This window comes from Glycine soja, chromosome 11 (genome assembly GCF_004193775.1).
Source record: "Glycine soja cultivar W05 chromosome 11, ASM419377v2, whole genome shotgun sequence".
Classification (NCBI taxonomy): Eukaryota; Viridiplantae; Streptophyta; class Magnoliopsida; order Fabales; family Fabaceae; genus Glycine; species Glycine soja.
In genome coordinates, this window is record NC_041012.1 from 49,975,264 (window position 1) to 50,109,706 (window position 134,443).

General features: G+C 31.5%; 12 protein-coding genes and 1 long non-coding RNA gene across 23 annotated transcripts in view; 6 read left to right on the forward strand and 7 right to left on the reverse strand.

Annotated features, from left to right (window-relative positions):
* The window catches only part of LOC114375430 (nodulin-20), a 6,348-nt gene extending 5,086 nt beyond the window's left edge, over window positions 1–1,262 (reverse strand). Inside the window, exons 1-2 of the mRNA XM_028333207.1 lie at window positions 671–1,262; window positions 1–147 (exon numbers count right to left, since the gene is read on the reverse strand). Of these exons, the coding sequence (XP_028189008.1) occupies window positions 95–147; window positions 671–1,190 (573 nt within the window). The 5' untranslated portion in view covers window positions 1,191–1,262 and the 3' untranslated portion in view covers window positions 1–94. The remainder of the gene's footprint in view (window positions 148–670) is intronic.
* Window positions 1,263–9,846: 8,584 nt separating this feature from the next.
* On the reverse strand, window positions 9,847–11,294 carry LOC114375431 (nodulin-20). Its single transcript, XM_028333208.1, has 2 exons — window positions 10,703–11,294; window positions 9,847–10,178 (listed from the first exon to the last, which is right to left on the reverse strand). The coding sequence occupies exons 1-2, from the start codon at window positions 11,220–11,222 to the stop codon at window positions 10,126–10,128; spliced, it is 573 nt and encodes a 190-aa protein (XP_028189009.1). The 5' UTR covers window positions 11,223–11,294; the 3' UTR covers window positions 9,847–10,125.
* Window positions 11,295–23,902: 12,608 nt separating this feature from the next.
* Window positions 23,903–25,073, forward strand: LOC114373893 (serine/threonine-protein phosphatase 7 long form homolog). Its single transcript, XM_028331464.1, has 3 exons — window positions 23,903–24,747; window positions 24,832–24,916; window positions 25,003–25,073. The coding sequence occupies exons 1-2, from the start codon at window positions 23,903–23,905 to the stop codon at window positions 24,908–24,910; spliced, it is 924 nt and encodes a 307-aa protein (XP_028187265.1). The 3' UTR covers window positions 24,911–24,916; window positions 25,003–25,073.
* A 7,149-nt stretch (window positions 25,074–32,222) lies between these two features.
* On the forward strand, window positions 32,223–32,767 carry LOC114373389 (nodulin-20-like). The gene has a single exon (XM_028330856.1). The coding sequence runs from the start codon at window positions 32,243–32,245 to the stop codon at window positions 32,765–32,767; it is 525 nt and encodes a 174-aa protein (XP_028186657.1). The 5' UTR covers window positions 32,223–32,242.
* Window positions 32,768–32,893: 126 nt separating this feature from the next.
* LOC114373390 lies at window positions 32,894–33,418 on the reverse strand. Its single transcript, XM_028330857.1, has one exon. The coding sequence runs from the start codon at window positions 33,416–33,418 to the stop codon at window positions 32,894–32,896; it is 525 nt and encodes a 174-aa protein (XP_028186658.1).
* A 2,490-nt stretch (window positions 33,419–35,908) lies between these two features.
* On the forward strand, window positions 35,909–40,434 carry LOC114374589 (interactor of constitutive active ROPs 3-like). Its single transcript, XM_028332249.1, has 3 exons — window positions 35,909–36,085; window positions 37,591–37,768; window positions 38,522–40,434. Exons 1-3 carry the CDS (start codon window positions 36,066–36,068, stop codon window positions 40,166–40,168), a joined length of 1,845 nt encoding a protein of 614 aa, XP_028188050.1. The 5' UTR covers window positions 35,909–36,065; the 3' UTR covers window positions 40,169–40,434.
* A 2,452-nt stretch (window positions 40,435–42,886) lies between these two features.
* On the reverse strand, window positions 42,887–44,826 carry LOC114375093 (dof zinc finger protein DOF5.3-like). The gene is made up of 2 exons (XM_028332840.1): window positions 44,561–44,826; window positions 42,887–43,978 (listed from the first exon to the last, which is right to left on the reverse strand). The coding sequence occupies exons 1-2, from the start codon at window positions 44,585–44,587 to the stop codon at window positions 43,148–43,150; spliced, it is 858 nt and encodes a 285-aa protein (XP_028188641.1). The 5' UTR covers window positions 44,588–44,826; the 3' UTR covers window positions 42,887–43,147.
* An 11,965-nt stretch (window positions 44,827–56,791) lies between these two features.
* Window positions 56,792–72,543, forward strand: LOC114376178 (V-type proton ATPase subunit a1-like). Of its 3 annotated transcripts, none has more exons than XM_028334144.1 (19): window positions 56,794–56,855; window positions 56,946–57,216; window positions 58,536–58,580; window positions 63,965–64,087; window positions 64,262–64,369; window positions 64,688–64,801; window positions 64,910–65,083; window positions 65,261–65,398; window positions 66,025–66,132; window positions 66,282–66,389; window positions 66,481–66,629; window positions 67,321–67,474; window positions 68,352–68,512; window positions 69,470–69,676; window positions 69,765–69,948; window positions 70,043–70,126; window positions 70,490–70,686; window positions 70,774–70,833; window positions 71,702–72,543. In XM_028334144.1, exons 2-19 carry the CDS (start codon window positions 57,073–57,075, stop codon window positions 71,904–71,906), a joined length of 2,463 nt encoding a protein of 820 aa, XP_028189945.1. In that variant the 5' UTR covers window positions 56,794–56,855; window positions 56,946–57,072; the 3' UTR covers window positions 71,907–72,543. The 3 variants fall into 3 exon arrangements, with proteins under 3 accessions (XP_028189947.1, XP_028189945.1, XP_028189946.1); XM_028334145.1 differs by lacking the exon at window positions 56,794–56,855 and adding an exon at window positions 60,758–62,009 and having other exon boundaries at window positions 57,147–57,216; XM_028334146.1 differs by lacking the exons at window positions 70,774–70,833; window positions 71,702–72,543 and having other exon boundaries at window positions 56,792–56,855; window positions 70,043–70,148; window positions 70,490–70,606.
* A 1,094-nt stretch (window positions 72,544–73,637) lies between these two features.
* On the reverse strand, window positions 73,638–75,100 carry LOC114374315. Its single transcript, XR_003658540.1, has 3 exons — window positions 75,004–75,100; window positions 74,702–74,826; window positions 73,638–74,275 (listed from the first exon to the last, which is right to left on the reverse strand). It is a non-coding gene; the product is annotated as an uncharacterized LOC114374315 (long non-coding RNA).
* Window positions 75,101–75,110: 10 nt separating this feature from the next.
* Window positions 75,111–78,455, forward strand: LOC114374313 (DDB1- and CUL4-associated factor 8-like). 3 transcript variants are annotated; one of them, XM_028331946.1, is made up of 5 exons: window positions 75,113–75,448; window positions 75,749–76,000; window positions 76,745–76,888; window positions 76,974–77,663; window positions 77,875–78,455. In XM_028331946.1, exons 1-5 carry the CDS (start codon window positions 75,314–75,316, stop codon window positions 78,118–78,120), a joined length of 1,467 nt encoding a protein of 488 aa, XP_028187747.1. In that variant the 5' UTR covers window positions 75,113–75,313; the 3' UTR covers window positions 78,121–78,455. The 3 variants fall into 3 exon arrangements, with proteins under 3 accessions (XP_028187748.1, XP_028187747.1, XP_028187749.1); XM_028331948.1 differs by having other exon boundaries at window positions 75,292–75,401; XM_028331947.1 differs by lacking the exon at window positions 76,745–76,888 and having other exon boundaries at window positions 75,111–75,448.
* Window positions 78,456–84,935: 6,480 nt separating this feature from the next.
* Window positions 84,936–90,791, reverse strand: LOC114374573 (protein NRT1/ PTR FAMILY 2.6-like). Of its 2 annotated transcripts, none has more exons than XM_028332233.1 (6): window positions 90,648–90,791; window positions 90,318–90,502; window positions 87,995–88,122; window positions 87,682–87,899; window positions 86,666–87,213; window positions 84,936–85,820 (listed from the first exon to the last, which is right to left on the reverse strand). In XM_028332233.1, exons 3-6 carry the CDS (start codon window positions 88,068–88,070, stop codon window positions 85,037–85,039), a joined length of 1,626 nt encoding a protein of 541 aa, XP_028188034.1. In that variant the 5' UTR covers window positions 88,071–88,122; window positions 90,318–90,502; window positions 90,648–90,791; the 3' UTR covers window positions 84,936–85,036. The 2 variants fall into 2 exon arrangements, with proteins under 2 accessions (XP_028188034.1, XP_028188033.1); XM_028332232.1 differs by having other exon boundaries at window positions 90,644–90,791.
* A 1,762-nt stretch (window positions 90,792–92,553) lies between these two features.
* Window positions 92,554–104,116, forward strand: LOC114375995. 4 transcript variants are annotated; one of them, XM_028333887.1, is made up of 14 exons: window positions 92,554–93,385; window positions 96,061–96,160; window positions 96,650–96,777; window positions 97,136–97,289; window positions 97,437–97,546; window positions 97,989–98,072; window positions 98,173–98,221; window positions 98,306–98,397; window positions 100,151–100,280; window positions 100,461–100,537; window positions 100,629–102,103; window positions 102,647–102,760; window positions 102,836–103,497; window positions 103,773–104,116. In XM_028333887.1, exons 1-13 carry the CDS (start codon window positions 93,285–93,287, stop codon window positions 103,339–103,341), a joined length of 3,120 nt encoding a protein of 1,039 aa, XP_028189688.1. In that variant the 5' UTR covers window positions 92,554–93,284; the 3' UTR covers window positions 103,342–103,497; window positions 103,773–104,116. The 4 variants fall into 4 exon arrangements, with proteins under 4 accessions (XP_028189688.1, XP_028189689.1, XP_028189687.1 ...); XM_028333888.1 differs by lacking the exon at window positions 92,554–93,385 and adding an exon at window positions 95,255–95,381; XM_028333886.1 differs by lacking the exon at window positions 92,554–93,385 and having other exon boundaries at window positions 96,042–96,160; window positions 100,154–100,280.
* An 8,051-nt stretch (window positions 104,117–112,167) lies between these two features.
* On the reverse strand, window positions 112,168–116,625 carry LOC114376440 (ethylene-responsive transcription factor RAP2-7-like). Of its 3 annotated transcripts, XM_028334557.1 has the most exons (11): window positions 116,295–116,625; window positions 115,443–116,179; window positions 115,247–115,272; window positions 115,105–115,135; window positions 114,886–114,973; window positions 114,655–114,800; window positions 114,289–114,333; window positions 114,070–114,173; window positions 113,832–113,956; window positions 113,424–113,537; window positions 112,168–112,804 (listed from the first exon to the last, which is right to left on the reverse strand). In XM_028334557.1, the coding sequence occupies exons 2-11, from the start codon at window positions 115,904–115,906 to the stop codon at window positions 112,517–112,519; spliced, it is 1,431 nt and encodes a 476-aa protein (XP_028190358.1). In that variant the 5' UTR covers window positions 115,907–116,179; window positions 116,295–116,625; the 3' UTR covers window positions 112,168–112,516. The 3 variants fall into 3 exon arrangements, with proteins under 3 accessions (XP_028190358.1, XP_028190357.1, XP_028190359.1); XM_028334556.1 differs by having other exon boundaries at window positions 115,443–116,625; XM_028334558.1 differs by lacking the exon at window positions 114,289–114,333 and having other exon boundaries at window positions 115,443–116,621.
* Between the last annotated feature and the right edge of the window lie 17,818 nt (window positions 116,626–134,443).

Sequence of the window (134,443 nt, forward strand, 5' to 3'; positions counted from 1 at the left end):
AGATAAAGACTTGTCCCTTGATTAGGCAAAGGATTATTTCATAGGCTGATTCAACAAACCCAGTTATTCTTCTATTAGCAAGTACTTCAAAGATCTAAATACCAGGTGGCGGGGGTGGCGGGGGTGGTGGCGGGGTTGTAGGGCTACCTGCATAAAAAAGATTAATTTTAAACCTTAACATCTAAACATTGAGAAATACAATAATAAACCATGTATGTGAAGCCTGTTATATAAATAAAATAAATATAAATATATCTAATGTAAGAAAAAAAATCATTGGAAACCACACTATAGTTGCAAAAAGTATAATTATACATGGGCTAATTACACATAAATGCATTTGAGTATATGTATTTGTGTAAAATGAATTCTCTCGTGTTAGATTTTTACATAATTTTTTTTCATTTAAAAAATTGTATTTATCTCTCTTCTTATATTTACATGTTTTTTTTAATCGATTGTGCTATTTTTTTATCAATCAGAAAATGAACAAAAGTAGTGAGAAGTCAAGATACAATTTATTTTTGATAAGGCTCAACTGAAATGAGTTTGTTAGTAAATGCAAAAATAAAAATGTATTAGTTAATTATATTTCTTAATTTATATATGATTTATATATTTAAGCATTGAAAAAAAATGCAGTAGTAGTAATTGGCAAAACAAAACATACTAGAAGGATAAACACAATGAGTGAGAGATGGCATGAGACAATCCGCTAAAGCCGATGTAGCAACGTTAGGATTAGTGAAACAATATCGTGCACTGACATGGGAACAGGTTTTCAAGACGGCTCTGAATTTTACAGTCTCAATGAGGAGTGGCTGATTTTGGATTGAGCCAGGAAGAGACGACATTGAAGCTAGGTTGTTGTTATCTTGGGGATCTTTAAGTGAGGCTTTATGGTCTGCCAAGCACTTCTCCATAGAATCAAAAAGGCAAAAAGACAACCCAAATGGACTATTCATTCTACTAGCCTCCTGATTATTTAATGGATCATTTCCACTGCATGTTTGAGTAACATGTGAGCTGCAATGTGTCACAAACTTTTGGAATCTAGGTGACTCATACGCCTCAATAATATTAGTGGCTTTGCCTTCTTCAGGAGTAATGGCATCAATACCAGTGTCTTCTGCAACTGCTGCACCTATAAACAGGAATAAAGTAATTAGTACCAGTCTCATTTTCTCCATTAATTGGTGCTATCTCTCAGTGATAAACTATTTTGAACTTTTGAGAATGTTATTTGCTTGGTGCTCATGTATGTGAATTTTGCAATATATATACAAGATAAACTATAGGAGCTCAAGGTATATCTTTATTATAAAAAATTTATAACGACCTGCGCGATCTTTGTCATATATCCTGACTCATTTGCTTTCCAAGAGCTATATATAAATTTCCTAATATGAAGAGATGTAGCCAGACCCTTACATTTAATAATTTAACAACTTCAAATGCTTTAAAAAAACAAAAACAAAAATCTCCTCTAAATGACAGTACGTTTTAAAAAATAAATATATTTTTTAAAATAAAAAAAAAATATTTTTGGTTACATTTTTTTAATTAATTCACCAAAACAAAAAGTAAATATTTATTGTTGTTAATTAAAACAGACATTTTTTTGTTTTGGTGAATTGATTAAAACAGAAATCGATGATTGACGCAATAAATGTGAATTTATTTAATTTTCAACCGTCATTTGGAGTATTTAAAAGAGGTAATTCTTACATTTGATGACTTTACGTACATGCCTCATTGCCTTGGGTAAGATTATTTCTTACAAAAAATGCATGTAAGAATAAAAAAGTAGTTATATAATTATTATTTTTAACTACATTCAATAATTTATCAACCATATACTCAGCAAAAAGAAAAATTTATCAACCATATTTGTGATCAAAATAATACTATAAATAAAGAAATGTTTTTCCCATTCGTGTATTGGATATATAGAATAAAAACTTCCATCAGACAATGTTGACATTTTGGAAAAATTCGGTTAACAAAGAAATGCTTCATTAAGATTAAGAGTCATTTCATTTTATTATTTAAAAATGCTTGATATTTTTGAAAGTTTTAATTCATTAAACAAGTACAATTATTATATCTCACCTTATAATTCAAATAGTTTGTTTTGCACGATAATTAATATAAAAGCTAATTCTTATATTATATAATTTCTTAAAATATTTAAATTAGAATGTCATTTCTTTCATTTTGAAAATATAAAAAATTTAGTTTGTTTAATTATCGATACATCATAATTTGACTGATATTTTATGCAAATTTTTGTGTTATTTCATGTACTTTCTTGATAAAACACATGTTTGGACAAGTACAATTATTCGATCAAGTGAAAAAAGTTATAAATGTACAAATTTATGAAGATCTAATACTATTTTCACTTAATAATAATCGTGGTACATTATTCAGGTTGTAGTTAACTAGGAAGATCATGGTCAACCATGAGGGTCCTCGTCATTTCATAACATCTGCAGCTTTAATGTCAAGATTTCGATAACGGTTGTGGTGGATATCACCATGACTCTAATGAGCTTAATTAAGGAAACTATTTTAAGGCATTTAATTAAAGTAATTATCTTTATGGATCTAATCATAATATTTATCTATAATGCTCCTAATTAAAGTAATTATCTTTAGGGATCATATTACAATATTTATATGTAGTGTACCTAATTAAAGTAATTATCTCTAGAGATTATATTAGAATATTCATATATTATGTGTCTATTTAAAATAATTATCTTTAGGAGTCTATAAATAAGAAGTCAGAGTTTGTATAGATTCAAAATCCATTAGACATTTTATGAACAACAAGAGCTTTTGAGAGGAGACCTATACTAGGAATAATTGGGACCCAAATCTGTAAGGATTTTTTTATCTCTTTTATTTCCAATGCAATAATATATGTTGTTTAGTTATTTTATGATCATGGTTGGCTAAACCCCTTAAAACTCAGATTGTGATGTAATTGTACCCATGTACTCTAGTTCATTTTTAATAAAAAAAATTGATGTTATTTAGTTAATTATATCTTTCTATGACTTTCACTTCTATATTAGAATTGATCACTCTGACTATTAGTTAATTGAGTGTTAGTAACTATCTTCTTGTAATTAACGGACCTATATAACGATAGGGTTTATAAACACTTGTATGATCAAATTGGTGGCATGAATCCCTTTTTTACAAACTTCTCTGTTATTTGTCCTTAACCCTAAATATAATCTCAAATGACTCATGCTGGATTGATTTAGAAGGAAGAGTATTCCCCACACCTTAATCATATGGTGATAATTAAAATAAGAGGTACTAGACAATTATTTGGTAACCGAGGGTTCTTAATTAAAATATGAATTACGAAAAAACTTATACATGTGAAATCATAATTTGAATCATTTTTATTTATACATATTTCTTATTTGAAATTGTTGTCTGTTTTTAGTTTTATTTTCTAAAAGCAATCACAAACAATCTTCAACTCAAGATAAAAACCTAACATTATTTAGTTTATGCAATTTAAATTATTTGGAAACACAATTAGTCTCTAGGGTACGATATCCAGACTTTCGAATCCATTGTTGCTACTGCGAAGGGTACATTTACCCTTAGCGGGTACATATTTTATGCATCAATTACAAATAGACTTAAATACAATTTTGGTTCTCGTATATTTCTCAACCTTTAATTTTGGTCTTTCCATTTCAAAATTAAGACATTTAGTCCCAAGGTTTTAAAAAATCAATAATTTTGATTCAATTTTTTGTTTTTCACTTTTTTTGTTTAATTGAATTCTAAATCTAACATATTCATTTAAGATATCATAAAAAACAATTTAATTAATGAAAATCTAAGAAATAAAATAAATTAATTAGTATAGTAGAAATTGATGATTGAGCCCAAATTAAGAATTTTTTAAAATAGAAGACCAAATTATATTTAGAAAACGAGTAGGATCAAATATGATGTTGAAGGGCCTTCAACCAACAGGCCTAAACTAACAACAACAAGCCTCTTTAGTTTATGGACTTTATTAAATATTAAATTTATGTTTTAGTGAAGTTTGACTGGTTGTGTTGGCACCAACTGTAGTTGTTTGAATTCCCTAAAATCTTAGCATCCAGATAGATAGCTAAGATCGTTGTATGCACCGTTAGACTCGAGCTTATTAATGATGTACATTGAATGAAAAGAGACAAAGAATGTTGACCTACTTTTTTATTTACAGAATAGTTATAGACCTTGTTTTCAGTAGTTGGTAGCTATCATTTTGTGCTTTCATATCGTTCCAATGTTTCCCAGACCAATGTCCAAGGAAACAAAGGACTGCCTCCTAGCTATTGCTGGAAAGTTGTCAGCTTTATAGGCTCAGTTTGATACCCAACAACAAATTCATGACACAATACATGATTGTCTCACTACAACCATCCAAAAACTATGTGAATCCATAGCTGCCCAAAAACCCTACATCCATAGAACAAAACACCTTTATTGTAATGTCCCTAAACCCCATTAAACCACCTACCTCGACCACAGACCCATCGCCATCCCCACACCTAGCTCTATTCTTCTTCTACGTATCTAATATTATTAACAAGTCATTAATCTGGATGCTACTTGATTCAATTTTCTTATACAAATTATTGATATTCTGCTGTTACACCTGAGAAAACGACCTCCTCAGAGAAATCCACACAATGTCTCCCATTACACCTAATGTCCTCCTCAACCTTCAACGATAGTGGTGGTGGCAAGGTGCTTGGCGACATAGGATGAGAAAAGGAAGATGAGGTGCTGAGGTTTTGAGTGTGGAATTGGATTTGAATTTTTTAAATAAGATGTTAATTACTGTAAAAAAATAGATGTAATGATTTTTCAAGGACTAAATTTATCTATCACAAATATTTCAAGTACGTGCTCTCTTTAAAAAAAAATAAAACATACTTGAGTTCAATGTTTATGCATTAAGAGTTAAAATAATTTTATATTATTATTTAATAAAAAAATATTATTTAAATTATTTTAAGATAATCATTTTAAAAATTAATAAATTTATAATACATTATAAATCAATTGGATGATTATGTAAAAAATATATATTTTGAATTAACTTTTTTGGTCATAAAAGAAGTAATTATTTTTTTAAAATACTCTCTTCGATCCTATATATTGGTTACAAATGATCAAGACCAAGAAAGAAAAGTTAAGTCATTAAATATGTTTAAAAATAAAATAAATTTCCAATTATACCCTATCATAATTATATATCAAACTAATTTAACTAATAACTAATTAATTGTTTAGCCTAAATTATCATCTTATACTCTCTCTCTTTCATATCATTATTAATATTCACCCATTCCTGTATTATCTTTATCAATGGATATGGACTAATAGCAATCTTTAATCTCAATATCTCGCATTTCACCTAATGTCCTCCTCAACCTTCAACGATAGTGGTGGTGGCAAGGTGCTTGGCGTCTGGCGACATAGGATGAGGAAAGGAAGATGAGGTGCTGAGGTTTTGAGTGTAAGGACATTTTTGTCTGTTCATATCACTATGAGGTGCAGGAAGCAATTGTCCAAAAGTTGTGCAGGAAGCAATTTTTTTATGCAAGAAGCAACAACCCACAAACTAGGTTGTTACTTTCTAGACCTCCATGTTGTTTTATGCACCCTTTTCAGAATGTTTTTTTATCTTCTAAATTGGACATTTCAAAAACCAAAAAATGGTATCCCAGAATATAATTTTATATTTTTGATTGATCATTCCGTAAGCCGAAAAGAGAATGCAAGAAGAAACAACTCGCAAACTATTGTCTATACTGGATTCAAGGGAAGGTGATTTTCGTGTAGCCCAAGAGCAAACGAGCCCACCGTATGCCCTGCATATGTTATTTAGTTTTTCAGCTGGTGTCTGACTTATTTTGTTTTATTTTTTATCTTAAAATAAAGAGTATTAAAAGCGTCCATATACTCTCATGACTATATATTTTTCTTTTCCTTAGTTCCATTTATACAGACTATTTTTGGGTGTATTATTATGTCTTTTCCTCTTTTTCTTAAACAAATTAAGCATAAACTTAAATAATTATGTGAAATGAATAAGTGATGTTCAAACCTTATTAAGGTTTAAAAATAAATTAGATTGTAATCCATTTTAGGTCTTATTTGAATTAAATTAAATTAGCTAAGATTGAATATATATATATATATATATATATATATAGGAAGAAGAGTCTACCTGTGTACTTTTGGTTAAATTAAATTAAAATCCTATGCTAGTGTGTAATTGTCCATCTAGTTACAGTAGTAGTATAGTATCTATACTGCGACCGGACCGGACGCAAGGTCTTACTTCAAACCAATTAACGTTGTGAAAGGACAAATATGAAATGTGTATGGTCTCACTCTCACCATTCGCGATTCTCAACTCCACGTCATCACTGCTCCTCCTTGTTACTAGTAGTTAATAAACACAAGGCAGTGGCAACAACAACGTGAAAACTCAAGAAACATTCAACTTTCACTTAATATTATGTTTACATGTTAACATGCACTCGGGGTATGTATGACAGACTCATGCCATCTCATGTCGTTTAGATTCGAGAAAACGCATGAAATTTGGAAGAGAGGTTATTATAATAATAAAGTGTATAAACATTATGGCAAATTTTTCCATCTGGGGTTCTTTTAAAAAGTATTTTTCCAGATGGGGTTCTTTTGCTTTTATTTTCGACAGGGGGCACTTTTTTAGGTGAACAGCATGCCATGCAGGACCCAAACCGCCATTGCCAATGGCGAGTTTGGTGTCAGTGAGCAAGTCGCTTATGGCACTGGCGATACGTGCCTAAATCGCCATTAGAGCTGGCGATGGTCTGACGCTGCAGCTACGCCTTTTCCAGTTGCTAGGTTGCAGGAGGTGACAGCTAGGTTGCAGGAGCTTTAAAGGGGAGTTGCAACTGCCATTGGCGAGTTGCCTGGAAGTTGCAACTCCCATTGGCGATTTAGGGCACAAAAAATAGCCATCACGAGTGGCGATTTTATGCTTATAAATACGTTTCAGTTGTATGCTCACAATCACAGAAGTAGCTTAAACGAAGAAAGGCTTTGAGTTTTCTGAATGCACAAGGAGTTTTGAGTTTTCTGAGTGTTTAGGGTATAGTTTTTGAGTTTTTTGAGTGCTTAAATGTCTGTCAGTGCAGGCTTTGAGTTTTGAGTTTTAGAAGGTATAGTTTTTAGTAATTCTTTAATTAAATTAGTTTTATATTTTTATTTCGTAATGTCCCGTAAAATAATTTGTATTATTATTTTTTTAAAGTAATTTTTTGTAGCAGTTTCAATGTATAGTTTTTATGAAATTTTTAATTAAATTAGTTTTATATTTTATATGATTGTTTGTGTGTAAAAAATAGAAGAAATTTGTCATCATATTTTTAATTGGTTTGAAATTTGGTTCTTGAGGGTTAAATTTGTGAATGAGGTTCGTAAATTTCTGTCAAATAAATTATATTATAAAATATTTTTGAAGTAATTTTTGAGACTAGTTTGAATTTATAGTTGTTAATAATTTTTTAATTAAATTAGTTTTATATTTTATATCCTTGTTTGTGTGTATAAAATAAAAGAAATATGTCATGATATTTATTTAAAGAAAATTTTTGAGTCCTGAAAAAATTTTATAAATATGAAATTTTTAGTATATTTTTAATTAGATTAGGTTGGTGTTGATAGTTTGTTAAAAATAACATGTTCTTATATATATTAAAAAAATTGTAATTGATAATACGTTCCTTTTTTGGAAGTCAAAATAATACGTTCTTTTTTTGAAATTAATAATTTGTGTTATAATTTTATGTAAGTAATTATTTATAGCAGTTTGAATGTATAGTTTTTATTAATTTTAGAATTAAATTAGATTTATAGTTTATTTTGTAGTTTCCCGTAAAATAATTTATATGATAATTTTTTTAAGTAATCTTTAATTAGAAGTAGATTTTTGCTTTAAAGTAATTTTTTTAAAGTAATTTTTTTATTTATTAGTTTGCAGTAAAATAATTTGTATCATAATTTTCTTGTAGTTATTTTTAATTAAAACTAGATTTCAGCTTTAAGAAATTTTTTGTAAGTAATTTTTTTTATTTCCTAGTTTCCAATAAAATAATTTGTATTTGTATTATAATTTTTTTAAATAATTTTTAATTAAAACTAGATTTCAGCTTTCAAGTTATTTTTTGTAAGTAATTTTTTTTATTTGTTAGTTTCCAGTAAAATAATTTGTATGATAATTTTTTTTAAGTAATTTTTAATTAAAAGTGAATTTAAGCTTTCAAGTAATTTTTTTTATTTCTTAGTTTCCAGTAAAATAATTTGTATGATAATTTGTTTGAAGTCAATTTTTAAATAAAAGTAGATTTCAGCTTTAAAGTAATTTTTTTAAAGATTTTTTTTTATTTTTTAGTTTGCAGTAAAATAATTTGTATCATAATTTTTTTAAATAATTTTTAATTAAAACTACATTTCAGCTTTCAAGTAATTTTTTTTATTTCTTAGTTTGCAGTAAAATAATTTGTATCATAATTTTTTTAAGTAATTTTTAATTAAAACTACATTTCAGCTTTCAAGTAATTTTTTTTATTTGTTAGTTTGTAGTAAAATAATTTGTATTATAAGTTTTTTAAGTAATTTTTAATTAAAACTAGATTTCAAGAAGTAAATTTTTTTTAAGTAATTATTTTTATTTGTTAGTTTGCAGTAAAATAATTTGTATTATAAATTTTTTAAGTAATTTTTAATTAAAACTAGATTTCAACTTTGAAGTAAATTTTTTTTAAGTAATTATTTTTATTTGTTAGTTTGCAGTAAAATAATTTGTATTATAAATTTTTTAAGTAATTTTTAATTAAAACTAGATTTCAACTTTGAAGTAAATTTTTTTTAAGTAATTATTTTTATTTGTTAGTTTGCAGTAAAATAATTTGTATTATAAATTTTTTAAGTAATTTTTAATTAAAACTAGATTTCAACTTTAAAGTAAATTTTTTTAAGTAATTTTTTTTATTTCTTAGTTTGGAGTAAAATAATTTGTATTATCATTTTTTTATTTCTTACATTTTACTATTTTGAATTTGTTATGAATAATTAATTAAAATATTGTTTTTGTAGGTACATGATGAATTCGGTTATAACAATGTTGTATTTCAATGGAAGGGTATATGAAGATAATGATGGTGTAATATTTGAAGGCAGCAAAAAAGCGATTCAAATTAAACGTGGAATTAGTTTCAATGCTTTGAAGAAAAAAATTGGAGACAAGGTAAAGTTAGAAAATAATGAAATTATTTATGCTATCAGTTGTAGATTTTTAGTGTCAGGAAAATATATTGCCTTATAAAAAATATATATTTTGAATTAACTTTTTTGGTCATAAAAGAGGTAATTATTTCTTTAAAATACTCCCCCGGGTCATAAAAGAGGTAATTATTTCTTTAAAATATATATTAGATTTTGATGTAATTTTAACATCGTGTATAGTTAGATCACAATTAAAATAAAAAAGTATAAAATTTTAATTAAAGTATATTTTACATCATAAAAAACTTAAAGTAAAATATTATGAGTCTAGTCTAGATTTCTTAAGAAAATATAAAATACTGAACCAACTTAAGACAACCCGACATATAACTCTTTAGGGGGTTTTCAAAATATATCAAGTGTAATTTCTTAAATACGAATCCGTGAAAACAAACCTCTATAGCTAGCTAATTTCCTAAATTGATCATGTGTGCCAATGGAAATCAAACAAAAAAAGAAGAAGATGTAAAGCAAGTTTTATTAATTACTATTTAGTAGGGAATTCATTATCGATCATGATTCATGACGAGAGATTTCTTACACAAACCAGATGTAGCTAATTGGAATATTGAAGGTATAATAAATCCTTCACCATAAAACAAGCTTGCAAGTCAATCATATGTATTATTGACATATCACTAGGGATGTTTCAAGAGAGATAAAGACTTGTCCCTTGATTAGGCAAAGGATTATTTCATAGGCTGATTCAACAAACCCAGTTATTCTTCTATTAGCAAGTACTTCAAAGATCTAAATACCAGGTGGCGGGGGTGGCGGGGGTGGTGGCGGGGTTGTAGGGCTACCTGCATAAAAAAGATTAATTTTAAACCTTAACATCTAAACATTTGAGAAATACAATAATAAACCATGTATGTGAAGCCTGTTATATAAATAAAATAAATATAAATATATCTAATGTAAGAAAAAAAATCATTGGAAACCACACTATAGTTGCAAAAAGTATAATTATACATGGGCTAATTACACATAAATGCATTTGAGTATATGTATTTGTGTAAAATGAATTCTCTCGTGTTAGATTTTTACATAATTTTTTTTCATTTAAAAAATTGTATTTATCTCTCTTCTTATATTTACATGTTTTTTTTAATCGATTGTGCTATTTTTTTATCAATCAGAAAATGAACAAAAGTAGTGAGAAGTCAAGATACAATTTATTTTTGATAAGGCTCAACTGAAATGAGTTTGTTAGTAAATGCAAAAATAAAAATGTATTAGTTAATTATATTTCTTAATTTATATATGATTTATATATTTAAGCATTGAAAAAAAATGCAGTAGTAGTAATTGGCAAAACAAAACATACTAGAAGGATAAACACAATGAGTGAGAGATGGCATGAGACAATCCGCTAAAGCCGATGTAGCAACGTTAGGATTAGTGAAACAATATCGTGCACTGACATGGGAACAGGTTTTCAAGACGGCTCTGAATTTTACAGTCTCAATGAGGAGTGGCTGATTTTGGATTGAGCCAGGAAGAGACGACATTGAAGCTAGGTTGTTGTTATCTTGGGGATCTTTAAGTGAGGCTTTATGGTCTGCCAAGCACTTCTCCATAGAATCAAAAAGGCAAAAAGACAACCCAAATGGACTATTCATTCTACTAGCCTCCTGATTATTTAATGGATCATTTCCACTGCATGTTTGAGTAACATGTGAGCTGCAATGTGTCACAAACTTTTGGAATCTAGGTGACTCATACGCCTCAATAATATTAGTGGCTTTGCCTTCTTCAGGAGTAATGGCATCAATACCAGTGTCTTCTGCAACTGCTGCACCTATAAACAGGAATAAAGTAATTAGTACCAGTCTCATTTTCTCCATTAATTGGTGCTATCTCTCAGTGATAAACTATTTTGAACTTTTGAGAATGTTATTTGCTTGGTGCTCATGTATGTGAATTTTGCAATATATATACAAGATAAACTATAGGAGCTCAAGGTATATCTTTATTATAAAAAATTTATAACGACCTGCGCGATCTTTGTCATATATCCTGACTCATTTGCTTTCCAAGAGCTATATATAAATTTCCTAATATGAAGAGATGTAGCCAGACCCTTACATTTAATAATTTAACAACTTCAAATGCTTTAAAAAAACAAAAACAAAAATCTCCTCTAAATGACAGTACGTTTTAAAAAATAAATATATTTTTTAAAATAAAAAAAAAATATTTTTGGTTACATTTTTTTAATTAATTCACCAAAACAAAAAGTAAATATTTATTGTTGTTAATTAAAACAGACATTTTTTTGTTTTGGTGAATTGATTAAAACAGAAATCGATGATTGACGCAATAAATGTGAATTTATTTAATTTTCAACCGTCATTTGGAGTATTTAAAAGAGGTAATTCTTACATTTGATGACTTTACGTACATGCCTCATTGCCTTGGGTAAGATTATTTCTTACAAAAAATGCATGTAAGAATAAAAAAGTAGTTATATAATTATTATTTTTAACTACATTCAATAATTTATCAACCATATACTCAGCAAAAAGAAAAATTTATCAACCATATTTGTGATCAAAATAATACTATAAATAAAGAAATGTTTTTCCCATTCGTGTATTGGATATATAGAATAAAAACTTCCATCAGACAATGTTGACATTTTGGAAAAATTCGGTTAACAAAGAAATGCTTCATTAAGATTAAGAGTCATTTCATTTTATTATTTAAAAATGCTTGATATTTTTGAAAGTTTTAATTCATTAAACAAGTACAATTATTATATCTCACCTTATAATTCAAATAGTTTGTTTTGCACGATAATTAATATAAAAGCTAATTCTTATATTATATAATTTCTTAAAAATATTTAAATTAGAATGTCATTTCTTTCATTTTGAAAATATAAAAAATTTAGTTTGTTTAATTATCGATACATCATAATTTGACTGATATTTTATGCAAATTTTTGTGTTATTTCATGTACTTTCTTGATAAAACACATGTTTGGACAAGTACAATTATTCGATCAAGTGAAAAAAGTTATAAATGTACAAATTTATGAAGATCTAATACTATTTTCACTTAATAATAATCGTGGTACATTATTCAGGTTGTAGTTAACTAGGAAGATCATGGTCAACCATGAGGGTCCTCGTCATTTCATAACATCTGCAGCTTTAATGTCAAGATTTCGATAACGGTTGTGGTGGATATCACCATGACTCTAATGAGCTTAATTAAGGAAACTATTTTAAGGCATTTAATTAAAGTAATTATCTTTATGGATCTAATCATAATATTTATCTATAATGCTCCTAATTAAAGTAATTATCTTTAGGGATCATATTACAATATTTATATGTAGTGTACCTAATTAAAGTAATTATCTCTAGAGATTATATTAGAATATTCATATATTATGTGTCTATTTAAAATAATTATCTTTAGGAGTCTATAAATAAGAAGTCAGAGTTTGTATAGATTCAAAATCCATTAGACATTTTATGAACAACAAGAGCTTTTGAGAGGAGACCTATACTAGGAATAATTGGGACCCAAATCTGTAAGGATTTTTTTATCTCTTTTATTTCCAATGCAATAATATATGTTGTTTAGTTATTTTATGATCATGGTTGGCTAAACCCCTTAAAACTCAGATTGTGATGTAATTGTACCCATGTACTCTAGTTCATTTTTAATAAAAAAAATTGATGTTATTTAGTTAATTATATCTTTCTATGACTTTCACTTCTATATTAGAATTGATCACTCTGACTATTAGTTAATTGAGTGTTAGTAACTATCTTCTTGTAATTAACGGACCTATATAACGATAGGGTTTATAAACACTTGTATGATCAAATTGGTGGCATGAATCCCTTTTTTACAAACTTCTCTGTTATTTGTCCTTAACCCTAAATATAATCTCAAATGACTCATGCTGGATTGATTTAGAAGGAAGAGTATTCCCCACACCTTAATCATATGGTGATAATTAAAATAAGAGGTACTAGACAATTATTTGGTAACCGAGGGTTCTTAATTAAAATATGAATTACGAAAAAACTTATACATGTGAAATCATAATTTGAATCATTTTTATTTATACATATTTCTTATTTGAAATTGTTGTCTGTTTTTAGTTTTATTTTCTAAAAGCAATCACAAACAATCTTCAACTCAAGATAAAAACCTAACATTATTTAGTTTATGCAATTTAAATTATTTGGAAACACAATTAGTCTCTAGGGTACGATATCCAGACTTTCGAATCCATTGTTGCTACTGCGAAGGGTACATTTACCCTTAGCGGGTACATATTTTATGCATCAATTACAAATAGACTTAAATACAATTTTGGTTCTCGTATATTTCTCAACCTTTAATTTTGGTCTTTCCATTTCAAAATTAAGACATTTAGTCCCAAGGTTTTAAAAAATCAATAATTTTGATTCAATTTTTTGTTTTTCACTTTTTTTGTTTAATTGAATTCTAAATCTAACATATTCATTTAAGATATCATAAAAAACAATTTAATTAATGAAAATCTAAGAAATAAAATAAATTAATTAGTATAGTAGAAATTGATGATTGAGCCCAAATTAAGAATTTTTTAAAATAGAAGACCAAATTATATTTAGAAAACGAGTAGGATCAAATATGATGTTGAAGGGCCTTCAACCAACAGGCCTAAACTAACAACAACAAGCCTCTTTAGTTTATGGACTTTATTAAATATTAAATTTATGTTTTAGTGAAGTTTGACTGGTTGTGTTGGCACCAACTGTAGTTGTTTGAATTCCCTAAAATCTTAGCATCCAGATAGATAGCTAAGATCGTTGTATGCACCGTTAGACTCGAGCTTATTAATGATGTACATTGAATGAAAAGAGACAAAGAATGTTGACCTACTTTTTTATTTACAGAATAGTTATAGACCTTGTTTTCAGTAGTTGGTAGCTATCATTTTGTGCTTTCATATCGTTCCAATGTTTCCCAGACCAATGTCCAAGGAAACAAAGGACTGCCTCCTAGCTATTGCTGGAAAGTTGTCAGCTTTATAGGCTCAGTTTGATACCCAACAACAAATTCATGACACAATACATGATTGTCTCACTACAACCATCCAAAAACTATGTGAATCCATAGCTGCCCAAAAACCCTACATCCATAGAACAAAACACCTTTATTGTAATGTCCCTAAACCCCATTAAACCACCTACCTCGACCACAGACCCATCGCCATCCCCACACCTAGCTCTATTCTTCTTCTACGTATCTAATATTATTAACAAGTCATTAATCTGGATGCTACTTGATTCAATTTTCTTATACAAATTATTGATATTCTGCTGTTACACCTGAGAAAACGACCTCCTCAGAGAAATCCACACAATGTCTCCCATTACACCTAATGTCCTCCTCAACCTTCAACGATAGTGGTGGTGGCAAGGTGCTTGGCGACATAGGATGAGAAAAGGAAGATGAGGTGCTGAGGTTTTGAGTGTGGAATTGGATTTGAATTTTTTAAATAAGATGTTAATTACTGTAAAAAAATAGATGTAATGATTTTTCAAGGACTAAATTTATCTATCACAAATATTTCAAGTACGTGCTCTCTTTAAAAAAAAATAAAACATACTTGAGTTCAATGTTTATGCATTAAGAGTTAAAATAATTTTATATTATTATTTAATAAAAAAATATTATTTAAATTATTTTAAGATAATCATTTTAAAAATTAATAAATTTATAATACATTATAAATCAATTGGATGATTATGTAAAAAATATATATTTTGAATTAACTTTTTTGGTCATAAAAGAAGTAATTATTTTTTTAAAATACTCTCTTCGATCCTATATATTGGTTACAAATGATCAAGACCAAGAAAGAAAAGTTAAGTCATTAAATATGTTTAAAAATAAAATAAATTTCCAATTATACCCTATCATAATTATATATCAAACTAATTTAACTAATAACTAATTAATTGTTTAGCCTAAATTATCATCTTATACTCTCTCTCTTTCATATCATTATTAATATTCACCCATTCCTGTATTATCTTTATCAATGGATATGGACTAATAGCAATCTTTAATCTCAATATCTCGCATTTCACCTAATGTCCTCCTCAACCTTCAACGATAGTGGTGGTGGCAAGGTGCTTGGCGTCTGGCGACATAGGATGAGGAAAGGAAGATGAGGTGCTGAGGTTTTGAGTGTAAGGACATTTTTGTCTGTTCATATCACTATGAGGTGCAGGAAGCAATTGTCCAAAAGTTGTGCAGGAAGCAATTTTTTTATGCAAGAAGCAACAACCCACAAACTAGGTTGTTACTTTCTAGACCTCCATGTTGTTTTATGCACCCTTTTCAGAATGTTTTTTTATCTTCTAAATTGGACATTTCAAAAACCAAAAAATGGTATCCCAGAATATAATTTTATATTTTTGATTGATCATTCCGTAAGCCGAAAAGAGAATGCAAGAAGAAACAACTCGCAAACTATTGTCTATACTGGATTCAAGGGAAGGTGATTTTCGTGTAGCCCAAGAGCAAACGAGCCCACCGTATGCCCTGCATATGTTATTTAGTTTTTCAGCTGGTGTCTGACTTATTTTGTTTTTATTTTTTATCTTAAAATAAAGAGTATTAAAAGCGTCCATATACTCTCATGACTATATATTTTTCTTTTCCTTAGTTCCATTTATACAGACTATTTTTGGGTGTATTATTATGTCTTTTCCTCTTTTTCTTAAACAAATTAAGCATAAACTTAAATAATTATGTGAAATGAATAAGTGATGTTCAAACCTTATTAAGGTTTAAAAATAAATTAGATTGTAATCCATTTTAGGTCTTATTTGAATTAAATTAAATTAGCTAAGATTGAATATATATATATATATATATATATATAGGAAGAAGAGTCTACCTGTGTACTTTTGGTTAAATTAAATTAAAATCCTATGCTAGTGTGTAATTGTCCATCTAGTTACAGTAGTAGTATAGTATCTATACTGCGACCGGACCGGACGCAAGGTCTTACTTCAAACCAATTAACGTTGTGAAAGGACAAATATGAAATGTGTATGGTCTCACTCTCACCATTCGCGATTCTCAACTCCACGTCATCACTGCTCCTCCTTGTTACTAGTAGTTAATAAACACAAGGCAGTGGCAACAACAACGTGAAAACTCAAGAAACATTCAACTTTCACTTAATATTATGTTTACATGTTAACATGCACTCGGGGTATGTATGACAGACTCATGCCATCTCATGTCGTTTAGATTCGAGAAAACGCATGAAATTTGGAAGAGAGGTTATTATAATAATAAAGTGTATAAACATTATGGCAAATTTTTCCATCTGGGGTTCTTTTAAAAAGTATTTTTCCAGATGGGGTTCTTTTGCTTTTATTTTCGACAGGGGGCACTTTTTTAGGTGAACAGCATGCCATGCAGGACCCAAACCGCCATTGCCAATGGCGAGTTTGGTGTCAGTGAGCAAGTCGCTTATGGCACTGGCGATACGTGCCTAAATCGCCATTAGAGCTGGCGATGGTCTGACGCTGCAGCTACGCCTTTTCCAGTTGCTAGGTTGCAGGAGGTGACAGCTAGGTTGCAGGAGCTTTAAAGGGGAGTTGCAACTGCCATTGGCGAGTTGCCTGGAAGTTGCAACTCCCATTGGCGATTTAGGGCACAAAAAATAGCCATCACGAGTGGCGATTTTATGCTTATAAATACGTTTCAGTTGTATGCTCACAATCACAGAAGTAGCTTAAACGAAGAAAGGCTTTGAGTTTTCTGAATGCACAAGGAGTTTTGAGTTTTCTGAGTGTTTAGGGTATAGTTTTTGAGTTTTTTGAGTGCTTAAATGTCTGTCAGTGCAGGCTTTGAGTTTTGAGTTTTAGAAGGTATAGTTTTTAGTAATTCTTTAATTAAATTAGTTTTATATTTTTATTTCGTAATGTCCCGTAAAATAATTTGTATTATTATTTTTTTAAAGTAATTTTTTGTAGCAGTTTCAATGTATAGTTTTTATGAAATTTTTAATTAAATTAGTTTTATATTTTATATGATTGTTTGTGTGTAAAAAATAGAAGAAATTTGTCATCATATTTTTAATTGGTTTGAAATTTGGTTCTTGAGGGTTAAATTTGTGAATGAGGTTCGTAAATTTCTGTCAAATAAATTATATTATAAAATATTTTTGAAGTAATTTTTGAGACTAGTTTGAATTTATAGTTGTTAATAATTTTTTAATTAAATTAGTTTTATATTTTATATCCTTGTTTGTGTGTATAAAATAAAAGAAATATGTCATGATATTTATTTAAAGAAAATTTTTGAGTCCTGAAAAAATTTTATAAATATGAAATTTTTAGTATATTTTTAATTAGATTAGGTTGGTGTTGATAGTTTGTTAAAAATAACATGTTCTTATATATATTAAAAAAATTGTAATTGATAATACGTTCCTTTTTTGGAAGTCAAAATAATACGTTCTTTTTTTGAAATTAATAATTTGTGTTATAATTTTATGTAAGTAATTATTTATAGCAGTTTGAATGTATAGTTTTTATTAATTTTAGAATTAAATTAGATTTATAGTTTATTTTGTAGTTTCCCGTAAAATAATTTATATGATAATTTTTTTAAGTAATCTTTAATTAGAAGTAGATTTTTGCTTTAAAGTAATTTTTTTAAAGTAATTTTTTTATTTATTAGTTTGCAGTAAAATAATTTGTATCATAATTTTCTTGTAGTTATTTTTAATTAAAACTAGATTTCAGCTTTAAGAAATTTTTTGTAAGTAATTTTTTTTATTTCCTAGTTTCCAATAAAATAATTTGTATTTGTATTATAATTTTTTTAAATAATTTTTAATTAAAACTAGATTTCAGCTTTCAAGTTATTTTTTGTAAGTAATTTTTTTTATTTGTTAGTTTCCAGTAAAATAATTTGTATGATAATTTTTTTTAAGTAATTTTTAATTAAAAGTGAATTTAAGCTTTCAAGTAATTTTTTTTATTTCTTAGTTTCCAGTAAAATAATTTGTATGATAATTTGTTTGAAGTCAATTTTTAAATAAAAGTAGATTTCAGCTTTAAAGTAATTTTTTTAAAGATTTTTTTTTTATTTTTTAGTTTGCAGTAAAATAATTTGTATCATAATTTTTTTAAATAATTTTTAATTAAAACTACATTTCAGCTTTCAAGTAATTTTTTTTATTTCTTAGTTTGCAGTAAAATAATTTGTATCATAATTTTTTTAAGTAATTTTTAATTAAAACTACATTTCAGCTTTCAAGTAATTTTTTTTATTTGTTAGTTTGTAGTAAAATAATTTGTATTATAAGTTTTTTAAGTAATTTTTAATTAAAACTAGATTTCAAGAAGTAAATTTTTTTTAAGTAATTATTTTTATTTGTTAGTTTGCAGTAAAATAATTTGTATTATAAATTTTTTAAGTAATTTTTAATTAAAACTAGATTTCAACTTTGAAGTAAATTTTTTTTAAGTAATTATTTTTATTTGTTAGTTTGCAGTAAAATAATTTGTATTATAAATTTTTTAAGTAATTTTTAATTAAAACTAGATTTCAACTTTGAAGTAAATTTTTTTTAAGTAATTATTTTTATTTGTTAGTTTGCAGTAAAATAATTTGTATTATAAATTTTTTAAGTAATTTTTAATTAAAACTAGATTTCAACTTTGAAGTAAAATTTTTTTAAGTAATTATTTTTATTTGTTAGTTTGCAGTAAAATAATTTGTATTATAAATTTTTTAAGTAATTTTTAATTAAAACTAGATTTCAACTTTAAAGTAAATTTTTTTAAGTAATTTTTTTATTTCTTAGTTTGGAGTAAAATAATTTGTATTATCATTTTTTTATTTCTTACATTTTACTATTTTGAATTTGTTATGAATAATTAATTAAAATATTGTTTTTTTAGGTACATGATGAATTCGGTTATAACAATGTTGTATTTCAATGGAAGGGTATATGAAGATAATGATGGTGTAATATTTGAAGGCAGCAAAAAAGCGATTCAAATTAAACGTGGAATTAGTTTCAATGCTTTGAAGAAAAAAATTGGAGACAAGGTAAAGTTAGAAAGTAATGAAATTATTTATGTTATCAGTTGTAGATTTTTAGTGTCAGTAAAATATATTGCCTTATAAAAAATATATATTTTGAATTAACTTTTTTGGTCATAAAAGAGGTAATTATTTCTTTAAAATACTCCCCCTGGTCATAAAAGAGGTAATTATTTCTTTAAAATATATATTAGATTTTGATGTAATTTTAACATCGTGTATAGTTAGATCACAATTAAAATAAAAAAGTATAAAATTTTAATTAAAGTATATTTTACATCATAAAAAACTTAAAGTAAAATATTATGAGTCTAGTCTAGATTTCTTAAGAAAATATAAAATACTGAACCAACTTAAGACAACCCGACATATAACTCTTTAGGGGGTTTTCAAAATATATCAAGTGTAATTTCTTAAATACGAATCCGTGAAAACAAACCTCTATAGCTAGCTAATTTCCTAAATTGATCATGTGTGCCAATGGAAATCAAACAAAAAAAGAAGAAGATGTAAAGCAAGTTTTATTAATTACTATTTAGTAGGGAAGTCATTATCGATCATGATTCATGACGAGAGATTTCTTACACAAACCAGATGTAGCTAATTGGAATATTGAAGGTATAATAAATCCTTCACCATAAAACAAGCTTGCAAGTCAATCATATGTATTATTGACATATCACTAGGGATGTTTCAAGAGAGATAAAGACTTGTCCCTTGATTAGGCAAAGGATTATTTCATAGGCTGATTCAACAAACCCAGTTATTCTTCTATTAGCAAGTACTTCAAAGATCTAAATAGCAAGTACTTCAAAGATCTAATAATTTTTTGGAAAAAAATAAGCAAGTAAGATTGAGAATAGCAAAATGGGGTTTGCATTTAGCAATTTCAAAATATTTATACTCCATGCTACTAACGACATGCCGGCGCTTTTCCATGAATTGAAATTGAAACTGTACATTAATTCGACGGACGCTTTTCCATGAATTGGAATTAAAGCTGGCACATTAATGGTCTTTTCTCTAAAGTGGTACGTAATTGCCAATTTTTATTATTATTATAATACATGATTGTCATCTTTAATCTCAAATAAAAGGCACGACTTTACAGTTCAACTGAACGTCACTTTTCGCTTTCTTTCCCAAAATTAGATTCTTCAATAATGAAATGTTATCAACAAGATAATATATGCACGGAAAAATAAAATTCTTAAATTTCATAATTAAGATTGATGCATAATTGGAAGAAATTATGGTTCATACATGATGGGAAGAAATTTAATCATTATGGAGAATTATAAATTTTATAACACATGCTCTAATATCACATGTAAAATTTTAAGGGATTTTCTATACTATCAATATCAATTCTATCAATTATAAGAAACAACGGGATAGGAAGACTTCTTTAGACCTTTCTTTTATCTCTCCATTGAAAGAGAACATTTTTCTGTCAGGAAGGGGATCTTATTTCCGATTAGTGAATATTAATCCCTTTTATAACAATTTAAAAACTTCTCCTATTAAGTCCAATTACAATTTAACTCTTAATTCTTTATTATTTATTTATTAGTCGTTTCATTAGTCACATGTCTTTCACATGAGACATTAATTCTAACATTCTCTCACTTAGTTCATATGACATTAATAAATATTATAGATTAATTATTTATTTATTAATCCTTTCATAAATCAGATATCTCACTCATAAGTCATTAATTCTAACAACTTTAACCAAGAGGAAAAAGGAAAAGGAAAAATATGAATACTGAGTAATTAGTGTAATGGTAAAATATATTCTATTGTTTTGTTATCTGTATTCCATTTTAATGTTAGAAAGGCAAATGTATATATAGCGGCAAAATTCCTGCATGGGGTTACTTTTAGAAACATTTTCCCAAAATGGGTCTGTTTCTAAAGTAATCCCTGCATGGTGCTCTTTTTTACGTAGAGCCCATGCAAATCGCAGGAGAGAATGGCGCTTTCCCTGAGAACGCGACAACTGGCAATGGTGTCGCCATTCACGATGGCGTGTTGCAGGGGTTGGACTCGCCAGTCAAACTGGCGAGTTGAGGGTGCAGATTTCGTAGGGTGCAGGCAGTAGCAGCAGCAGCAGAGGCTGTTTCCAAGGTTGCAGTCTGCAACGCTGCAGGAAGCGCCATCTTCAATGGCGTTTTGCTTGGCCAAAGGCGCCAGCACCAGCAGCGATTCGCGTTGCCTGAGCTGCTTAAATCCTCCCTCTTCGTAGACCATTTCACACGAGAAAAAGAAAAGAAAAGAGAAGATCGGTGTTGTGTGTTTGAGGAAGAACGAAGGAGTGTTGTTGTGCTTTGTATTTGAGCAAACCTCTTCTTTTGTAAGTTTGTTTAATTAATTTTTTATTTTATTTGTATTGTGATGATAATTATAGTTTTATTAATATGTATTAGTAGCATTTTTATAAGTTAGTTTTAGTTAGAATTGATAATTATAATTTTATTAATATGTGTTATTAGTTTTTTTCATGTTAAGTTAGTTTTAGTTAGAATTGATAGTTATAATTTTATTAATATGTGTTATTAGGTTTTTCATCTTAAGTTAGTTTTAGTTAGAATTGATAGTTATAATTTTATTAATATGTGTTATTAGTTTTTTTTATCTTAAGTTAGTTTTAGTTAGAATTGATAGTTATAATTTTATTAATATGTGTTATTAGTTTTTTTTATCTTAAGTTAGTTTTAGTTAGAATTGATAGTTATAATTTTATTAATATGTGTTATTAGTTTTTTTTATCTTAAGTTAGTTTTAGTTAGAATTGATAGTTATAATTTTATTAATATGTGTTATTAGGTTTTTCATCTTAAGTTAGTTTTAGTTAGAATTGATAGTTATAATTTTATTAATATGTGTTATTAGTTTTTTTTATCTTAAGTTAGTTTTAGTTAGAATTGATAGTTATAATTTTATTAATATGTGTTATTAGGTTTTTCATCTTAAGTTAGTTTTAGTTAGAATTGATAGTTATAATTTTATTAATATGTGTTATTAGTTTTTTTTATCTTAAGTTAGTTTTAGTTAGAATTGATAGTTATAATTTTATTAATATGTGTTATTAGTTTTTTTATCTTAAGTTAGTTTTAGTTAGAAATTATAAACTTAATTTAATTTCATAATTATAGTTTTATTAATATGTGTTATTAGTTTTTTTATGTTAAGTTAGTTTTAGTTAGAAATGATAATTTAATATGTGTTATTAGTTTTTTTTTTATCTTAAGTTAGTTTTAGATAGAATTGATAATTATAATTTTATTAATATGTGTTATTAGTTTTTTTTTTATCTTAAGTTAGTTTTAGTTAGAAATTATAAATTTAATTTAATTTGATAATTTAATATGTGTTATTAGTTTTTTTTATCTTAAGTTATTTTTAGTTAGAATTGATAATTATAATTTTATTAATATGTGTTATTAGCTTTTTTATCTTAAGTTAGTTTTACTTAGAAATTATAAATTTAATTTAATTTGATAATTATAGTTTTATTAATATGTGTTATTAGTTTTTTTATGTTAAGTTAGTTTTAGTTAGAAATGATAAATTTAATTTAATTTGATAATTTAATATGTGTTATTAGTTTTTTTTATCTTAAGTTATTTTTAGTTAGAAATTATAAATTTAATTTAATTTGACAATTTAATATGTCTTATTAGTTTTTTTTTATCTTAAGTTATTTTTAGTTAGAATTGATAATTATAATTTTATTAATATGTGTTATTAGCTTTTTTATCTTAAGTTAGTTTTACTTAGAAATTATAAATTTAATTTAATTTGATAATTATAGTTTTATTAATATGTGTTATTAGTTTTTTTATGTTAAGTTAGTTTTAGTTAGAAATGATAAATTTAATTTAATTTGATAATTTAATATGTGTTATTAGTTTTTTTTTATCTTAAGTTATTTTTAGTTAGAAATTATAAATTTAATTTAATTTGACAATTTAATATGTGTTATTAGTTTTTTTTTATGTTAAGTTATTTTTAGTTAGAATTGATAATTATAATTTTATTAATATGTGTTATTAGCTTTTTTATCTTAAGTTAGTTTTACTTAGAAATTATAAATTTAATTTAATTTGATAATTATAGTTTTATTAATATGTTTTATTAGTTTTTTTTATGTTAAGTTAGTTTTAGTTAGAAATGATAAATTTAATTTAATTTGATAATTTAATATGTGTTATTAGTTTTTTTTTATCTTAAGTTATTTTTAGTTAGAAATTATAAATTTAATATGTGTTATTAATTTTTTTATATCTTAAGTTATTAGTTTTTTTTATCTTAAGTTTGTTTTAGTTAGAATTGATAATTATAATATTTGTTATTTATTTGAAATTTGGAGACTATGTGTAATTTTTATTATTAATTTAATTGTATTATATTTTATTGTGTAGGATCAATGGCATCTTCGTCATCATGCGCATCAAGTATACAAACGAGGTCTGGTCCAATTGAGGGTGACGTTTTGTGGATGCAACCCAAGCATGTTTCAGAACATGTTTGGAATGGAGAAGAAGACAGAAAACTACACATCAGACGAGCAGTGCCGACGTATCAAGGTGAAGAACAAATACCAGAGGCAATTGTTCCTCTGCTTCGGCAATGTGGGTTTTATTGGATAATTAAGATGGGATACCTAAAGATAAATGCAGCCTTAATTAGTGCGTCCATTGAAAGATGGAGACCTGAAACCCACACGTTTCACCTGAGATGCGGAGAGGCTACCATTACTCTCCAAGATGTGTCAGTCTTATTAGGTCTTCGTATTGATGGGACACCACTAATTGGTTCAACAAATCTTGATTGGGCCGACTTATGTGAAGAATTATTAGGAGTCCGACCACAGGAAGGCGAACTTGAAGGCAGTGTCGTCAAATTAAGTTGGCTGGCTCACCATTTTTCTCACATAAATATTGATGAGGGTAACGTTGAACAATTACAAAGGTTTACCCGTGCGTGGATCCTTCGATTCATAGGAGGTGTCCTCTTTGTTAACAAAAGTAGTAGCAGAGTTTCCTTAAGGTACCTACAATTTTTACGTGACTTTGAACAGTGCAGCACGTATGCGTGGGGACCTGCCGTGCTTGCGTATTTATATAGAGAGATGTGCAGCGCCACCGATTACAAAGTTAAATCAATCAGAGGTATGTGCATCTTAATCCAAATGTGGGCATGGGAACGATGTACAACTTTAGCTCCAAAGAGGACGCCTCCCGTCATAGAAAATAAACCACTCGGACACAGGTTTGTCGTTTAAAAAATTAGATTTGAATTAAAAATATTTATTGATGGAATGTGTTGACAATGATGATTTCTTTTTTATTGTAGGTGGCTGCGACGTGGAAATCAGCATATTGGCAATGATGATCTTAGAGTTTTCCGTCGCAAATTGGATCTGATGAAATGACATGAGGTAAGAACATCGTAATGTAATGGTTAAATGAAATTTTAATATCTAGTCACTTGACTGAAAATTGACAAGTGTGTTGTTATATGCAGTTTGTCTGGGAGCCATACACAACAACTGTGATGGGAGCGTTGCCTCCAATTTGTGTGGTTGGAAGTGTAGCCTGGTTTGCGGTGGTGTCACTGATTTGTTTCCATGTTGTTGAGTGGCACCAACCCGATAGAGTTTTACGACAATTTGGATTGCAACAACCCATTCCCGGGTGTCCTTCGCAACCGCAGAATCTCCATGGCATAACGCTCAAAGGCAAACAAGATGAGAATTGGTTCCACCTGTTGGCCCCAATCATTGGTCAGTGGAACAACCGAGCAGAGTTTAGGGTCGACGTTTATCCTCGACAGGAGGGCCTACTGGGTTATAACTCGGACTACATGGTGTGGTATAGGCGTAAAACAAAGATGTTTGTCGACCCAAACAATGCAAACACAGTTGCATTGGTATTTATCTGTTTCTCAATGTTTAACTTCTAATTAATTTCTTAAGCATGAGCAATAATTTGTTGACGCTACTAATTGCAGGGTGAAGTTGTGGAGACTTTACAATATATGGTGTCACCACAAGGGAGGAACACGTGGACGGTTGATGATCTCGTGCCTTACGTGGATAAGTTAGCGATTATATTTGAAGAGCAAGAGAGAATCACTGAGCCAGTGTCACATGGTCCAGCATCAGAGCGTGAATTCCCAGCCCCAGAGTTTCACATTCTTCAGTCAAGTGTTGAAACTCGGGGCATAGGCAGACGAAGGGAGCCTGTTGAAGCCGAACAATATTCCCAACAAATGATGGAGCGTGGTCATGGAATGTATTACACGCCAACAACATTTTCCGAATATCCTTCACAGATGTATCAGTATCCTTTTGTAGGTCATGATACTGATACTTCTGAGACCTCACATTCATTCGGTGGTGTTGCGGAAACACAAGCTCATTTTTCATGGCCCACTATGACTCCTTCACAGCAGCACGATGCCTCCATGGCAACACCTAACACCCCATTTGCTCCGCAATGGAATGTACCCGGAGCAATACCTGATATGGGCGACTTATTAGGTGTTGATTTGCGTCAGGAGTTTTCTGCAGAGGCTGAGCAAGCAGAAGCGGGGAGACAACGCGGCGGAAGAAGAAATCCTGATCGTCAAGCGCGAAGATGGGATCGACCATGTGGCACATCCTCACGACATCACGGACACCATAATGATTGATTTTGATGTATCTGTGTAATTTTGTTGTTGTTTGTAAGACATTTGATTTTGACAATTAATCTATCGCATCGGATTTATTATGCCTTACTAATGTATAGAGTTTATGTGGCGCATCAAAGTATAATAATAAACTAAGTTTAGGGTTTAGGGTTGATGGATATGTTTTAGGGTTAGGGTTTATGGATTATGGTAAAGGTTAAGGTTTAGGGATTATGGCAAGGGGTTAGGGTTAGGGTTTATGCATTATGGTTAGCTTGTGGGGTTAGGGTTAGGCTTTATGTATTATGGTTAGCTGCTAGGGTATAAGTTTATGGATTAGGGCAAGGGTTTAGGGTTAGGTTTCATGGATTATGGTAAAGGTGTAAAGTTATGTTTCAGGGATTAGGGTAAGGGTTTATGGTTAGGTGTTAGGGTTGAGGGATAGGGTTTATGGATTATGGTAAGGGTTTAGGGTTAGGTGTTAGGGATTATGGCAATGGGTTAGGGTTTGGTTTTATGCATTAGGGGTTTAAGGGATAGGGTGTAGGTGTTTCGATTTGGGTTTGGGTTAGGGTTAGAGGTGCTGGGTTTAAGGGTTTAGGGTTGAGTTGGTTGGGTTTGTGTTAGGGTTAAGGTTAGAGGTTAGGGGTTTAAGGGTTTATGGTTTCGATTAGGGGTTAGGGTTAGGGCTAGATGTTTGGGGTTTAAGGGATATGGTTGAGTTGGTTGGGTTAGGGGTAGGGTTAGGGTTTAGGGTTAAAGGTTTGGGGTTTAAGGGATAGGGTTGAGGGTTTAGGTTTGGGTTAGGGTTTAGGGTTAAGTTGGTTTGGTTTGGGTTAGGGTTAGGGTTATATGTTAGAGGTTTGGGGTTTAAGGGTTAAGGGTTTGGATTAGGGGTTAGGGTTAGGGGTTTAAGGGTTTAGGGTTTGGGTTAGATGTTAGAGGTTTGGGGTTTGGGGTTTAAGGGTTTAGGGTTTGGATTAGGGGTTAGGGTTAGGGGTTATAGGGTAGGGGTTTAAGGGTTTAGGGTTTGGATTAGGGGTTAGGGGTTAGGGTTAAGGGTTATAGGTTAGGGGTTTAAGGGTTTAGGGTTTGGATTAGGTGTTAGGGTTAGAGTTAGAGGTTAGAGGTTAGAGTTACATGTTAGAGGTTTAGGGTTTAAGGGTTTAGGGTTAGGTTTGATGGTTTAGGTTTTATGGATTAGTGTAAGGGGTTAGGGTTAGGTTTGATGGTTTAGGTTTTATGGATTAGTGTAAGGGGTTAGGGTTAGGTTTGATGGTTTCGGTTTAGGGATTAGGGATGTTTCCTAGGACTTGGGGTTAGGGTTTAGGTGTTTGGGTTAGGGTTTTAACTAATTAATTCATGGAACCCCACAAATAGTTAATGTACACAAACAAAAATAAGTAATGTTTTTAACTAATGAATTCATAGAACTCCACAAACTGATTCAACCCCAGAAATTCAATTCATTGAAGACAACTTAAACAAATACAAGTCACTCGACTAACATACATAAATCAATGATTTGAACAACTCCCACGCTCAGATTGCATTGGACAGCGACGCCTGTTATGCCCTTCGGCTCCACATCTACTGCATTTTTGTCGGTGGTCAGATGGTTCGACCCAATCCATCTCATTCCTTATCCTTGTTGATTTTGGCCGACCTTTCGCACGAATTGTAGTTGGGTCAGGGATAAGTGTCCATGCGTCATTAGAAGGAGGAATAGCCGCTTCATTCCCAAGAGGCCACCATTGTGGGGAGTAAGCTTTTAAGATGTGCTCATTTGTATAAACAACATCTATATATTGGTAGTAGTTCAGGCTCACGTAACCACAAGCTGCAATAATATGTGAACATGGATAGTGAAGCGCAGAATACCTTCCGCATTGACAATAATGACCATTCAAGTTAACTGCCCATTTTTGTCCGCCACGTTGCGTAATAGGATTGAAGGTCTCCTCTACTTCAAACCTTGTGGAGTGGATGTCATACACGCGAACGATGTGCGAACAAGCTTGTTCTTGATTTTTTCTAAGTTCTTTAACAAGCTTTGAACAATATACTTGCCCTTCATTTAACTGTCTTTGCGCTTGGCGGCCCCGCTCAACAAAGTACTTTCGACACCTACTGTACGTTGATTTAACCAACGTTGTTATGGGAATGTTGCGACAATCCTTCAAAACCTTATTGATACATTCTGAGAGGTTGGTTGTCATGTGGCCATATCGACGTCCTTCTCTATCATAAGCCATCGTCCATTTTTTCTTTGAAATTCGATCAATCCATGTGGCTATGGCTGGACTCAGTTCACGAAATTTTTCTAAATTTTGATCAAAAATGTGCTTGCAAGGAGTGTAGGCTGCATAAAATTAGTTATGAATAACGTGGATAAGTATATATGAAAGGTAAATAAACGGGACCATCAAATATGAAATCTTACCCAATTTCTTCAATATTTCTTTTTGTTTTGCATTATTGAATTTCCGATTGAAGTTGCTTGCTATGTGACGCACGCAGTAGACATGATAACCGTGGGGAGGTTGCCAACCAAGTGCTTCGTTAGCGACAGCGGACTTTATACTCGCGTGTCGATCAGATATCAGACAAATACCATTTTTATCTGTGACGTGTTCACGCAAGTGTGCCAAAAACCATGACCACGCTGTCAACGTCTCACCTTCAACCACCGTGAATGCTAGAGGAAGGACACCACCATTTCCATCTTGTGATGTGGCCATTAAGAGGGTCCCACGGTATTTGCCGTCAACTTGTATGATTGGCTTACAGTACTTGAAAGCCTCTTTACATTGGCCAAAAGTCCAAAAAACTCTATGAAACTGACGGTGTTCGCGACTAACCGTATTCCCAACGATAAAATCGTCATGTAGTACTTGAAAATATGATCCAGGAGAATGATTTTGCATGTGTGTTAGCCACGACGAAAGTTTCGCATAAGACTCATCCCAATCGCCATATTCAATTGCAACGGCTTTCTGTTTCGCCAACCACGCTTTTTTGTACGACACCTTGTACGCAAATTCACTATTAATCCTCTCTTGAATCAACAAAATTTTTATTGATGGATCTTCTCTGACCATGCCTGTCAATAACATAACAAAATTTAAATGACAATTAACAAAAAATGAACATAATATGAACATAAAATATGTACCTACTACACAAGTGGCAATTAAATCTGAATCAAGTTTCTCGTGATCTTGTGTCATGGTCATATTCAGACATGTGTGTGGTCCACCCCATTGTGTGACTTTCCACGTATCTGTTTTTTTGGATAAAATTGCCCTCATATAGAAAGGGCAAGGACACTCTGCATTTTTATTCAAGCAACAAACCACATACTTGTTCGATTTGCTTTCAACAACTTTGAAACTTTGATGCACCTTCATAACATATTGTTTGAGTGCATTCTTGACCGCATCTTTACTATCAAATTTCATGCCAACATATAATTCTTGGCCAACATTAAAGGTCGACGGCATCTCCAAACCACAAATGTCCTCCTCATCAGGATAACTCCAGTTGATATTGTTATAATGTAAAGCATCATTCCAAAATGGATTTTCAATTCGTTGTGCACCTAACAGTTCAAAGCATTCAAATTCAAATAATGCTTATTTAGCATTAAATTCAATAGACATCAAATAAAAAATGTATTGTCTAATTTTTTAATTCAGCAAATTATACCTTCTGCTGGGTGAACAATTCTTACTGGTTGAGGAATGTCGGTGACTTCATCGTCTGTATCAGATATACCGTCAACACTATCATCTTCGTCTAAAGACTCTTCAACGTATGAGTTAGACTCAAGATAATCATCATCATGATCATCATCTTCGTCAAGATTTAAATTGCTCATATTTGTTGGCGGTTGTGTGTCATCGTTAGATACATAATTTCCACATGATGTAAGGGAATTTGCAGAATGAAACATTGAACCTCCAGCCACATCCTTTTCTATGTACAATTCTAGAACTGACATTTCTTGTTGTTGTTTAAAACTTTCCAGCATCGTCTCGACGTCTTCGTCATCACAAATTTGCAAGGCAATATATTTTCCTGACACTAAAAATCTACAGCTGATAGCAGAAATAATTTCATTATTTTGTAACTTTACCTTATCTCCAATTTTTTTCTTCAAAGCATTGAAACTAATTCCACGTTTAATCTGTATCGCTTTTTTACTGCCTTCAAATATTACACCATCATTATCTTCATATACTCTTCCATTGAAATACAGCACTGTTATAACCGAATTCATCGTGTACCTACAAAAACAATATTTTAACACGTCATAAAAATTATAAAATGGGACACACTTAAATCCAAACTAATAAAATCTAATCACAAAAGCTCTCTTTATTGGAATTTCACATTAAATTTGTCTTTTAAAATTATTTAATTAACTTGAAATAAATTTCTTGGGACACATTTAAAAAAAATGAATAATTTCAAACTAATAAAATCTAATCACAAAAGGTCCCTTTATTGGAATTTCACATTAAATTTGTCTATTAAAATAATTTAATTAACTTGAAATAAATTTTATGGGACACACTTAAAAAAATGAATCATTTCAAACTAATAAAATCTAATCACAAAAGGTCCCTTTATTGGAATTTCACATTCAATTTGTCTTTTAAAATAATTTAATTAACTTGAAATAAATTTCATGGGACACACTTAAAAAAAATGAATAATTTCAACATAGTGATTTTAAAGACAAAATAAAAAAATTCATGAACGAAGTTAATAATATAGATAATTAATCTTAACAATAATAACTTCAAAATGAAAATAGGTAATTACAAAATTACTACAAATATATTCAAATAAATATGATACGAGAAACAACAAAGCATCGTCAAATAACTTATTATGGTGTCTTTCGTTAAATGATTTGACGGAAAAAAATATAACAAAAATTTAAACATATTGTTATGGTGTCCGTAATTTATAAGTGTCTAAATATCAATAGCATCAATCATTTGTACAATATCTCAAATAGGCGGACATATAAATAATTAATCTTCACAATAATAACTTCAAAATGAAAATAGGTAATTAAAAAATTATTACTACACTTATATTAAAATAAATAATACTTTCAACTTCAATGCATATAAATTTTTAACACACCAACAAATGAACCTAATCTAATTAAAAAAATACTATCGCTTCATCTTAAAAAAACACCAACATCAACACAGTTCAAAGAACACTCATAAATTTTTAAGACACTAATACAACATAAATACCAACACCAACTTAATATAATTATAAAATAACTATAAAATAACTAACTATAAAAATAACATTCATTCAATATACATTTGAACTTTTATACCTGCCTTCAACAACGTTTTTCGGATTGAACTTGATAGGATAATAAACAATTTGAAACTCACTATTTTTTTAAAAACGCACATAAAATATCGATGTGCACCTTCATAAACATATGAGCTCTCAGTATTTTCAAGAAACGCACATCAAATAGATGGATCAGGGGTCTATAAAGGGCTGAAATCGCCATTGGGAATGGCTACATCAACCTCAAATCGCCAGTGCCACTGGCTACTCCCAACTGCAGCCCAAATCGCCAGTGGCATTGGCGCTTTCATCTGCAAAAGCCTGTCTCTCTCTGCAACTTCCTGCTGCACGTGTAGGCTGGGCAAACAGTGCCCTAACATCAACTCGCCAGTTTGACTGGCGAGTCCAACCTCCAGCAAAACGCCATCGTTAATGGCGACACCATGGCCAGCTGTCGCATTCACAGGGAAAGCGCCATTCCCTCCTGCGATTTGCATGGGCTCTACGTAAAAAAGAGCACCATGCAGGGATTACTTTAGAAACAGACCCATTTCGGGAAAATGTTTCTAAAAGTAACCCCATGCAGGAATTTTGCCTATATATAGCTCTTGGAAAGCAAATGAGTCAGGATATATGACAAAGATCGCGCAGGGTCGTTATAAATTTTTTATAATAAAGATATACCTTGAGCTCCTAGTTTATCTTGTATATATATTGCAAAATTCACATACATGAGCACCAAGCAAATAACATTGTCAAAATGAGAGTGGTATTAATTATTTTATTCCTGTTTATAGGTGCAGCAGTTGCAGAAGACGCTGGTATTGATGCCATTACTCCTGAAGAAGGCAAAGCCAATAATATTATTGAGGCGTATGAGTCACCTAGATTCCAAAAGTTTGTGATACATTGCAGCTCACATGTTACTCAAACATGCAGTGGAAATGATCCATTAAATAATCAGGGGGCCAGTAGAATGAATAGTCCATTTGGGCTGTCTTTTTGCCTTTTCGATTCTATGGAGAAGTGCTTGGCAGACCATAAAGCCTCACTTAAAGATCCCCAAGATAACAACAACCTAGCTTCAATGTCGTCTCTTCCTGGCTCAATCCAAAATCAGCAACTCCTCATTGAGACTGTAAAATTCAGAGCCGTCTTGAAAACCTGTTCCCATGTCAGTGCACAATATTGTTTCACTAATCCTAACGTTGCTAAATCGGCTTTAGCGGATTGTCTCATGCAGTGGCGGAGCCAGAAAAATGATAAAGCCTGGGCAAAAATTTAAAGATAGCAAATTCACATTGTATATAATATGTAAATAGTAATCAATCAAAATAAAAGAGACTCGTCATTTTGTCAACAAAAATATAGTTTAAAATAAAAGAGATAAACATAATCTTACAATAGCGGGTTAAATAAAATTACGAGGCAAGTGTCCTTTCCGAGACTTCTTTGCGGTAAATGTTCGAATAATATCAATATCATCAAGTGACTTGAATATCTCCCGCTCGGTGTAACATACCATCAAGTCATTGAACCACACATCGTTGATCTTATTGCGTAATTTAGACTTGATAATCTTCATTGCTGAAAAAGCTCTTTCAACGGATGCTGTCGACACCGGCAATATCAAAGCTAGCTCAATAAGTTTATAAACCAATGGAAATACCAAATGTTTCTCAGTTTGAACCATCTTCATAGCCAAACTTTGAACATCTTCACAAGTGGAAAAAGAAGCATTTCTTCTCACTTGAAGCACATAAGTTTCAAGTTGATCCCTAATTGTTCCTCGGTCATCATCAGAAAAGTCTGCATGATAAATATCAGCAAGACGAGCAAGCTTATCAACATCAAACTTGGAGAAAGAGTTCTTGGGGTCAAGACATGAGAAGCAATCAAGTATAATGTTACTTCCTTCACTAAAGCGGTGATCCATCTCCTATGAATTTTATGGGAAAAAATGGGTTTGACACATGATAAAAAAAAGGGTTGTAGAAAGGTTGGTTTTTTCTTCTTTTCTTCTTTTCTTTTTCCTTTTTAGAATTGGTTGGTTTTTACTAGTGTAGAAAGGTGATTGTAAGTTGATTGCAACATGAAGTTTCCATTAGAAGAGCTAGTCATATTTCAACATCAATTTTTTCACTTGATAATTCATTTAACATGAATTTATAAATGTAATATATCAACAAATGAATTAACAGTCAAGAGTAATATTTTTTTATCATGTGCCAGAAATTCATTTGAATAAAAAGAGACATGCATGAAAGATATTAATTTTAATTGATTTATGAAAATAAAAAATATTATAAACAAATACTACACAACTATATAGAATTTTATAAATATTTTTTAGTCTCTTTTAACCTTAGATTTGGATCGTTGCCCCTCTAAACAAAGCTTAGGATCGGCTTTTTATGTAAAAACAAAAAGTTAAACAATTTATTTTGCCTTTATGTAAAAACAAAGAGTTAAACAACTCAACAATTAATAAATAATAGTGAAGCAAGAGAAACTTCTTATATTGGAGAAGAAGACCTCTCAAATGAAGTAAGACACTAAGACCCTACCCGTGCACTTGTCTGGCTTCAATAGACCCACTTTCATTATCATTACAAATTTACAACCTCTAGTTGCAAACAAACATATCCACTCCACGTCAGATTTTCCTCATCACGATTCTCCCACAGCACTTTTTTCTTTTTTTTCTTTCCCTCCTTCTTTTAGTCACCACTATTTTTATCTATGCCAAATTAATATCCCATTCACTTTCTCATTCACCACCACACCACATCATGAATTTGGGCCAGAGCCTGGGCAATTGCCCAGGGTAGCCGGGCCTTGAAACCGCCCCTGCATAGCTGCCCAAAAACCCTACATCCATAAAACAAAACACCTTTATTATAATGTCCCTAAACCCCATTAAACCACCTACCTCGACCACAGACCCACCGCCATCCCCACACCTAGCTCTATTCTTCTTCTACGTATCTAATATTATTAACAAGTCATTAATCTGGATGCTACTTGATTCAATTTTCTTATACAAATTATTGATATTCTGCTGTTACACCTGAGAAAACAACCTCCTCGGAGAAATTCACACAATGTCTCCCATTACACCTAATGCCCTCCTCAACCTTCAACGATAGTGGTGGTGGCAAGGTGCTTGGCGACATAGGATGAGAAAAGGAAGATGAGGTGCAGAGGTTTTGAGTGTGGAATTGGATTTGAATTTTTTAAATAAGATGTTAATTGCTGTAAAAAAATAGATGTAATGATTTTTCAAGGACTAAATTTATCTATCACAAATATTTCAAGTACGTGCTCTCTTTAAAAAAAAATCAAAACATACTTGAGTTCAATGTTTATGCATTAAGAGTTAAAATAATTTTATATTATTATTTAATAAAAAAATATTATTTAAATTATTTTAAGATAATCATTTTAAAAATTAATAAATTTATAATACATTATAAATCAATTGGATGATTATGTAAAAAATATATATTTTGAATTAACTTTTTTGGTCATAAAAGAAGTAATTATTTTTTTAAAATACTCTCTTCGATCCTATATATTGGTCACAAATCATCAAGACCAAGAAAGAAAAGTTAAGTCATTAAATATGTTTGAAAATAAAATAAGTTTCCAATTATACCCTATCATAATTATATATCAAACTAATTTAACTAATAACTAATTAATTATTTAGCCTAAATTATCATCTCATACTCTCTCTCTCTTTCATGTCATTATTAATATTCACGCATTCCTGTATTATCTTTATCAATGGATATGGACTAATAGCAATCTTCAATCTCAATATCTCACTTTACTAATAATAAAGTGTTGAGAATAATATAAATGACAAAATTGAAAAATCGTTATTAATAAATTAATTGGTAACTTATAAATAAGACCAAGTATTCATTCTAGAATATGACCAATATATAGGATCAAAAGAATATAAATTTAGCTTAATTTAATTTTCCCAATAAAGAATACACTCCTAATACTTTTTGGGCTTTGTGCCTAACTAACATGGTGGGTGCTCATTTGAATTAATCCTGAATATCATCTTATACAATCTTAGAATGTAAATTTAAATCTAATTTAATCCCTCAAAGTTAAATCAAAGAATGAGGATTATCCCTTATTTATATATTCTAATCTTTATCTTTCTCCTTTCTGGCTTGGATTTTTTTCATTAGTTATTATTTTTTTTTTAGTGATGTCTTCAGTTTTAGATATATGTAATGTAATTAATGTTCTTCATGTACGACGAAAAGGGAAGAAGAAAAATGTAATTTTTATAGTAAATAAATGAGAAGTAGAAATTGATGTAAGCAATTCTTTTCTGCATTTATGGTTTGATATATGATGATTAAGAGTGCATTCTTTCTGCATGAATCTATTTATTTCCTCTCCAACTTCATTGACCTTCACATTGGATTCCCTTGTCTCATCAGTTAATGATATTTTTCTGAACTGTTGTAGTCCTTGTGGGTCAGGGAGCATTCAAGTGTAGCGAGTTCCTAATTTTTAATCCGTTTTACTTTCCTGGAATACAAGGCAGTTTAACCATGCAGACCCCAAAGACAAGGTAAGCTTCAATTGCTTTTTTCTGTTTTAAATGTTGCTTCTGTGCATTCCTTGTTCAAAATTATTTTGGTTCTTTAAAATGCTCTATGAAAAGGCTAAATCGACGGGATTGTTCACCTTGAATTATGATGTGGCATAACTCATGTTTCAAATTCAAACGTCAACTACCATATCTGGAACAAACTGTGCTCAAGAATATAAAGCTTTAATGCATAAGCTTATATAACTTTGTTCCACATTGGTGGGTCTAGTTAAAAGTTCACACATGCTTAGCACTTAGCATTAGCGCAAGCAAATGTTTTTTAACTATTCACAATTTGTCCTCTTCGATTAAACTTTTTTCTGCCTAAATCTTCCCACTTTTACCAAGTTTCTCACTTAGTTCATGCCATTTTCATATCAAGCTATTAGCTATGGTGTTGAAACATTCTGGAATCTGGGTAGTAAGATCGAATCTTAAATTATGATGCTTGTCTTTTTTATTACTCTTATTTATTAATTCCCTTCCTTACTATAGTACAATACTCCGTAAAGCTCAAGTTTCTGACGTTAATTATGTTTGTTTGGCTTTTGTCGCCGAGTCCAGTCTTTTATTTTTTCAAAGACTAATCATATTTTGTTCAAGTGCGTTTTTGTATAGGCGCCGTTAACTGCGGAATGGGAGATTAGGACCCGGGGCAGTTCTTCCCAATTACTATGATAATTATAATCATAATAATGTGGACTAAAGTTTGGTTGAATTGATTTCCCTGCGTCAATACTCAATATTACTATCTTTTTCAAATGGCTATAATGTTACGTTATATAACAATTATTACTATTTTTTTTTGGATGGATCAGCATTCAGCAATAGCATCAGATAGTCCCATCGCTATTTACCATTGATTGTATCTACCAAAAGGAAGAACCATTGATTGTACGATGGTAAATGGTGATAATATATCTTGAAAGAATAACATTCATGGTCAATTCCTGAAATTCTGAAGTTGAAATTTCAATATTTTTTTTGACGGAAAAATTTCAATATTTATAACCCTGTAAACAACCATAATGTTGATTTTACAACTTGTGATTGGAGAACTAGTTAATTATATGGTTAATGAGATTTACGTTACTTCTGACAAGACTTGATTCAGTTGATTGTAACTTACAGGAGTACTATTACTCGCGTATTTATAATACTCATTATGGCAATAGTAATTGTAATTTCGGTTTTAAATCTGCATCTTGTCTGTTTAAATTTGTCCAATGTTATGGATTTTGGAGCATCTCTACTCTCCTCTATGCTCATTTTGCTCAACCACAAGGGAATCTCTGTAATGAGTTAGCAAGTTCAGATTTGCGAGTGATATAAAGACATTGGTTTTGCTTATATGGCAAAGCGTTTATTGCTGGTATTTATTGCTAGAAATTTGAGATGTGCGTTTCCATATACCAATGCAATACTACATGATTATCATATTACTACTATTACTAATTCATAACGCTTAGATATTCTGATTTCAGAAGTAGTAGTAGCTCCTCTGAAGTGCCTCAGAAAGTGTCCCCTCGTGGTGGACGCCGACTCAGGCCTGCTACACTGGACACTACTGCATCTTCATTAAGCCAACCTAACAAAACATCAAAGGATAATACAAGTCCCAAACTCACCGACCGCAGATCACCCAGAAGCCCCGCTCCTGAGGTAAGTAGTAACACTTTTTCTTTAATTGTGTAACAAAATCGATCGTAGGGCTTTTGATTAGAAAGTGTTTTTTTTATGATAACGTAACAAGCACAAAAAATCTGTTTGTAGTTTCTTTCTTTCAAAAATAAAAAAACAAACATCAAAGCTTCATGTTATGCTTACTAAAAGCGCTTTTGATTTTTGCCGAAATTGTAGGATGTTGTTATGATTATGCTTTTTTTTTTCCAAGCCTTTAGGCTTACTTTTTGAAAAGGTGGTGTTAACTGTTGAAGGCTTTAGAGTTGGCTTTTATTTTTTTTGTTATTTTTGGATAATATAGTACTGATATAGCTAATGAGAAGGTAATTGAATTATGGGTCGTCTAATAGTGTGGGCACTTAAATTCCTGTACAAAAGCACGTTAGCAGTTAGATAGATATTAAAGGCCCCTTTTGGAAGGATTCTGTTCTTGAACTTATGGCGTATTCGAATTAATTAAGAGAGTGGGTAGAATAAGCTACTTCACTGCCATGTAATAACTTGTCATTGGTTCTATATATGTTTGATGTCGTTGTATATTCGAGACTTGTGAAAGATTAGGTTGATCCTCTTTTGAGCCTCTTTTGTTTACTTTTAGTCTTTTTCTAATCCATGTTGAAAGCACAAACATGGTGTGTTGTTTTATACAATTCCTCATAACAACAATTATGCAACAGTTAGAAATTTGTCTCAGAATTCTAAACCATTATAATTTATTTTCTGTTGCTTTAGAGGAAGCGTCCTAGCAGAATATTCGAATTGGAATCTCAGAATTCTCAACTCAAAGAGGATTTGAAGGTGGTGAGGAACCAGCTCGGTGTGTCTGAATCATGCAAGAAGCAAGCTCAGCAAGATGCTGAAGAGTCCAAGAAGCAAGTAGCTTCCCTATCCTTGAAACTTGAAGATTCTCAACAGCAACTTGTGAAGTTCTCGGCTACAGAACAATCTCGTGTTGTTGAGCTCCAGAAAACCATAGAAGAGCATGACAAGACTTGGCAATCCGAGCTTAGGAATGCCCAACAGAAGCTCTCAGACAACACCGCTGCGCTTACCTCTGCCATCGACGAAATTCAGCAGCTCAAGGTTCAGCTTGAATTGGTAGCTAACTGTGAGAATGCGCACACGCAAATTGCGGAATCATCAGACGTGGAGCTGCTAAACTTGAAGGATAACTTGGCAGAATCTCTTTCTCTTGTGGAGAACATGAAAAACCAACTTAAAGATTCCAAAGAGTCAGCTCAGGCACAAGCTTTGGTCAATGAGACTTTGAGGCAACTTGAGGCTGCAAAAAGAACTGTTGAGTTTCTGAGAGCTGATGCTGCTAAAGCTGTCAATGGCTACAACTTTGCTGCTTTGGAGTTAGACCAATCTAGAGCACGGGTGAACTCACTAGAGGAACTAGTAAGCAAACTTGAGTTTGGCCTCATTAGTAACAAATGCAACGGTTCTATAAATTTTGCAGATGATAGTATCATGGAGATATTACAAAAGGGTGAGACAGATTCTAATCGCATTGAAGCACAAATTTACTCTTTGAGCTCTGCAATAGAGAGTGCTGAAACTAAGCACCAGGAAGAACAGATCGAGTGTTCTGTGAAGATTAGGAAAGCCTATGAGTTGATTGAACAGATAAAATCAGAATCAAGCAAGAGGGAATCTCAGCTAGAGGCTGAATTAAAAAGAAAGAATGCCGATATTGAAGAGTTGAAGGCTAACCTAATGGACAAGGAAACTGAGTTGCAGTGCATTGTGGAGGAGAATGAGAAGTTGAATTTGAAGCTTGAAAAAAGGATGTCATCACAAAGAGAACATGAACTTCAAAAGGAGCTTCGAAAACTAGATGAATGCGTGGCTGGATTGAAGGCCGACCTGATGGAAAAGGAAACAACGTTGCAAAGCATATCTGAAGAGAATGAAATGCTGAAGTTGGAGATCAGTAAGAGGTTTGCACATGGTGGTAAGGTGATGGAGGAAGTTGCTGCACAACTAGAGGCAGCTAAGGCTTCGGAACGCGAGGCGGTTATGAAGCTTGGTATTGTGATGGAAGATTCAGACAGAAGCAACCGAAAGGCGGCGAGGGTGGCCGAGCAACTGGAAGCATCTCAAGCAGCAAATTCAATAATAGAAGCTGAACTAAGAAGGTTGAAGATACAGTCTGATCAATGGAGAAAGGCTGCAGAGGCAGCTGCTGCTATGCTCTCAGCAGGGAACAATGGGAAACTTAGTGAGAGATCAATGTCTTTGGACAACAACTATAACTCTATAATGAACAAGTACTCACCTTTTTGTGAAGAGCTTGATGATGATGATTTTCAGACCAAGAAAAATGGCAACATGCTCAAGAAGATTGGGGTCTTGTGGAGGAAACCTAAAAAATAGTCAATGTTGGCTGTTTACGAGTTATGACCCGCTTCTAATGTTATGATTATGTTAACTGTAATGTTTATGTTATGCAATTTTGTCTGACCGCTACCCTCCTTTTTGTTTGGTGAAACGTTGTCTACAGATGCTTAGTAGTTTGAATGAATTAAGCGCTTTTATAATTCAAGGACGTGTAGGTAGAGATTAGAGATTGTCAATGTTTAACCCAAAAGGGTTGGGGTAAGGTTTTCTTTCCATCAGTGAAAATCGTGTTTGATTTCTAATGAGTTGGGTGACATCATAATTTTTCTCTAAGAATAAAAATAAAAAAAGATTGTCAATGTTTTGTTGGCACTTGAGTGGCAATGCCATGTGATTCAAGTTGCATCTCCATTATCCGTTCTTTTGGGCCTCTTTGAGCTTCGGATATGGTTCTTTCGGTGTTTTTTTGGAGAACTTGAAGCCCAAAGTCTATATGCACACAAACTAGTTGCGCCTTGAGGGAAATGAGGGAGTTTAACTTCAAACCTTTTAACGGAGGATATGGTTCTGGATCACCTTCGTTGTTATTATCCAACTAAATATCCATCACTAGCCCGTTCGCTTCCTTTCCATTCAGCCTCCACTTACAAGTTACAAGGACAAAACAATGATCTTATTGTGCGAACTAGAAGGCAAAAAGGATTTCTCCAACTTCAATGCTACACAAAATCCACTATTTCATACTCCCAAGAGCAAAAAGGACACCAAACTTTAATCGTTTAGCTCTAAAATGCAAGTTAGTCTTTTAAACTATGGATTTACATGACTTTTTTTTGGTACTATTTCCACAAACTTCACAGACTCTGGGTCATGAATTTAGTGCAATAAATAAAATGAAAACAATTAATAAAGTTTCATTATATTAATTTGTGAAACTTTTATTCTTGAGATATTTTTAGATCTAACACTACTCTTAAAAAAAATTGAATGTTCGACTTAGCTTATTATTACAAAAAAACAGATACTCGATATTCTTTTTAAACATAAATTGAGTTAATTTTGAACACTAAAAGAAAAAATAAATCGTGCATACAGTAATAAAAATGTATATTGTTCCAGTCAAAGAATGCCCTTGAAGGTTTGCCCAGATCAGCTTTCAGTTCTACTAAAATCAGTTTCAAAATCAAGATAAAGCCAAAATAATAAATAGTTACTTCAACTTTTTAAATTTTCCACCATAATTTTGAGATTCAAAATTCATTTCAAGAGTTTTGAAGCACATGATTGATAAGATATGCTTGATAACTTTAAGATTCATACATGCATGTTTGATAACTCATCGCATCTAACTTGATAAGCTATCATTCGTTGCTTATGCGTATTTGATTTTTTTTTTTTTTACGTGGTTTCTAATGCTAATGCACTTCTAAGACACGAAGACAAACACACATATGGTAGTCCATTCGAAAGTGCGTTACGTGTTTTTCCTAGTTTGGTTTTTTTGTTCTTTAAGCCTCATTTTTTTAATTAAAAAAGGCTACTTCTATTTAAAATTTTATTTTTTAAAGTTCTTAACATCTATAGATCCTGGTGTTTGTTTTCTACGCTGTACTACTTTGTTAATTAAGTACCCTGACTCACATTCTGACAGTCTTATAATTTTCAAACTGATGTCTGGCCGTTTTCTCACGCCCAAATCCTACGTTGGATTTGGTCTGCAAAGGCCAAGGCCCTAGGCTCATGCGTCACCGAAATTTCTATTTCTTAGGAACACGAAAAATTCTTTTTACTGTTCTTAATGAATAATAAATATCATTACATATTTTCACTACTTAATTTAATTGAGAAATTTTATTTATACAAATTATATAACTTTCTTTACGAAATAGAAAGATAAGAAAATTAAAAATATAATAAATAATGTAATAAAGAAAGATAAAAAAAAAGTAAGGGTTTATTTATCTTGAAGAAAATTTTCATTTTCAGTTATAATAATACCATCCTATTTTTGTTCTGTTTCTTATTTTCAAAAGTTTGAATTTAAGATAGTAAAAATACAAAATAAAAATAGAAAAAAATTAAAAGTATTTTATACCATTTCAGCAAGTTTTTTTTAAGGCATATTATTTCAAGTTCAAACAATAAAAATATTTTATAAATTATTAGTATATATATGATTTTATTATATAAATACAATATCCCAATTTAACTTAATTAAACCAGACATTAAGTCCTGCAAGATAGGAACTCTATGAATCCCTTTTGAATAAGCGACAAAACAGTCATGGAATCACATTCCAAAATAACTTTTGGATAATGATTTTCCCACGTTATTTCCAATGCAGTAATAACTAATAACACTAACACCCCATAACTCCGCTGTTAGAACAGAAGATGAGCCAAGTTTTTTCACAAATCCCCCTATCCAGTTGCCTTTGAATAATGCATTTCAGTAGTTGGTAAGTTCTCCATGTTTTACCTGACGTAATAAGATGCAATCATTGTAGAATAATAATATCTTGAAAAACCACACCACTAATTAAAAACCCAAAAAGCTCCTGAAAGTAGTCTGAAACAGTTATTCTAACTGTTTAGACTTCAGACGCCCGGGGTCAGGTTGTACAAAATAAACTACGACACATCACTATCATTCTTCTCTTTCATCTGTGATCTGTCTGTCAAATAATTAAGCAAATTAATAATGCTCTATATACTATTTCCCTCCACCTTCATTGCATTGGTTGGCAAACTACAAATCTGAAATTTCATTAGTCTATTCATCATTAAGAAGATAATTTAATAGTACAGAAAATTTGACAGTTTTTGAGGAGCTAATTAAAAAACGGAGGGAAAACAATACAAGTAAAGAAAGTGGACCCAAGTGAATCAAATCCCTATTAACCCAAAACTACTCAAGATGATTGACAGTACTTTAATTAAAATTAAGACTGACATATTAGTCAAACATAAATTAGAGGAAATAAGTGCCTTTTGATTTTTCTTGTGGCGGGGGGTCTACATTAGAGGACTTTGGAGAAACCCGTGCCAAGAATTTGTGAAACTGTTCCAACTTGCAATTGTTCTTCCTGAGTCAAGTTCGCCAATGTTAGTGTCTGCATTAATCTGCCATGGGAACCCCCCCAACACCCTCCTTTCACTTTGTTCTCTGCGACTACACATTTCTTGCTTCATTACACTCACTGATTGAGTTGTTGCATTGCTCATTATCACTTGATCGTAAGGGAGCATCATCTCTCCACTAACCCCAACCACACCAGAATTGCCATTATCCACCTCCCCCAAGTCCCCGTTTCCATACATACAATACAAATTCTGAAGATGGTTTTGTGTCTCAAGGAAACCAGTTCGAATTGCATCCAAAAATGAAGGGTTTGCTGAGGAGGGATTCATGCCTGAATTGCCAAGAATGTCACAAAATGAGCCTGTGGTGGGGTTCCCCAAAGTTGAAAGATCACGATCATTGTAACCCAATTGTCCACTTGATTGTTTTTGAAACCTAGCTACTGCTAGAGTGAAGTCATTGGAGTCATAAGACAAATGAGGGAGTGTAGTGAGTGGATTAAGATTGGGTGTCAATGTTTGATCTTGAGCCCTCTTTAATGATGATGATCTCTTCTTCCTGCATCCTCCTCCTACTGGAACATTCCTCAGTGTTCCTCCTTTTGTCCAATATCTCCTACAAGACTTGCAGAAATATCTTGGCTGAGAAAGACTATAATTGTTGTAGTAGCAAAATTTTGTGTTGGTGGAGTCACATCTTGGGCATTTCAGAGCTTGTTCTGGATGAGGCTTTGGCTTCTTCTCCACTGACTGGCTAGACATTTGCTGCAATAAAATATATAAAGTTGTATGAGTGTGGATGAATTAAATAGTTGATTTCAGGCCAAAGTGCCAAATAAAATTTCCCCGGCTGAATCTAAGTGTGTACCGTGAATGATGCATGCGTGCGCACATATATAGTCAGAAAAGGAGAGTTTATGATGCAAATTATAGGTAGAAACAATTGAATATAAAAATAAAAAAAATAAAAAACACTCATAATCACACTCGCAAAAAATATATATATCACACCTAAATTTTCAATTCTTGCATTTTGTTGATACACGATTGAAGGGTAATTCACAAAGATGAAGATGGGAAAGTTATAAAATAATTTGCCTTAACATCAAATTCTCAGCTTCGAGAATTCAATTGGAAACACAGATATTATACACACACATATATGGATCATTTCATTATTCATTCTTTAAATTGATCTTGTGGAAGGAAGAATTAAAAACCAATATCAACCACACTCTCAAAAGTAAAACCACACGAAGCAAAGAGAGAAAAGGAAAGAGGATTGTGATTTTAAAATTTTAATCAGGCAATATATCTAGCATGGTGCATGTTAATTAATTATCCTACCTGGGGTTGTCCACTACAAGGATTCATTCATACAATCAGAATCGGACTAAGCACAACACACTAAGGTTATTAGAATCTCAAAGGCGTGCTTTTATATGTGGGTGTATCTATCTGAGTGTCTAAGTGGTAGTACTTGACATGAAAAAAAGAAGAAAGGGAAAGCGTGAGAGTGCAAATTAAGGTTGAGAATGGAGATATCTTAGGGAGGGAGGAGTCATGCAAATTGCGAAGTGAGGTTGGTAATAGAAACCACAAGACTTGTTTGGATATATATATATATATATATATATATATATATATATATATATATAAAGCAAGCAAAACAATCCCTAGGGAGGGAGAGAGAGAAGGAGAGGATAATGATGGTTTTTGTCGTACAATATGGTCTATGAATGAGGTTAGCTTGCACGCAGAGAAAGCATTCAAATTCGAGTAATTGTACTCGAATCTGTTGTGCAAGGGTTTCATACGAACCCCAACCTCAGTCTTTGTCCCCACTGGGTGTCAGTGGATGCAACTATTAATGGGCCACACCCTTGTTTGATTGGCCAGGCTGGCCCCCACGCATCCACCATCACTACTCACTCACCCCATCCTTGTTCGTGAGAAATTATTAGATGTTTATGGTGTTGATAGAAAGAGTTAAGTATAATATCAATGAGAATAAAAAACAGTTATAAATTTTTTTTATAATAACTATTATATTCAATTAATTGATTTACACACCCTCGATTAATTAAAATTATATCAATTTTAGATTATTTAATAATTTATATTTTCGGATTCATTTCTTATAAATAAGAAATAACTAGGTAGTTTACATCATTATGGTCTTCATTAATCTAAAATGCATTTATATGATATATAATTAAATTTTATTAATTTTTATATTTAATTACATATTTAATCTGTATAATTTTTTTTAATTCTTATTGTTAATATCCTAAAAGTTTATATTTTAATTCTCAAAATCGTTAAATTTTCTAATTTTGTTAGTTAAAGAATTTTAATGATAGAAATCTTTTAAAAATTAAAATATAAATTTCAAAAATTAAAAAATTCACTCATTAACTATAAAGATTAAAAAAAATAAATTTTAAAACTATAAAGATTAAATGGATAATTAATCTTAATTTTCAAATTAAAAACTTGATTATATTTTGCATAAAAATGAGCCCAAATCATAAATATGTGATTGTCCCATCTCATACAATAATTTTTCCATGCACAGCCGATTTTCTCAGCCTCCAAATCTAAACCTCGTGCATCATGGATTCCCATATTTCCTAACTAACATTTGAACCCCTCATTTTATAATAAAAAATATCCCGACCGTATATTTAATTAATAATAAAATTAAAAGGTATCATTATCGGACATGAAGAAAAACAGAGATTTGGTCTAAGAAGGGGGCAAGAATGTAGATGTTTTTGGGTGTGTGTGATGAGGTGGGGCCGAAATAACATGCAATTAGATTATTAATTATCCTTGTCGTTGTTTGTTGAATGTCTGGATGGTGTGGACGCGTAATGATGTTGGAGATACCGGTGACTGTGAAAGATGATCTTCATATTCGTCGTCTCATATCTTTCATTTTTTTTTTTTTTTGGTGTATTCATAATCAATCATTCATTTGTTCACACACTAACCAGGTATTGTTCGCCCCCATTTGCTTCTTTTATCGTTTTAATTTGTTGCATGAAACACGTTGTGCCCAGTACATAACATACACATACATATATTCATAATAGGTATGCTAGCCACCTCACCAATTAGTCATCACTACCTCTCGATTGATCAGTCAATTTTGCTTTACTTGGTTTGGGTCTTTTGGCCCTTTAATTTGGGTGTTGGTGGTCCCTCATACCCTGAATATTTATAATCTGCCCAAGCAAATGACGTGTCTTAACTCCCACTTATTCAATTGGAACTCAAGAGACATAATTTCCCATTGCAGTCAGTTCACACCAAAACCTATGTATTCTTTTTAAAGGATAACGAAATACTAATAAATTCTTTTTACTATCATAGATAAGCTAAGGGTTATTTATTGTTTATGATGCTGCCTCTCTGGCTCTCCCCTAGTTCAAAAATTTGTACAGTACGTTGGGTTTTATAAATGATGTCCAATATTGTTGATATGATGGCTAAAACAATCTGTCAATCTCGTAGCATATATATAGTAGTTGCAACTTACAAGTTAAGTTTGAGCCGGAACAAATAATTGCCATATCTGAATTCATCCATTCCTTAACAAGTACGTAACTGATAAGAAAATGTTAATTTTAGCTCACTGGAGCATACTTGAAAAATACTCGGAAACCCCTCAATTGTTCAAATGCATGCAACATATAGAGTATGTTTTTGTAAAACAACATAGAAGATATGAACACGCAATCCACCCAATGCGTATTCAGTAACATAATATAAGGAGTAATTTTAGCTTTTACTTCCAAATCCCGAAAATTGGCTTAAATATATAAAAGGAGAAGCAAATATGCATGGCATGTGATAGATGGTCAGAAATTCAATTAACTAAAATAAACATCAAAGGGGATTTTAGGTTTCAACCCTCAAAAAAATAAAAGGAAGAACCTATATTAATTTTTTATATAGGAAACCGCACTACATTTTATTTTTTTAATTGTTCTTGAATTGGGTGTTATGCCTCTCCTAATATTTGCGGGTCAGGAATCTTGGAATGGATAATGAAAAATTCAAATAAGGTACTAGCTAGTAGCATTTGATATGAGTTTTTAACAGTTTTTAAGTTATTTTGTTCTAATTAATTTTTATAAAACTTATATTTTGAAATTTTTTCCTTAATTTTTAGACTTCATCTAAAACAATGTCTGACTTGACTTTTTCTCTTAATGAGAAAAAAAATTCCTAACTAAAAACTACCTAAATAAAGTATAACTCCTAAAAGATAATTTAAATCATATTAATTAGTCCTTAAATAATAAAAATTATTCTTAAATTATTTATAGACATTTCGTCCGTTAATTTAATCCTTGAATTTATATTGTAATAACTGAATTCAAGTCTAAAATATTTGTTGCAAGGATTCATTTGTCCAAAACACATATTCAGAGAACCTGTTAGAGTCGAGTTAGTAAAAAGAAGTTTAAGTAACATGCATGTATTAAGTTTTAAGTTCAAATTTCATTATCTTCATTTATATATTTTACAATAATAAGACTTTGAGCCCGAATATAATTGGCTATTTTATAGCGGTTAGTAATAGTGACTAATACGATCTGCATCATATATTTCTAGAGATTAAATAATAAATACTATTTTATTTTAAAAAAAATATTGTTAATATGATTTCATGCTTTTATTATCATTTGAAGATTGCTAGTGTAACTTAGCAAATGCTTGGACCTCGCACTCTTAATAATGTGCTTTATCGTGAAAATTTAATCTTGTACCCGGCCTTTGTTATTAGGCATGGCAATGGGACGGGGCGGAGTCGAGTCTTGTTTGCTCCACTCCTGCCCCGACTTTCCGTTCTTGTCCTTGATAATGAAGGTATATATTTACCTTATTTTTATTTTCGATGGGATTAGATTTTTTTCGTCCCGTTCCGTTTTTGACATATTTATAAAATTTTATTTAAAAATATAATTTTTCATAAAACGAAAAATATAATTTTAAGTAACAATCATAACATATTTTTAGATTATACATGACAACATAAAATTCAATTCAACACTAACCTAAAATTCAATCTAATAGTTTCATGTTTTAATGTGTTATATATATATGTAATGATATTTTTGTAAATTAATTATTAGCGGGATGGATTCGGGATGAATATTAATTATCTCATCCCAACTCCAACCCCCAACTCAACTTTAATTATCGGGGAAAATCCGACTCTGACCCAATCCCAATCAACTCAGATTTTTTTTGTCAAAATCGAGACAAATATGGGGTGAGTCCCGTTGCCATGTCTGTTTGTTGTTTTAATAGCTTGATTGACATAAACATTTGTTTGTAATTGCATGGATAACGACAATTAATGTTGAATATAAATAAATAACCAAGTTAATCAAAGATTAATTATAAATATGGTGGGTCATGCATCTTATGGGTGGGTCAGATATGTTGGTTGACTAGTCAAATTTATTTCAGTCCAGGAAACACATATAGAAAAAGTAAAAGTAAGTGACTAGGTGATGGAAACTGTGCCCAACATCTCAAGGCACGATACACACGGTAATGTTGTTTGAATTGGCATTTTCGTTGAGAACTAAATATGGCATTCTTACTTCCTAGCACTTCTGCTATTAATGTTTAGATTGACTATGGCACAAATTGATAATTTTGAGTTTGAATCATTAATGTGTAGTTGTGTAAAATATTTTATTGTAAAATAATATATGTAATTTTATAAAAATAAAATAATTATACCACTTCTTCTTTTAAGTTAATTATGCTACTTCTTAAATCTACAAAATCTACGTGTGTGAATATAAACTAGAAATCTTAACACTTCCAATTGAAAACCAAAATCATCATCAAATATATTACTTAAATATTCTAATAAATTCAATTGTTAGTGCAGTAGTGCATCATTTTTCTTACTTACACCGATAGGAACTTTTAATATAACTGTACTAAGTTACTAACACGACCAAATTTGAACATTTTATTATATCCACGCTCTAATGAGTGTGGAAGTGGAAGTAGAACAGTGTATGCTTGAAACTAAATTTGGGAACAAAAAAAAACTGTAACGGACAGAGTCAATACCAATGGGTGAGGATGAGACGGGATTGACGATTTTGTAGTAGTAGTAGTACGTAGTAGTTTTTCACCCAGCATAATTAGAGTTATTAATTATCCATAAAAGTACTTATAAAATAATATTTTAGTAAGTATTTAATTGTTTAATGTTAACTAGCTTGGAAAGATAATCATTAGCATGTTTAAATATGAATTTAGTTCATTTATGCTGTCATATTCTCGTTGAAATCTAATAATAATGTAAAAAGAAAGAATTTAAATCCTCTTGTATTGAATAAAATATAGTTATGTTTATCGGCGATTAAATAAAAATGATATATTTATATGGTATTTAATAAAAGGTACGTTTTTTCCTCCTTGCTGATACGATCCAATAGGAACCTGTATTGAGAGTGGAGGTGGGAGTGGGAGGCATGATATCGGCGAGGAGATTTGGTTTGTCGGCGAGAGGCGGGTTGGTCAAGATGATAGAAAATGTGTACCCAACACGTGCCACCAAAACTACGGCTATCCAATGTATCACAGTTTATATTACGAGGAAAGAACATAGAACAACATATGGCAAATTTTACTTTAATAATTTTTACATTATAAAAAAAAATAGTCTCCATCTATCGGTTGAAAAATATTATTGGTGAAAAAAAAATGGACATGATGTATATTCCCCTATAATTGTTTTCTATATTTTTTCTTTATAAAAATATAAATGTATTTAATGTGTTGAGAGTATTAAACAAATAATGTTGGAAATATATATTAAGATATATTCCATACTTATTACATAACTGAGAGATCTATGCGTATTTTTCTTTTTTGATAATTTCAAGCTGCTTCAGTTAATTTTTAGTTTTAATTACTTTTATGTAACATTTTATCCTTATTTTACTTATATAAAAATAATTAATTAGATCCTTTATATATGCATGTTCGATATGACCTGGTCGTCATATGCATGAAAATTAAATCTGAGACGAATAATTAATATTTGTGTGAGTCATGAAAATATGATTGATTTTGATGATATAATAATTTATATTTTTTTTTCTCAAAAATGAGTTAAACTTCTTTGACTCACTCCTAATTAGAATTAACCATAAATTAAAAAAAAAAGTATATTTATTTTTAAAAAAATTCTTAATGATGAGTAAAGATGAACATTTGTTTGTTTAAAACAAACTTAAACCAATCTTCCAATGAAACAAAACCACGTAGTATTATCAGAAAAGATAGTAGGGTTGTTTGGTGAATGATGATAATTGCCACGTGAACAAAATGATGGAGGCAATACACGCGCATCAAGGCTTAGGGGCAGGGATGACCTAACGATAAGGAAGATTTAAAGAAAATTTTAAAAGAAATTTTTTACATTAAATATGTGAACTTTTTTATTGACATATTTAATATTTTTATTAATATATGGTATTTTTTACTTTAGAAATACTAATAAAATATATTTTTATTAATAAACCTAAAATATAAGATTTAATTATTTTACGTTTTAGATTATTCCTCCCAAAGAGAGTACACATCATGCTTCAGGAGTTAGGTGATGATGAAATGATGAATAAATAGTTGAATACTCTCATAGTCATGATCACGAAAACAAAGCGGTGTTATAATCATCTCCGTTATTGATCATTATTGTTAACTTCCAATTACAACCTCCAAACTCGTTTCCTTTTGGTAATTACTTATCCCATATTTTCAACGTGGCTACTGCCATACTGGCTGGTGCACGCACACGTAAAAGAGAAAATGCTCGCCATGCAAGACATGTCACTCGACACCAAGTACCCTTTTTTTCTCCAAAATAATAATCTGTTCATTTGCTGAAACCTCAAATACCAAGAAAACTTCAAACTTTAAAATATTTTAATACTTAAAGATAAATATAGTAATACTGTTTTAAAAAGTGTATTATATTAATATATTTTTAACTTAGACAAACCGCACTAAATTCATTATGCGATAATGCAAAGTAAAGAAGACAAATGGAGAAGTTTTCAATGGGAAAAGAAATAAAGGTGGGGTGGGGTTGGGTCCTTGGGGGGCTAGTCTTCATCAGCAAGTTTTCCCTATCAACGCGGTCGTGATAATGCCACGAATCCAACAATTTTACATACACCAATTATTTCAACAGAGAATTTAGAATATATTATTGTTGATATGCGACGAGTCTTAAGAAAACGGATATTGATGTGTGTCGGTGCAAGTTGTTTTCATCGTTATTTTCTTATGGGATTTTGTTTGCGTCAGTTCAAAATTCGTAAGCCGTGCATGCGTTCGTATGTTGTTCGTTTCACAATATTTTATTCATAAGAATTTTGAAAAGGTTGTGAAATGTTAAGTGAAATATATAATGCTTACAGAATACAGATATTACAGAAGTGCTTAATTTCACGCACTTGTCTCAATTCGTTTTTAAAATCCTAGCTCATTCAAAAAATGTTATGCTAGCTCCACTATGTTCTAGCGATATCATTTTCTAACATAAAATGCACTCATGCCGCCAGTGCCAGCAACGTGAAATTGCATTCTAATTTAAGAACAACTGGGTTGTGATTTATTGACTATTTGCTATTTATTCAAGCGGCAACTTTATCGAATGCAAATCATAATGCGATGTGGGTTTTGTTCATTTGATTTTATGTGTGTTTGGTAAAATTTGTTGATAAATTGTTACAAGTTAGAAGTTCATTTAAAAAAAAGGTTATAAATTAGGAGTTGAAAGTGTATTTGCTAGTTAATTTAATTGAAAATATTTGTTAAATTTAATTGCTAAAGTAACTAATAAGAATAAAATGATATATATGAAAGAGTATATTTAATTTTTTCATTTTAAGTTAAAACTTGATAATTATATATTTTATATTTTAATGTACTCTAAATAATTTGTCACCTAAAAAAATAGGATAATATTATAACGATTTTATTAAATGTAGTAAGATGATATAGATCGGTTTATATGATAAAGTTTGATGATCTTATATTATGAAAAAAAAGACATGTGATGAGTGTGAGGGTAAGAGTGAAAAAAGTGTTAAGAGTTTTAAAGATATTTTTTTATAATAAAGATAACGAGATTAAAAAAAAAAAAAAAGTTAGGAGCTTATAAATTCGATCGCTGCGTGAAAGATACGTTCCATAAAACTAGGAAATGAACTGACTGAAATATTAAAACTTACAGCTAATAAGCTAGCTAAATAAACAAAAAGTGCCTAGTAAAACTACTGTTAATTAAATTAGGTGATAAGCGTAAAATAATATAAAATGATATATTTAATTACTTGCCCATAACTCAAAAATTTGGTAACTGTATATATTTTTAAATAATTATTGTTTTATATTAAAATTTATTTCAAAAAATATCATCTTAAAAACTAATAAGGTAATAATTTCATAAAATTTTAGGCTAAAATATAATTTTTATTTTTCTATTTTCTTAAATTTGTGATTTTAATTTTCCTAATTTTTAGTTGGGACATTTTATCTTTTATTTTTAAAAATTTTACAATTTTAGTCCTTATGATTAATTTTAAATATTGATCTATATATTATGTAAAATTATCTAACATGTCTTTATTTTTTATTCATTTAACAAATATTTTTTAATTATTTAATTACTAATTATTTTAATTTATTAGAAAAATACATAATTAATTCTGAAATTTAAAAATAAACTAAAATCATATAATTTTTAAAAAGTGAGAAATGAAATGTTTAAATTAAAAAATGAGTTTAAAATTGTGAATTTTTTAAAAATGAAAGATAAAATGTATGAATTTAAAAAATAAGATGAGTAAAATCACAAAATTTGAAAAAACAGGATAAGGAAAGTATTTTAGCCTAAATTTTATTATAATTTTAAATAACATAAAATGTTGTCCTCCATTTCTTTTGGATTGGCTGGGATACGGTGAAAACGTATTGAGAAGACCTAGCCAGGCCTAAAGCATGTTCGTTGTCTCATGGGCTTTACGTATCAGGCCTCTAAAAACAGGCCCATGCTTATTTTAGTAACCGATTTGGGCTTCAGATTTTTTGGTTTCGAAAAAAAAATGAAACATATTTTATTTTATGACTATGTTTTTTGTCTTTTAAGAAACGTTTTTTTTTTTAATTTCTAGTATAAATATTTGAAAACATGAAACATATTGAAAAAAAAAGTAATAATTTATAATTAAAAAAATGAAAACATAAAATTAAAATAAAAAACAACTTCTCAAAATAAAGAATCCTGATATAATTAAGTAAACATACAAAGATGGTTTTCTATATTATGTTTCTAATTCATTTCTTCTCGCAAAAAAAAAAACACGAATTCAGCTATCTCGTGCTAAGGAGTTTTTATTAATAAAAACTATACCACGAATCAATAATCTAAAAAAATGTACAAAGATACATAAATAATTTTAATATTATATATTTAACAATATTTTCAACCAATCAAATTGAAAACAACGTAATAAGTATTCATGTTTTGGTTTTGCTAAATTATTTAGAAAAATTCTTTTACAAGCTAAACATATTTTTTTAAATACGTCATGTTTGGATAGATAATTCAAATATTACTGAGTTGTGACAAAGAAAAGAGCGTTTAATTTTCTCAAAAGCTTTCTTTTAGGTAGTTCATAGGTGGACACAAAGTTTATTGGTAGTTTTAAGTAACATGACGGGTGATCTGAATCGTTGGAGCACTTAAAGCAAAAAAAGAAAAAGAAATTAAAGATTGACATTGATCTGATCATGGATAATAAACTTTTTTTTCTTCCAAAATATTCACAAATATTATGCTACAACTCACAATATAATCCCCCTTCCCTTTCTCTTTTCCTTCACTTATGTCCTTATAGCGATAGCTCATAATTTTCATCATGCATCTTTAACTTGCACTAATGGTCTTATATTCACGCACGCATCATTGTTCTTCCAATCTTCCATGAAACTAACCCAATAACAAATCGTGTCCTGTTGAATGGGTGACATTAAATTAGAATGAAGTTGACTAGGTCTTTTCAGCGACGGAAGTTAAAGTGTCATACATGCTTACATGGACGTCTTTCATATTTTAATTTGATTAATGAATTGTATATCCCATTTCAGTAATAGGGTTTGGTGTACAATGACGCGGAAAATATATAATCTACCAACTCATGCATGATGCATACAATCACGATTGTGTTTAGAAATTTTGAGGCCTAAGGACAAAAAAAAATATTGAGATTTAATATAATATAAATTATCAACTTTTTTCTTTTTTCTTAATTTTTTAAAACCAGATTCATGCTTCTTATTTAACATTTTTCATCGCTACAAAGTATAAGAATAAAATAAAATAAAAAGCAACAATTTTTTTAATGAAATAATTTTGCAAAGTAAATAAAACATAATAAAAAATAATAGAACTTGGAAACGAAAAGAATTGCACGACAATATTAATTATCTACTATTACTTCAGTAATTTGGCGTCAACTATTCACTCTGAAAAATCACTTAAAGTCTTCAAAAGAATGCAAAGATGACATGAAAAAGAGAAATAAGAGGATAGAACTAAAGTTTTTTTTTTTGGAATTTAAAGAGGATAGAACTAAAAATAAAATAAACTAACAATTCTGTGTATATAATTTTAAAATATTATATTCGTTATAAGTAAAAATCAAACAGATATAATTTCAGTTAATTTTATTCTTTTGGATGCAATTTTATAGGCACTTAAAATAAGTAAATTTTCCTTTTGACTTTCTTAATATAATGCATGCATACATTGACATTTAAAATCTGAAAGAAACCAATCAATAGTCATTATTTCTAATATTAATATACTATCTAAAATTAATGTTGTTTTGGTTTTTACAATCTAAATTTAATATAATATAGTAGTCAATTATAATCGTTATCAATCTAATAGTAATATGTGTCCAATCCTTTTTTTTTTTTGTTAGAGCAATTTGCGGATTCTAATTCAAAAGATAGATTGTAACATTACATAGTAACTGTTGGAAAAGAACATGGGCCTAAGAATAACTTTAATATTAGATCTTAAATAAGGATTTTTAGCTTAAGATTCATAAGATCTCCCAATAAAAGAGTTGGACAGATCTCTAGCATGGAAAATGAGTTATTGTAAAAGAATCATTAAGATATATACATTATTAAAAAAAATAATTTTTTTACTCTCTCCCTAACAACAAAACGCGGGAGAGACCAAGAAGAGGAGATAAAATAATGATAAAGAAGAAATCAGCCGGGGGAGGAACCAGAGACCAACAAACCATAAAAAAAAAATACATATACCAGCATGGGGGAAAGAGGCTGGGACGAAGTTTCGAAAGGGAAAAGGGAGACTCACGACGAAGGGGAAGGGGGATGGAGGTCGTGTCCACGGCGGAGGAGAAGGAAGAAGGGGGCCACAGGAAGAAGGAAGAAAAAGAAGGGCTTAGGAGAGAGGGAGGAAAAAAAAAAGAAAAAAAAGAAGAGGAGAGAGATTGAAGGACATAAATGAAAATAGGAGAGAGAAAAAAATATATTTAAGAGTGAGGTCTATGCGAAACTTATAAAAAATTATTTAAAATCTTAATGTGAGATTTATTATTAAAGAAAAAAATGAAACAAATCTGACAAGATCTTCAATTTTACATGACGCTATAAAGTTTATCAAAAAGTGATCTAAAATCTTAATTTGAGATTTATTAGTAAAATTGTTCTAAGTGGAACATGGTCTTTCATACAATGGTATTAATTTTAGTAATAGGTGGTTTAATTTTTACACAAAACTATTTTCATATTAGTACTTGAGAGTGAGTAGATGTATTTTTAAAATTTTTTATGGTAAAGTGTACGTATTTATAAATGTGATAATTCTTATGTATATACCTAATAAGTCTTTCAGGAAAAAGAAAAAGTCTTCAGTATAAAAAAAGACTAATAAGTCTAGAGATCATTTGCATCCTCTTTTTCTACCCTCTTCTTGTATTGTTATTTGTTTCCCATAAAAAAAAATGAAACTTATGAACCCCAGTAATATAATTTCGCTATGGTACTTGATATGGGCTAATATTTTTTGATGCGTTGATATGGGCTATATAATGGACTACATATAACTGAATTGCTTGTTTCAACTTTACATTTTCATTCAATACATAAACATAAAACTAGTACAGAGTTCTAAATAAACTAAAAACAAAAGTGACTTAGCTTTGAATCCACACCAAAACATCTTAGTCATTTTCACACACATATTGACGTCTGTTTTAAATTTTGAATATATGCAATTAATCATTATTTAAAATTTTTAAAAAATATTATTAAAATATAACCAAACACATTTTTAAATACAATACATAATAAAATTCATAGTCATAATTATTTTCAAATTTTAAAAATTAACATACATAACATGTTTATTTTTTTCAAATTAATAAAATGAAAGTCATCCTTTACATTTACGCATTACGCCATTGACGGCCAAAATCACATTTACAGAGCCATTAAATTATGATATATGACCGCACCGTCACCCTGTGCATTCGTACCGGACAAGGTTGGGGAATTTTTACTGAGAACAACGACCGCTTATATATATATATATATAAATATTTGTCCCACTTATTTTTTTTAATATTTTCGACAGACTTTTGCGAGACACCGAAATGTTCCGATTCTAATTGCAGTCGTGGAGGGGAAACTGAAAGCAGAGTATTCTTCTTCTTCTTCTTTTCTCGAAATTAAACGCGGTTCAGATCCATTTTCTGGAGAAAATGGAGCAGTTCATCGATAACTTGCCGCCGATGGATCTGATGCGGTCGGAGAAGATGACCTTCGTTCAGCTCATCATCCCCGCCGAGTCCGCGCACCGCGCCATCTCCTATTTAGGCGAACTCGGCCTTCTCCAATTCCGCGACGTAAGTTCTCTTCCTGATCCAACCTCGCTTCTTCTAGATTCCGATTTTCCTTCGCTTCTTTTCTTCTTTGATTTCGTGTTCGAGGTGTTCTTTGAGCTGAGTGTGCAGTTTTTGTGTTTGTGCTTGCCTGCGTTACTGCGTAGCTTGTATTAGTTGGTTATTTTGTTCGAGTGTTTGTTGAATTGAGGGCGTGCGTCTAGGAATGACGAAAATGCAGCACTGCAGGATTCAATATTGAATGCAGATTTGAAGAAATCCATTGCTGCTGCGCGGATTTGTTGACGAGCTAGTGTTGTTGATTCGGATGTTGGATCCTTCGTGCTGAGCTGTTCGTGCTAAATGATCTTATGACGTGTGGCTTGAAATGTTGAATGTAATTATGGTTTGAAACTTAGGAGGTGTGAATTTAGTTGCATTGCAGGCTTCTTGAGTCTAATGCCGGTTATATGGATTATGGAACACGTAAAATGTGGATAAGATAACTTAGATAAGTTTTTGATAATTAGGTTCTGAAGCTATGATGTTTCTTCTTCCTTGTTGAAGGCAGTTAATTCTTGTATAATTTGGTTCAGATATGATGACTGCAGTTCGGGTTCCAACTTGCATCCACCTAGTAGATCACTACTCTCTTTTGAAACCTTCTTAATTGGCTTCCCTGTTAAGTTAGATCATGTCAATGCGTATTCAAATGCTGTAGTTAACTCTGAATTCCTGTAGTAATTTAATTCAGAACATAATGGTTTCACTTATGGTTGACTATGTTCATTACTCACGTCTTATTGTGTCAGGGACTATTTTTGTTTAGAATTGTTGTTGTTGTTATTAGTATATGTCATTAGCATCTGTTTTAGAATGTTATAAGAGGACTCTCGTTCAGTAGTTGGTTTAAAACTGGTAGAGATCTGTCCACGCAACATGTGAGAATTGGTATATGTCTTGAGAGTTGTAGCACTTTTGAGTTCAAGATCTAGGCTGTGCATTATTGGATATGCTGGATTTAAAAAAGGAATTATGTTAGTTTTCCAATTCTTTTCTATTCTCTCAAACGCTTGGGGATATTTTTTGACTTTTCAATGCTGCATCTTTGTAATATCATATATCATATACAATTCTGTGTTCCTATTTATAAAGATATTTTGGGTGCAATTTTGATGGCCATTTAAGAAATATTCAAAGTTCAAACTAAATTTTTTCCCTCCTTGTATAGTAGAAATACTTTTTGGCCTTCTAAATTTTATTGATTGGATGTTGCGGGTGTAAATGTTTTCTATGGTCTGTCATGATTGCAGTTCTTATGGGCACTGTTTTCTTGTTTGCAGTTAAATGCTGATAAAAGCCCCTTTCAGAGAACATTTGTTAATCAGGTAATCTTCATTGCACAAATGAGAATTCCTGTCGCATTCTGAATACCTTGAATCTTCACAATTTTTTGAAACTGTAGCTTATTCGTATAATGTGTATATTAGTCTGCAGTTGGGATTTGAGAGTTCTCTATTATGCAGGCAATTTTTTTAAGTTGTTATACCATGTCCTTCTATGACTGAATTTATAACTTGATTTGTTTTGAAAAAATATAATTAAAAAGGCATAATTAATATAGTAGGTTACTTCACGTGAATCAGATTATAATACCTCAATCGTCAAATTTTGATTTTAAAATACTGAAGAAGTATGTTCAACTTTGGGGGAAGAGTTAGATTTTCTTTTTTCTGGTGGGCTATCTTTTATAGAAATTGTGCAGAGGTGCAGAGCTTGTTGCCTATTTTAATTTATATTTGGATTGGATTTACTGTTACAATCATGATTGGTGTTGGAATTACACACATTGTATGGGGAGTTGTTCCTCGCATTGTATGGGTAATTGTTCCAAAAAAGAATAGTTATTAATGTACCTAGATAGTCACATATTCATGTATTTAGGAATTCATATGCATGTACATAGGTACTAGAACTTCATTAATATTCTTGTAAATTTCACATTGTATTTATTCCCTAAGTCTATATAAATATAGATCAACTGAGTGGGTTAAACACTCAAGCATTTCACAACCTCTAGTCTCTTCAATATGGTATCAGAGCCACCTTGTTTGTTCTTTAAAGGTTTCTGCATCTGGTCAGTAGAACCTAAAGTCCCCTCTTTGTCCCTTTGTCCAAACAACAGCCTCAATATCCAAAAGTCCTTTCCACTGACCTGCCCACTATCCAAGGCCGCCTTGGTCACCCTCACCAAAAATCGCTGGCCTCTCCTCTTCCTTCCTAAGTGATCAATTCTTCGATTAGACAACTCTTTGACAAGTGCTGAAATGGCTTCAGACTCTCAGAAAATTGATAGTCTTGCCTTCTCTATCTCTGGAACACCAACAATCACTTCAAAAAAATTGAATGGAAAAAATTATTTAGCATGGTCAGCCTCTATTGAACTTTGGTTTCTTGACCAAGGTTATCATGAACATCTAGAGCAATCCTCAGAAAAGATTTCAGAAGACAAACGCGAGCAGTGGAAGAAATTTGATTATCAACTTTGTGCTCTCTTGTGGCAGTCTGTTGAGCCAACTATATTGACAAATTTCAGAGCCTTCAAAACTTGTTATTCTTTTTGGAAAAAGACACAAAGTGTTTTTGCTAATGACATTCAACAATTGTATGATGCTGCTCAGAAATTGACCACTCTTAAACAAACTGATCATGACATGGTTGCCTATGCTTTGAAAGCCCAATCTGTAGTGGAGGAGTTAAAATTATCATTGGAAGCCGATAAACTTGAAGACATAAAGACGGAACTTGATAATCTATATATGGTGTTGGTACTACGTGGGATGCATCCCGATTTTGATCATATTCGTGACCAAGTCTTAACTGGCCAAGAAGTTCCTTCTCTAAAGAATTTAATTACCCGGCTCCTTCAAGTCCCTCACCAAAAATAGGAGGAAATTCAGTTGATAGTATTGAAACTTCTACCAGGGTATCTAATCGAGGGGGACGAGGTGGTCGTGGAAACCGAGGAGGACGAGCTGGAAGAGGAGGTTGCCTTCAATGTTCTTACTGTAAGAGAGTGGGTCACACACAAGACACTTGTTATTCTATTCACGGATTCCCCGGAAAATCGGTGAATATTTCAAAGTCTGAAACATCTGAGATAAAGTTTTCGAAGGCTGACTATCAAGAGTATCTCCAGCTAAAAGCTGCCAAGGAATCTCAAACATCATCTTCTATAAGTAGTCATAACTCCACTGCCTGCATTTCCCAATCTGGTAATAATCAAAGTCCATGGATAATTGATTCAGGTGCTTCTGATCACATTGTTGGTAATAGTTCTTTATTTTTATCCCTCTTTCCTCCTAAAATTCCTCATTTCATTACTTTAGCCAATGGTTCTAGAGTTGCAACAACAGGAATTGGCCATGTATCACCCACTTCTTCTTTGTCTTTAAACTCTGTTTTCCTCATACCTGGTTGTCTTTTCAATATAATATCTCTTAGTTAGCTTACTCGTTCTTGTAATTGTTCAGTAACATTTGATGCTAACTCCTTTGTCATACAGGAACGTGGTATGGGTCGAACGATTGGTGTAGGACATGAATCTCATGGTCTTTACTACCTCAAGCCTAATCTTTCTTGGGTTTGCAGTGCTGCCACATCACCAAAGCTCCTTCATGAACGTTTGGAACACCCACATTTATCTAAATTAAAAATAATGGTTCCGAGCCTTGAAAAAATAAAGGACCTATTTTGTGAGTCATGTCAACTAGGAAAGCATGTCCGTTCTTCTTTTAGGCATGTTGAAAGTCGTGTTGATTCCCCTTTTTCGGTTATTCACTCTGATATATGGGGTTCTAGTCATGTTACGTCTATAGGTTATAGATATTTTGTTACTTTCATTGATGAATTTTCTCGATGCACTTGGGTTTTCTTAATGAAAGAGCAATATGAAATTTTGTCCATTCTCACTTCTTTTATTAATGAAATTAAAACTCAGTTTGGTAAGACAATTAAGATCCTTAGGAGTGATAATGCGAAGGAATATTTTTCTTCTGCTATTTCTTCTTTTTTGTCAGCGCAGGACATTCTCCATCAGTTCTCTTGTTCTCATACTCCTCAACAGAATGACATTGCCGAAAGGAAGAATAGACATCTTGTTGAGACTGCTCGGACATTATTACTTCATGCCAATGTACCTGTCCGGCATTGGGGTGATGCAGTTTTGACAGCCTGTTTTTTGATAAATCGGATGCCTTCTTCCTCTATTAAAAATAAAATACCACATTCTATTTTGTTTCCTAAAGAACCATTGTTTCATGTTGATCCACGTATTTTTGGATGCACCTGTTTTGTTCATAACTTGTCTCCAAGTCTTGATAAGCTTGCTGCTCGAGCCATCAAATGTGTTTTCCTATGATATTCCAGATTACAGAAAGGTTACCGATGTTACTCTCCTGTTCACAATCGTTATTATATCTCTGCAGATGTAATTTTTTTTGAAGAAAAACCATACTTTGCTCCCTCCATGGTTGAGTCCAATACTCTTCAAGAAGTTTTTCCTATTCCCTATCTTGGTCCATCACCTTCTTTGCAAGAATCAGAGTCAACTGTAGATTCTACCATAGATATTCCTGACAATCCTCCACTTGAGCAGACTCAAAGATCACCCATCGTATATCGACGTTGTCCTCGAATTCCTGACGCAGAACTTGAAGGTAATGAAAGACCAGCTGAATCATGTCTTACTCCAGCAGACAACCCGACCATGGACCTACCCGAAGAGAATCTTAATTTGCCCATTGCTCTTAGGAAAGGTATTCGGTCTACACGTAATCCTTATCCTATTTATAACTTCTTAAGTTATCATCGTTTCTCTTCTTCGTACCATTCTTTTGTTTCCTCTTTATCTTCTGTTTCTCTTCCAAAAAATCTTTGTAAAGCACTTGATCATCCAGGATGGCGACAAGCCATGATTGATGAAATGCAGGCTTTGGAGTATAATGGTACTTGGGAGCTAGTTCCTCTTTCCCAGGAAAGAAACCTGTGGGCTGTCGATGGGTATATGCTATAAAAGTTGGGGCCAATGGACAGATTGATCGCCTCAAAGCTCGATTGGTAGCCAAAGGTTATACCCAGATTTATGGCCTAGATTATGGAGATACTTTCTCCCCTGTGGCTAAAATTACTTCTGTTCGACTCTTTCTTGCCATAGCTGTTATTCGTCATTGGCCACTGTATCAGTTAGATATTAAAAATGCATTTCTACATGGGAAATCAGAAGAGGAGATTTATATGGAGCAACCACTAGGATTTGTTGCTCAGGGGGAGTCTAGCTTGGTTTGCAAACTTCGGAGGTCTCTTTATGGACTCAAACAATCCCCACGAGCTTGGTTTGAAAAATTCAGCTCAGTTGTTCAGGCTTTTGGGATGAAACGAAGTGAAGCAGACCATTCAGTTTTTTTATTGTCATACCTCATCAAGTAGATGTGTTTACTTGGTGGTCTATGTAGATGATATAGTCATCATAGGAAATGACTAAGAAAAAATTGCTCAACTGAAGGAACATTTATTTAGTCATTTTCAGACTAAGGATTTGGAAAAACTTAAATATTTTCTTGGAAATGAAGTTGCTCAGTCAAAAGATGGGATTATCATCTCTCAAAGGAAGTATGCGTTAGACATACTTAAAGAAACTGGTATGTCAGATTGTAGACCAATTGATAGTCTCATGGATCCAAATCAAAAATTGCTACCCAATTAGGGGGAGCCTTATTCTGATCCTAAAAGATATTGGAGATTGGTTGGGAAACTTATCTACCTCACTATTACAAGGCCAGATATTTCCGTTGCAGTTGGAGTGGTGAGTCAATTCATGCAATCTCCTCATAATGATCATTGGGATGCAGTAATTCGAATTTTGAGATACATTAAAAGGACCCTAGGACAAGGACTACACTATGAAGACAAAGGAAACACTCAAATAGTTGGATTTTGCGATGCAGATTGGACAGGATCACCCATTTTGATAGGCGTTCCACTTCAGGATATTGTGTGTCTATTGGAGGAAATCTTGTCTCATGGAAGAGTAAGAAGCAAAATGTTGTTGCAAGGTCTAGTGCAGAGGCTGAATATAGAGCTATGGATGGAGCCACATGTGAGCTCATTTGGATTAAACAACTTCTTCAAGAATTGAAGTTTGGAATTATTCAACAAATGAAGCTATGTTGTGATAATCAGGCAGTCCTACATATAGCTTCTAATCCAATATTCCATGAGAGAACTAAACATATTGAGATTGATTGTCATTTTGTCTGGGAGAAAGTCCTTTCTAAGGAAGTTATTACTGAATTCGTTAGTTCTAATGATCAACTAGCAGACATCTTTACAAAATCTCTAAGGGGACTAAGAATTCAAAATATTTGTTCCAAGCTTGGAGCATTTGACTTATATGCTCCAACTTGAGGGGGAGTGTTGGAATTACATACATTGTATGGGGAGTTGTTCCAACAAAGAATAGTTATTAATGTACCTAAGTAGTCACATATTCATGTATCTAGGAATTCACATGCATGTACATAGGTACTAGAACTTCATTAATATTCTTGTAAATTTCACATTGTATTTATTCTTTAAGTCTATATAAATATAGATCAGCTGAGTGGGTTAAGCCCTCAAACATTTCACAACCTCTAGTCTCTTCAATAATTGGGATAATATTTTTTTCTTTTTACCCTTATTACTAATATTAACTGCATTTCTCTTTTGGCAGGTAAAGCGATGTGGAGAAATGTCAAGAAAGCTACGATTCTTCAAGGATCAAATCAGTAAAGCTGGTCTAATGTCTTCTTCTCGTACTGAATTGCAACCCGATATAGACTTGGAGGATTTAGAGGTCTCTTTCTATTTTTCATTTTTTTTTCTCAGATATGATTATTGTCTTAGGGTTAGAATTCAAGTTACATGCTGTCAAGTTATCAACAATAACACTCAGCGGTTGCCAGTTTGCTTGAGGATTTTAACTCTTAAATCTGACAATATAGTTTTTTGTTGGCTTTCTTTTTGCCAGATACAACTTGCTGAACATGAACATGAGCTGATTGAAATGAACTCTAATAGTGACAAACTTCGGCAATCCTATAATGAACTCCTAGAATTCAAAATTGTATTACAAAAGGTATATTTTTTGTTAAGCATATTCCAGCCAGGTTAATTTTAAAGTACTGAAGGTGTCTCTGTGTTTCCTGTTATTTTGGTTACATTAATGTCCCCTTTAAAGTTCAGTTAGTAAAAAATGGTCTTTCTGATCATAATTTAGCATTAGTTATTTATTTTTATATTATTTTATCTGTTTTAATTTTTAATGTTTCCATCAAATTCCAATTCTGTATTTGTTTTTAGTTCATGAATGCACCCTGTTCTTTTAATGAATAAAATGTTTCCTCTATGCCTTCTGCCATGTATTCACCATATTGTTTTTTTGGGTAAATTTCAGGCATGTGGTTTTCTTGTTTCCAATCATAGCCGTGTGGTTTTAGATGAAAGAGAACTACGAGAGAATGTATATTCAAATGATGCCTATGTTGAGACAGTATCTTTGCTTGAACAGGTTTGTTGTAGCATCCTTTATCACCCTTCATAAGTGCATATACTGTTACTAGTTTTTAAAATTTATTTCATCCAGTAAGTGCACTATTCTAAATTGTTTATATGACAGGAAATGAGGCCTCAGTCATCAAACTCGTCTGGTTTAAGATTTATCAGTGGGATTATTTGTAAATCCAAGGTTCTTAGGTTTGAAAGGATGTTGTTTCGTGCTACGAGAGGCAATATGCTTTTCAATCTGGCACCGGCTGATGAACAAATCATGGATCCTGTTTCAGCTGATATGGTTTTCTTCCTTCTTATTACTTCTAAGAATATTGATAATTGGGATCTTTTTTTCCTTTTTTCCATTTTCAATCTGCATTTATCATTTTGAGCTATCATGTTCCCTGTTGGTTTATATTCCCATTGATGTATTCTTTATCTGCACAATGACTCAGACCCCAGTGATTTCCTTTTTCAGATTGAAAAAACAGTGTTTGTTGTGTTTTTCTCTGGGGAACAAGCAAGAACCAAGATTCTGAAAATTTGTGAGGCATTTGGTGCAAATTGTTATCCTGTTCCTGAAGATATTAGTAAGCAGAGGCAAATAACTAGAGAGGTGAGTGTGCTTGCTTAGCAAGATGTTATTTCTGGTCTCATCAATTATGTTTATTTTTTCATTATGACATATGGGCAAAGTGTACTCAAAATAAATTTGGGTTTTTTATTGCTACAGGTTTGACAAGAGAATATTTTTGCTGTTGTTTAAGCTAAACACTTCAATAATAATTTTGAAATTTTGGTTTTTAGCCGTGCCGAATGCCGTCATGTGATCCATGTAGCCGACCTCATTAGTTGGATAAGACTTTGTTGTTGTTAAGCTAAATACTTTGGAACTTATAGCATTGCTCTTGAACTACAGCCTTGTTTTTTTATTAGTGGCATACTTGTACCTAATTATCCAGGGATCTTGTTTTGCAATCCAAGAAGTTTTGTTTAGATACTCTTTAGTTTTTTGGTATGTTTTGCCATCAATTTTTTTCAAGGGATCTTTTCAAGCAATATACCATTCAGGATTATCAGATAGTATGTGTGTGATAAAAGTAGTTTTTATATTCAATTGAATTCAACTGTACCTTATGCTTTATGTTCCCGATGAGGATTTATGTTTCACCTTTTGTGACTACAAATATGGAGAGTTGGAAATATGTGGCTTATGGTTGAAAAGTTTATTTTTGGGTACAGGTTTCATCACGTCTTACGGACTTAGAGGCAACTTTGGAAGCTGGGATTAGGCACCGAAACAAGGCTCTAGCTTCTGTTGCAGACCATCTAGCAAAATGGATGAACATGGTAAGATTTTGCTTCTTGTGTCTTGTTGTGTGAGATATTTATTCTGACTGTGTTTTAACTACATATCAATCCTAATATCTGATCAACATGTAGAAGTAATGGATATCTATTTTGAACCAATAGATCTTATCCTTATCACCTTGTCCTAGGTAAGAAGAGAGAAGGCTGTGTATGATACGCTGAACATGTTAAACTTTGATGTCACAAAAAAATGTCTTGTTGGAGAGGGCTGGTGTCCTCTGTTTGCAAAAACACAGGTATTTTTTTATTTCCCAAATTTTTGAGGAATTGAAAACATCTTCAATGTAACATTATCTAATAAAGAGCCTGCATTTAATGATTTCCCAGATGCAGGAGGCACTGCAACGTGCAACTTTCGATAGCAATTCTCAAGTTGGCATAATCCTCCATCCAATGGATGCAGTGGAATCACCACCTACATATTTTAGGACCAACACTTTCACAAATCCTTATCAAGAAATTGTTGATGCATACGGGTGAGCCTAATTAATATTGGCAGTGTTTAGTTACTTTACTAGCAACAACATGAATTATTAAATGTCTTGAAGTAATTTTTAGGAGTGCTTTATAGTGCATTGTTTTACCTGAAGTTAGAAAATTGTGTGATATGCTAGTGTGTGTTCTACCTCTAACATGTAGTGCTTATTTCTTGAATAGATTAACTTTCAGTGAAATAAACCTATATCTCTGAGTTCTTGATAGTATATTTCTAATGAAGTTTGTTTTACTAATCTCCCAATGAAGTCAACAAATTAGAATTGTCTTATAGGTGGGTATTTGAGTGCATTTAGATAAGTGAAGAAGGATAACAAAGCTTTGTATATTAACTCATCTCTGTACTGTACAAAAATAACATTTGCAGACAGGAAAGTGTGAGAGTTGTCTCCTTTCTCCACTCTTTTTCTGTTTTTAAAGTTTAAACTTGTTTGTGGATCTGAATTTCTGTCCAAGGGGTTTCAAAACTTCCTTAGCAGTTAAATCATGTGGTATTACTATGGTATGTTTATATTGGTTGAAGGTTTTTTTTTTTTAAAAAAAAATTCTGGATTGATTCTAGGGTTGTACCATGGTGGATACAAATTATCTAGCTTACTAGCTATTTATTCTCGCTATATAATAAATTCATGACAACTGATTAGATTCCTAATTGGCCCTTTTACTTGGCAGTGTTGCAAGATACCAAGAAGCAAATCCTGCAGTTTACACAACTGTTATATTCCCTTTCCTGTTTGCTTTGATGTTTGGGGACTGGGGTCATGGAATTTGCCTGTTGCTAGGAGCATTGGTTCTTATAGCACGTGAAAACAAGCTCAGCACACAGGTAAATTCAGTCCAACTGTATTACAATAAAATAATAATGGAAATGCACCCAAAGTAATGTTGATGATGATGATGGAAGGATCAAGCCAAACATATATAAGGGGAATGCGATATATTGTGGTTCATCTTTGTTGATAAAAAAATTTAGTTGAGATATATCACATTTGAATGTTCCTTTTCCTTCTAACTTTAACTTGCATCGTTGTGGTTGGTGTTCAAAGAATAATGTTAATGAAGCTTTATATGTTAGCTGCTGAGTATTTAGTGTTTAGTATGGCGATCAAATCCCCATTTTTGGGCCCAGTAAGCCTCCAGTTTTGGTGTACCAAAGAAAAAAGAGGAGCAGCAATCATAAGGGCAGGATGGTAATTATGGTGGAGTTTGTTAGAGAGGAGCAGCCTAGCAGAATGGACAGGCGGTGGCAAATCAGTGGTGAAAGGAGTGTGGAAATTATTGCGAGTGGAGGGAATATGAGGCAGGGAGGGAGGGAGTACAATCAGAATAGGCATAAAATGTGTAAGGGGATTCTGGGAGGGTTTGGCATGGGGCAGAGTAGCATTACTTATCTGATTTTATCTCTGTTTTTCCATTACTCTGTTATTCATCTTGTGTCTGTTACTGTATGTAGAGAACTACTCTATGATTTCCCTGTTATTCCAGTGTGAATACCAGGTTCTATCAGTATGATTTAGCTACAAGGTGGATTTTGTTTTTTTGGATGCTAGGTATTTCTTTACCCTTAAATATCTTGAAAATTGAAATAATTCTAAAATAGTCCATACAGGTGCAAGTAGAGAGTCAAAATATCTTTACTTTTATTCTGTTCTTGGCATTGCATTTAATACCTAACAATTTTTTTTTTTTTTATTTTCTGCCAGAAACTTGGAAGCTTTATGGAGATGCTATTTGGTGGCCGCTATGTGCTTCTTCTAATGGCACTATTTTCAATCTATTGTGGCTTAATCTACAATGAATTTTTTTCTGTTCCTTTTCACATATTTGGTGCATCAGCTTACAAATGCCGCGATAGTTCATGCAGGTGTTCTATTTGTCTCTTTGAGTCTATGATTTTGGTGTTGGTTAAATGTTTTTTGTCTTAATATCTAGTTATATAATGGCTTACATATTGATGCAATACATTTCCCTTTCCTTTCATGATACACACACAAACACACATATATATAATTGACGGTTCATTCATTTTCTTGCTCATCCCCCCCCCCCCCTCTCCCATTTTTCCTGCTCTTTTGCATGACTATCTTTCCTATCATTTAATGATTGTTTCCTGCCATCTTTTTCACTCATTTCCATTTTTTTTTGCCTATTTTCCACCCATTTGAATGGTTTTTTCCTACCATTTTTTCCACCTATTGTTTCTGTCTATTTGCATGTTTTCTTCCATCTGAATATTTTTTCTTGCTATGTTTTTCCAGCCATTTAAATGATTTTTTCCTGCCAGTTTTTCCATACATTTGGATGGTTTTTCCATGCTCATTTTGTATGTGATCATTCACATCAAAGTTTCTGTGTTGATGATGATTTTGTGGGTTTATGAAATACATGTCATTGGATTGGGGTTATATCATGTGATATTTAGTTAAACAATTTTTTTTAGTATTATTTCTTTAATATTTAATTTGTTTGTATTAATTTACTCTTTTTGTACATAGAATTGATGTAAACTTTAACATATGAAATGCATTTTGAGATTGAAATTTTTGCTGGAATTCTCTGAAAAAAATTCTTGATGATGTTTTATTTTAATAGATATTTGATAACTTATCAAACTGTGCATAGCACATGCAACAAGAGATTAAACTAGTTTGAAAAAGATTGAAGTTTTTTTTTTTTACTTAAGTTAGGTGTATTTGAGTATTTGTATTGGCTAAGAATTAACATTTTGGAACCTATTTTGCAAGTTCTTGTTTTTTTGGTAAGCAACAAGGTTTTAACATTGGTGCTGTGTGATGTTTCATCATTCTTCACCTTTTATCAGGGATGCACATACTATTGGCTTAATCAAATACCAAGATCCATACCCGTTTGGTGTAGATCCCAGCTGGCGTGGAAGTCGATCAGAATTGCCTTTCCTAAACTCTTTGAAGATGAAGATGTCCATTCTGTTTGGTGTGGCACATATGAACTTGGGGATTGTATTGAGTTATTTTAATGCTCATTTCTTTCGAAACTCACTGGATATAAGGTGTCCCACTCTTCTGTCTGACCTGTGAAGTTATTATTATGCTATGCTTTTGGTAATTGATTTAACTTATTCTTTATGTTGCTATTAGGTACCAGTTTGTGCCACAGATGATTTTCCTTAACAGTCTATTTGGGTATCTTTCCCTTCTCATTGTTATCAAGTGGTGTACTGGCTCTCAAGCAGACCTTTATCATGTAATGATATACATGTTTTTAAGCCCCACAGACAATCTTGGCGAGAATCAGTTGTTCTGGGGCCAAAGACCTCTTCAAGTATGAATCTGGTTCTTTTATACATTGTTGCTTAATACTACAAATTATGTTTCCTGTTTTTTCATCATTCCGAATTACTGCTTTTGATGTGCAGATTGTGTTATTGCTTTTGGCTGTAATTGCAGTTCCATGGATGCTCTTTCCAAAACCTTTTATACTAAAGAAGCTTCATACTGAGGTGCCACTTTCACCTGTCTTGTGTATGGTTTTCTTGCTTGAAAGTTTATAATTTTATTCAGCCAGACCACTTTATTGGACCTATGTGTACATGTGCTTGTGGTTTGAGTTTCCTCTTTTTGACTGTGAATACTGCATAAGGTTTTTAAAAATCAACTCTTCTTGAGAACCATTATAAGATTGATTTTCTTTGGAATGAATATGCTTTAGTGCTAAACTACTTATAACTCCTGTCAGTTACGTGGACAGCTTTTCTGGCTATAGTTGTCTTTGTTCCATACTTTTATTGCAGTTAATAATTAAGGAGGTGATGATAAGGAGTTTATCAAGATTATTAATCTATTATCCTGATGACATTGTACAGAGGTTTCAAGGTCGTAGTTATGGTATACTGAATACCTCTGAGGTGGATCTTGAGGCTGAGCCTGATTCTGCCAGACAACATCATCATGAAGAATTCAATTTCAGTGAGGTCTTTGTTCATCAAATGATCCATGCCATTGAATTTGTTCTAGGTTCAGTTTCTAATACAGCATCATATCTTCGTCTTTGGGCATTAAGGTTTGCTCAGTCATGATTCTCTTTCATCGCAATGAATTCCTATATTATGGATTTTTGTTCCTTGGCTGATTTTGTTACCAATTGCAGTTTGGCTCACTCAGAACTTTCTACTGTTTTCTATGAAAAAGTCCTGCTTCTTGCTTGGGGGTAAGTTTGATTTATAAAATGTGTTTTTATTACTTTCAACCTTTTTATTGAGATTTTTCAGTATTGTTTAGCATTATTGGAATATTTAACAAATAAATGTGCTTCCCTTAGTAGAAGATAACGTGTTTGTGATTTTCTTTAGGCTTAAATAAACTTTTGGTCCTTGTAATATACCATTTTTTTTAAAAAAAGTTGGTCCTTATAAAGTTATGTTTTTAAAATGGTCCTTGTAATTTTTTTTATCCTTGCTATTTTGTTTGTCTTTGTAAAATACTCGTTTTTTGTTTTTGTCCTTATAATATGTGAATAATTTGCTTTTTGTCCCTACCATTTTTTTCCGAAGGGCCTAACTCAAAATGAACAAAATGTTTTAAGGACTAAAACCAAAAAATAGATATATTATAAGGACAAAAATGACAAGGACTTCAAAATAATAATAAAAAATTACAAGGACCATTTTAAAATATAAGGACCAAAACCAAAAAAAGGGTATAATACAAGAACCAAAAGTATATTTAAAGTTTAAACCTTTATTTTATAATGTAATCATCATGAAAATTCTGGCTGATGGAATAATTGTAATAAATACTGGTTCTACCTTTAATGCATACTGCATCAGCCACCAGCTAGTTTGGATGAGTGGCTTCTGATTGGTACCTTGTTAAGATTTGGAGTATAACTATTGTCCACGTGTTATGTATATTTTATTTTTACTTCACTTGGAGTTCGTAGAAATTTTAGATATATTGAGAGCTGCATGGATGAAATTATCTATATCTGTAATGTTTGTATTCCATTGTTGCGTTTATATTTTTTATTAATCTTATTCTTTAATCATTAATGTCGTTGCTGGTTTCATGTTAAACAGGTATGACAATCTTGTCATTCGGTTGGTGGGGCTAACCGTTTTTGCCTTTGCAACTGCCTTTATACTACTAATGATGGAGAGTCTTAGTGCTTTTCTTCATGCCCTTCGGCTTCACTGGGTAGAATTTCAAAATAAATTCTACCATGGTGATGGCTACAAGTTCAGGCCTTTTTCATTTGCCTCCTTAACAGAGGATGACGATTGATATTCATGTCTGGTTTCATGGCAAATATATACAAGGATATTTCCACAAGGGAGCATAAAATGAGAATTTGTAGTGTCGGAACCAAATTTGGCGGCTATGGTTGTTAGGCTTGCTTGATGATATTCTTCTTGATATTGACCTAGCAACAAAAATTTCCTGCTCATTTCCCCATGGCTTCGGGGTTGTAACAAGATCGCACTGCCGATGGTCATGGAAGGTATCTCTAACCGAATATTTGCTTTATAGTTTTTTATTATTTTTCTTTTTCTTAGAATAGGAAACGGAAGAGCTAAGGGAAGGGACTGCTTAGAGTAATTTTTGTAAACAAGAGCTGGGATCCATCAGAGTGTAGCTATTGGATTTCGGTTCTTTGGGGTTACATACATATATACATGATGTAGGGCAGGTTTTACTGGGAAATAACCAATTTTCTGAAATTTTCTTGTATTGATAGATGACAAGTTATAGAGCCCCAATTTTTTTTGTAAGGATTGATCAAAGTAAAATACAGACATCTGAAGTTGAATAATGCCATCTGTATGATGCTTGTGTAATGCCTAGTTGGCAACTTACAATTGAAATGTTACTTCCACCATCCCAAGTTGAATAAAATGCAGAGACATTTGTTTAGTTAACTTAGTTAAGTGTTTATTCCATAAGTTAGGATTTATGTCATGATTTGATTATGAAATTTATTGGAATAGATTGTAAATAACTTATTTTGATAGTTTTTTTAAAGAAATTTATCAAAATAAGTTAAAAAGAGCTTCTAAAAGTCATAAATTATTTTTGTGTCTAGATAAGTTTTTTTATAGGGTCTTTCAAATGCCTCCCAAAATATTTTAACTTCTTGGTTTAGTGTGTCGTTTTTCAATGGCATGGATGTTTAATATGTAAACGGAAAAATAATAATGAATTGCTTTCTACTAGATACGTTGATTTACTAAAAGAAATATCAACGCATACTTAATGATTTATCTTATAATGATTTTTTAACTTGAAAAAATTACCATTCAGGTAACCTCTGTAAGAGAGGTCACAACCAGAATAGAATCGACATGGCCAAACCAACAAATGTAATGGAAATGGATAGATGTGCTTCCGGTTGCTTTTGAATTTATTGAACTACACATCTTTTACTTTTGGCTCGTAAATCACAAAATTGCAGTAGTATCAGATGGTGCATGAATATAATTGATATGATAATCAAGACGAGGTGGGTGTGAAGGAGAAGATGAGAAAGTTTTTTCTTTTTTTCTTTTTGATAGAAGAAAGAAAATATTAACCACGTCTAAAGTGCCTAAGAAAAAAAAAACTTTCTATTATTTTCCTAAAATTGTAATTTACATATTATTTTCACAACTTGCCAACATATTTCTTACTCAACCATATCAAATTATAATCCTTTTATCTTTATTTGTGCACTTCATTTATTTAATTGTCTACCTCTTTCTATTTATCCTCTTTTATCCCTATTTTTAATTGAAATTTAATATTTTTGAAAAGAAATTGCCATTAGTTAAAAATAGAACAAAATACACTTGCACTCTAAGTTTTTTTTTTTTCAAATTTCACGTAACAATACTTATTTTTTATTCTTGCACTAATCCGTTTTATGCTAGAAAACATTAAACAAACATCTTATATGTTACACTAATATTCTCTTAACATCTAAAAATATTATATTAACACTCCTTATAAGAGGAATGTTTAAAATTAACAAATTGGTATATTCAGAAAAAAACCAACAAACTGGTATATCTTTAAAGTACTAAGTTTAGACCTCAGAATATCATAAAGTACTTCCTTAACTATAACATCAAAACAGCTTCAACAGTGACAATTTCAAGAGATGACTGAGGTGGCTGAGAATGAACGTTGACGAGCAATTTCTCCAGATTCTGTATGATGGCATGATGGAGAATGATAAAACTGAGGCATGAGCAAGCAACACCCACGGTGGCAAATGTGACGGCAAACCAGCTTGGAGCATTTGCCTTGTTCCCAATGCTTTCCACCACATCATGATCTACCATGTTGTTGAAGCTTGCTAGGAAACTGAAACCTTGTGCTTGTACCATGGAAAGCACAAACATAATAGAAGTTGTGGCACCACATAGATCATCCTCATCAACCTCTGGATATCTTGTTGTTTCGTAGCTAAAGACATTGCATTGACAAATGCAGAACCGAATTCCAAAACAACTGTTATGATGTCGACATAGTCTGGAATTCACCTGTGACTGTTCTGCACTACTTTACACATATGGATGGATGAGGATATGAATCTGATCTAGGAACAGGTATGAAGTATAGTGAACCCCCGATCCATATTCCTTCACGGATGGAACGATAATCACGTGAGTGAGCTGAAAAAAACAATAACATCTGTTAAATCTAATCTCCAAGACTAAAATAAGGATTTTAAAACAAATAGTCAGACGAAAACTCTGCAAACACATGATCTTTCTGCAGTGTTTACATTAAAATGGCTCTATTTCTGGGTTTGGTGTTTCAGTATGATGATCATCAATGCAATTCATTAGACAACACACCAAGTTCTAAAAAAGCACAAGATATTGTCTTTCGTTAATGATAAGTTAATAACAACTGTAAAACGGCTATCGGGTTATTGTCTTTCACTTGTTTCCAAAGAATTAAAAATTGCACCAGATAAAAACCAGATATATAACATGAACAGAAAGAACAACATAATTAAATCACATTCATGTTACTATATTATTTTAAGCTTAATGTGCATGCATACATCAATAAAAAATAGGTTATTGCCTCACCTGATCGGCCTTCCACTCCTGCCAAGCCAGTTTTTAGGTAATTGGTAGGTAAGAGATATGTAATTCCACTATAAATTTTTCCGCTGAAATTGGTGGGGATTTTTTAGGTCTAAACCTCTCTCAACCTAAAAAAATGACGGACAAGAATAAATGTAGTATTCATTACCAAAAAAAAAAAAAGAATAAATGCAGTATTTAACTAACAATAAAGCATGTGTGCCAATTCAGCAAAAAAAGAAGAAGAAGAAGCATGTGTGCCAAAATTAAATTTTAAATTATATCTGACAAAATTAGAAAATTACCTAAAGCACTACTCTGAAAATATCTTCGGATTAATTCCAGATTGGATCGAATCTCCAGCGTAACATATTATAGGCCTTTGTTTTCATGAGATTATAGATATTACACGCACAGACGCAACGCAGCAATCACCGCCGAAAGGGATATCACAATCTCTGTCTACGCAATTGCATATGACGACACGTCGTCGTTTGCGAAAAGCATTAACCACCCAAATTTAGCGTCTTCCACGCTCGTTTGTTGCACCAAAGGAATCATCTACTTCTGTAACTTCAACAAGTAGACGCAACACACTCTGAAAATTTCATCGAAATGGAAAATCTCCATAGCCATAGGGGCATTACTAATGCTACCACTAGTCCTCCACATGGCTTTACAGATATTTTCAGAAGAGAGTTAGGTTTGTCTCATCCCAACAGTTTCGCGCGTCGTTTTTCAGCTTCCGAGGTTTTGCCAATCAATTTCTCTCTGCAATTTGCTTTTCATTTTTGTCTCCCATTTTATCTAATTAATCACCGCCAACTGGCATATAATTCCAGTGGAAATTAGAATTTGAAAAAAATAAAAAACCTCGTGTTTGTATTTCTCTGTGGTACGATACAAGGAAAGTAAAAAGCCTATGCCATGAATCAACTATGATTTGTGTTTTATCATGTGTAAAAGTTAATGTTATTATGTTGTATTGTGACTAAAAAATTCAATGTTATGGAATTTGTCTTATGAGGGTTATTTTGTTTCCACTTGAAGGTCCTTGTGAAGAGCTTGGATTTATATGGGAAGTTGGATGGTCATGAAGGGTGTGTGAATGCAGTGGAATTTAACTCCACCGGTGACATTCTTGTTTCTGGTTCTGATGACCGACAAATTATGTTTTGGAATTGGGAATCCAAAACTAAATTGTTTGCATACCCTTCTGGCCACACAGACAACATATTCCAGACAAAGATTATGCCATTCACCGATGGCTGCCGAATTGTGACTTCTGCTGGTGATGGCCAGGTAAATAAATTTGTGATAGTGTGCATCTAATCAAATATTCTGTTTAGCTCCAAAATAGCAGGCTTGAATTCCCTCTGCTTCCTCTTTTTAGCAATAATTAAACAGGTGTCATTTGATCATGTACTCTATGTCTGTTTATTTTATTCTTATTATGATACTCTTTAGCTTAATATATTTATTATGCTAGAAGAACATCAGATGGAGGGGTCGAGTCTAGCAGAATGGACTAGTCTCATAGAACATGGTGAATCAAGATTTGAATCCCTACTGGCTACTAGGAGAGGTGCTCACATTTAATATCTGATTGCATCTCGAACAAGATTGTCTCAAATACATGTGGGAAACAAAACAAAAAAAGTGATATATTTTCTATCTTTGGAACTAGAAAGGAAACTGGCTGACTAATTTGTTTCTTTTATCATTAAAATTTATCATGTGGAAGTAGAATCTAGCAAAAAGCTGTACTTTGTATTTTATGTGCAACCACAAGTTACTAAATGCTGCCAAACATAAATAGAATGCCACCATAATCAAGCATAACAAATCAAAACTGTTTGTATGAGTTGTCTCCTTCTATTGATTAATTTTATCAAGATATGATGCCTCTTTGTCTGTTATCCAAATGATATTAAAAAATTGCCATACTGATACTCTAGACTCTTCATTTAAGCTCAACCCAACTTATGCTTTTTCTAAAGTGTCTGCTTGAGTCTCCTCCATTGGAAACTGATATTTCCTTTGCAGATAAGGCTTGGCCTTCTCTGGGAGGATGGTAGAGTTGACACTACAATGTTGGGGAAGCACCATGGTTGTGTATACAAGCTTGCTGTGGAGCCTGGAAGTGCCCACATATTTTACAGTTCTGGTGAAGATGGATTTGTTCAACATGTTAGTCAAGTATTATAGCATGTTGCACGTTGAAGCTCCCCTTTATGCTATACCCAAACAGTTATAAGCTTTGTTTCTTTTGCAGTTTGATTTGCGAAGTAATTCTGCTACGAAACTTTTCTGTTGTTCCTCATCAATAGGAAACAATAAGCAGACTCTAAGCAAAGTAGGGTTGAATTCCATTGTGATTGACTGTAGAAATCCATATTACTTTGCTATCGGTGGATCTGATGAATATGCACGTGTTTATGACATGAGAAAATGCCAGTGGGATTCAGCAAGAAATTCAGATCGACCTGTTAACACATTTTGCCCTCTTTACTTAATTGGTTCAAATAATGTCCATATCACTGGATTGGCTTACTCAAGCTTTGGTGAACTCCTTGTTTCTTATAATGATGAGCTCATCTATCTGTTTGAAAAGAATATGCACTCGGATTCTTCACCTTCATCTGCTACATCTGAGGATCCGAAGAATATTCATGAGGCACAAGTTTACTCAGGCCACAGAAATGCACAGACAATTAAAGGAGTGAATTTTTTTGGCCCAAATGATGAATATGTCTTGAGTGGTTCAGATTGTGGCCATATATTCATCTGGAAGAAGAAGGAAGCTAAGCTGGTGAGATTAATGGTAGGTGATCAACATGTTGTAAATCAACTTGAGGCCCATCCGCATATACCTATTCTTGCTACTTGTGGTATAGAAAAAAATGTGAAAATCTGGGCTCCTCTAGGGAATGATATACCTCCACTTCCAGGAAATGTGAAAGAGGTGCTTGCTCTGCTGTCTTTGTTTTTTCCCTCATCCTCTTTCCATTCCTCAACTGCTTTCTTTACTTACAAGTTACAAAGGATATGTTCAATGCTTTTTGTTCTTGCCATAGGATATGTTTAGTGCTTCATAATTGATATGCTGCTTTTGTTCATAAAACCTGCTTTGCATTCTTGATTGCAAGTTTTCTGATTGTTGCAAGTATGACCAGATAATGGAGACAAACAGACAGGGCAGAGAAGACCGATCACGGGTAACCCTTACTCCTGATGTTATAATGCATGTTCTTCGCCTGCAGAGGCGGCAGACATTGGCATATATTGAAAGAAGACATAATAGGGCAGATATTGTGAGTGATGAAGAAGATGCAGAGGGCTACCTTTTAGGATTCTTAGATGGTGATGCCTCTTCTGAAGAGGATTATCCTGGAAATTCCAGAGATTGCAACATTAGCTAAAGCTTAAAGAAGCGGGTTTGGTTGCTTTGCCTGACTAATTCCATAGAAACAGTAAATGATGTTGGCTTCACTGTTTTTCACTAAGCAGTACCATACATGTTTGAAACGTGCGCTAATAAACACCATTGGGGAAACAGTGTGCAGAGGTGTAAAATCTGGATTGTTCTAGTTAAAATTCAGATATTATGATGTGTACAGGTATAAAGTAAGTATAAATGTGATTGGTAACTGAAACTAGTGTAAATTTCATATTGTACAAATAAGTGAATAACCCTGTTCTTTATTTTAGAATGTTGAATGTTAATGGTGTTTTTCATCAATAATCTTTTTCTTTATGAATGAAGTCATCAATTTTCTGCTTTGATTACACGTTTAAAAATATTTGATCCACGAAGAAGCCATAAACCAGCTTCTGCGTTTTTAATCTATTTCGTCATGAAAATAACAGTAAACTTACATTGACAATGTGCCTCCAGACACACTAATATTGATCTAGTTCACTCGCCACAGAAAAGATCGGTCTAATTCCCTCTTTTTATCACATTATGTAAATCAATTTTTTAACTTATTTTGACATTCTAACGTACCTATAACGTAGCCTTCAAGATGATTTTTGAGGCATTGGAAGTGAAGAACTTCGCCAAATCTTGGTGCTTGAAATTTGTTGCTTTAGCCTTCATGTGCATCTATATGAAATTTGTTGTGTTCATTTTAATCACCATATGATAGAAGGCTTCTGGTTTAGGATTTATACAGTTTCTTATTCTGATAAGCTTTCATGCTATATTATGTGAGGAATAATGTTGAGGTTCTATTGATACTTTGGAGCTTGACAGTTCTAGTTTATAAAAAATAATCTTAAGCACCAGCATTTACCGAACGGCAATAGACAATGTTATGATAAGGTATTTCAAGTGGCGATGCTTTGGTGGTGTATATGCCAATTATCTTTAATAGGGTTCATTTACATCCGTGATTGAATTATTTAAGAGTTGCTAAATACTATTGGAACTTCATCTGGACAATGGAGGAGTACACTATTCATATTCCCCCCCCCCCTATAATATTTATGATTAATAACTTAGCTAGAGAATTACTAAGGGCTTTTAAAACAGGCTTAAAGCCCAAAAGATATGTGAAGCCCAGACGCTTTGGTCCGATCTGGGAGCTAGGGTTTTTCTTCATATTTAAGCTGTGGTATACGGGAAAAATCAGATCAAGAAATGGGGTAGGGATTATTGTGGACAAGGAGTGGAAGAAGGATGTCGTGGATGTAAGAAGAGTAGGAGATCGTATCATAGTCTTAAAATTGGTAGTGGGACAGGACACCTTTAATGTTATTAGTGGGTACGCACCTCAGGTTGGGTTAGCAGAACACTTTAAGGTAAAATTTTGGGAGGATCTAGAAGGGGTACTTCAGGATATACCCCAAGGAGAGAAAGTTTTCCTAGGAGGGGATCTCAATGGACATGTAGGTAGCGTGGCTAGAGGTTTTGAGGGGGTGCATGGGGGTTTTGGCCTAGGGGAGATGAATGGGGAGGGTAAATCCATCTTGGAGTTTTCGGAGGCTTCGGATCTTTCTATAGCCAATACATGGTTTAAGAAAAGAGAGGAACATCTTATCACTTACAAAAGTGGAGGGACATGTTCTCAGATAGATTTCTTCCTTATCAGGAAGTCTGATAGGAAGTATTGCTTGAACTGTAAAGTTATCCCGGGAGAGAGCTTGACTACCCAACATAGAGTTTTGGTTATGGATGTAAGAATTAGAGATAGGGCAAAGAGAAGAAGTCCTATGGTAGCACCAAGGATCAAATGGTGACACTTGAAGGGTGAGAAACAAGGAATCTTCCAACAAAAGATATGGGAGGGTTGGTGTGGACAATCACAAGGAAGTGCAAATGATATGTGGAACAAGATGTCCCAAGAGATTATTAAAGTGGCTAAAGAGACGTTGGGTGAATCTAGAGGTTTTGGACCTAGGGGTAAAGAATCGTGGTGGTGGAATGAAAATGTTCAGAGCAAAGTTAGAGTAAAAAAAGAGTGTTTCAAGGAGTGGTCTAGGTGTAGAAATTCTGAAACTTGGGATAAGTATAAGATAGCTAGAAATGAAACCAAAAAGGCGGTGAGTGAGGCAAGAGCCCAAGCTTTTGACGGACTATACCAAGCTCTAGGAACCAGGGACGGAGAAAGATCTATATATAGGCTTGCTAAGGGTAGAGAGAGGAAGACTAGAGATTTGGATCAAGTAAAGTGTGTTAAGGATGAAGAAGGCAAAGTCTTAGTGCATGAAAAAGATATCAAGGAAAGGTGGAAGGCGTATTTCCACAACTTATTTAATGATGGATATGGATATGACTCTAGCAGTCTAGACATAAGAGAAGAGGACCGGAACTATAAGTACTATCGTCGGATTCAGAAACAGGAAGTAAAGGAAGCGTTGAAAAGAATGAGTAATGGTAAGGTGGTGGGGCCAGACAACATACCTATTGAAGTGTGGAAAACTCTTGGAGATAGAGGTCTTGAGTGACTCACCGAACTCTTTAACGAAATTATGAGGTCAAAACGCATGCCGGAGGAATGGAGGAGAAGCACGTTAGTGCCAATCTATAAGAACAAGGGGGATATACAAAATTGTGCAAATTATAGGGGAATCAAGCTCATGAGTCATACCATGAAATTATGGAAAAGAGTGATCGAACGGAGATTAAGAAAGGAGACTCAAGTTACTGAGAATCAATTTGGTTTCATGCCGGGAAGGTCGACCATGGAAGCGATTTATTTATTACGGCGGGTGATGGAGCAATATCGCATGGCCCAACAAGACTTGCACTTGATTTTTATTGACTTGGAGAAAGCGTATGATAGAGTGCCTAGAGAGATTTTGTGGAAAGCTCTAGAGAAGAAAGGGGTTAGGGTTACATATATTCGAGCTATCCAAGATATGTATGATAGGGTATCGACTAGTGTTAGGACACAGGGTGGAGAGTCAGACGATTTTCCCATCACAATTGGTTTACATCAAGGGTCAACCCTTAGCCCCTACCTTTTTACCTTAATTCTGGATGTCCTCACGGAACAAATCCAAGAGATAGCGCCGAGATGCATGCTTTTTGCAGATGACATAGTCTTCCTTGGAGAGTCGAGGGAGGAGTTGAATGAGAGGTTGGAAACTTGGAGACGAGCTCTAGAAACACATGGCTTTCGCCTAAGCAGAAGCAAATCGGAGTATATGGAATGTAAGTTCAACAAAAGAAGGAGGGTTTCTAACTCAGAGGTGAAAATATGAGACCATATTATCCCTCAAGTCACACGGTTTAAATATCTTGGGTCTGTAATACAGGATGATGGGGAAATTGAAGGGGATGTGAATCATCGCATTCAAGCAGGATGGATGAAATGGAGAAAAGCATCGGGAATGTTATGTGATGCAAAGATACCGATCAAGCTAAAGGGAAAGTTTTATCGGACTGTGGTAAGACCGGCGATTTTGTACGGAACAGAATGTTGGGCGGTCAAGAGCCAACATGAGAATAAAGTAGGGGTAGCGGAGATGAGGATGTTGCGGTGGATGTGTGGTAAGACTCAACAGGATAAAATTAGAAACGAAGCTATTAGAGAGAGGGTTGGAGTAGCGCCTATTGTAGAGAAGATGGTGGAAAATAGACTTAGGTGGTTTGGACATGTAGAGAGAAGACCGGTAGACTCTGTAGTGAGGAGAGTAGATCAGATGGAGAGAAGACAAACAATTCGAGGCAGAGAAAGACCCAAAAAGACTATAAGAGAAGTTATCAAAAAGGATCTCGAACTTAATGATTTGGATAGAAGTATGGTACTTGATAGAACATTATGGCAGAAGTTGATCCATATAGCCGACCCCACCTAGTGGGATAAGGCGTTGTTGTTGTTGTTGTTGTTGTTGAAGCTTTTTAAAGGCAGCCATCGACGCGATCCTCTCCCTCGTCGTCTCTTGGATTCAGGTAGCATCTGATATTCCGATTAACCCAAAACCCTATTTCTATTTTGATTTAATTTGTTCCCCTATGGTGCGGGTGATAAGGCGAGCATGATGAAAGAGGAAGGGTGAACATCAAGCATTACGTGCCAGATAAATATATGATCCCCTATGTTGCTAACCTCATTGACGCTGCAGAGTACTTTTTCTCCTTTCTCATAAAACAAAAACTCCTACCTCGTTATGTCATTTGAACTGTGTTCTTTTGTTTTGCAATGTAGATACAGTTTTTTTTTTTTTTTTTATAGAGAGAAAACAACAAGTAAACTGTGTATATGAATTATTTTAAGTAGAAAACTTATATAGAACCTTGGGTGCTATGCTTGCTGGTGGCCAATCTGAAAATGAGTTTTGTCCTTAATTTAATACAAGGATAATTTTATAAATACAAGGGTATTTTGTTTTTGTTACAAGAGGAAATAAAGGAAAAGCAAGAGAAACAAAGAGAAAGTACATCAAAAGGACCGGGGTGGGGGGCGTAAAATGCTAGCTTGAAACAGAAACAGGAGGATTAGTAAAAAGAAGCACCCCAAAATCAGTACCATGGGCTAAATTGGCCATGGTATCAACTACTATATTTGCCTCCCTATATACATGTGTAAAACATATATGCCAAGATTGAATAGATGCATCATACTCCATAAAGGATGATGCTGTGGGCAGCCATTTTTAGCAAAATTGACCGTCACTCTAGAATCACATTCTCCATATTCCTCGCCCAAGCTATTTCCATAGCAGTTAGCAAATCCCACAACTCCGCCATGAGAGGATTTGTGCAGCCAATCTTTGGTGAGGTAGTCCACGTGCAGATCTGTTGTCTTCTCCCCTTTTTTGTGAAGCTTTTTGATTTATGGACTACCTATTTCGAGAGAGAAATAATGGAAACTGTATCCAGAATAGGTATTATGGTAGCCCAAATTTGTACTTACGGAATGATCATTCCCGAACGCAAATTGGCTTCTCGAATAGGTGTTTTAGAACATATAAAATGTGCTTCCAGAATGCCTATTCCAGAAACATGTTTATTGACTCCATATTCCGTAGTCCATAATGTTAAAAGCATTTAATGGAATCCCTAATTCAGAAATATAATTTATGGTTTTCCAAAAAGCATATTCTAGAAATCAATTTATATTTTGGAATGGTTGTTCCGTAAACATAATTTATACTTCCAAAATGACTGGTTGGCAAGGGAGGTGCATCTCGTTAAGGGTATTTTTGACTTTTCAGAAAGAAAGAGAAGGTGCAGGGTACACTCCAGGGAGTTTAGGATTCAGAACCTTGCTTTACATTATTAAAAAGAACACATAATTGTTTTAAATAGCTTGTCATCGTTAAAAACATTACTTTGAAATAAAAACATTATTGGTGAGATCTATTAGAAGCAACTAAAGACAATTGTTTCACTATAAAAATTTATTGTTTATACTGAGGAAAAATAAAAATAAGTGATTTGTACACACGAGTCCCATTAGAAATAACTAAAAAAAATTACACCATCGATGCTCTAATGTCAAAAATACTTTTGAATATACATTTGTTCCTTGAGCACCATGTGGACTACAACATGACGGATATTAAGTAGTCAGTACCATGCTTATTTACTCTTAATGGCATTGTATCACTATCTTACATATATTTTGATAGAAGTTATATCATATAATAATGGAGTGTCCATTGATTATTTTCCGTACAAAAATGTAACGTAATTTTAAAGGTATAAATATATACATGGTGGTAGGGAACATTTCTTCTTTTCTTTTTTCCCGCTTAAAGAACACACTGGTGAGGAAGACAAGTTTTCCAGGCCACTTATACAATCCTTTATATTTTATTTTCTTCCATGAAGAAGAAACTCCAATGAAAAAAGGGCAGCACCTTTCTCCTCATTCACGAAGACAAAAGAAGAGTCAACGAACGAGATGGGAATAACTTAAAATTACAAGCATTTGAGTGACACCCATTTACATACAATATATTAATATACTAAGTGCCAAATTAGCAGATTTTGAGATCCTTGCTTTCAGAGCAATTGCAAAAACAAGAGACAGAAGATCTTCAATCCATAATAAAGCTATTAATCATCCAATCATAATCACTAGGGAGACAACTGTGGCCATTCCCGCATACATTATGTCAATCTTGCACCACTGTCTCTTTTTTATTCCATATAATAGAAATGGAGGCAGCATTAGTCATTATACTGCAAGAGTATTAAATTTAGCACTCTGTTTTTTATTTGTTTTCGAAAAGTTTTTAGAGTTTTTAGCACTCTATTTTAGTATACCTGACAAATTTAAATGACAAAGTGGCGTATGAAAATTGATATCAGTTGGAGACAACAATTATTTTTGTTTGTTACTTTTTATGTTTGATGATTAGTTGTTATAAGTGTATATGCAGCAAAAAAAAAAGTTGATATAGGTGTATGTTGGAGGTGGGTATGGATTTTTTTTTTGAACAATTTTGTTAACCATCATAAAGTATTAATACAAATTATTAACAAATAGGAGGTAGTATTATCTTTTTAATTAAAAAAATTGTCTTGTTTTTTTAAATTTTTTTAACGGCAATGGTTATTAATATACAATTTTTAAATATTTCCCTTTCAAATGAAGAGACACACAACTGCTCATCAACATTTTAATATACACCCCAGCATAGCAGCAATTGTAACTTGAAATGAAACTATGAAAGAGATCAACTTATTATTTATTAGTTAGATTTTTATTTTTATTTTTGGACACTCAAACATTAGGGACATTTCATTGACATTCTTAATTTTTTTTTTTTATATCCCTTCTCACGTTACATCATCAACCATATCCATAATTTATCTTTCTTCTCTTCTGGACTCTCTTTGGCTGTCTACACTCAAGAAATGTCATATCCCAACTCTTCTTACACTTTGGTATGCTTGTACAAAGTTGAACATACCAAGTAATATACAAAGTTGATACCCCCCACTAGGACGAACATCCAGTAAAAATTATCTAGCCTCCCCTGATTTATGTCATCAGGTAACCAATTAGTACTCCTACGCACTTGGTCAATTAATGCGGTACTTAGATAATAAGATATCCCTAGAATCATGGAAATCATAGCAGTGGATGTGCTCCGAAGTGACTGAGGAAGTTGTTGGTAGTAGAATGCAACTTGTGCTGGAAAATGAAACGATTCTCCTATTCCAACTAACACCAATTGTGGAAACAACCACAGAATGGACATGACCACTGAGGGATCAGAATGAACCATCTTGAGCCTCTTTGATTCAACAAGTGCTGAGACAGCTATTCCAAGCACATTGAACACGTGGCCTACTCCAATTCGTTGGAGAGTAGTAGGAGAATTACCATTCAACTTTTGCCATGCAGGCCAAACCACCCTATCAAGAAATGTGAGGAAAATTGATGTGGAAATTAAGGGTATGACAGTAATAGAGCCCGCTGGGAATTTAAAATGGGGTCCTATTTGACGATCCATGGCCAAAGCTTGAAGGACTGTCATGCTGCCTTGGATTCCTATTGGAGTGGATAGGAATATGCTTGTACTCCACAGTGGTAAGATTCCAATGATAGCTTTGAAATCTTCCACTTGTTGAACTGTGCATAGCCTCCATGGTTTCTCAATTGAGCCATCTGATTGAAGGTCTCCATCAGTTATTAGAGCTGCACGATTGAAGAATCTACATTTGCATGTAGGGAAGTATCGTTAGGTTAGTGGTTGAACACATATTTCTGTTTATTTATTCATTTTACTAAAGTAGAAGTTCCTTACTTGAGCAACTAGAAAGTTTATTTGTAATTAAGCACCCAGAAACTTTACTTTTTGCCATAAAAAATCTTAGCAGTAGAGGTTTAAAAATGAAAATTTCTGATATATAAGTTCGAAGCTAATTTAATTATAACTATTTTCTTAAAGAACTACGAATAAAATTTTGGACCCATAAATACGAAGTCTCACTAACTTTATTAGCATTTAGCACTACTACTATGATATGAAAAAGCAAGGCAAAACGGCTCTTACACCTTTATATATACGACCGTGGTCCACTACCACTAGTTAGCTTATCTTAACTACAACTGGACTCAATTATGAACCATAGATCACATTTGTTCACGAAATATGTCTCCCATTAGGAAGTGACTTCTGTCCATATAAAAAACAATAACAGCACGGTGCACCACACTGTTGGTTTGACTATTTGAGCGGCAATGATTCAGATATCTTTAATTAAGGTTTTTAGTTTAGAATAAAAAGATATAGACACTATAAGATTTTTGTTCTCTCCTTAGTCTATGGGACAATATTTCCAAACACCACATTGGGGTCCAACACAGCAAAACAGCACTCTACTGTTTGTGACACAAATCTATTAACATCGCTGTTTTCTGTCTTATATGAATCTTTTGAGGAAGCAAACTTGGAAAAGCAGTTTTACATTAAATTACTATTTTACTAAAGGCACTAATAAAGGTAATTAATTAATTAATTAACTTCATTAATAACAATAATCACAACTTATAGTACCTTAATCTTTTTCCTGGGGTTGCAGCAGGTAATTGCACTGTAAGTATCCCATCATGGTCACTATAGTAATGCTTGTTTGCGGAAGAGAGTTGAGATTTCCACTTACGGATAGATGCAACAAGAACACGTGCAAGATCCAAGAATGCACTTCCTTTGGGGTTATCAGGGCGATAAAATCGATAACCAAGTAAGAAAATGACTAGGCCAATAAAATTACCAGCACTACATATGCCAAAGCCCCAAGCCCAACTCACATTATCTTGGACATAGAAAATCCCAGTAAAGGATGCAATAGAAGTAATGTACCAAGTCAAAAAGAACCAGTTGAAGAATACGTCCTGATGCTTTGCCTCATTAAATTGATTTGCTCCCAACGATGCCGTTGTGAAGCGTGCACCCCCAAAACCAATTGCACATAGTGCTATGCCCCCATATAAGACTGCATGTTGGAATTTGGATGGAGGGTTGCATAGGTTTGGTCCAGTATTGTTGCAGGGGTCAGGCTTCAACGACTTGATAATTGTCGTCAAGACTATAATAACTGTACCCTGCAAATGGCAAAGGAAGGAGCAAGAAAATATTATAAGAGTGACAAATATGATATCTAAGGTGATAGAAAAAAAGTTTAATTATAATTAAAAAATTTGTTTAAAAACATTTAATTGAATCCTCAATTATCGAAAACTATTATGATGGTATCATTTTCCATTAATTCCGTTAGTTTAATTGTAATGTTTTTAAATAATTGGAGAACTTGATTAAATTAACGAATTTGACAGAAAAATGATAAAATTTTTTAAGGAAAAAAATGGTAAGCTTATATCATATAAATGTTGATCGAGATAATAGTTAGTAATAAACCAATAATTTTAAAGTATCTAATAATTTTTCACTGGCTAGGAATTTCAAACAAAATAAGTAAGAATACTGTTTAAGATAAGAAGAAAGTAAGCAAGAGGGCAAAACAAAATGGTTGCGTATCATTGATATATAGAAACAGGAGTATTAATAATTACCAAGAAAGAAACACAAGAAGAAACCAAGGCAACAGGGAAAGAGCCAAAGAAAGAGTCAGCCATTATTGCTGCAACAATGGGAAATAGAGAGGAGCTTCCATTAGCCACGTTCGCAACTTGAGCAGCATCGATGCTCTTTATATTGAATTCACGTATCAGATATACAATCAAGTTCCCAATTATTCCTGCAGAAGCAACTGATATCCCCGCCGTGGAACCTGCATGCATGTACGTTTAACAATTAATCAATACACAAATAATAATTAACATCATGCTTTGATTAGGTGTTGCAGATAGAGGGAGAGAGAGAGACCAATGGTGAAGGGAAAACTTATCCAACCGCCTCGCTTATTCTGTGCTTCTCCGCAGCATGTGAGTGTGTCTTCCATTCTTGCTCAGTTGCACCTAGCTAACTCCACTTGATGCTTCAATAATTGTGTGCTGTTTTTTATATAGGAAATGTTTATCTTGCACGTTTTCTTTTTTTCTATTTTTTAAGTGAGGTAGAAAAACAAGATATATATATATATATATATATATATATATATATATATATATATATATATATATATATATATAAATCTAATTGGTAAAGGAAACTGACCATGACGTTCTATGCTAACGTAAAAGATAACATTAACATATGTGCTTTCAGCGACAAATCTAGTATCCTAAGTCAAAAAACAATCTATTTAAAAAAATAAAATTAATAATTATTATCGTGAAATAACTAAAAAAAGTTAAAGATAAAAGATTCAAATATATAAAATTAAGAAAGATAAAATATACTAAGATATTTAAAAGATGGAGATACAAATATAGTCTTTGATTCATCTGTGGATATGCCACGAATGCTAATGTGCTAGTGCTACCTACCCTCCAGATCTTGAACAATCTTGATGACTAACTAAACAATCAGAGTAAGTGCATCTAATAAGGGTCTAACGACAAACATGAACAATTTGAAACTCCCACCTCCATATGATTAGTGCGCTTTTGCTTTTATTTTTTACATTTTTTTAAGTTTTTGTAGTAATACATAATTTATTTATTTATTTTGATGCATATGAATAAAAAATAATATCAAAGATTTAAAACACTCAGACATCTTATTCACTCATCCAAGTTATACCCTCTTTTGATATATAGTTTATTTATTTATTATAAAATAAAGTTGTTCTCAACAATAATGCCAGAGAAGGGTTGTTTATGAAAATTTACTATATAGGAGTATGTGCTTCATCAGACTATTCTCTACTGACACAATATTAGCACTTTTTTTTAAAATTGAGTGGATCACGCGGATATATACGATATATACTCATCATGCCGATATATATTAGCACCATTATATATATATATATATATATATATATATATAAGTTCTTCAAGAAATAAATTCTTTTGATCAATGATATGCTTATTCTTTTTTTGATAAAAAAAACCATAAAATAGTATATGCACAGTGTATTAGAAATTATGTATAATGTTCTCCCCTCAAATTCATGTTCCTTTTATTTCAACTTAATCAAAAAAAGAAATTATGTACAATGTTATTATGGTGTCAAGTTTACCGAAAGTGAGGTGTTAGAAACTTTTGTGTCATTCTCCAAACTTAATCAATGATATTTAAACTATGAACACTGATTCATATCTGTTTACTTTAAATTTAGCAGTGCTAGAAGTGATAAAATAGCTCAATCTATCTCACCTCCAATCCATCAGAAAACGAAGTATGTAGGATAGCTATAGGTGATTCATTTTTTAAAATGGGTTGGAAATTTCCGTCAATCTTTTTTGCTAACAGATTAGCAAATTAATTTTTAAATAATAATAAAATTCTAAAAATGGCAAGAAATAGAGATGAAATGTAATTAAATAAGAGTAAAAATCAAGAAATAAAAATTTGGACTCTTTCATGAGCAACAACTAAAAAGAAAGAAAAAAAATACTAGTCAGCATCTTACTCTCTAATTAATTAACATACTAATATATTTTTTTAAAATATTCTCTTTATTAATTAAAATTTATTTTTTTGAGAATATTAATTAAAACTTATTAAAAATTACAAAATCCCACTTTTAAATCAATTAAAACTTATGATTTAATAAATTTTAACTAATAAAAAGTATATTAAAAAATATCTTCTTATCACTTCTTAATTAAAATAAAATAATAGAACAAAGCTCCCTAACCACAACGGGTCAGCCCATCTAAATCAGCTGTCCGTGGCTAAGTAATTTGTTGAAGCTTAAGTAAGATATAAGTCTCTTTTTTTTCTTTTTTTTTTTTACCGGATTGGACCAATTTAGGGGCAAATTTTAAACCTACAATAATTGCTCTATATGGGCATAGTTAGCTAGGCATCACCTATCATATAATTAAAAATCTAAATTACCTGTGACTTGTGGCACACATGTGCTGTGGGTAGATGAGTGTTACTTCTTAAGTTAAGTATGCTAATGATGATCATGTTTCAAAAAGATTAAAAAAATATAAAATAAGGGAGAGTTCAGGAAGGGTTTTCAAAGAAAAAAATAAGGGAGAATATTGTAACAGACAGGAAGAAAGTAAACAGCATATATGAGAAAAACAAAATGATTGCATATATATCATGAAAGAGGAGTATTAGTTACCCCTTAGAAGGAAAGAAACACAAGAAGAAACCACAACAACAGGGAAAGAGCCAAAGAAAGAGTCAGCGATTATTGCTGCAACAAATGGAAATAGAGAGGAGCTTCCATTAGCCACGTTTGCAACCGGAGCAACAGTAGTGATGCTCTTTGAATTCACGTATCAACTGGCATCCCCGCCACTGAACCTGCATGTACGTTTAACGATTAATTGATACACAAATCATCAATATATATCAAATATTAATTATGATTCGTGAGCATGCTTTGGCTTTGAGTGAGTGAATGTCATTAGGTGCTTCATCATATAAAGAGAGGGAGAAAGAGACCAACAATGAAGGGCACACTTATCCAACCGCCTCGCTTGTTCATGTTCTGTGCTTCCCCGCGGCAAGTGGCTGTGTCATCCATTTTTGCACCTAGCTAGCTAGCTCCACTTCATCATGCTTCAATACTCGTATGCTCTTTTTTATATATAGGAAATGTTTGTCTTGCACGTTTTGTTTTCTTTCTATTTTTTCAAGTGAGGTTGGAAAACATAAAAAAACTATAGCAAGGAAACTGGCCATGACGTTTTTGCTAACTTTTAAAATAACTAAACAATTAGCACATACATCTGCCTTCCGATCGAGATGATTCTACTTTTCTTTTTTACATTTTTCTTAGTTTTCTTTTATATTTATTATAAAATAAAATGTGTGGTCAACAATAATGCTAAAAAGAATTGTTCACAACAAATTATTACATGCTACTGGATTATATATGATCCCTCTAATATCTAGTGAGACAATTTTTATATATAATTAAACTGAGTTGATCATTTGTCACTCCAGCCACCAACTGTTTTCATCTTTTATCATGAATTCATGTATATCTCCTTTCATTGACTTTGACACCTCGACCGAATGCTTCCATTCACATTTCACACGACCAGTCACCAATAGGTTGAGACTTGAGAGTACTGACTTATTTATGTCCCTACTCGATATGAAATTTTGATTATAAAGTTAGTCTTTTTAAACCAAAAACGATTAAGACTCGATTATATTTTAAACCAATTAATAGTAAAAAATAATGAACTTCTCGTGAACTAGTTAGCCACAGTTGCAGTTGCCGTGGTCTTCGATCTTCACCGCCAACTATAAGCACACTCTCCAGTGCAACAGCTTTGCCATACATCATTCCTCAACTCAAGGTTTGCAAAGTTAGGTTAGAGAATAGAGTTGAACTTCTATATTTGCTCCGAGACATAGTGCCATGTACCATATATCTTACTGTATATGGTTTATAATTTAGTCATTTACTTTATTCTATGATAAGATGAAGTTGTTTTCACTCTAAGTAAAAATAAAATTAAATAATCTAGAATTTAGACCATTGTCCTATTTGAATTTAATCATTAATGTTATGATTATTACATTTAATGATTTATCTTTGATTTCTCTTTCATAACATTTATGTGTAAAATTATAAATTTATAATTTCTATTTAAAAGTTAATAATTAAAATTATAATAAAATCATTTTTCTTTAATTCATCCAAAACAAAATATAAGAAATCGCATATAATTTGTTTTGGAATTGATATTGATTTTAAAAAATCCATAAAAATCAGAATTGGCTTGATTAGATTTTAAATTGATATTGCTTTTAAAACAAAATAAATTAAACCGCATATAATCGGTATGCTTGGTTTGAATATTTTTTTTGCCAAAAAACCAAACCTAACAAGATTTTTTTTATTGATAAAACCTAACTACATTCTTTTTTTTAGGGAACCTAACTACATTCTAAACACCCATACTCCTACTATCTCTGAGTATAATAGAAATGCAGTAGTTCTTGAAAATAGCATGGCGTAATTACAAACCTTGAGTGCTTAATTTTATTAGGGTTAAAAAAATATCTTCGGTAGGAGTAAATTTTCGTTATATATTTGTTCCACATACATTATATAATACACTAGAAAGTAGAAACTAATTTCTGCCCAAATTATTTTTGTAAAAAAAATAAAAATAAAATAAAATAAGTTGAAGAGTGAAAAGAAAGCCCATTGATAGTGAGACTAACAAAGCCCAAAAGATAATACCATTCTATCGCTGGACTCAAACTTGAATTGTGGGCTTGTTTGCGTATTACATAGTCCATGTCAAAAAAGTTTGGGCAATAGCTTGTGATATTTTTGAAGGCTCATGCTAAATACACCTTAACCCCCTTTCTTCTCATTAAATTTTTTATTATCCTTTTAACCTTGTTTCTCCACCCCGTGTTCGTGTTTGTGTTCTTCATTTTGTCTCCACAAACAACCTCCATAGTGAACCTCTGCAAAATCTCGTAACCACACATCATGAACCTCCACGAAATTGCCCCACCTCAAAACCACTATGAATCCCTTATTATTCGTTGTCTTTCCTCCCTTTTGCAACCTCCATCATACCTGCAAACAGACCCAAAACCCAAACAACAACAAATTAGATTCAAATTAATTTGAAACCCTCAAAACAGAAAACACAACTTTGTCATCATGATTTTGGTTCGGAAAGTGATGGCCGCCATGCACCCATCAAGCAAGACCGTCATGCGCTGGTTTCCATCGTCGACATATGGCAAATGGCAGCCACCATCGACGTTGTGCCCACACCTACCATGAACTGCCATTAAAACGAGGAGAGAGAAATCATTTTCATGTTTGGATATGGTTTCATTTTGTAAAGATTTAGTTTCAATTTGTGCATATTTGGTTTCGTTTTGTGCATATTTGATTTCATTTTGTACAGATCTAGTTTCATTTTTTGCGGATTTGGTTTCCTTTTTTGTGGATCTGATTTTTTTTTTTCCGTTAAAAGTGATTCTTTACCATCTTGAGATCAACAGGGTTCAAACATTAGGAGACCCTCCTTCGATCTCTAGCGGGCAATGATTGACCTCAATTTTGTGGTTGAACGTAGCCAATTTTATCGCTTGAGAATCGATGTTGGCGATGGAATGGAGATCAACGTGGCTTTCGATGGTGGCATGTCCCTTGAAGGGAAGAAGACCCAACTTGGGGTGTGTAGAAACATGCTTAAAAGGGTATGATTGGTAATAAAATTTTATTGGGGAGAGAGGGGTTAACTTACCAAACAGAGAGGTTTATTTAGCAAGAGTCTTCTTAAATTATTATCACGTGTGATATTTTTTTCGAAACTGTGCACACACACAAAATTTTTACACCAACAAAATTAATTTTATGCTTTTGGCTAAAACATTTATTACATTTTTTCAAGTTGTTATTTTTTTTTATTTACAGCTAGTTGGATAAATGTTGTCCATTTTATATATAAAAGGATCCATTTACAATAGTTAATTAATTTATGAAAATTATATGTTATAAATACGTAACATACTGAGTAAAAACTTTTATATATTTAAGAAGAGTATTAAAATACGTCCATTTTTTTATCACCCCCATTTGTCTTCAGTTTTCAAACCAATTGACTATATTTGACGATAAAGCACAAGCAACACTAACTATTTGTTGTTAGTTTTTATAAAGCAAAAGCACATAATATAATTGACAAAATATTTATTATATAGTTATATCATTTAAAGTAAAAAAAAATCATAAAATTTGTTTTAAGTCTTACTTACTCACAGCAGGGTCGATCCTGGACAATTTCTTGCTTATAGTATTATTATTTTATATGTATCATCTTCTTTATTTGTGTCCATGATTCTTCTAAGTTTATGATCTTTCTTAGAAATCTCTTGTACCATAAATCGGGGAAAAACTATTAACAAAAGTTAGGTAATGATTTGATGCATACCTTACTTGATGAGTCATTGAAATAGTAGGTTTTCTATGTTTGTATATTAGTCATTCCTTCATTTTTGTTATGCCATGTGAAAGTGTTATCCTTACTTACATGCAAGTTACGCAAGTGCAAAACATCCCTAAAATCATTGACTTGTGATAAGTATATTACATTAACACCAATCTCTCTTTTCCCCCCCTTGTTTATTAACCACTTCATTCAAATCAAATAAACATAACCATCAATTTTTACTGTCAAGAATCCTGTAAAAAAGCCTTCATGCAATGCTCTTGGTGGTGTTTAAAGAATCCATACCCTCTAATGCCACGTCAGCTAAAATCCAATGATCATTCGGTCAAAAATACTTTAGTTAAAAAAATAGATAAATAATTCAATTGGGACTTTTATAATCAAGGTTACAAAGGCTAATTTTGCTCAAATTAGCTTGAAAATTAAAAAATGAGCAGTTGGAAGAAAAAAAATAATCTATTAAATTATAAATGTTTGATGAAATTAATTATAAAAAAATTAAAAAATATAAAATGACAAAAAAAAATTATGATTTATTTTAAAAAAATAACAAAAAAATGAATAAATATATTAAAAATAAAAGTAAAAAATACTAGAAACTAAAAACTAACATTTTTAAAAATAGTACTAAAATAACACGTCTCAATAAACATTAAGAATTGTTGAAAAAAATTATTTACCCAATACAAACAAAATTTTCAACTAATAAATAAAACTAAAAAGTTAACTAAAATTTCTTATCCATGAACAAAATTATGATATTCTAAATCAAAAAGATATCCGTGTCTCTTTTGATGACGAAGAAAGGAGCTTTTCACCAAACACAGCCGTGTGAAAAAAAAAAGTGAATCACGTGTCACATATACAAACGAGGACTTAGGAACGCACACATCGTAGAGAATCTAAATACTGAAACAGTGAACTCGAGTTGGACAAATTGCAACGGATAGAATCAATAAAAGGAGGGAGTCAACAGGACAAAAAGGGCACGTTGCAGTAAATAAAACAAAACAGAAGGGCATGAAACGGAGTTAGAAAATAGAACGACAGCGACGCGTGAAGGAGAGAAGCAGCAGCCAAAACGTCCGATCCAAACAAAGCCTTATTCTCTCTCTCTCTCTGTCTTTAAAATGGTTTTCTTTACACTTTGCTCACTCTCGGCCTCTCGCTCTCCCCCTGTGCTCCTTATCGTGCTTGCGTTTCTTCTCGAACAATCTCTTCCTCTTACCGACGATCTCATCACTGTAAGTTATGGAGCTCCAATCCATCGCCCTAACTTCGAATATTCGAATCAATTTCTTCGTATAGATCCCTAATGCATTCGCGGATTAATTTCACCGATCATTGTTATCGCTCGTCAATTTGTTGTTTCGTTGTTGTTTTTAAATATTTAAATTCACAATCCAGCTTTGGCTTTCGGATTTTGTCGGATTTCGATTTTGTTAGCTTTGAACAATCGTGGTTAGGTCTTTGATTGCCTATTATTCCCTTTGTGCTTGTGTGATTTTATGCTCCGATTAGTGTTTAATTGATCTGAGGTTTCTCAGGGACGTGCTTCAATCTATTTATTTATTTTTATTTGGATTTAAGTATAAGAATTGAAGCTGTGTTTTATGGTTGTAGTCCACTTCTCTTGTGTAATTGTTAATCGTATTTCGAATTTCGCATATTGTCTAATGCATGAATTCTTTTCCTGTTTTTTTGTTGTTATAGTATCCTAAAGTGACTGTGTGACAGTGCAAAACGTTGTTATTAAGTTGTTGCGTCAAGGGGTAGATGATAATTTGCACTATCAAAGTTGTTGTTCCTGAGGCAAAATAGTATTTGGTTTCACTTAAAAGTAGACTTTTTCCTCTTGTAGCGGTGTTTGCTTGGCTGTTGTGTCGGTGACATGTGTTTCCTGGTTACTGAATTTTTATCCAGGGCAATCATGAGTGACGAAGGAGAAAGGACTTGTCCTCTCTGTGCTGAAGAGATGGATTTGACAGATCAGCAGTTGAAACCATGCAAATGTGGTTATCAGGTTTGATTCTATTTCTATGTTCTTTTTTTTGTTATCAGGCAAAGTCTGAAGGTTTTTATACAATATGTTGTGTTTTTTAAAGTTAATTTTTTGCCACTCTGGCTGCTTTGGTTTTTTGGTCCATATAGATTTTCTTCTCAGTTGATCTTTTTTAACATTTGGCATTCTTCACTGTTTATTCTCTCCCTGTCTTGTTCCATCCTTAGTTGTATTTTATGCAGCTTGTAATTCTGCCAGGTGGCATTTATTAGTGAATTCTACAATATGTTACTGATTATTGCATACTGACCGAATTGTGCGGGTTACTCTCTAAACTATTTAGTAGCAGTGTTTCTTTTTCCTGTTTAGAATAAAGTGCTACTTCATCTTTTGTAAATCAACATGTGTTTAAGATACAGGTGCTGTTATTTATTTTGGGTTTTCTGTGGAAAATTTTTATATCATAAACACTAATGGTGAATAATATTTTTTATCTCTACTTGACTGTAGATATGTGTCTGGTGTTGGCATCACATACTGGAAATGGCTGAGAAGGATGACACAGAGGGACGATGCCCTGCATGTCGTTCTCCATATGATAAGGAAAAGATTGTTGGGATGGCTGCAAACTGTGAGAGGTTATTCTGTTAACAGTACATTTCTGTAGGTTGAAGTGTTGTGTTGCTTTCATAGGCCCTTTCTTTGTTTTTAAATTAAGCATGCATGCATGCATTTGCAATTTTGCATAACCATATCTTCAAACTACACTCTAAATAAGCTATCATATTATGCTATATTATCTGTCTTTATGATAGAACAAAAGAAAATACCAGTTATAAGCTACTTAGAAACTTGTTTAAGCTAGGCCTTATTTATGATGGAACAAAAGTCTTATGATTTTTGTTTCTTAGATCTTTGTCTTACTTAGAAACTTGTTTAATCTGCCAAACTAGGCCTTATTGGTGTGTTTCTCTTGTTAATTATGTCTTTACTTAGATTGGTGGCTGAAGTTCATATGGAAAAAAAGGTGAAGAACCAGAAAGCAAAGTCAAAATCTTCTGAAGCACGGAAGCAGCTCAGTAGTGTGCGAGTAATTCAGCGGAATCTGGTTTACATAGTGGGATTGCCTCTCAATCTGGCAGACGAAGATGTAAATTTTTTACCTCATGCTTTCAAATACAATAGTTGCCGTCTTCTGTATCTGTTTTGTTTTCAGGCCACCATCCCCTCCCTTGCCTTCTCATTTTTTCTTATTCTCAGTGTAAATTTACTAATATTTTATTTTATCTCTGTGCAGTTCCTCCAGCAGCGAGAATATTTTGGTCAGTATGGAAAGGTCTTAAAAGTGTCAATGTCTCGGACTACAGCTGGTGTTGTTCAGCAGTTTCCAAACAATACATGTAGTGTGTAAGTTTATGTTGTCTTCAATGCAGCTTAGCTTTTTTTCTTAGTGGTATTGTGCAGGATTATTAGTAGCAGCAGTGGTAGCCCCCATAGTGGCATAGCAGAGTGACTCGTGGCCAATTCTAATTGCTTGTAGTGGAGCACTTCACTGTTGTGGTCCATAGTGGCCGGCTGACTGCTACTCTATCAGGAGTCAAATTCCTTGTTCTGACCCCTTAAGATCTATACTGGATGGAAGGAAATGACGAGCAAAAGACTTCACCAAAGCCAATATCTTTTCTTGAGTAAAAGAAATAAAAAAAGGCCACTTACATTCTAAAGTTCAATTGTTAAAAGAAGACCTAAACAGGATTTCTGGCCTTCACCCTCTCCATGACTGTTATGTCTGCTTACCTTTCTTTATAATATAAAACTGTAGCAGTTCCTGAATTTTTTTTTGCCTCAGATATATTACTTACTCGAAGGAAGAAGAAGCAATTCGATGCATTCTAAATGTGCATGGATTCGTTTTGGAGGGTAGACCTTTAAGGTACCTATCTGGATTTACTGAAGCTATTCAGGGTGATTAGCCTGTGGTAATCCAATTCTATCTTATCAGTTCTCAATGCTTTTGGTTTATGCATTTGCAGGGCTTGTTTTGGAACCACTAAATATTGTCATGCATGGCTCAGAAACATGGTTTGAAAATTACTAATTCCTTATGAATTATAACTTGTTCTTTCACTAGTTAAAGCTTGATTGGGGATAGATCTTGATGACCAGCCTTGCAGCAATCCAGATTGTCTATATCTTCATGAGATTGGCTCTCAAGAGGATAGTTTCACAAAAGATGAAATAATTTCAGCATACACTAGGTATTTTTCTAATCTTAAATGAGCTTTCATGCAAGGCCTGTTATGATTCTGTTGAAAGATAGAATCTATTGCTTATATGATCCAGCCATAATTGGATAAAGTAAAGGAGAGTACTTTACCTTATCTTGTTAAGAAGAATGTTTCTTGTCCTGGTCATGTTAGCATTACATATTAGCTTTCAGTTTTAAATTAACATTGATGGATCTGTTATCTGCCATACCTTTTTTATGATACTAAATTATGAGTTTCATAGCTGAAACTTTTATTTGCTTAATCATGTTGACTCTAGTTAAATATTTATAAGAACATGAAACCTTATGCCTCAACGCTCTAAATTGAGGAAGTAATAAATGATAAAACCGTTCCTTGAAATAATTGAAACTCCCCAAGCATTATCTTTTTCAAGGGCAATTGGCTAACTTTTTTTTTTCCTGCAGTTTGTTAAAGGCTGCATGTATTTTTTAAATTGATTCAAATGGGTTTTGCTTGGCAGTTGATACATGATTGGACCATTCATTTTTCCCCCCTATTCTATATTGTTCATAGGAATCATTAAATTCTAGATTGCTCTGATTTATTACATATAATTTCTTTTTTTTTCCCTATCTAATTAAAGGTTTCAATTGCTTTTGAAATTAATATTTTAGCTTGCGCTTTGCACAGGATATATATTTATTTTTATATAATTATAATTCATAATAAATAATTAAAATTTGTAAATCATGTTATTATAAAATTCATAACAAGTAAATATTTGAAATTATCTTTTGGAGTTATAATAAGTAATTAAATTTTAATATATGGTGTTTAAAGGGATGAATTCGTTCATAGGAATCATTAAATTCTAGATTGCCCTGATTTATTACATATAATTTTTTTTCCCTATCTAATTAAAGGTTTCATTTGCTTTTGAAATTAGTATTTTAGCTTGCGCTTTGTGCAGGATATTTATTTGTTTTTATATAATTATAATTCATAATAAATAAAAAATTAAAATTTATAAATTATATTATTATTAAAATTCATAATAAGTAAATATTTTAAATTTTGAAATTATATTTTTGAGTTATAATAAGTAATTAGATTTTAATATATGGTGTTTAAAGGGATGAATCCGTTCATAGGAATCGTTAAATTCTAGATTGCTCTGATTGATTGCATATAGTTTCTTCTTTTTTACCCTATCTAATTAAAGGTTTCGTTTGCTTTTGAAATTAGTATTTTAGCTTGTGCTTTGTGCAGGATATGTATTTTTTTTTATATAATTATAATTCATAATAAATTGTTAAAATTTATAAATCTATTGTTGTTAAAATTCATATTAAGCAAATATTTGAAATAATATTTTGGAGTTATAATAAGTAATTAGATTTTAATAGATTGTCATTTTTAAATTGAAAGGATAATAAAATTAAGTATAAATCAAGATAAAAGGAGATATTTTTTGGTTAGTTGCAAATGTGTGTGAAATGCACTTCCCAAGGAGAGAAGAGAGTGTAAAAAATTTATAATATAGGAGTAGATGAATTCTAATGGGCTTCACTATACATGAGCCATTTCAAATTAGATTTCCCTAATTTGTCTTTTTTTTGTTGCATATTATCTCTTCTTGTGAAATGCATGTAGTGCTTTTCATACAATGGTCTAGTCACTTGCTTTGTTGTTTTGAAGAAGTCATGTTCAACAAATTACTGTGAAATGCATGTAGTGCTTTTCATACAATGGTCTAGTCACTTGCTTTGTTGTTTTGAAGAAGTCATGTTCAACAAATTACTGGTGCTGCAAACAATATACAACGACAAGCAGGGAATGTATTGCCTCCTCCATTGGATGATTGCATGGATAATTCATCAGGAAAACCAATTGTGAAAAATTCATCAAGTGTAGGGCCTTTTTTTCATGCTTTCTTTAACTCTTGCATAATGCCTCCTTTTTTTAGTGTTTTTTTTTACCATGTCTTTATTGTGTGCTAATTTGATATTTAGTTTGTGCATGGAAATTTTAGTTTGTGCATTCTGCATCTGAATATGTAGGCACTAACTTTCTATTTTTATCATATGCAGACCTCTGTTAGCATTGTAAGAAGTTCACCTCCTAATGGAACTTCTGGGAGACCTATAGCTCTTTCTGCGGTTGCATGGTAATTTATATTTGTATAATTGTATTCAGCAATGAAGGTTGAAGTAATTTAAATTTATAATTTAAAAATTTCCAATCAATGTGTTTGCTAGGGGTACACGGGCTACAAATTGTCAGCCAGCTGCTGATGGTTTATTATGTCCAAATGGACTGTCCAGGCCTAAACCTGATACAATCAGCAGCAGCCTACCCTTTTCCTCTGCTGTTGCATGCACAATTCAGGCTTCATTAAATAGTGATGTGACAAAGAGGCCACTGTTGAGTGATGGGAGTCGTAGTATGACACCTCAAGTAAAAAATGAATTATTGAAACCTGTTGAACAAAATAGAAGCATGGATATCCTGGATAGTGCTGGTGAAAGAACTTTGGTTTCTGATGTTTCTCTTTCAGCTGTTAAATTGAACAACCAGTTGTCTTCTCTACCATTAGCCGGAGATAGTGGTAGAGGCAGCTTTACTGCAACTAACACAACTAGTTCAATTGACATCACTCGACAACCATTAAGCTTTGGTCCTGAGGAAGCAGTTATATCTACCTGTGAAGAGATTGAGAATTTGTCCTGCGAGTTTTCTTCTGTTTACATTGATAGAAATGCCCAAAATAAACACTACAGCCTATCCATACCTAGCAGCTCACCTGATAATGTGTTGGTTAAATCTATGCAATCTCAAGAATTGCAGTATAATACTGACAAATTGAAAGATTTAATGATTAAAAATGCAGACAGTAAAGCTGCTGCATTATATAATGAGGTTTGTAATTTAAAGGAACAGTGTGATTTGTCATTGGATTCTCAATCTCAAGTAGTATCAGCTAATACTGAAGTGGAAGATGATGTAACAACTTTTGATAATCAGAGACTTAAGGATCCAGAAGTTATTGGTTCTTATTTGCCCGAGTCAGCCAGTTTCCTTCATGTCTCAAATCATTCTAGTCCTCTTCTTCTGCAGTGTGGTGACCCATGTAATGTTGTAAATGCTGGTTTTTTAGATGCCAATGATAAAGTTGAGGATAACTCACTATTACATGCACATAACATATGCAATGGATATTCTGATGAGATCAGTACCAGTTCTTATTGGTTCCGCCATGATGCAAGCAATGAGCACCACATTGGAAGATTAGTTAGTGATGCAGTTAATATTGGAAGTGATGCTGTTATGGACAAGGGTGAGAGTAGTATAATTTCAAATATATTATCGATGGAGTTTGATGCCTGGGATGACTCGCTGGCATCACATGAGAGTTTGACCAAGTTGTTGGGTGACAACACTGACAGCCAGAATGGTCCGTTAAAAAAATCTAGTTCTAGGAAAGTTCAAAGTAACAATCAATCAAGATTTTCTTTTGCATGGCAGGAGGAATCCAAATTCCAAGCCAATGTACCTCCATCTTCTGGTGCTACCCAGCCATTTCCAAAGAATGGCTCACTCATCCAGGATTTTGTGGAAAGAGACTTTTCTTTGAACAAGCTGGGTTTTGCAAATGGCTTCCCCTCCAATAACCTCAAGGAATCTGGAAATCTTGGCAGTGGTCATTTCATTGCTTCAAACAATAAGCTTTCAGGTTAGTTAGTATTAATAGCTTACTTAAACTGGCTATTGTAGCTTTTATAGAAGCATTTCTTATCATTGGTACTTTTGCTGCTCTTTTCATAGCCATGCTTGTCTTATTTTGTGCTATTCTTGTTGAATATTCTTCTTAAGTAACCTGTATTTTGAAAAATGTCTTACTTTTGGTGAGATTTGCCAGAAATAACTAGGGAAAAGTCTATAGTCAAGAGCTGACTTAACTAATGGTACTCTGCACAAAATTTCAATATTAAACTTGTGTGTAGATTAACAAAAATTGAGTTTTTATCACGTTTGGGAGAATAAAAATTTGCTTAAGTACACTTGTATTGCCCAAAAAACCCATGAAAGGTCCACTTCTCAGGTTTTACTCAAGTTAAATGTTTGGATAACATACCTTTTTCAATTTTTGTGGTGGTTTATTGTAGATCACTGACTTTGAGAGTTAAGTCACCAAGTTAAAGTGGCATGACAGCTTATAGAAGTGTCTTTTCTTCGTATAGAGATGTAATGACATTCCTTTATCATGTACTTTCAGCTGTTTCAAGAGCACAAATTTCAGCACCGCCAGGATTCTCTGTTCCGAACAGGGCACCACCTCCTGGTTTCTCTTCAGTTGAGAGAATGGGGCAGGCTTTTGACTCCCTCTCTGGTTAGTTATTGTTTCTTTCTACTTTTACATGTCTTTCTGCATATTGGTTTCATTTTAATGTTATGCCCGTTACAGGGAATTCATTGCTGGACCCTTCTTTCTTACTGAGAAATTCTTATCAAACACCCTCAAATGGAAATATTGGTGGTCCAGGTGACGTTGAATTTATGGATCCTGCTATTTTGGCAGTTAGTAAAGGCCCTGAACAGTTTAACTACTTTGAAAATGAGGCCAGAGTTCAATTATTGATGCAAAGATCTCCCTCACCACAGCAAGACCTTCGATTTTCTGAAATTGGGAATTCCTTTTCTCAGTTTGGTGATTCTTATGGCATTTCTTCAAGGTTAAATCAATCACAAGTTAGTAATCTGGCTTCATTTCCTCAGTTATCTCTGCAGCAGTCTAGAAATGCAGTCTTGTCAAATGGCCAATTGGATGGGCGGAATGGAAATGGTCTGGGTGTGGCAGAGCTTTTGAGAAATGAAAGACTTGGATTTAACAAGTTTTATAGAGGATATGATGATTCAAAATATCGGATGCCTAATTCTATGGATGTGTTCAACAGGACATTTGGGATTTGAGATTGTTGGGTATATTGGCCATGGTAAAGCCAAGTCAGAAATAAACAAACAGAATTTTTCTGCATTGCCAAAGGTGATGGGGATGGCTCATGACATAACCTGTCTATTGGGCTACGAAAGGATGAAACTCTCGCTTATAGCTGCAGCTGGTTACTGGTAATCATTCAAATCTCAAGCTTTCTCTTTTCTTGCTTTAATTTTTATGGTCTAGTTCTTGATTTTACTCTTCCTCCTAAAAGGCATTGTACATTGTGTACGAAAATGTCTTCAACTACTTGTCCTCCAATACTAGATTAAAAAATATTGTCCTCCATAGGGTTCTAGACTCTATCTTATCATATGTGAAATATTGTCTTCAACTACTTGTTCTAGACTTTGCTGTTCGGTTTTTGAAATGTAAAGCTCTCAATCTCCATCCCTTCTTCTTGTAGTTCTTGATTTGCAGAAGCAAGCTGCGTTGAGATTTAAGAAATCAATCATGGATCGGAAAGTATTTGGCAGGTAGATCTTAGTTGAGTGGTTTCTCTTAGTACAGAACATGGAAACCTGTTGATCGATCGACTATCAAATAATCTCTCCTATTTTGTTAATGATATTTTTTCTTTTACCGATATTGTGGATATAGATAGAGGTTTGATTATTTTTTAATATGTATATTTTGTATGAAATACGTCACTTTTTAAAGTTGGAAATCCCTTCTGATATGTGTATGAAAGAGATCTTTTACTAATGTTGGTTCTTTGTGCATAATTTTTATAATGCCGGTTATATTATATATATATGGTTTCATTTATGGTTTCTGCTAATTGTCCCGCTGCTTTGTTTATCTCCCTTGCATTGTCCTGTCTTGTGATCTTGCAACTGGTTATCAGGCGATTTATAACAGCATGGCTGGAGTGTGACTCATGCCACTTGATGAATGACTTCTTACATGGCTCTGTTAATGCATGTTTTATTTTTCGCAACTATACTTTTGCGTAATGTTGAGTTTGGTGATAAATATTAGTATTTTCCAAAGGATTGATTTCGGGTGGTTAATGTATTAAGGTGTTATATGTTTGAAGGTTTGTTTATTTTTACAAACTAGTACAAACTCACGTGTCGTGGGATGAGTATATTTCGTACTAATATTTTGGCGCCTTTTTTAAAAAACAATTTCACTTTCACGGCCTCTGATTACACTTCATTGCAATAATATTATGGTAGGTAGGATATTAAATTTATTCGTATGCGGTCTAAACAATGCGATTCTATTAAAATCCTGTTTCTAAGGTAATACCCCGTTACTTTTCCTGACAACTATTTATGGGTTGTTTCCTACATCCCTTTGTTTATGCTGGAAGTAACTTTGAGGTGCAAGAAGCAACAGCTCTATTTATGCTGCACGAAGTTTACATTTGTTTTGTGCATAGGGTCATTAATTTGCTGTCAATTTAGATCTTACATTTGGGTATAAAGTATCAATTTTTATGCAAACTTGGTCTAACGTTGTTAGTATTTTCTTGTGTTGTATTGCAATGCAATCAGGAAGTTCTCGTAATGATAGATACTGCTTTTGATAACTGAGTTTAGTGTGCCCGGTGTAGTTCAGCCAAATCCGAGATCGTGGTATTCTGTGTATATTAGCTAAAACTATGAAGTGTAGGGATATTTCACTATTTATAAGACAATAGTTAAAATTAGAAATGGGAAAGGACACCAATGTTTTTCTCTTCTTTTTTTTTTGTCAACGGTCACCTATGCCTATTGCTGTAGTCGTGACGCTTGGTAGGTTACTTAATGGAAAGGTCGGGTATTCATGTCTTGTCAAATTGACCTTGAGTCGAGTATCTTCCATTCTTACTGTGTAATTTTTTTTTATAGCCTCTACTGTAATACTCCAACAACTGCAAGTATGGTGTTTCTAACTATAATTTTGCAAAGGGTCCATTTTAGTAAGCACAAGGAAATGAGAGAGAATCTATTGTTTTTTTAGGAGGGTAAAGTTACTTAGTCAATATTAAAGACCTAGAATTGCTAGAAATTTGACACAATTCAACGGTGATAATTGAAATAATAAAACAGTAAGACATTTGTATGTTCGTTTAAAATAGCGATTGTAAGAATTGTTTAAAAAGGAAATAAAGGAAAAACGTATAAATTTTCAGTTTGACATTTTTTTTCTCCTTGGTTTGACAGATGCATAAGAGAATAAAGCTGCAGCTACTCTTTAACAGATGTCTGTTTTTTTTTCTTTTCGGGTAGCACATAGAATGATAGAAGACAATTAGAAGGGAAGTTGCCACGGGAAAAAATTATAACTACCGGCTACAAGACTATTAGACTAAGGGACGATGGATTAAAGCAAATAACACTCTGCATATCTGTAGACTGTAGGTGTGGCTTCCAGTCACCGTGTTGATTTTTTTTTTTAATTTTTATTTACGAACTAGGGAAAGAGAGGAGTGAAATTGATAGATGCAAAAGTTTTGAATGAATATCCTTCACAAAGGTTTTCCTTTCACGGAGTAAATGCTTATAAATAGAATGATACAAGATGGAATGAATCTACCTTTCTCCTACCCTCTTTATTTATTTAACTAACAGATCACCTCTAACTAACATTTTAATTGTGTCGATTCTCAACTAACTTTGTCTCTCCTAAGAAAGTAAATGGCCATGATACTACTATTCCCTTCATTTAATAATAATCGTTAGTAAGAAAAAAAAATTATACTAAAATAATTATTATTTTAATTTTTTAATGAAGTATTAATTTTTTTCACTTATATCCTTTATAATTTAATGATATGGGTGGCAAAATCATAAAAAAAATGATAATAAAGTTAATTTTATAAAAATATTATTTTATTTCATTGATTTTTTTTCAGGTTGTATAAAATAACCTAGGTGAAAGTAAGAGAGATAAAAAGACTAAAAAAATAAAGAGAAAATAATAAAAAATAAATAATAAGTGAAATTTCAAAAAGCTTAATACCATATCTGCTAATTTCCAAAAAAAATCCAATACAATAAGAATTAAAATTTAATACAAATCTTAGAACAAATTTACAAATTATTAAGTGTCACACTGAAAAAATCCGTCTTAATAACTTGAAGTTCTCACTTTTCAATGGATCTCTAATAAAGTAGGACACACACACACACATCCAAAGAAAACACAGCAAGATACGTTTCAATCATTTCATATACTGATACATAAGTATTTTAAACTTAACTAACTTGATCATCGAAATATTTTTACAGGTACTTTCCCCGATACCGGGTTAGGATGTCGAAGATTCCGTTCAGTCACAATTCACCTTAATTCGGCCACAACTCAGTCAGAACTTGATCACACTCGATCATAACTCAGTCACAACTCGTCGGAATTCAGTAGAAATAATATATAATATCTCAACTATTAGAAATTAGGTTAGATAGTCTCAAATATTAAAATATCTCTATATCATATCTATGTTCCTATTTGTTCTCAAAATTGGGTTAATGTATTTAGTATAATTTAAAATTGTGAAATATTAACTAACAAATAAGTATAACTATATGGATTAAACTGAGTATAGGTTCATAATTTTGAGGAAATTATGGATTCGGAATGCTGCATGATGCAAATTGTGCCGTCCTCTTCCTTCTCTCACTCTCTGATGAGTTTTAGTGTCCATTTTGTTAAGTTGGGCATTGAATGTTTCACCTACCAATTACCATGGTCCATGCTTTCCTTTTTTGTGTAGTAGATTTTTAGCAAGGGGCATGTTGTTGTTCGGTTGTCATAACAACGTTACGGATCGAGTAATGTTGGATTGACTTTATTGGCTTCGACTGTTGGCGTAGTGATAATATAATGAACTAATGATGTATAACTATTAGTTGTTTTTCCTACTAAAAAATGAGAGAGAATAGAAGATCTCATGAAATATTTAACATAACACTGGCAACACCATAATTACTTTAAATTTTCTAATTTTTTAAATAATTCTTACTTTTTCATTTAGCCTCTTTTTTCAAAATAAATTATCTCATGAAATATTTTTTTCATTCCTCTTATAAATTTTTATTTATTTATTTTCCTATCAAGAACCGTTTCTTTGTTATTTTTTCCCCTTCTAAATGTCACAATTTTTGCTTTAGTTACTCCAAACATCACAAGTTTTACGGTCAATCCCTCTAAAATAGAAAAGTAGTGACTTTCAAAGCAAAGATGATAATAAATAAGATTTGGACAGGATATTAGAGTTATCATATCCATATCCACATTTTAGGAAAGTGGTCCTTAATCGCATCCATGTGCATACGTGAGAAGCAAATGCCTAGAATGGGTAATTACCCGTTTATACTTGGATTCAAACTCATTTGACGTGTATATTTATAAGTGTAGTTCATTAAGTCTATTGTCAACTCTAGTATAAAGAGAACAAATAAAAAATACATGGAGATCATATAGGTTTGTTGAGAGATTAAGAAAAAGTAAAAAAATGAAAAAATTGCATGTTGAATCCATCTTACTAACAATTAACATTTATCGATAAATAAAATAAAAAATACAAAAAAAGACTAACAACAAAGAGATTATCCTGCAGGAAAAAATGTTTTATAAAAACTTATTTTAAACAATTATTATTTGAATTTTATTCCAGTTTTTTCATCTTATATGTATATATACCTTTGTTTTTTAAATTTGGAATATGGGACAATTTTTTTTCTATTTGGGTCATTCTCCATACAAAAGACTTATTTTTTATTTCTGAAGATTTTCAAATGAGTCTCACCATTACAAATCACTTATATATATATATATATATATATATATATATATATATATATATATATACTTTTTATGATTTAAGTAACACAGTTTTTTATCCAACTCTAAAAACTTTATTAAATTGGTCCCACATCCTTACATATCATAATTTTCAATTTTTTTATCAGAAAAACTGACATATGCTACCATAACATATGACACACAAAAATAAATAAGAATTCAGTGCTTATAGAAGCAGCATGTGCTTATCAAGATTGCACTTCAACAGTTATATCTTATTAAGAGCTGGTACTTAATGGAAACATCCAATAATTATATTAGCTACAAAGATACCCTTATTATCATGTTGATTATCCAAACAACTGATTAAATAAACCTATTTTTTTTAAATGATATCAATATTCTCTCAAACATTTTGTTTATGATTCATTATAATTTATTAAAAAATAATAATTTTAACGAATCATACTTATAAATCATAAAATATGGTTATTGATTAAAAAGTAAAATTCATTAAAATGAGTGGTTTTCAATTAATTTTAACCGATCATATAAAGAATGTGATTAATTTTTTTTTTATTTCACCGTGAACTACTTCAATAATATCATCATTTATTATTCCATCTTGTTATGCATATGCCATTTAATTTATTTCATGTTATATTCCATCTCCCTCACTCTTTATGACATGTGCATCAACTATAAGACAAAGCAGAAAGCAACCAAACAAATGTGAGGAAACAAAGGCCTACCATCACCTGTACCACCCACCCAAAGAGAGATGAAAATAAAAACAATCAGAAAACCTTTGCTTTGCTTTGGTCCTCCAATCCCACAAATCGGGTTGTCCTCTTTGGAGCCACCAGTTTTTTTTAAGGATAAAGAGTTATTAGTGTCATGTGTAATTTAGAGATAAATTTGTTTATATGTACCACATAAATTATTTTATTAATGGTAACGAATAAAATAATGAGATATATTTATTATATTTTTTACACTTTTAAAGATTAAATTTTATATTTTTATATTTCTTTCTGTGATATATTTGTGAGCAAATTACACATTGATACCAAAGTCCAAAGACCCTATTCATTTTGTGTCGGTGTTAAACAACTCCCCCCAACACTTATCTAACCCCTGACTAAAAATAAATCCTTATTATATTTCTAACACCAAACTGTTAATTGCTTCGAACATTACATAATTTACATTCATTTTAAATTGATTCATTTAATTATAGTTAACTCGTGATCAAATTGCTAATAATTAAACTTATTTTAGCATTCCACAAATTATTAAATAGTACCCCAATAAACTATTATAAAATAATTATATTTTATGTTTTAATTATAAACTATAAAATTCATAATTAGTATTAAATGATAGTAATTCGAGTAAAAAATTCGTATATTAGTCTTTCTTTTCATTTTTAAATACATTTTTAAGAAAATCTAATGTTTTAGAAAGTAAAAATAAAGTGACGATTTGAACTGTTGTTCTTTACCACTAGTTTTTACCCTATTTTAGTCCATTCTCTCTTTAACTGTTAACGGATAACCTATTCAGACTTATTACAAAACTGGTTATTTTTTATTATTACTAAACGGGTTTTTTATTCAATTGTCAGTCCGATCATTTTTCACAAATATGGTATTCAACGTTATCTCTCTGTTCATTGGACCATATGTGATTTTTTTTGGATAAGGCCATAAGGGTACCCAAACCGGATTGTCCAGGATAGGTGACATTTTCTCCCAACAAATTTTTTTTGTTATTCTTTCACTTTGATAATTTTTTTTATTTAGAGTTCAAATTGTAGAGCTACGAGAGAAATACCTACTTATTTCTCATTACTGATTGTGGGGGATCGTGATTACTTGGAATATATTGAACTTAAAGCCCATATATTAAAAAAAAACAGTTTTAATTAGTTGTATTATTTTATATTTAATTGTTTATCTTAAATCTCAGTTATTTATATTATTTTATTAATTTCTATTTTTACAATTTATTCTTCATACTTAAATATAATCACTTATATTTATTCAATTTAATTATGTACTATTACTTTTTCCTTTTTAATTTTTAAATATTACTTTAATTAAAAATACCCGATGGGCGGCAGAGGACAGACTATGATTGTGAATATACATATATATATATATATATATATATATATATATATATATATATATATATATATATATATTGTAAAAGTAAAGATTGGTGTTGGAAAAGTTTGTCTCGTGGAATATGGTGAAAAAACAGAAAAGGAACAGGTAGCACTAATTGTTATGCAGATGATGGATCATGGTTAACGTAGGATTGCCCCAGTAGCTTTCTCTTCTTCTCTTCTCATTCTTAACTTGACAAGACTCATTGCCAAACTTGACATGACCGGAATAATACTTTTCATAGAGGGGTTCTTTTTGGAAAATGCTCAACTTACACGCATTTTTGGAATATAGTTAACTGAAAAGAAAAGAGAGAAATAATAAATATAATATGGAGGATAGTATAATGAGAAATAAAAGAAATAAAAAAGTAAAGTGAAAGTAAAAAAAAATACTAATAATAATGTTTCTCTTTTGAAATCTTCTAGTTGAAAAAAAAAAATGCGTTTGACTTGCGTGACAGAGGACTGAGACGGTCACCAATGATAATTACGCCATGCAAGAAGTACGTTAAGAAAGAAAATCCCGTTCAACTATAGTATGTTCCTACCACCTAGTATGTTATAGGGATAGGGTTGTAGCTGTTATTATTATAGTACTGGAAATTGAAACCTTTGCAGGATACTTGATGTTTATTTGTGAAAATTACTAAAAAAGAACACGTACTTGGTAGTTAATAGGAGAAAAAAGACAAGAAAAAGGTTGGTCCCCACTCCCTCTCACTTCACTACTATCGCCTACACAATGATAGAGCCTGTTCTGTTCTGATTGATTCTCTGTTCCGATGGTACAATAAAAACAGAGATAGCACATCAACAGTAATTGGAATGCATTGCTCTGCTCTGATCCATTCATCTACTTTTTTTTTATAGCGTTCATTACTTGAATAATAATTATAATGCTGCTCTCTGACCAATATCAAGTATGTTATGTGATCTGCAATGACTTCTGTCACCCACTGCTCGTTCTCACTCCACATAAACACAATTCAATCTTCTTTTATCTACTTTCTGTTTAAAAAAATGTTGAAAATCATAAGAATTAATGTATAATGAGTGTATAAAGTAATTGTCGAAAAATATTTAAATTACAATTAATTATGGTTATAGTTAATTATTTAAAATAAATTTTCTGTTTGGATATATTAAGTAAAAAGTGATTTTAGGGTAACATATTTCATGTTAATTATTTAAAAAAAAATATTTTTATAGTAAATTTTAATTAGGGGGAAAAGCTAAAAGAATTTGGTAAATTAATCATAATTTTCAAAATTCTACTTTTGAATTATGATGGAAAAAAATTACCATATAAGTATTTTCATCACTTCAATATTTTTACTGAATATATAAGATGTAATTTTAAAAAACAGCTATTTAAAAAATACTAGTTTTTAAAAAAAGTATGCACTAAACACACTGCTAATCTTTAGTAAAAAATGATTATCTAGATTAGTAAAAATTCTAAAATATAATGAGTATAAAAAAATCTAGCAATACCCTTAATGGTAGTAACCAAAATCTAAATGACCACCAGGTAAAAAAATTGATATTAAAAAAATATAAAAACTAAATTTAGTGGGAGTGAAGTCATAACGAATATAGTAGAAAGAAATTGAGTCGGATTGTTCTTTTGAAAGACATCTCTTTTTCCTTTTCACTTTCTCTGTAGAATAAAAGAATTATCTGTATTTTTTCTTTTCTCCTCTGTTTTCTTTTATCACATCCAAACATTCCACGAGCAACAACAAAGTACCGAGCCCTAAAGCATGCAAACAGGAAAAAAAAAAAAAAGTTTTACTGTCGTTTTGAGAATTGAACTTCAGAACTTGTGTGGTGGGATTACCACTTACACTCCCAAATATCGTAGCAATATGTAAGACAGTAAGTAGGGTAGTCAAATCAAGTTGTGAAATATTCAATGAAAAATGCAACATATTTTGGTTTCCTCCCATTTTCAGGGTTGCATACACAAAGGCATATATTCACAAAATTGGTGGGTGAATACACGAATTCTGACAACTTGATACTAATTTTGATGAAAAAATAATCCTAAGAGAAATGGAGCACTCAAAAAGAGCTTTTTCCTTCATACATCATTTGTGCATAATGGTTTGTTAAACCAAGAAGTGCAATCAGATGTCGTATCTAAGTATACATCAATCAGTAACAGAATTATACGATGAGTTTTAAGCGCAAAAGGTTGTTTCGATTAACCATTTGTACTTGTATTACAAGATAGGCTAGGACGGTGGCTGCGGGGACTTCACCTCGTAATAGTTATAGAATTGAGGTGCGTTGCTACCTGGTGTGCTGGGTGAAGTGAAACAGAGGCTATGGGGAACTGAGTTGATGGATTTTGTTGGAAAGATGGCAGTTGATGGAAAAGTGGCTGAAATTGAGAATCCTGATGATGCTGCAGTAGAGAACGGTGGTACTGGGGTGTCAGTAACCTGGCCATGTGTTTGCCACGCCCAGTTGGGGTTTGGGACTCCTTTTGAAGGATCTGTGCCCATTCTCTCTGCTCTTTCCTGTCAAATATTTCAACAATATAATTAAATATCTTCCTATACAAGAAAACACGTCAATGGTGGTATCAAGTTGTATTGATGCACAATGTTAATGTTAATGCTACATCATCCCCCAGAATCACCTCCATACGAACTTGAAAAGGAATGTTGACCGAAATATTATCCTAATTCTGTCATGGACTCGTGGTCTTTGTCAATGAATTATTAGCCAGATTCCAAATTCAGCTCATTACCAAGAATATATCTATGTATTAGAAGGACCTATTTATAGACTCACCACTTTAAGATCTATTTTTTTAACATATTTGGGAACAACTCATCATGTCAAAAAAGAGTAAGTGACATGGAACATCAAATATATACTAAATGGAGACAAATTCCCCGATAACTTAGATTGCACCAAAAGTTGATAAAGATCAGTATGTAAAGAGGATTCGCAGAGCATAAAACTCAACTTCGAATGTTATGTCAAAATCAAAAGCAAATTATCATGAATGCTTCATACAGAAGGACGCATTATATGAAGCATTTAGTAAAAACGGAAATTATCTTGAATGTTTATTTGAAGCATTCAGTAAAAAAAATAAGTAATCAGTTGTAACAGGCATTTGAAACTAACCAGATTGGGAAAGAAAGTGGAATATGCGGCATTCCACACAGAAGGACGCTCTTCAGTTACAACCAGTCTTTTCAAAGAAGGATCACCAATAACGGAATTAATATTAGTCTCCATCTGCAAACAAAGAGAACCCAACCTATCATGACCACTATTAAGACATCAATGTGAGGTAGTTACAATTACAAAACAATTCCAAAATCCACATGTTTCATAAAGATCAACAATGTCAAAGTAAAGTAAGTAGGCGGTAATTAGCTACAAGTGAACCCACAAAGGACAAAAGAACACTGCTTCCATTAAAAAATATGTCCAATAACTATCATCCATGACCTATGAAGAGTTATAATGTGATATAAACCTTTGCTTCCGTGCTTAAAGTAAATGAAGATGTAAAGTTTAATTATATACCATTGAACTTCTTCCAGGATGCATGTTGTAAGGGATGGACTGGAACTGAAGATGCCCCCTGTTTTCTTTGGGACCATGTCCTGGGGTCGCTATGCCCAGACTGAGGTCAAGGTCGTGACTGCCACCTGTGTTGAAGACAAATACAAACCTCATTTCACATTGAACATATTTCTTTTTAACACTGACAATCAATTGTAAATAAAATATATCTCTAGAGTATCATGCCATGAAGTACTACCTTCATTAATAGCTTCGGGTTTCATCTCGCTCTCATATGTACTTGGCTCAAAGTTAGTCACAGCCTCTCTTCCATTGCACTTGATAGCTGCCTTGTCATAAGCCCTGATTTCCAGAAAATCAAAAGGGAGACATATGTTGGTTGGAACCGTAAAGAGCTTTGATAATTCAGGGTAAAAAATTCAGTGCAGGTAGAATGAAATTCATGTATAATTAGGACCTTGCAGCTTCTACTTCGCTGTCGAATAGCCCAAGATATATATACCTGCACGAAAGCATTGCAATCTCTATAACAACAAAAACACCTCTGCCAACTGTTTCTGTGAAACAGGCATCCTAGACATGTTCCTCCAAACATGGAAAAGGCCAGAAGAGTAAAGACCCATTTGACTACCAAACCGAAAACAATTCGCTTTGAATTCGTACTTCAGTTGTACCAATAGGTATTGGTACAACTGAAATCAATAGGTACTTGAATTCGTACTAATATCTAATATCTCTAATAATTCGTACTAATATCTAATCCTATAAACATGACAAACCATAACATCAGTTATAGTTAACATAAAAAAAAGTAGGTCCTCACTTTTTCCCAAGGAATTGTCCCATTCGAGCTTCCCAACGGCCACATTTGTGAAGTGTCACTCCCCGGTATTTCGAACTCCCCCTTGAGAAACCGGAACTGTGGCGGCGGAGTATGTGCACGAACTCCTCCTTGGAAAGATTCTTCATCTGCCCATCATTAACAAACCAGTAAAAAACCAATCACAAGCTCCATCTAGATTCAAATTCACCAAAAGCTTATTCGTGTTCCAACCTGTTTTAGATCCTCCTCATAATCAACGAGATTAAAATTGATGTCAGCATCAAGTCCCCTGAATTTAATAGCAGCTCGATCATAGGCCCTAAATTTGAAATTTCCAAGTCAATTAAGGAAGATACCAATCAAACGAAGGACAGGTAACAGGTTTAATTGGTAAAAAAATAAAATAAAACTACGATAAAGAATATTTAAAATATGTCCAAAAAGTTTTACCTAGCAGCAGCATGAGCGGTGTCAAATCCACCTACAATGCCCAATACCAATCTAATAAAAAAACGCTAAAAATAGCAAATCGCAGAATAATAAATTCAAATATAAATGGAAACAATAATTAGTCAAAAATACAAATCCATACCCAAATAGACTTGTTTCCCGCAATCCCTACACCAAACAACAAATTAAGGTCAGATGCAATTCAATTCAACCATATGATTAACCAAATGCAAATTCCACAGAAAATTAAAATTCCTTCCAACAAAAACCTAATAAAAAAAGGCAAAATAGTGAAATATACAAGAAACGCTTGATTGAACAATGTGAAGTGAACAAACCAGATATGCGATTCCCATCTTCCGGTTCTTCGGTAGAAGGTGACTCCTCTGTACTGAGAGCTCCGAGACCGTGGACCTCTCCTACTCTTCTTCACCTTAGGCTGTGGCTGAACCTGTACCACCTTCACCTCCCCGTTTTGTTGATCTAGTGAGAGATCCATCAAACTCTTCCTCGCCTGAATCAACGACGTCGAACTCTGCCCCTGCCAATTCTCCGAGCTCACCGGAAACAGCTCCTTCGTCGCCGCGGCAACGACGTCATTCGCGGCTTCCACCTTAAGGATTCCGAAATTGAAGGTGAACACGTCGCCGGCGCGTGTGGAGCACGAGTCCTCGTTGCTCGACCCCTCCGCATTCACGATGGAGGAATTCGAAGTTCCCGACGAAGCTTCAGGAAACTTGTCCAACAGCACCAGCAACTCGTCGTTCTGAGTCGACTCGGCAGTCAGATTAAGATCCAACATCGCGTTTAATCTTCTTCTAGCAATTTTTCAACTCAGATATTCTTTTTTTTTTGTTGTTGTTATCACTTATGCGCTTTATTATTATTAATCCGAACTAATACATACAGTAAACTAATATTGCTTCGACGTCACCGGAGATTCTCTTCGAGCGATGGTTCCAATCGAAAGAAACAATCAGTTATTACGCGTAAAATGTAACCAAAACAGTTGAAGATGCAATATCGGAAGTTGTGGTGATGGAATGAGAAAGAGCTTGTTCGAAGAACAAGGAAACTGCGCGGAATAGAAGCAAAGAGAGGGAAAAAATAATTAGAAGATACTCCGGTAACCGTGGTTACGCCGGAGAAGTTGTCCGGCGACCGAGAAGGAAGAAGAGAAGGAAACTCACAGAAGGAAGTGTGTGAAGGAAGCTTCTCGAGGTTTGGTAGTTGCATTTGATGATTTCAGAACCGGAGGGAATATAAACATCGGGCACTACCGGATTCCATGACACCGGAGAAAGAAAGAGAGATGTGAGAGGATCCAAAAGGAACATAAAGTGCAGACCCAATTTATGAGATGATGGAATATATAAACATTTTCTCTCTCATGGTTCCAACTTCGAACCGGTTGGTACGGTCACCGGTCAAGGGAAGGAGTTTATTATTTTATTTTGTTACACAGTGGAGTTGTGGTCTCATCGACGGAAACAGCCGTCCACCATTAACCGCTGAGTTTCTTGTTATGGGGAGGGAGCTATAAGGGCGTTTTTGGTAGGAATGAATGATGATATGCTGATATTTTTACAAACGAGAGAAATGTACTAAAAACAAGTACATAGAAGAGAGGATCAGAAAAAATTAAAATTAAAATACCGCAATAGTTACATTTAGAGAAAGAGAGTGAATATATATTATAAAGATGCAAGCTATTATTCAAAAAAATTAATTTAAGATTCAAAAGTTTGCTCGAAAAGTTGATAGCGAAATTTTTTTTAATTAATTTATTAAATTATAAATATGTAATAAAATTAACTGTTAAAATAATTAAAAATATAAAACAACATGTTTAAAAAATTTGAATAAATATTTATATATATATATATATATGTATGTATATAATAAGTTAAAAATATGTGTTATAAAAAAATATTATTTCAAATAACGTTTTAAGTCATGGGCTTGATTGAAATTTTAGTTTGATAAGTATCACAAATGTACAAATTTCGTTTCTTAATTTCTATTATGTAAGTTACATCTTTTAAATATTATAAATGTATAATTATGGTTTCTATAGCCGTACCATGATATTGTGCATTATGCTAAATTGTACCTAAATCCAAAGAATTTTGAAGTAATTTGGCAGTTTTAGTATAAGGTCATAAAGTGCAAACTGTACACAACGGGTTTATATATGAAATGAGCATAAAATTTAACAAAAATGGAATTATTTAAAAATTAACTAACTAAATTGGAAACATTAAAACGTAAATTAAAATAAAATCATTTTAAAAGCATCCTCGTCATATCATAAATCCATTCAACATTAATGGAAAAACATCGTCACTATATTAGACATTTTTGTTAATATTTTTGACATTGTGGATGAAAATGACCAAAATGATTTATTTATAAATTGAAAATTTTAAAATATAAATGATCAAATTGAAAAAATACGAAAACGTAATAAAATGTATTTTTAGTCCAAAATGTTACTAACACACGTTTATTTTGTTCAAATTATCTATTTATTTTATTCTTTTGGCACCGGTTGGAACCGTCATTTATTTCTTTAATAGCATGAGTTGTTATGTGATTGACCTCCATGAGTTAATGGCCCAACACTTTGGGTCACTTCATTTCTTGTCATTAAAGACAATTTACTGTTAAAAAATAAGGATTTTAAAACCTAAAAGGGAGACCTGATAATGAAGCTGATGAACTAGTATACCCACTTTTTGCCAGACACAAATAAGAATTGTTACTAATAATTATATTCACATACGTGATCTCATGTCATTTTAATAAACTAATATATATATATATATATATATATACATACTTCAAATTGATATAATTTCAATACAAAAAGAAAAAAAATAAATATATTTTTAATCCTTCAGATTTAGATATTGCTTTAAATTTGAAAAAAAATACTTTTGATCCCTCTTTGATTATATTATGTTCATAATTTTATAATTTGTAACAGTTTTTAACCACTAAAATTAATTTTTTAATTTATTTATAAAAATTAATTTTTTAAAATTTTAAACCATTAACGTATTTTAGTTGTATGATTTGATGACCATTTTTTACATATTCTTAAGATTGTAAAGAAGAAAAATAAAAACATCAATGTAGAATTGTTATGAGTTTTTATATATTCTGGTGATTTTAAATTTACAAATCAATTTTAAAGAAACTAAATTAAAAAATCATTTTTGATGATGAAAAATTATCACAAATTATGACACCATTAACACAAAGGATGAGATGGATTAAAAGCAGTTTTTCAAAAAAATTAGAGGGACTAAAAAAATAATTTTATATAATTATCCAAATTTAAAGAACTATAAATGTATTTAAGTAAAAAAAATATAAGTAAAATTTAAGTAGATACAAAATTTTCCATTAAATATAAGTAAAATAATAAATAAATAATTCAAATGAAAGGGTATATTGTCAATATAAAAGAAGAGAATGTAGACCTAGGATTTAATGTAATTTTAAAAGCCGATATATATGACTATAGGCCTATAGTTTTGAAAAACATGTATAAATATATTTGATGTAATATTCAATCCATTATAAATATTAAAGAAAATTATTCTATTATCATGCATGTTTAAACACGTCATTTCGAAAAGTTTGTCTGTTGAACACATTAGTTTTAAAATTCAAATTCTGGCAATAATATGACAATATATACGAATTGATAGTCGTGTAAATAATTCTATTAAAAATAAATTAAAGTTTTATAAATTTGATACATATAAAAAAACACTTTTCTGTATGACAAAATACCTGCTGCAGTATCTGCATAAAATTATAAAAAAAAAACACAACAAACACCAAATAATAGGAAAGAAGAAAAACTGATAATAAGAATTCATACAATTAATAATAATGTCAATAATTTTGGGATACCTGAGAAGCCCTATAATAGTTTCACACATGCCTGTCTCTACCTGTCTTTTCCGTTTTTGCATTGGACAAGACATTTTTTTTTATCTCATGGATGGAGATTTTTCAAATGGTTAGTTAATTTATCTCAACTGTCATACCTATCATTATCTTTCAATCATATGGTTTAGATGAGTTACTATTATGTTTCACATGGTACTATTGGTAATTAAGTCATGAGACTATATATACTAGAAATAGGTAAATCTCTAACTAAGGTGATAATAAACTAGTCTTTATGGGCTTGTCTATTGTCTTCAGTAATAATAATAGAAATAAATGAAGATAAAATAATGATATTTGTTAATTTACATATGTAGGAGATAGAGTCTGTCTATTAGATTTTTTACACTGTTACTATATGGTGTTTTTCTCTTCTTGATAAGTGATGAAAGTGATTCTAATAATAAATTACTGCATTGTTTGTTGCTAAGGATGTATGAAGTATTTATATCATTTAGATGCTAAAAGATTAAAATTTCATTATTACTTACAATAAATAAATGTGTTTCTCTATAACCATATATTTAGAGCTGGAGGCCTGGAGTGCTCTTTAGTGTGTTAGGTACGGTGTGCTTTTGATGTATTTAAAGGGGTGGGTTGATTCATTTTCCTTATGAGCTCACATTATGTGAGCAATCTCTATGGTTTTGTATTTTTTTTTGTGTCAGACCCAACATATCTTATGTTTAGTTTCTCTCTTTGATAATATTATGTTTTGTCTTTTTTCAAAAATAAAAAAATACTTTCATATTTAAGTGGTATAAAAAAGTAAATTAATCCTTTAACCAGAATTTTGAAAAAATAAACGAAAAATAATTAAATTAATGGAGAAAGAAAAAACTGTGTATGTGAATTGTATTGTTAATAAAGTATTAATATATTACTATAGTATTATAAATAAAAATTTGAAAAACTAAATCATTTAATTTAACTCAAGTTATTTTCAATTAGATTGAATTAAATTGAACTTAACCTTATATTTAAATTGATTGATGCAAACTCAACCGTAATGTTCAAATTAAATAATGTTTTACCTAAAATCTTGATCCAAATTAACTAAACTGTTAAACAAAATTAAAAGAAAAAAAAAAGAGTCTCAGAATACAAAATGGCGTTAACAATTCATAGGAATTACTTGAAGAACATGAACTTATACTTACGCCACTCGTGCAGGAGGCATACAATTGCATTGAACAATAATCACATATCGTTTGAGAATAATTTACTCTCACCTTAGGATGAGGTTTATTAAACTTGTATTTCTTTTTTAAAATTGTATTTCTTTTATCTTTCTTCAACAATTACTATTACTAATGTAGTTAATTTTTTGTGAAATTTTCTAAGAATCCCCATCAATCTTGTGATAGAAACTCGCTCCATACTTGAACATACATCAATTTTATTCTAGGGTTTGCAAAATTTTTAAATCACTCTCAAACTCACTCCAATTGCTACATTTGATTTCCATTAGTATTACACAACTCCAATAATACTTTTTTTGCTATTTCACTTGTATTGCACTTATCCTGACATTATATTATAACAGTAAGAAGAAATAGTCTTTTGACTAAGACATTTTGTCAAATATCCTAGCACTTGAAAAAAAAACATTGAAAAACTCTTCACAAAACATGTCATTTTTCATTTCATTTGGGAAAGAAAACACAATATCAACACCCAATAGAAACCATACCCAAAAAATAATGTGCTTTCATAACTCCCAAAAAAGGTCATCTACACCACTGTAAACACACAAATTAAGAAGCACTTGAAGAAGGAAATACAGACATCATAAAAAAATAATAATAATAATAAAGAAGAGGAGGGGTACTACAATAATAGAGATATAGACAGCAAATAAACCTTTAATGACCCACTGAAACGCACGCTCAAATTTTTTATGGCCAAAACGTTTTCAGGTTGTTGATTTAATGAACTTCCCTTTTAATCGGTTCTATGAGGAAGGACATAAGTGTTCAAATATTTCATCAAACAAGTATACGATGCACGTGACACAATTTTTTTTTTATCGAATATATCTATATGACAACACAGGGTAGAAGGTAATGAACTTTAAAAAATTATGAAATATTTTTGTAGGATAAAAATAAAAAGGAAGTGTGAATGTAATAAACGTTACCCCAAAAGAAAACAAGTGTAGTTTACTTATCTTTTAATATGTTCACACCCACACAAACAAAAATTAATATATTTGTTTGAGCTCCATCGTTAAGCTCGAGCAAAATGGACGCATCAAATCTAAACAGTGCTAACAAATTACAAAGAAATCCTCGGAACAGAGCGCCACTTGATTAATCAAATAATAGTACTTAAAAAAAAACTAAAAACAAGATTTAATCGTCGCAATTGTTTACCCACAAAAACCCATGGGTATTCATATTATTAAATATAAACAATGTGGAGTATTGTCTAAACATATGCATCACTTTTCATATTATTTAAAATATTTTTTTATTCAGATAATACTCCTATTGTTTCGAAATAATTTTGAAATTATTTCGAAGTGCGTCACTTTTCACATTTCATATTATTAAAATTAAAAAATATATTAAATTAAAATGTAATAGAATATTTCTTTCACGTTAAAGGAGTTTTAATCCAATTTGAAAGATGAGTTTGATTTTGCCTGAAACGCACTATAAACAATCCCGCAAAATCTTTAAAACAAAATATATCCTTTAAACAGGATCAAAGTCCAAACATTGTCTTAGATTTATTGATTTTGAGGTTTTACTAAAAGCTTATTTTAAATAATTAAAATATAAAAAAGTATTTGTTATTTTATTTTTACATGTTTAAAATTAATTTTGAAAAAAAAACTATATTTGTTTGCAACTCTACATCTGTTTGTAACATTTCAGGCACGTGCAAATTACCGTTTGTGGAAATAACATATGTAAACCTGTTTGGATGTGTTGGCAGAGGATTCTATGGCTATCATGATTGGGGTCAATGGGTCATTCCAATTCGTAGACGAATAAAATCAGAGCAATCTTTAACTTTTTACCCAGTTGAACGGACATGCGCAAATGCTAACCAGTCTGTAAGTTTTGCTTTATATTATTCACACTTGACTGCGTTGCAAATTCACTACGATTATTATTATTATATGAATAAGTAATTCCTAATTAATGTAGTATTATTAAGAATTCAAGTTCAGTAAGTAACTCTGTTTGAAAAATACTACAATTAATAAATAGTATTAATGGAATTTTAATTTTTGTAGTTTTGGGAGAGTGGAAGGGTGAAGTATGACCTATTAATACTTTATGATATGATAGAATAAAGTATTGTAAGTTGTATTGTCTAATCTTGGAACAAAACAATGGTTGAAAGCTGCGTGTGGGCCTCACCATGGTTTCATGAACTTTCCTCTTGAGCAAGGACGTAATATGGCCAAACAAAGGAGCACCTAACAACAGCTACTTGGCATTTGCCCTTTGGCAGAGGCAATAAATGGTTAAGGAGTAAGGACAAGGCGACATAAAAAAGAGAGAGAATATGAGGGAAATAACAATCTTTTGTTAGTCGCATAATTAAATACTTCTTCTTAGGGTAATCCTCCAATCTTAGAACCTTTTGGAAAACATTGTTTTCCAATTCGGGTAACTTAACTATTATAGCATTATGAGCTAACCCCACCAATCTGATTTGCCATTTTGAACCGGTTATATCCGGTTTTGCGGAAGAAAAAATCGTGCCCTTTTGAGTTTGTCTCCCAACCAATTATCGAGAACCACGTGTCATCCTTTCCTACACCCATTCCTTATCTCTATGCCTCCCTTCCCTCCCCTTTTTTGGTTAAAATTGGTTATCCCAACTGTTCATATAGCTGTGTCTTCCTTGTTCCTACCAACATGCTCTAATCGAGCTGTGAAATCATTGAATTTTTCTATATTACAAGAAAATTATAAATTAGAAACTCATTGCTAGTACTGGAAAATTTAGGGTTGATTTTCATTGTCATCATATTATATAAAAAAAATTTAAAAAAATTAGAAACAGAAAAAAAAGACAATGACAAAATCAAAGTCGGCTTAATGATAAAGTAGTTAAAATTAATATTTTAGGCTCATTAATAAAAATATATTTATTATTATTTTTTATAAAGTAATATATATATTGACAAAAAGATTCAATATATAGTTCTTTTATTTTATTTTTAAAAAATTTATTTCAGGTCTCTTTCACCATTGACATTGGGCAAAATAACATTGCTAACAATAAAATGCTTGTATAAGTTCTTTGATTAAAAGGTCAAAACGTAATTAAAATCACATTTTTACGTAGTATATGCGGTGTTTGTTGATTCCTTGTGAATATTCTTCATAGTTTGTTACTACTACGAAATCTGAAAGTTTGAATATTTTGAATGAACTCTGCAAACAGAGTTTTATCATTGCAATTACGGTCGTTTAAAAATTTGCATTAAACAATAACCAAATAAATAAATTTCAGTCTTTAATCATTAATTGGATTTTGTAGTTTGACTTGAAAAATCGTTTTAAGGTTTAGGTGAAAAGAGTGGTTGATCAAATTTTCAGCCTTTCAGGCCTGTAATGTATGGCAGAGTTAGTAGAAACAGCGAGATAATTCATCCCATGTAGATGTAGTATTATAATATTATATAGTCACCAATGATGTGTATCAAGGGGTTTAATAAGTAAAAGAAATTAGTTTCTCTGTCGTGAATTACAATTTAAATTTCCACTGAAAAGTACTTGTATTTAGTATCTGAACGCATTCAAAAAAACTGAAAAAAAAATATAAGAGGAAAAAAAAAGTAACCACCAATAATGTGTGTGGTAATGGTGTTAGAGGAGTTGAACTTGAAAGGAGAGTGCGTGGTTAATTAGAAAATTCCTGACTCGTTTTTTTTTTTTTGGTGAACAATTATTGACTTGTTTGGTGCAAAAGTGGAGATTTGCGATAAATACAATTCCTTATTTATAAAGTAAGAAAAATGTGGACAAATGAATGACATTAAAAAAAATGGGCCCTTGTCCATTTGCTCCAAGTTGCGTCTTGGAGGTACAAACATTTAATATAATATTACAAGTATTTTTATATTTTTATTAAAAAATTATTTTAATATCTCTACAATAAAAATTGACATAGATCATCGGAATAAAATTTTAACTTTCATAAAAAAATATACCCTAAAAATGAATAAAACATCGATATATTTTAATATTATTCAATAATTAATATTAAATTTTCATTTTAATAATTAACTGTATTGTATAAATTATAAAAAAGGAATAAAAAAAAACATATATCTTTATTGGTTTGGGATGGGTGGTGGTGGCCCCTCTTTTGAGACAAGAAACCTCGGTTAGCCACTTCTTCTTCCCTTTGTCTGCGAGGCATTGTTGGCCTCCGTTCCAATACAACAAAGTACAAACACTTGTTTTCAATGTTTTGCTTGGCTCACTCATCACCCTAGTGTGGTGCTACTGCTTCTCTGCACGTTCTCACAAGAACCACATGCAACAATATATATCAATCAGGGTTGAATAATAAGTTGCATCAATTCTTATACTTCTTTATGAATTTAATGTACATGCCAGTCTTTATCTTGTCATATGATTTAATATAAATTATCTTATAAATTATTTTAAAAATTAATAAACGTATTATATATGATGAATTATGATTGTATAAATATATAAAATTTTGTATATTCTTATTGCACAACATTTTTTTTCTTTATTTATATAATAAAGTTTTTTTTATTCATGAGAATTAAAGTTAAAGATAATATTAAAAATTTATAATAATTCATATATTATATTCAACCAATAACTAAACCCTTGACTTAATTAAGCTTAATTGCATATTTTATCTCTAATTTTTTATTTTATAATAAATTTTATCCCAACAAAATAATTACACATATTTTTTCTTTTAACTTCTTTTAAAAGTTATAAATTTTACCTTGCGTTAAACTGAAATGACATGGTGACATAATCGTACCTTTAACCATCAATTCTTTATCTTTTTTCCAAATGTTACGCTAGATTTTTTTCATTTTTTTTAAATTAATATATTTTTTAATTTTATCCTCAATTTTTATGTTTCTGTCAACATGCCACGTCAACTCAATAAGTTTTGCAAATTTTCTTAAAATGTTAGAGTTAAAGGTAAAATTAGTCAACTTAAATTATTGAGAGTAAATTTCATAAAAACTAAAAAGTTAAAAATAAATGTTGCAATTAAGCCTAATAAAAAAATATATAATATATTTTATTAACTTAAATGTTAGATTATAAGTGTATACATCATTAATTTTTTAATTTTTTTATAAGTCAATATATCTAACTATAATTGACTTAATGGTGGGTCAGATATTGTACGTTTAACAATATTATGATTTTTTTATGTATCCTACTAACTAATACCCTTAATGTACTGGCTAAAGAATTCGAAATATTATTTATTTATTTATTGAAATTCAGTTGAAGAATGAATTGGAAATTAATAAAAAGTTACTAGTAATATTTTTTAACAAAATAGTATATTTTAATTTTCTTAACCAACATATTTAAGACATTGGATAGTATTTATCAACTTAATATTACTTTAGTAAGTCGCATGAACTCGTATTGATTATTTTTCACTGCTTACAATGATTTGGTTCTAAACAATTACTTAATTTAAAGTTTTAATATTTTTCTAAAATATTATCATTAATCTTTAGATCTATCTAAACATATGAAATTCCGTATTAATTATAAATAATATATTTTTGAAGAATACTAATTTATATAAAAATATAATAAGTATTTTAATTTTAATATGAAATATTACTTTTAGATAAAATCGAGTATCACGATTAACGAGTGGTGTTGATTTTTTTATTACATATAATATTATTGTCGCACATATTTATGACGTCCATTTCCAACATATATAGTGATTGATTGGTTACGCACATTCTGTATAGACACGATTCTAATAACTACGGCTATATGTTGCATAAACACGTGATGCCTCGCCCTTGAGCTGTACCTTAAATGTTGTCCTGTAATCTATTAATGTAATTCATACAAGATCAAGTCAGATTTCCGAAGGTGGTATTAGTTCACCAAATCACATCCCTATATTGCAGGGTACTTTCTTATATCCAGATTTCTGTGTGTGAAAAGTTTGCTTTTTACATTAATAAAAATTAGGAAAGAAATAATGTTTTAGTCATAATGTAAGAGAAGCCTTTAAATTTGAAGAATACTCATTGGAAAAACTTATATTTACATCACTTAAAAGAGATCAGTGAGAGTTTAAATGTGTGGTATATTAGATGGAAAAATTATCTTATTTTATTCTATCAATCTCTTTAGAGTTGTGTGTATTTTATTAGAGGCTATTTTTTTCACCAAAATCAATTATTAAATAAGATTATTGTGAGTAATAAATTTTATCTTAATATTTAATGTAATTACTTATTTAAACCTTTAATTTGAGACCATGTGCTTAGTAGTTGAATTTATGTTTGGTAAAAATTACACATTAAATCACCTATTTAATCTCTAATATTTTAAGGAATAACCCTTTTTATCCATAAATATGATTATCTTATTAATAGTTTTTATAATAAATAAAATATATATACATAAATAAGTAACACATTTCAAAGTAATCATATATTTTTTATATTTAAAAAAAATATTTTTACTTGTTTCTTATATATATATATATATATATATATATATATATATATATATATAAAGGGATATTGTAAAGATCATGATGAGTCTAAGATAGGCTCTATCGTGGAACAATGTAGAAAACTTCTTCTTTCAAATAAAATTTTCGATTTAGTTTTTCTAAAAAGACAAATTAATGGTGTTGCCAATACTTTGATTAAAGTGACATTATCTCTACCTAGTTTCTGAGTTTTTTATATGTTATTCCTTATATTGAAACTTTGATTATTAATGAAATTCAATAAGTATATTTTCTTAAAAAAAAACAAATATTATACAATATTCTTGTAACTCAATGTCTCAATCTATTAAGTGTATGTTTGATTTCTTGTTAAAAATAAACACACGTTCCAATATAAATTTAATAACTAAAAGTAAAATGAATATACAAATAAAAGTCATGATGTATTGAAAAAAACACTTTTGTCTTCAATATAATTTTGCAACCCCAAAGATACTCAGAATTTGCCAGAGATGAAAGTAATTTGACGAATAATAATTGGCCTTCCATATTACTAGTACAAGTTTTTAACGTGCACGAATACAATATGGTTTAAATCGATTAAAAATAAGTGACAGAATTGAATAATGCTAAACAACGTTAGGTTTTCTTTTGCTTTTGGATGTGTACCTTGTCGGCAAGATGTACGAGGTTTAAGCATAGGGAGACGTGGAGGCTTCTTCTCCATTCATGGAAAAGCATTTTTTTCAATATCTTATTAGGTTGTTTCGTCAAACTTTTCTATTTTCGCATTATTTTAATTAAAATTATTCCTATTATTTTATTCTCGTTTTCCACTTTAATACGCAGGTAGGGTACTTGCCTATTTTAGTTGAATAGTTTATTCTCTTTACGTAACCCAATTATTGGTTTAAGAGTCATATTGTTTATGTGCTTGGACTGTTACTTATAGTATAATAATTGATTGATTGATTTCCATTTGTGTGTGCTTTGTGCCCTGCAATGCAATTGCAAAGAGGAGGAGAAGATAAGGCGCAGTCACTGTCAAGGACATATGGCATTATATATTTAGGATTTAGATTCAATATACATACCCAGTTTCCCTTATATGTTACTGTTATTTTTAGTGTCGGACTATGTTTTTTTTTTTTTTCATTTATAAATACATGTTTCAGTTAGATTATTTTATATTTTATATTTTTAAGAGAATTTTTAAAATAAAATTATTTTGTAAAAAAATAAAAGAAGATTTTTTCTTACAACTTATTATTTTCTTATAATTTAAATAAATGTAAACATTGTTGTTTGTTTCTAAAAGGAAGGGTGGTCGCGGCCGGTGGGGCTGGGCGGCTATCTAGCTAAGGCACCGAAGCATTTTATTTAAAACACTAAAAATTGAATGTGCCTTCTCAAGAATTTCAGTTAATTTTATTTAGATTTAAATATTTTTTTATTCATTTAATTTTGGATCAGTTTTAGTTTTGGTCTCCTAATTTAAAAAATTATTTTTTCCTTCAAATTTGCAAAATGATACTTTTAGTCCCTCAATATAATTTTGAAGACTAAACAAGTTTACTCTTTTTAATTCCTCAAATTTACTTGGGACTAAAAACAACAATTTACAAATTCGAGAAATTAAAAAGAATAATTTTTTAATTGAAAGACCAAAATTATAAGTTTCTCATATTTAAAGGGCTAAAAATATATATATTTTTTTTATTTCACTTCTTGATTTGCATTTGCAACCATACAAACAACGAACTATATAATTATTCAGAAGAAATCAATTCTTCTATAAAACATCGCCCAAACAAAACAGTAATTACTCGGAATATCACGATTATCTAGCCTGAAAAGGGTATAATTATAAAATAGAAGGGCATTATAAGGTCTAATTAAGATTCATTCGTTTTATCTTCGTAGATATTTTATCGTATTTATTATAGTTTTTTTTAGCAATAAACGGGATCGGGCTTCTCTTGATTAGAAAAGAATAAACAAACTGTTGTCTCAAATTTGTGATTCATTAAAACTAAAACAATTAACGGTTTCATAAAGAGTGATGTTAAAGATATATAAATCAATAATATATTAAAAATAAGCTTTATATTCCTAATATAAAGATATTTTTATATCTTTGACATAGCTCCTAAAGATTAGGAGTTATCTTAAAATTTAATACTGTGTTTAATTTTTCTCTTATTAATTACTCCATTATTATCTATCCACCTCACTCCACCCATCTAAATAATAAGGTTTGCTTACAAAGTCGACTGTATCCTAAACAAGAGAACTTGATTATTCTTTACACGTGACAACTAGCCAGCTGACCTTCATAAATATCATTATTTGCCCGAACCTAACAAACTACATGCAAGTTGCCACCACTTTAAATGTTATTTTAGTTATATCCAACTATAAAGTGAAACAAGTAACGTTGATAGAACAAATAGCTAGAAAACTAGAGCAGATTTTTTTAAAGGTAGAGAAAAAAAAATAAAAGGTTATTTTAAAAAAAATACGCATTTAAAGGTGTTGTTCTTTAAGTGTTAGTGACATTAATTTTCAATTTTTAAAATTAAAGTTTCACATCAATAAATTTCATTAATGCTTATTATTGTCTTTTAATGGAGAAATTATTAACATAAAACTCTAACTTAAATTAGAATATGACACTGCAAGCACTTGAGGTCATGTTCGAACTTGTTATTAATTTTAAATGTTACGTTAAAATTTTTAAAATTTCACATCAACATATTGTTGTTAACATAATTTAATACACATAATTAATTGAGGGAAGATTGAAAATGGTAACGACTTTGTCATCTCAAATTTCAAGATATGTTTATATTTGGTAAATGTAAGGTATAAATTTATTTTTCTAATATAAGTCATATTGTTCGACTGTTAAAAAAAACTAAAAAATGCATAACCCATCAAGTCAACCAGATCATTGGTTCGTGATCAAATCACACTGAGTTGAATTGAGTTATATTCAAAACTGATTGATAACTGTAAAATCTGAGCTAAAGATAATCATTTTTGGCTAATAATGATAATAACTTATTCACTTTATTATTGTTTTTAATGAAATAATGAAAAAATTAACATTTGTGTAATTTTTTATTAGTAGAAGTCAAAAAAAGAAGAATTGAAGTGCTTTAGAGAAAAATTTATGAAAAATGAGGAAGAAAAAACATTGAAGAAGAGTTGAAAGAATTGGACAGTTCGTTCAGCGCGCAACTCTCGCTTAGCGGGCAAAGCTAGGCTCAGGGCGCAACTTTCACTTAGCGCACAGTCTCGCTCAGCGCGCAGGTCATGCTTAGCGCGCAGATGCACGTTTAGCGCAAAGTCAGCGTGAAAAGTAAGTTATCTCATGCCTATAAATGGTGTAGAAAGCAAAAGGAAAAGATACCCTGAGTCTCAGAGCTCTCTAGTGAATAAATCCAAAGTTTGAGCCTCTCCCTTAGGAAAAACCCTATTTTCTTAGTCATTTCCCCTTTTTTTTGTTATTAGTCATCCAACTCCTTCTTCCATCCTTATCAACTCTTGAAGTATAAAGCCTCTCATGGCTATGAGAGGTTAAACCTCCATTGTTGGGAGCTTGAAGGTCAAACTCTTGTAATGTAATACTTTGTCTATTATCTAATTAATGTTATTTTGTTTCCATTGTTCTTCTATGTGCTTATTTGTTATTATGGTCTGATCATCCATATAATGTTTAGAGGGTAATGTATTAAAAAATGGTTATTTTTAAAAAGAACTGGGAAATGATACCTAAATGAATTCATTACTAGAAATAGATTGATTTTTATTTTGCCCAAATAATTTATGCATCTCTTATCTTAATGAGGTTTGTTATTTTATCTTTGCAAATAAATTTGGGAGAAAAAGATAAATAAACTACGCCCTTCGTGCGAAAAACCAAAGATAGGATAATTCAGTAGATGTGAGTGGAAACATGAATTTCATAAATTAGAGAAAATCTACTACATTACATTATAAATAGTTTTAGCATACTAGGCCCCAATATCATCACATTCTGATTTCATCTTTTTGCATTAAATTGTTCTCTATCTTTCATGTTATCTTTTTTTTTTTGCCTTACTCTAAATTTCACACTTCTAATTCTTTATCTCTTTCTTCTTCTATTTTTGCTTCTACTTTTTTCTCATTGCTTAATAATTGAGTTTGCATCACTTAAGTACAACAAAAGTTCATGTGGACTCAACACTTGGACTTCCATTTTAATCTTTACTACTTGTGATAAAATTCGTACACTTGCCAATAAGTTAACGCTGATCCACCAGATAGCTCAGACCGATTGGGTGCCTAGTTTCGAGGTCAACGGATCGACTCGATCGATTTGAACCAAGTTTAATAACTATGGTTCAAAAGTTGACCCATAACATCTTTCAAAAGTAAATACAAACACCTCACTCAAATTATAACAGTGTGTCAAAGACGCCAAGCAATCAACAACCATTAGATACCAAACAAACAACAGCCATATTAGTTTTCCTATATGCATATATGAACAATACTAATCTTCCAATCTCTCATCCACCATTCTTGAATAGCTTAAAGTATAGATCATCAATAAGGATGAATGTGATTAACTCAGTAAACAATGAATTGAACTACCATTTTTTTGGAGTCCCTTTCAAGTTAACTTGTCAATGAATTAGCTTTCAAATTTTAAGTTCACATGTTAAAACATTAATGATAATAATGTTTAAGTAATAATGACAAAAATAACAATGACAATCACAATGACAATAGTTGTTATATCAATGAAAATGATATGATAACTATGATCATCTATAAATAAAGGTGAAAATGATGTCTATAATGAGTGGAGATGGAATGATGATAGTGAAGATAATATTATTTTTTATAATAATAATTGATATATGATGATAAGATTGATAATAATAATTGACTAATACTGGTAGTAAGTAGTGGGGACAATGGTAATGTGTGTTAGACTTTTGGAATGAATAAAAGAATTGAATAATTTTTACATTTTAAAACCAAAAGTTAAAATTACTTTTCAGTTTTTAAGATTGGAGCCAAAAATATTATATATACAAAATAGTTAAAAGTCAATTAAATAAACATGTTTTGTTTTAAAACTAATTAGTATTTAAAAATCAAAAGTAAAAAACTTATAGTTAACCCAAACTTTAAGATATTATACATAAGTTTTGTTCTTTTTAAAGTCTGGAATAATTAGTTCATAACAGTAAAAAGATGATCAATTAAGACTTTAAGGGTGAATTAGTGATACCCATTCAGATAAAAAAAATTATTTTTATTTCCTTGTTTGTAAAAATTAGAATAAGGCAATCAGTGAGAAAAAGAAACAAATTTCCAAATACTATAAAGAAAGGTGTCAATGAAATTTAAATATACCGCCAAAGTAAAATTTACTTCACTTGAGACTTGAGAGAATTCAGGTGCAATCAATTTGTGTGTGAATTTTGGCGGCATACGGGAAGAGAGGGAGGGGGTAAAATATGCTATACGATTCATGCGTTTTTTTTTTTTTAAGGGCATGTGTATTATTAAACCGTAACGATTGTTATTATACAATTCATTAACTCGTTTTGTCGGAAATTTGCTTTAGTTATAAATTAAAAATATACAGGGCAACAATAAGAGATTAATCTTGCAGTAAAAAAAAAGATTAATCTTTTTAAAAATATAGAGCATCAGGTAAATTCTGTTTCTCCCAATAAAATTCATTAGACTATTATTTTACACACTTTCAATATTTTTGTATAAATATATTCATTATTTAAAAAAATATTTATGGATAAAAGGATTTTGGTTTTATTGATTTTGAATTTAATAGGTTTGGAACATGTAATCTCGACTGCAAACTTCAAGTATGAACAAAATACCCATTAAAAATTAATGTTATCATGAATGTTTTCAATCTGGATATATTTGTTTTATATGTGGAAGATACTTGAAATGGTCAATTTTTAAATATTGTGATATATGCCTCTTTACCATAAGCAAATTGTTGTAAAATTTGAAAGCAACTGAGTTTTATGCACAAACACAATTTGTTTATGTATTAATGTTTTTCCTTGAATTAATAAATTATGACATGGTGCTACCCTGTAAATGGGTACAAATTTCTCTGTTCTACAGATTGAGTGGTGACTCGTGAGTAATAATATCCATAGGATAGAATTGAACTTTCCTAGCCTCAATGAATGCTTACTACTATTTATAAAGAAAGGTAACGGCATCAGAATATTTTCATTTTCGATGAAGCAAATTCACTTAAAAAAAGTACAAAGATGTAATGATCCAGCCATCTTCAAATGCTTAATTTAAAAAAAAGGAAAAAACAATAATTTCTTGAAAATAAATTGAACTAAATCATCACTTACCTAATAATTAATGCTGGGTGCATTGTTCGAAATTATATAAAACCAAAGCATCAAAGTTTGACACAAACACTCGTGCTGGGATTTTAAGTTCACAGAAATATTACAATAAAAAACTATAATATGTCATTCATATTTAGAGACACCAATATTTTATATTTATCCAACAAAGACAGCTCTTTCATTTTTATTTATTTTTATCTGTGCTTCCTAAGAATAAACTTCATGACTACCAGACTATCGGATCCCTCAATGTCTGTAACGCGTTCAATAATAAAAAAGAAGAAGCAAAGTGCCAATTAATTTAAATATTTATGGTGGCATAAGGGTAGCAAGAAGAAAGGACGGACGAGCAAATAAAATTAAAAAATAAATAAATATATGCATGTTAAGTTTAACTGAACAAAACTTAATAAGGGAAGCAAAATAAATTTATTTTAGTGGTTAATTAAAAATCATTGTTAATATAATTTTAAAAATGATTATTATAAAAGTCAAATAAAATTATTATACATATGATTTCATGAAAATATAAACCTATTTCTCATTCATAATACTTGACGGTAGATACCCTATTTTATCATAATATACTCTTAAGATGGTGGAATGGGAAACATTAACTGCGAAACAAATTCATCTTAAATGAGATTCTTCCAAGACAAAATATTTTAGTATATAATTAACCAAAACTGCTAAGGTACGCACACCAAAAGTTTACAACAAGAAGTATAAAATTAACTAAAGAAAAGCATCACCAAGTTTGAGAAAAATAGTATAAAAATGTTGATCATGATCTCCGAATATGATGCCACTAGGAATATTATAGTAAAATTGAATAACGAGGGCTTTAAATTAAACTATTGATGGAGCATAATATTTCGGGGAGATTAAGATGCCCCATCTATAAATAAACAAGAGCAGCCATCAGAACAGAGCAACATCAGTAGTATTAATCAATTACAATATTTAAGTAATGTTGATTGTACCTGTACTTACAAGTTAAACAAGATTCAAAGCAGAAAATCATTCGTTTGTTTTTATAATTCTGACCAAGTCAGAACGTTGGGCGTCAAGGATGATTCACCTTTTGCAACAACACCTATAGGAGCAAATAAATTATAGAGGCCAAATCAACCAACTGAAATCATGTGACACAATATTATAAGGCTAATCAGAGAGAGAGAGAGAGAGACGCAAAATCCAGTGGAATCTTTTTCTCTTTTGCTGTCGCCAGTACTTTATTTCGATTAAGAAACCAAAGCTAGAAGGCATGTCCCAAG

Coding starts and splice junctions, on each gene's coding strand:
- LOC114373893 (XM_028331464.1), top strand. CDS start 23,903: ATGGCATCTTCGTCATCATGCGCATCAAGTATACAAACGAGGTCTGGT. Junction 24,748..24,831: donor AATAAACCACTCGGACACAG/GTTTGTCGTTTA, acceptor TTTTTATTGTAG/GTGGCTGCGACGTGGAAATC.
- LOC114376178 (XM_028334144.1), top strand. CDS start 57,073: ATGGAGCAGTTCATCGATAACTTGCCGCCGATGGATCTGATGCGGTCG. Junction 58,581..63,964: donor AGAGAACATTTGTTAATCAG/GTAATCTTCATT, acceptor CTCTTTTGGCAG/GTAAAGCGATGTGGAGAAAT. Junction 65,399..66,024: donor AGAGGCAAATAACTAGAGAG/GTGAGTGTGCTT, acceptor TTTTGGGTACAG/GTTTCATCACGTCTTACGGA.
- LOC114375995 (XM_028333887.1), top strand. CDS start 93,285: ATGTTGGCGATGGAATGGAGATCAACGTGGCTTTCGATGGTGGCATGT. Junction 98,222..98,305: donor ATGCATGGCTCAGAAACATG/GTTTGAAAATTA, acceptor CTTGATGACCAG/CCTTGCAGCAATCCAGATTG. Junction 102,104..102,646: donor TTCAAACAATAAGCTTTCAG/GTTAGTTAGTAT, acceptor ATGTACTTTCAG/CTGTTTCAAGAGCACAAATT.
- LOC114375093 (XM_028332840.1), bottom strand. CDS start 44,587: ATGAATCCTTGTAGTGGACAACCCCAG. Junction 43,979..44,560: donor CTTGTAGTGGACAACCCCAG/GTAGGATAATTA, acceptor ATTTTATTGCAG/CAAATGTCTAGCCAGTCAGT.
- LOC114374589 (XM_028332249.1), top strand. CDS start 36,066: ATGCAGACCCCAAAGACAAG. Junction 36,086..37,590: donor ATGCAGACCCCAAAGACAAG/GTAAGCTTCAAT, acceptor TTCTGATTTCAG/AAGTAGTAGTAGCTCCTCTG. Junction 37,769..38,521: donor CCAGAAGCCCCGCTCCTGAG/GTAAGTAGTAAC, acceptor CTGTTGCTTTAG/AGGAAGCGTCCTAGCAGAAT.
- LOC114376440 (XM_028334557.1), bottom strand. CDS start 115,906: ATGTTGGATCTTAATCTGACTGCCGAGTCGACTCAGAACGACGAGTTG. Junction 115,136..115,246: donor CGGGAAACAAGTCTATTTGG/GTATGGATTTGT, acceptor TGGGCATTGTAG/GTGGATTTGACACCGCTCAT. Junction 114,174..114,288: donor AGCGAAGTAGAAGCTGCAAG/GTCCTAATTATA, acceptor TCTGGAAATCAG/GGCTTATGACAAGGCAGCTA.
- LOC114374313 (XM_028331946.1), top strand. CDS start 75,314: ATGGAAAATCTCCATAGCCATAGGGGCATTACTAATGCTACCACTAGT. Junction 75,449..75,748: donor GTCGTTTTTCAGCTTCCGAG/GTTTTGCCAATC, acceptor TTCCACTTGAAG/GTCCTTGTGAAGAGCTTGGA. Junction 77,664..77,874: donor TTCCAGGAAATGTGAAAGAG/GTGCTTGCTCTG, acceptor AAGTATGACCAG/ATAATGGAGACAAACAGACA.
- LOC114373390 (XM_028330857.1), bottom strand. CDS start 33,418: ATGGATCACCGCTTTAGTGAAGGAAGTAACATTATACTTGATTGCTTC.
- LOC114373389 (XM_028330856.1), top strand. CDS start 32,243: ATGAGAGTGGTATTAATTATTTTATTCCTGTTTATAGGTGCAGCAGTT.
- LOC114374573 (XM_028332233.1), bottom strand. CDS start 88,070: ATGGAAGACACACTCACATGCTGCGGAGAAGCACAGAATAAGCGAGGC. Junction 87,900..87,994: donor AAGTTTTCCCTTCACCATTG/GTCTCTCTCTCT, acceptor ACATGCATGCAG/GTTCCACGGCGGGGATATCA. Junction 87,214..87,681: donor CTTCTTGTGTTTCTTTCTTG/GTAATTATTAAT, acceptor TGCCATTTGCAG/GGTACAGTTATTATAGTCTT.
- LOC114375431 (XM_028333208.1), bottom strand. CDS start 11,222: ATGGAGAAAATGAGACTGGTACTAATTACTTTATTCCTGTTTATAGGT. Junction 10,179..10,702: donor TCATTGTGTTTATCCTTCTA/GTATGTTTTGTT, acceptor TTTTTTATGCAG/GTAGCCCTACAACCCCGCCA.